This window comes from Salvelinus sp. IW2-2015, linkage group LG1 (genome assembly GCF_002910315.2).
Source record: "Salvelinus sp. IW2-2015 linkage group LG1, ASM291031v2, whole genome shotgun sequence".
NCBI classification, from domain to species: domain Eukaryota; kingdom Metazoa; phylum Chordata; class Actinopteri; order Salmoniformes; family Salmonidae; genus Salvelinus; species Salvelinus sp. IW2-2015.
The window spans coordinates 16,925,358-17,069,536 of NC_036838.1; the positions used below are offsets into that span (position 1 = coordinate 16,925,358).

At 41.8% G+C, this 144,179-nt stretch overlaps 3 protein-coding genes and 1 long non-coding RNA gene across 10 annotated transcripts; 2 read left to right on the forward strand and 2 right to left on the reverse strand.

Moving 5' to 3' along the window:
- Positions 1 to 7,091: 7,091 nt before the first annotated feature.
- On the reverse strand, positions 7,092 to 23,533 carry LOC111961781 (transcription factor AP-2 gamma-like). 5 transcript variants are annotated; one of them, XM_023984324.2, is made up of 8 exons: positions 23,465 to 23,533; positions 19,120 to 19,569; positions 18,866 to 18,917; positions 17,076 to 17,159; positions 15,858 to 16,080; positions 11,829 to 11,947; positions 10,230 to 10,371; positions 7,092 to 9,257 (listed from the first exon to the last, which is right to left on the reverse strand). In XM_023984324.2, exons 1-8 carry the CDS (start codon positions 23,492 to 23,494, stop codon positions 8,963 to 8,965), a joined length of 1,395 nt encoding a protein of 464 aa, XP_023840092.1. In that variant the 5' UTR covers positions 23,495 to 23,533; the 3' UTR covers positions 7,092 to 8,962. The 5 variants fall into 5 exon arrangements, with proteins under 5 accessions (XP_023840092.1, XP_023840082.1, XP_023840079.1 ...); XM_023984314.2 differs by lacking the exon at positions 23,465 to 23,533 and adding an exon at positions 20,747 to 21,151 and having other exon boundaries at positions 17,088 to 17,159; XM_023984311.2 differs by lacking the exon at positions 23,465 to 23,533 and adding an exon at positions 20,747 to 21,151.
- A 1,586-nt stretch (positions 23,534 to 25,119) lies between these two features.
- On the reverse strand, positions 25,120 to 60,909 carry rtf2 (replication termination factor 2). Of its 2 annotated transcripts, none has more exons than XM_023984386.2 (9): positions 60,745 to 60,909; positions 59,244 to 59,338; positions 58,858 to 58,951; positions 58,632 to 58,771; positions 56,537 to 56,615; positions 35,498 to 35,611; positions 34,405 to 34,459; positions 26,602 to 26,679; positions 25,120 to 26,081 (listed from the first exon to the last, which is right to left on the reverse strand). In XM_023984386.2, the coding sequence occupies exons 1-9, from the start codon at positions 60,811 to 60,813 to the stop codon at positions 25,891 to 25,893; spliced, it is 915 nt and encodes a 304-aa protein (XP_023840154.1). In that variant the 5' UTR covers positions 60,814 to 60,909; the 3' UTR covers positions 25,120 to 25,890. The 2 variants fall into 2 exon arrangements, with proteins under 2 accessions (XP_023840154.1, XP_023840144.1); XM_023984376.2 differs by having other exon boundaries at positions 25,120 to 26,084.
- Positions 43,756 to 69,655, forward strand: LOC111961812 (beta-1,3-galactosyl-O-glycosyl-glycoprotein beta-1,6-N-acetylglucosaminyltransferase 7-like). 2 transcript variants are annotated; one of them, XM_070439578.1, is made up of 5 exons: positions 43,756 to 44,486; positions 45,862 to 46,892; positions 48,337 to 48,432; positions 68,607 to 68,678; positions 68,859 to 69,655. In XM_070439578.1, the coding sequence occupies exons 2-5, from the start codon at positions 45,926 to 45,928 to the stop codon at positions 68,867 to 68,869; spliced, it is 1,146 nt and encodes a 381-aa protein (XP_070295679.1). In that variant the 5' UTR covers positions 43,756 to 44,486; positions 45,862 to 45,925; the 3' UTR covers positions 68,870 to 69,655. The 2 variants fall into 2 exon arrangements, with proteins under 2 accessions (XP_070295679.1, XP_023840132.1); XM_023984364.2 differs by lacking the exons at positions 68,607 to 68,678; positions 68,859 to 69,655 and adding an exon at positions 51,914 to 53,730 and having other exon boundaries at positions 43,760 to 44,486.
- LOC111961836 (uncharacterized) lies at positions 60,942 to 63,868 on the forward strand. The gene is made up of 3 exons (XR_002877044.2): positions 60,942 to 61,006; positions 62,031 to 62,079; positions 62,248 to 63,868. It is a non-coding gene; the product is annotated as an uncharacterized lncRNA (long non-coding RNA).
- Positions 69,656 to 144,179: the final 74,524 nt, after the last annotated feature.

Below are 144,179 nucleotides of genomic sequence, written 5' to 3' on the forward strand. Positions count from 1 at the left end.
GCCGGTCTAAATTGGGGGTTATGAGCAGAATAACCCTAATTTGTTTTATAATGGTGGCCTCAAGGGGAAAAAATGGGCCAGTGTAGGAGCCCCAAATGGGCCAGTATGTGTTCGAAATGCCTGGGCCATTTTCTGGTCCCATTCTGTCCCTGAAGATTTCTCATCTCATGTGTTCACTCYTATAGTCACAAACATTACCATACTTTGAAACGAAGTAGGGAGGTTCACTGTCTCGCTGTTCATTTGAAGGCATGATTGATGGTAAACAGTTGTTCATTTGAAGGCTGTATGTACTTTGTTTCATTGGTCATTTGTTTTCTGCTACAACATTTGCTTCAACACAACGTGCTCTTGGTGATCTTTAAACTTTTTATTGCATTGGAAATATCTATACTATAACTGAACAATTAATGTATGCTTTATGTGCTGTGTGTGTCAGTAGGCCATTACAAAGATCAGATTTAGTCCACATCCCTCTCTCACCTGCTTACTGTGTTTCAGTAGTTATTACTACCTAGGGTAGTTTTCCATAATTTATCTGTATTTTCCACTTTTGCAATAACAGTATCTACAATAACATTTCATAACGTGCTTCGTTTTGGCTATTTTTGAGTTGTAGGCCTATTCCTTAACGATGCAATCCACAGTAAGGGAAACAGCACTACTGTCTGCCCCACAGCCACAGTTATTTGTTTTTGTTTTGTTGGCAAAGTGGAGGTGAGGAGCGTTGCCCAACGTGGTAAAAAAAAAAGATTCTGCGCTTCTATCACACATGCAATGATGTCTAAGGGGGAAATGATGTTTGCTGTTTGCAGTAACTTCTTTGATGTTGTAATATCGCAAACGGACGTGGCAGTTTCACCATTAAGGATTCTAGCTTTAAAATCCTTGCTTTTCGAAAATGGTTGCAATTCTATTGGCCAGAATTCTTAAGTTTACCAAAGCGGCCTTTCTACTGACTCTGAAAAATACCAAAAGAAAGATGCCCAGGGTCCCTGCTCATCTGCGTGAATGTGCCTTAGGCATGCWGCAAGGAGGCATGAGGACTGCAGATGTGGCCAGGGAAATAAATTGCAATGTCCGTCCTGTGAGACGCCCAAGACATCTCCCGGGTGGCGCAGTGGTCTAGGGCACTGCATCGCAGTGCTAGCTGCGCCACCAGAGTCTCTGGGTTCGCGCCCAGGCTGGGCTGGGTTCGTGCCCAGGCTCTGTCGCAGCCGGCCGCAACCGGGAGATCCGTGGGGCGACGCACAATTGGCATAGCGTCGTCCGGGTTAGGGAGGGTTTGGCCGGTAGGGAGGGTTTGGCCGGTAGGGATATCCTTGTCTCAGTATGTAAAAAAAAAAAAAAAAAATTCTGGATAAGAGCGTCTGCTAAATGACTAAAATGTAAATGTAAAATGTGAGTGTCATGCACTGATTAGCAGTTGGCATCACCAAGCCTTCCCATGATGCACTGGGCAGGGCTGGGCTGGCTAACAGGTGGCTCGTGGGTGACTCCGATCCCTCTCCCCTACAGAGTCCTCCCACCCAATGCTAATTGCTAACACATTGCAATAGCATTAGGAGTCCGCTAACAATCATTAGCACAATAGGCTTGGGAATCAGCCATGTGATCGATAATGAGAAAGAGACAGATAGAGAGAGAGATAGAGCTAGGGGAGAGAAGTGGAAGGGAGAAATCAATAATACCTTCATAATCCATAAGGGCTATAATCCATTGAAAATGAGGACAATACTGGAAAAATGTCAAAGTCCAATACTAATAGGATTAGACGTTTCAACTCCATTGCTGTAAAGGCTGTGTTCGTTCAGCCATTTGGGCCGCACAGTATCAAGTCTGTACATGTAGGCCTGTTTGTTGACTAAACAGCTTGTTCCAATTACTGTTGTTGCTCGGTGCTAGATAGGTGGACAAGGTATGTTTGTTAGGGAGACGACAGATGCTTTTCATTTGGCTAGAGATTTGGTGTCGGCCATCTTGTAATTGATCTGTTTTTCTGTTGTGCTAAATAGARAGACGGAGGAAGTGGAGGCCATAGCAAAGTGGGGGAAATCTTATCCTTGAWAAAAGTGACCTCTATCATAAGAACCGGAGTCCTAGTTCCTAGTTCCAGTTAGTTGGCAGTTCAGAGAAGAGGAAAGAATCCTTATTGTGGTTCTTAGCGGAGGTAGCTAGCAGAGCTAGTTCCCTGAGAAACCTAAACATCTGTTGTCTGTGAGGGGAGGCGAGGGATAGAGGGGTGGCTGTGGACCCGGCGACACTGCAGCCTGCACTGCAGTCTAATTGGTAGGATGTGTGAGGAGGAGAAGGAGGGGTGTTTGGGTGGGCGGCCGAGGAGGAAGAGGGACAGGCCACCACATTCCCACAGAATGAGTCCAAAATAAAAGAACAAAAAGCAGAGAAGAGGAGTGATTTATGCAGTGAGTGCACCCTCCTCCCTGCCCCTTCCCCACTTCCCTGGGTCTATACACCCCCCCCCCCCCYCCCCCTAGCTAAACCTATCTTCATCTGTAATTTAGATKAATTTCTTCCATATTTTCTCCCCCGGATTAGTTGTTTACCATTCCCCGTTGTTGTTTRATGTTCTCGTTATTTAATTCACCTCCCCCTCCTCTAAAATCAAGTTCCAGGTTAGACCCTTTTTTCGTGTCCCCCTGATCTGTATTGATTTTTTGTCTTGTACCCATTTTCAAGGTACAATGAGTGATATTCTAAATGAGGAAATAAGGAACGGCTGTAGTTGATAGGGATGTGACATGGCACGTTTTCAACCTTGCACTATTAAGTGGTTTCAGTGGCCAGGAGTTTCAGTACCGATTAGAGCAACTGCAAATTACTCTTAATGAGGAGCAGATTTGAATGGTGGTTATGTTGTGTCTGTTAGGAAAGGGCAAGAAGGAAGTAGATAAAAGAAGTGATGAGCTGCTGTGGAACTGATTCATTGACATTTTGTTATGGAGTCAAGCATACATGAACACATTCCCACTGAGGTGCTGGTAACTGAACCCATTTCTTTYAATCAAGACAGGATAATATGCCAAAAGAATGACTCACACAACTTGGGTAACAATTTAGGATTCTTGTCTTCTTTGAAGCCAGTGAGTGTCTCACGATCTGTCCTCCTCCATTTTGAACCACAATGTCATTCTTCTTCAGCTGTGTTTTAGGGAGGACTACACCTGAAACGATGTATTGCCACCCACTACTGGATGCGTGAAATAAAAAAAGGGGGAAAGTCTAAATGGAAAAGGGAAATAAACTCACGTTTAATCCACTCAAACATCTGAAAACAAAATACAAAACTAAAAACAACGACCCTTAGTCCTTCAGAATACACTCAGAGCCCTACTCAGATCTGGTGACCTAAGAGGACAGAGCTGCTGCTCTGGTCAGTAGACCATGCAGCTCCTCACCGGTTACATCCTTCATTCCCAAGAAAYGTTCAGCTGCAGATGCGATGACATCAATCTTTCTGTAGTTCTTATTTGATTCAGTGCAGTTTATCACCATAGCAATAAATGCCCAAAAATGTATTTTCTTCACGAGAAGGGTATCTGGATCCTGCACTGGAGTGCGGTGTATCCACGGCAACAGAACCACTAGAACATCCTTTAACTTTACTCGCTGTCTCTGCATAGGAGACGCGCTGGAGCTCTTATCCTAGCCATCTCTGCCTCCTTCACCCTTACAGGACATTCAGGGAGCTCATGTACATGATTCCCACCACAATTGCAACATTCCACATCATCATCTTCTGCAGCAAAATAATTACTCAAGTCACACTCTTTGCAAACACTTGACACATGTCAAAATTATTTGCAGTTGAAACACTGCAGTAACCTGGGGACAAATGCCCTCTCAGGGTAACCCACATATCCCATCTTGACAAATGTAGGGAGCGATATCAAAAAACACTAACGCAGACGTACTCTCTATCTTCTTTCCATTGAACATACGCATCAATCGTCGACCCCCAACTACCCCAGGAATTTTCATCTTAATCTTCAGCCCCAACTTCCACAGACACTCCAGAAATCACGCCCTGGATTGGTGCACTGCTCCGAAAATCGAAAGCAGTCTCCTCTTTCTCCTTGATTCTGGTGAGGCGCAACACACACTCCTTTTGTTCTGCCGACACACAAAAAATAAACAAAATTCCACTTCTGGTCACCCTCACTGGTCACCCTCACAGATTGGCAGCATCAAACGGATCTCCCAGGTACTGTACATCTTCTTATCCTGAAACTGCACTCCTACTAAAACTGCACTTCCTGACGGGCCATCCTCAGGTGGCAAGAGTAGGCAACAACACGTCTGCCACGCTGATCCTTAACACTGGCGCCCCTCAGGGGTGTGTACTTAGTCCCTMCTGTATTCTCTGTTCACCCACGACTGCGTGGCCAAACACGACTCCAACACCATCGTTAAGGTTGCTGACGACACAGATCACCGAAAAGGATGAGACAGCCTATAGGTAGGAGGTCAGAGAACTGGCAGTGTGGTGCCAGGACAACAACCTCTCCCTCAATGTGAGCAAGACAAAGGAGCTGATCGTGGACTACAGGAAAAGGAGGGCCGAACAGGCCCCCATTAACATCGACAGGGCTGTAGTGGAGCGGGTCGAGAGCTTCAAGTTCCTTGGTGTCCACATCACCAACAAACTATCATGGTCCAAACATACCAAGACAGTCGTGAAGAGGGCACGACAAAACCTTTTCCCCCTCAGGAGACTAAATAGATTTGGCATGGGTCCTCAGATCCTCAAAARGTTTTACAGCTGGACCATCGAGAGCATCCTGACTGGTTGCATCACCGCCTGGTATGGCAACTGCTTGGCATCTGACCGTAATGCGCTACAGAGGGTAGTGCGAACAGCCCAGAACATCACTGGGGCCAAGCTTCCTACCATCCAGGACCTATATAATAGGCGGTGTCAGAGGAAAGCCCATAAAATTGTCAGAGACTCCAGTCACCCAAGTTATAGACTGTTTCCTCTGCTACCGCACGGCAAGCAGTACCGGAGCACCAAGTCTAGGACCAAAAGGCTCCTCAACAGCTTCTACCCCCAAGCCATAGGGCTGCTGAACAATTTATAATATCGCCATCGGACCATTTACATTGACCCCCCCTTCTTTTTTACACTGCTGCTACTCGCTGTTGTTTGTTACCTATGCATAGTCACTTCGCCCCCACCTACATGTACAGATTACCTCAACTAGCCTGTACGCCCGCATACTGACTCGGTACCGGTGCCCCCTGTATATAGCCTTGTTATTGTTATTCATATGGTGTTACTTTTTATTATTACTTTTTATTTTAGTCCACTTGGTAAATATTTTCTTCTTCTTGAACTGCACTGTTGGTTAAGGGCTTGTAAGTAAGCATTTAACAGTAAAGTCTGCAATTGTTGTCTTCGGCGCAAGTGACAAATAAAGTTTGATTTGATTTGATTTACTACAAAACTGTGAAGAAGTTGTGCCATGAGCAGTAGGCATACTAGACAGCCTTTTAACTGCGATTTTAGCTCTCTTAATCCGTCATTTAGCGACTGTAGTCTATCMAGTATTCTCATCAGCTTCATTCTCACTCATCTTTGCCAACACCATCAGTTTCAAACTCGGTATCGGCTTCCGCCATTTTCTGAAAATTCAACCACCCACACCGCTATCCGGGATCCTTGGAACATCCAAATATTGCATAGCTGGCCACCACCGTGTCATGTGACTTCTCGCGACCTATATAGAAAGGTCATCGAGTCACAGCCTACATAAAATATGATTATGGCTCGATGATTTGAACATTTACAACTGGCTTTGGGAGAAGACGCATATTAGATTCAGGTACAGGTACGTGTAACAGGTCCAAACCTGCTTCACATATAAACCATCCTATGTTGATTTGAAAATGAGTGAGTGGGTGCGTCACTTTAACCATAGAGGGATAAAATATGGCCAATGCAAATGAATATCTAGTTGTGATGAATGGGGGCAAATGACAGGGGGGAAAAAACKTACAAATGTTCCATGAGAGAAAAAAAACTCTTTGGACTGTTCATCAGCAGTCGCAAATACAGGATCATTCAGCTTTCATTGAATAGTGTACATGTCGTAAAGGAGTGAAACCTGTCATTAAAAACCTGGAAGGCAAAGAATGTTCATGGTAATTCAGAACCCACAGCCATCTCAAACATCATAACATTCTGAGCATGTGACCCACGAAACTCCAACATCCACTGAGGGCGGCATTCAAAAGAGCAAACAGTTACCTACTGCAGCTAATAACTAGCTTGCGGCTAAAGCGTACAACAAAAAGCAACGCCTGGCAGTAGACAAACAGTAACACTAGTTTGAGAGAGGAAAGAAAAGAAAGAACCTCTGATCAATGCCACTGAGGCAAGGAAATGTTGCCGCAATCGTGCTAGCTTGGTCATCAAAGACAATTGAAGCTGTTTCCCCTGTCTCAGCTTTCAACCCCTCTGGAGAAGAACATGTATAAATGTAACTGAAGGCGGTTACAGACAACTGCTAGAGAGTGCTAAGCCATAGCGAGACTGACAGGTCAAACAGGTTCTAAGGGAGAGGCCGCTACTTGTTGGGCTGCTAGGCATGACATGAGTCACACAGCTTCTATTTATCCAACTGGGCACTTTGTTACACTCCAAACAACACTGTAAGACACAGGGTAGTAAAATAGGTCTGCTAAAAGTATATCAGTGGTAACACATTTCAATGAGGCATGGGATAGCCTAGATAGGAGGTATGTTGTATGCTTCCTACATGTGTGTCACTTAAGTAAGACATACTCTGAAATCCCCTTGTAGTCTGAGTCAAGTGTCTAAGATGCATAATGGTAGGACACATTTTGTTTAAAATGGGGGCAGGGATTTGTGTTGTGAGAGTTTCTGTGATCCATGTCAACAAAGACTTGCCATATGATTCAGTGGGGATGGGTAAGTGATGATTAAGCGGCCTTTGCTCAAGAGTCAACACATTGAGCACCATAGCCCTGTAGTTTTTTCTCGCCGATCAAAATCGTCTCCTACTGTGAAACGTCCAACATACTCGTACATTTGTCAGTGTGTTATATGCTAAAGTAGAGATCAGCTTTAATTGGGCAACACACAAAAACACCTGTTCCCAAGATGGGCATATAAATTTAAAAAGGAGAACAAAAAAATACAAATACAAAAARAATCTTTAGGGAGACAAACAAGTATGTGTGTTGTGCACCAAATGGTTAACTGAGTGAAAACATAAACTAGAAATGTTTTGCTCTCACATGATGCCTTTTTGTACCATCCTCATGCACCAAGCAACATTGCTTATTTGTGTAGCTAAGTTACTACACATAATGATGCCCATTGTTCCCATTTTCTTAAACCATTTATTAATAGGAAAATCTTCACGCAAATGACTTGCCCATAATTTATGAAACACACAACTGAAACTGTTTTGCCTGTTGTACATTGCTGCTTTGTGTACATGCGTGAGTGCATTCGTGCGCGTGTGTGCGTGTGTGTGTGTGCGTGTGTTTGGATTGCAAGAGAGGGAAAGAGAGGGAGAGAACCCACTGCCTCAGATCTCATCAAATGTCTATGCAAGGCAAAACTCTTGCCCAAATGGGAGAATATCAACACAGTTGTTACACACAGGGTTGACTTTTTATATTCTTTCCTATAGCTTTAAAACAGCTTTACACATATTCAAAAAGCATGTCATACCAACTGCCTAACCTCTACTCTATAAAAACCCATTTATACAACTTTAACGCATTATAAAAAGTTAAGCCACACACACCACAATGATACCATTATTTACATATCCCATTTAAATTACAACATAAATTAGAAAATATTTACATTCAAGGTAAAGATAACAGGGGAAATCCTCTGTTTGCGGTTCATTGTCTAATTAAAAACACTATTTTTCAAAAGAAATATATACATTTGGCATACACAGACACACACTCGCACAACATAACACATACACTCTTGCTGGTGTTCTGGTTAAAAGAGATACAATTTAGATGAAAATGGCAGATTATGATTGGATACAGTTAACATCAACATGGAATAGTTTGTACTGAAGGTGAGGGATATCTAATCTGGTCGGGGACTGATTCCTTTTACATTTGCAAACTGTAAAAATACTAAAGTAACCAATGGGCAATATAAGTACTTAAAGACAGGATTAAAAGTAACAAAGACCCCATTGCTGTGGCTTTTGTCACAACCCACAAGTAACCATCCGTCATCGAACAATGAATGTCTGCCATTGCAAATCATCTTTAAGGTTTCTGGGGAATGTAGACAAACAAAGAAACAGGCTCCTTTTTTTTTTTTACCAGACCTACCAAAGAAACTCCCATGAACAAAGCACAATAACACCGTACCCATTGAAGTCGTTATGAAAATTTAAGCATCAAAGAAAACAAGAATGAAGTGGATTTTCTTATCTCCTATTAAAAAAAATGGCCTTTGGTAAGTCCAATGGGAACTGGGCACCGTGGAAGAGACAGAGGAAATCAGAGGATTTGTCTCCAGACAGAAGAGGAGGGAAAATAGCTGAAAATAATTTACAACCACAGTTACCCATCTTGAAAATATGTCCTATAGGCAAACAAAGTCTGTTTTCTGTTCCTTTCCCCATGTCAACAGCGTCTAGGCCCTTTGGCTGGAAGCAGCTTATGCACCTACTATTACAGTAGGCACCAAGGTAGGTTGATCTCGCATTGAAACCAGCCAATGGTAGTAACAACGCAAAAGCAGTGACAAGTCTTTTGAAAAACTCTACTCGTAAAAGAGCACAGGCCATAAGCACAGGAAATTGTCAATTCAACTGTGTAAAAACACAAATGATCTAGAATCGGAATCATATCGGCAATTTCACTACTAAATAGGACGTCAAAGTAGTCCAAAGGGGAAAGGGGGGGCTATACAGTCCAATGTGGGAGCATTTCCTCATTTCCTGTGCTTTTCCATTTTGTCGGAGGCTTTGCTACCGTTGTCGGAGGAACCCTGCGTTTCGCTGCCAGAGCTCAGGTACATTTTGTCCACCTGTTTGAGGGCCTCGTTTAGGTAGTTCTGGAGGGAGGTCATGGCGGCGCAGATGGCGGGCGAGCCGAATCCGTGGGTGATGAGGCTGAAGTGGGTCAGGCAGCTCTGGATTCCCTGATCGAGGATGGGTGCCGGCCGCGAGTTTCCCAGTGGCGAGCGATCCTGAGTCAGCAGGTCGGTGAACTCCTTACAGATTTGCCTTTTAAAAAGAAAACGATTACAGAAATTAGATAAAGGTAAAGAAATGTACATGACCCAGACATAGACTATTGGATTTATGTAGGTATAAGGTGAGGAACTTGTGTGTCGGCTCTGCTTTAAAGACCAAAATTGAATAAAGAAAATTGTGATAAATAAAAAAGTATACCAGTTTAATTTAAGGACCAAAAAATGTACAGCTGCACCATACAGTTTGCAAAATAGTTGGGAGATTTTCCATGGCACATGGTCTATGAACTGATACACAAAAGGACATTGAATCCAAAAACGACGTTGGAATCAAAACTTTGTTTTCAAATTAAATTATTATACAAAATTCTTGCAACCAATAGACTGCAGATTTTGCTGCAAAGAGACAGAATCATTAGATCACTTTTTTCGGTACTGCCCATGTGTAGCTATTTTTTGGTCACAGGTTCAGGAATGGCTGAAAAATGTACTTGGAGCTAACTCTGCAAATAGAACTGCTGGGTGATTTGAAAAGTCATAGTCAATCAATAATATAATAATAGTCTTAGCAAAGGTGTTTATCTTTCATTTACAATCCTGTAGAAACGATGAGAATCGAAAGGTTCAGAATTTTTGTGAAACATCACAGCACAGTGGAAAAATATGGCCCACACACACACACAAAAAAAAAATGAAAAAAAGATGACAGAAATTAGATAAAGGAAACGGAATGTACATGACCCAGACATGGACTATTGGATTTATGTCTGGGTGACAATTATCCACTTATATGTGTATACTGTTTCATGTACACACTACGAAATTGGGAGGTCTTAAAAGTAGTGAAGACATCAAGATGTTTTATAAATCAAGAGCAGCTTGAAAACTATTTGAAAAAGATTTTAACCGAGTCCAAAACGTCACATATGTTCAAAACTCGCAGTGTACATCCCTTAATTTGGAGGAGAGAGAGAGAGAGAGAGAGAGAGAGAGAGAGACTCACTTGGCAGCAAGGAGCATGTTCTTGCGGGAGTTGACCTCATTGCGTTCCACATGTGGTCGACCCAGGTAATCAGCGATGGCCTTTGCCGGAAACTCTGCCTCACATACGTAGCCAAAATCCCTTGCCAAGTGAAGGGCTTCACCTATAAAGACAAAACACACAAGTGTTGCACACGCATAAAACACACAAACAAACACACACACAAAATACAAAAAACGTATCTAAGAGACAAGTGTGAATGTGGTCTTGCTGACATCCCACATCCCACAGGGGCACTATTATGTAGAAAGGGGAACATTGAAGTGGTGCAACGTAAATAATCAGTTGCGCTCAGTCTCTTGGCTCGGGGGAAGCTGTGCCAATGAGATGAATATATCCCATCTTCAGGGGTGACTTCCTGCATGGTCTTTAATGGGCTTATGTGGCTAACTGCACCCGGGCGGCCTGTAGCACCAAACAGAGGCACTTAATTGATAGACACACAGATCACTTGGGGAATGTAGCTATTCAGAAACATTAGGCTTTAAGGTCAGTTAACCCCCCTGGCAAGTCAAACACGTTATAACAAGCCTTAATTCAGACTTTGAAGGTCTCTAAATAACACTGGCCCCGAGTCATTCTCCTGCACCGAACTGTCACTCCATTTATAGTGAGTAGAGTTTATATGGGGGGGAAAAATGAAATTACACGTGGCTTCGGGCGGCTAGGCGCACAGCTATGCGTCATTGCTTAGACATTGTCTAGCCGAGGTATGACTGACGAAAGCGTCAAAGACGGGATTTAATGAAAAAGTAGACCGAGGTGACTATCCTGCCTAAAAACAATGATCTAAAACAAGAAAAAGCTTCATGAAATACTTCGCCCTGAAAATGATTTGAGGAGATGGGTATTTTACATCTTTCAAGAGTTTGTGTGATTTGAAAGACAGGAAGGTTACAAGCTACATGTTTCTTTGTCCTTTGGTCGCATGTGCTGTATTAGATAATGCCACAGCCGTAATAGACAGGGTTGGACTCCGTGAAGTTGTGTTTCGGGGCTATTCTCTTACTCTACTGGTCTTGGCCAGCTGCTTGGTAACCTCAAAATGTCACCAAGGCAGTCAGGGTGGATAATGTCAAAGTTTCCTTGATTTTCAAAGGCAGTTAAATGTAGTGAAAGACAAAATCAAACATCCGCTAGGTCACTGCCATTTTGACCAAAAATGAGGAAATGACAAGACAAAGACCAGCCACAGCTACTATTGAAGCCAAGTTCCAGTAAGTTTTATACAGCCAATATTATAATAATACAGGTAATCATGTCACAGTAACGGAATCGCAGAGTTTAGGTTCACCATATAAATATAATGAATAGATGGTACAACACCAGTGGATGTGGTAAAAACAAAATGACCATCTCTGATGGGATGACTACAAAGACATGTTGTTTATCACATCTCTGTATATGTGCAACAATTAATTCAATTGGCTCTCCATTTTGGACGAGCCAACTTGTTCAAGGAGTAAAGATGGAGACGAATTCTATGCATTGTATTTCTATGATGTCATATATGTTTTTGGCTCATTCACCACAGTTTTAAAAACGAAGAGGGCAGCATACCTTCTACCAGTGCAGTTAGCAGGGTGACATTAGCAGCCTTCCTCCTTCCAGCGGGCAGGTTGAGCCCAATCTTGTCCAACTTCTCTCTCAATGACCGGCCACCATTTTTAGACTTGGCTCTGTTGGAAAAATAAGGACAAATACAGTTAGTGTCATCATCGTTACTTGACAAATGTCTGCTTTCATATGAACAGGGCCACATTGGGGTCATATAAAGTGAAGAAATGTCTGAATTCATAACGGTCATACAGTCCCTCTAACTAAAGAATATAGCATATTCCATTCCATAGGCTATTTGTCATTAAATGTTTTTCCTACGAATCGAAAAGTAAGCATCAATAAGTGATGTTGTAAGGGCTGTCACCCAAACTTCAGACTTCCTACCACTTTGAGAAAACCTAGCAGCAAAAGTCTCCCCCATCCCCGAAGGAGACCTCATCATTCACTTTTGAAAAATAAATCAAATGAAAAAGAGCCTCCGATACACATCCTAACCTAAAACAAAAATGCACTATGACACAAATAAAATTTTATTGGTCACATACACATGGTTAGCAGATGTTCTTGCGAGTGTAGCAAAATGCTTGTGCTTCTAGTTCCGACAGTGCAGCAATATCTAACAACTTCCCAACAACTACCTAATACACACAAATCTAAGTAAAGGAATGGATTAAGAATATATACATATAAATACATGGATGAGCAATGACAGAGTGGCATAGGCAAGATGCAATATATGGTATAAAATACAGTATATACATATGAGATGAGTGATGCAAGATATKTAAACATTATTAAAGTGGCATTATTAAAGTGACTAGTGATCCATTTATTAAAAGTGGCCAAAGATTTCAAGTCTGTATGTAGGCAGTGTGTTAGTGATGGCTGTTTAACAGTCTGATGGCCTTGAGATAGAAGCTGTTTTTCAGTCTCTCGGTCCCAGCTTTGATGCACCTGTACTAACCTCGCCTTCTGGATGGTAGCGGGGTGAACAGGCAGTTGCTCGGGTGGTTGCTGTCCTTGACAGGTGGTTGCCATACCAGGCAGTGATACAGCCTGACAGGATGCTCTCAATAGTGCATCTGTAAAAGTTTGTGAGGGTTTTAGGTGACAAGCCAAATTTCTTCAGCCTCCTGAGGCGTTGCTCCACCTTCTTCACCACACTGTCTGTGTGGATGGACAATTTAAGTTTGTCCGTGATGTGTACGCCGAGGAACTTAAAACTTTCCACCTTCTCCACTGCTGTCCCGTCAATATGGATAGGGGGTTGCTCCCTCTGCTGTTTCCTGAAGTCCACGATCATCTCCTTTGTTTTGTTGACGTTGAGTGAGAGGTTGTTTTTCTGACACCACACTCCGAGTGCCCTCACCTCCTCCCTGTAGGCTGTCTCATCGTTGTTGGTAATCAAGCCTACTACTGTTGTGTTGTCTGCAAACTTGAGGATTGAGTTGGAGGCGTGCATGGCCACGCAGTCATGAGTGAACAGGGAGTACAGGAGGGGGCTAAACACGCGCCCTTGTGGGGCCCCAATGTTGAGGATCAGCGAAGTGGAGATGTTGTTTCCTACCTTCACCACCTGGGGGAGGCCCGTCAGGAAGTCCAGGACCCAATTGCACAGGGTGGGGTTGAGACCCAGGGCCTCAAGCTTAATGATGAGCTTGGAGGGTACTATGGTGTTGAATGCTGAGCTGTAGTCAATGAACAGCATTCTTACATAGGTATTCTTCTTGTCCAGATGGGACAGGGTTGTGTGCAGTGTGATGGCAATTGCATTGTCTGTGGATCTATTGGAACGGTAAGCAAATTGAAGTGGGTCTGATGTCCTTGACTAGTCTCTCAAAGCACTTCATGACGACAGAAGTGAGTTCTAAGGGGCGATAGTTATTTAGTTACCTTTGCCTTCTTTGGTACAGGAACAATGGTGGCCATCTTGAAGCATGTGGGGACAGCAGACTGGGATAGGGAGACATTGTATATGTCCGTAAACACACCAGCCAGCTGGTCTGCGCATGCTCTGAGGATGTGGCTAGGGATGCCGTCTAGGCCGGCAGCCTTGCGAGGGTAAACACGTTTAAATGTCTCACTCACGTCGGCCACAGAGAAGGATAGCCCACAGTCCATGGTAGCGGGCCGGAACGGTGGCACTGTATTATCCTCAAAGCGGGTAAAGAAGGTGTTTAGTTTGTCTGGAAGCAAGATGTCGGTGTCCGTGACGTGGCTGGTTTTCCTTTTGTAGTCCGTGATTGGTCTGTAGACCCTGCCACATACGTTTAGTGTCTGAGCCATTGAATTGTGACTCCACTTTGTCCCTATACAGACATTTTGCTTGTTTGATTGCCTTGCGGAGGGAATAACTACACTGTTGGATTCGGAAATATTCCAGTCAAATTATGCTTCTCCCGCCCTAAGAACATAGAAGGGAAATCACACACACTCACACACACACTAAAATTCCCCACTCGCTGTAGCCAATTCAGTTTTCCACATGACTGAGTGGCAGGCTTCGCTCCGTCCGTGGCGGGTGAGAGAGACAGTGTCTTTGGGGAGGCGTGTGTGTGACTGCCCCGCTCCCTCCACACCGTCGCCTATCGCTTCATGACCTAGTTAACAGTGCCTCAGATTTTGTGGTGTGTGTGGTGTGTGTGTGTGTGTGTGTGTGTGTGTGTGTGTGTGTGTGTGTGTGGGTGTGTGTGTGTGTGTGTGTGTGTGGTGTGTTGTGTGTGTGTGTGTGTGTGTGTGTGTGTGTGTGTGTGTGTGGCTTTAATGCGTGTGGCACTGGCGGGTCACATGGAAGTAAAAAAACTTCCATTCCCAGCAAAGATAGGCAGGAGCGAACCCCTAGTCCCTCAACAGACTGCCTGCTGATATATGGGGCACAAGGTCAACTGCTCAGCAGCAATTAAAACAGCCCTATAGCCCCCCCACATAGACACACACCCACACACAAAAATACTCTATCTATCATACTGGTGCTAACTACTCTGATGTAACATATCCCCAAAGCGAAGTATCCGGAATTGCAGAGCACGTACAAAGGTAGTCACGGTGCTTCCACACAAGCAATGAAGAGGAACAGCAACACATCTGCTTTCAGAGAACCACTAAACTTTCCTAAATTAGTGTCTGACAGGTATGAACTTTTCACAGTATAGACCTACACTCTTTTATAAAAAGGTTCCAAAAGGGTTCTTCGGCTGTCCCCATTGGCGGACCCTTTTTGGTTCTAGGTAAAACCGTTTTAGGTTCCAGGTAGAACCAAAACAGTTCTACTTGGAACCAAAAGGGTTCTACCTGGAACCCACAAGGGTTCTTCAAAGGCTTCTCCAATGGGGGCAGCCGAAGAACCCTTTTAGGTTCTAGATAGCAACTTTTTTGCTAAGAGTGTACAACTGAATATAGACCGACAATCTTTCACTCGTTTAGTATCCAGCAACCGGAAGTAGCTCACTAACAATAGCTGTAAAACAGGAGCAACATCAGAGTAAACTGAGAAATGTATTGTATGCACATCTCGCTGTGATCTCCTAACTACATCACATCAGCTGTATCACAATCACTGATCCGTTGAGCTGCTGTGAACCATATTTTAACGGACTAGATGTTGGCCATTGTTCACAATTACACCCGCTGGGGGCGGCAGCGTAGCCTAGTGGTTAGAGCGTTGGACTAGTAACCGAAAGGTTGCAAGATCGAATCCCCGAGCTGACAAGGTACAAAATCTGTCGTTCTGCCCCTGAACAAGGCAGTGAACCCACTGTTCCCCGGTAGGCCGTCATTGTAAATAAGAATTTGTTCTTAACTGACTTGCTTAGTTAAATAAAGGAGAAAAAAAAACGTCAACACCTGCCGGCATTATGATGCAGTTATAATGCATTTGTTTATTTAAACCTTCAGGCTAAAACTAAAAACTTAAAGCCGACAGGTATAGCTTATTATGATGATGTTATAATGCTTTGCGATACATGTTTAACGCCCCTTATAATGTCTTAGAACCATCTCACAATGGATTGACATTGTGCGAATACTGACCTGCGTAGGACTCCCCCCAGCAAGGAGGCGTTGAGGCATTCGGGAGGGGACAGACGCCGCTGCACCTCAGCCACAGTCACCTTGTACTTGGAGGTGGAGCTGAGAAGCGAGAGGCGTCCGGGCACTGAGCAGAACACCTCGGTGGGGTTGGACACCATGCCTAGCAGGGACTCCTTCTGGAAGGGCAGGCCCAGTGAGTTGCTCTTGGGGAGAGACATGGGGCCTGGGGAAGGGGTGTGGAGAGAGAGGAGTGGTTAGTATGAGTGTAGGTTAATATAGATGTGAAGAGAAATGATAATGAGAGTAGGATTAGTAAAAGTAAGCGTAAAAGTCAAGGTAAATGTATCTGTATTGTCCCATTGGGAATTTTGGTTGGCAGCGAGGACAGACGGACATTAGACAACATTATTGGACTTTCTGGAGGTTGTGCTACATTGTAAAAAATTTCTTGGAGAAGAGACTGTTTCTTTGAGAAATTCAGGTTGAGCCTGTCTGAAAGTTGTAAATCTTATCCACACTGTTTGTAACCTCCAAACACTGCAGCTTGGATTCTAACTTTAACATGCTTTTCCTTATAATAAACTATGAAATTTAACACCATCATAATGATTTGTAAAAAAAAATCAGGGTGACTGACCTGTTACACGTAAACAACAAACATGTTTACTTTGTGGAAGCCAAAATGTAGACCATAAGTAGCCATTAACTAGATAACGATAATTCCTGCGGTGTCACAGCTAAAAGTCCCCTCATTCCTACCACCCACTGACATGACATCCACACACATACACAACTGCTCCATACTTCTTCACAGAGGGAAGATTGCAATTGCATACTCCTCACCTCCTCTCTCCTTCTCAAAACCCATTGGATGAGAAAGCCAGAGTATCCTCCCCTCTGACCTTCTCCTCCAATGCGTTTTGAGAAGGAGACAAGGAGAGAGAAGGTGAGGAGTATGCAATTGAAAACTTCCCAATGAATCCCTTCTCCCTGCCTTGCCTATCTGAAGAATTATATACAGAAACAGGGCCTATATTGGACGGCCATTTTGGATTAAACGTTCAAGGGTCTGTAGCTACTTCTAATTGAGTGACTAAAAATAACCTCATCTAAAGACTTGTCCAACTGGCAAACTAGGTGGCCATTTTGGGTCAAAGGTTCAAGGGTCAAACTAAACAAGTCACACCCAGACAAACATACAAAGTACACTACATATACCTTCGTCCTCACCAGCAAGAATCCCCCCCTCATAATAAGTCCTCTGTAAGCGATCAAAGTTCCTGCCCCCTCGTAGTCCTAGTACTGAGAGAAGAATCACAAAAGGGGGGAAAAATTATGATTTAGAGCTCATCTATTGGACAAACAGCTAAGAGGGAAGTTTTGCTTTCACCGTTTACAATCATGTACAGTAGGCTGTAGGCTGTAGGCTGTAGGCTAACCACAGTCTGCCCTTGAGTGTAAGACCAATAAATTGAGCCATTGCACAACAACTATTTTTTTATCGTACAACTTGTTACCTCCTTAATACTGTATGTTTGATCAGATTATCGTATTGATTCAAATCTGAAAATCAACAATGTCCACCAATGTAATGTGTGTCTCAAATCAAAAATGCCTGCAATTGAGAAAAATATATATGGTATGCAAAACGAGGCATTAGGAGCATTTAGGTAGCTTTAACACAAATGGTTATAGCTGGATTAAATAAAATATTCAAGCTTTCTACTGCCTAGATGGCCATCAAAATCTTTTGTCTAAAAACATAAATAAGTACTTGAGCATGCACATTAGGCTATTCTATATCATGTTAACTATACATTTGTTCACATGCTTCCTCCTGTGGAGCAAGCAGTTTAGCATTATACATGTAGGCTTTACTACAGAGAAGACAGCGTCAACTACTCTTTACCATTCTTGCCAATGTCATTCACACTACTAACTGTAGTCACCCACCATACCACAACAATGTTATCTATCATTACAGTTCTTGAACCTACATGTCTACAGTGATGTTGTTTTAACAAACCATACATCTAGAATACATTTACTACTAATATGATCAATCCAATATCTACATAAATCTATAAATTCATTGAGTTACAAAGGTGGTGCAGAATTTCAAATCAATGCACAACATGACCTTCTTCTGAGTCAAAGACTGTTGAAGGAAGGCGTAATAGATAACACTCTGAATCCTCCTCATTCAAAACATTTCATGCCCCAACAAATGACTGATTTGCAAGTAGGACACCACACCCCAGCTAAAGCTGGTTTTGCAGAACGTCAGCCAGCGAGTCTTGAGAAGAGCAATCCATTGGACTGCTTTTAACTGGAATTCAAAAGGAGTCGAATGCACCAGCTTAGACCTCTAAAGACCCCTCCCTCCCTCCCTCTCTTTCTCTCTCCCTCTCTCTCCCCAGTCAATGCAGGATTTCAAGGATTGCACAATGTCCTCACAGTTACATCTTGTCAGCTAGAGCCTGCTATTTTGAAAAGGTTCTTTTTCTGGTGCTCTATTCAAACGACCTCAGCACGAGAACACACAGAGGATCAAACTGGGCTTAGTTAAGTGCACCTCATGACTACGGGGATTATCAATGTATGTACGAACAAGTACAACGAAAAGCCTTTCCCATTCCGATTTTTTATAATCAAATGCGAAGACATCACTGTACAAATAATTGCAAAATATTTGTTGAAGAAGATTTTTCCAGGTATGTACTTAGTAACAAGCAATCTCAGGGATGGAGTTAATGGAAATAGCACTCAATGTTTCTCTATTGCATCCGTGTTACCTGTTGCACACGCAGTGCAGTGCCTTATACACCAAGCATGTCTATCTCACAAACCAGTAAGTGTATTGTCTTGAAGTGGTAAAAGCATTTTTACCATTTCATCAATTAGTTTGATGAAGTGGTAAAAGCATTTTTACCATTTCATCAATTAGTTTGATCAATTAGTTAATATACAGTAGGAAAGTGGCTATGTGGAAAGTAAAATAAACTCACCTTTTTTGATGACCGTCTGATCTGCCATTATAATACTGTGATCATCTACATGCTGAAAAAAAACAAGTTTCATGTAAGTGATGTTATAGTCATTCTTACAAGGGAGTTCATTATGAAATATGCCATTTCCATTCCGTCCATTACATGAAACCATAATAAAACCATGCCTTTGTTGCATGCCTATATATTTTTGTTTTCGATGTCATGCTTCTTTCAATTTAAGTCAGCAACAAAATCACAATGAAATCACTCACTTGAACATCATCCAGGCCATGGCCCATTTCGTGCAGTCCTATATTATCACCAATGACGGATGACTCAATGCTATGAGCGTGAGGCGGTAGCAGTTCCGGCCGTCGGAAACCTTCTCTCCTCAAGGCGGACGAGCCGCCTTCCAGGCCCAGAATCTGACTAGCGAGTCCGCTTCGCGAATGAGGTCCTTCTTGACCCTGTCTCCCCGGCCATGATTGTTGCTGGTTCGACGACTGGTGTATGGAGTTGATGTTGAAAGGGTCGCCGAGGTGCGAGTAGGGGTCACTGGACTGGGGGTATGATATAGGCTGGTAGGGAGGTGGAAAATATGGGGGTTGGAAGTCTGAGTTGGCCGAGTGGGAGAGAGACGGCGACGGGCTGTAAAGGTGCTGGCTCACTGCGGGGAGGTGAGGTAACCGGGGGTTCCCATTGCTACTCCCGTCGTGCCTTTCCTGGGGACAGAGAGACTTACGTTAAGGTTGACAATGATATTAAGATAAATTATAAAATGTTGTGCCCCTTGTCAATCAACCAAATTCATAGTGAATCAACAATCGTCGACAAAATTAGAAATAACAACTGTGTTGACAGCTAGGCCTGACATCGAGATGTATTTTTCACCATCGTTTAGGAAGGCATGGTCTGTATAGTGAAATGTTTTACACATTCATGCCTAGGCTCACATTTAGTGGGCGAAATAAGGCCATTTTTTTTATTTTATTGCAGTACTCAATTTCTGGAGGTCAGACTATTTTTCAGGAAAAAAATAGGCAATACATGGTTTTAGTATTCAAAGTAGCCTAATAATGCATATTTTGTTAAACTGAAAAACTTTCTGATAGTTTATGCAATCTGTGGACTATTGAGGTAATGTTGTCACCATGGTCAGCTTTCATTAGACAGACAGGAGGGAACTATTTTACTACCCACGTAGGCCTATAATAATAATAATAACAATAATAATTTTGTCATTTTAATTATTTACAATAACCTGATTTAGGCTTAGCTCAGAGAAATAAGCCTAAATAAATCAAAAAGCTTTCCACTTTCATTAAAATCCCACTCATGTAACAATTTTTCTTTACTATACAATCCATATAGACTAATCTAAAAGTTATTTACTGAAATCAAAACTACATGGCGTCAGTCGCCAATGCATTAGTGGAGGAGATTCTGCGGATAGAGTCAAAGCCCATCGAGATTAGCCTATAGACATCTAATAATGTTGCATATTTAGAAACATATTGACAATGCAAAGAAACCAGAAAACCAAACATGGATGCCCTAATGCACTTGAAATTGCATTTAAGATGAATTCCATAAAAGCAAATAGTGACAACGAAAATAGCCTATACCGACCACTGATCTGTCTTATTCTAAATGCTGTATCATTTAAAAATGTTCCATCAAAATCATTTTCATTCTGTAAAACTTTTATCGAGTCTGCCTAAAAGCTATTGTCGCGCAAAAAATATCCATAAAATTGGCTACCAATTTTAGATGCGATGGTGTGATGGAGCGCATGAGGGCCACAACCTTTTCATAAAATGTTTTTTTCATAAATCCTAGCCTTGTTGAAACGCAGGCCTAATGCCGTGCGGTTTGTCTATGTGTATAGCTAGAATTTACCTCGCAGTCGTCCTCGTACTTCACGTTATCTGCTAGTTTCCACAGCATAGTTTCTGACAGGCAAAATGTTACACCAAGAAGGTTGACCAGGTAAATTGGTGGTTTTCTACGAGTTAATCCAGGTAGGAAATGAAGTAATACTGTACTTCCTAGAAATCATGAATCAACTTCTTCAACTCGAGAGGAGGGCGGCGGTTCCTTGAAGCGCACTGACGTTTGAGCGTGATTCGGGCGGCTATCAACGTAGGTCTCAACAGCAACTGAGTGAAAACGGTTGTCAAGCAAGATCCCTTTCCATCCCAACGACTCAGTAAGCAGTTCTTCAGTGAATATGGGAAGACGCGCTGAATAAGAAACTTGACTCCCTCTGACGGACAAAGTGATGATGTTCAAACCTTTTCTCCTTACTGAACCCGCTTGGAAGCATGTGTACTAAATTTGCATAGGTTAGATATTTTTAGGGGGCGTGCCTTTGTCATGATGTCATCTTGAATATGGCAAAATAAAAGTTTGCTGATTGGTTGTTATCTGTTATTATTGGAGCCAATCATATTGCTGTCCGTCTGCAGTTGCTCGCATGACACAAATATTATAGGATTAGGCCTATACTTCCGATAACCTTACTATAGCTTAATTAATTAAATAATAATAATAATAACTGGCTTACTTTATTATTATTCTCTTATTATTGGTAATTGTGGCTGAATAACTAAATGTATTAATATTATAGTTGGAAAACTTGCTTTAAAAAATGATAACAATTATAGCCTATGAATGTAATCGAGAAAATCTATATATTTGTTTGCCATGTTAAGCAATACGATAATCAATGCAATGAGCACATTTGCAAAACAATAGCCTATACGAAAGTCAATGTAAAACATTATGCGCGTATCCTTCAATGCGATCCACGCCAATAACATTGCAGAGCTGTCAAAATGTTGTTACTTTTCTCACTTTTTATTGACCATAAAATCATTCGATTAGACCAGGCGTTGGGTTCACTGGCAAAGCGCACCACCCATTCCTTGCCAACAGTCTGAAAAACGAATTAGCATATTTCGCTTCAAGGCGCTCATATCAAATATTGCGATTTCCATGCCAAACTTAATTGTTTAAATAATTTATGCATAGTTACATTACGGAGCTTCACGTTATAGTTTGGTGCCTTCACAAACCTCAAAGACCCAAGGCTTAAAAACATCTTTCTTCTCGAAACCACTAAGCACCAGGGATCTCAAACGAAAAAGTTTAATTAACATTTATGGTGGAGCACTGCAATATCCAAAATAAAGGTTCCCTTTGATGTGTTGATATGCATTACTTCAAGCAAAAGGAAGTGTTTTGAAGACAATAGGCCTAAACTTATGCGTGAGCTTTTCTTTTAATTGTTAAGTTTCCAATATTATTGTGAAATATAATGAGTCCTAGAGACAGGCTACAGCAGTAACTTAATGGTGTGAATAATTTTCTGTCTGATAATCATTTATATGCATGGGAGAACAATACAGGTGTCTACATTTATCATCAAAGTTTTTGGGAATGCGATTCTATGCCTGTTGCGCGCATGTGGTCATCGTCTCTGGGAAACAATTAAAATTGGGTAACGAAGATCAACTCATCCATGAACGATGCGGTGGCTGTAAGCTGCGTGTGGTTTTTCTGTGCGAGATGTGATATAAACCAGAAATTAATGCTCACTAATTAATTAAGGCGTCTTTACATCGCCGTTGTACAGAGTAAAAGAGGTTAGACACGCAAGAGGAACCTTGCCGTTGCGTTGTGAACAGTAAAAAACAAATAAATAAATAAACATTTCAATGACTATCATGTCAAGGCCAATTCGTTTAAACAAGGAGTATTGACAGAATAGACACTTGTAAAGTAAATCGTTATCCATTAAAGCAATTAGCAACACGTTAGGCGTCACATGGGCCAAGTGRTTTAACGTGAAGAAGAAATGCGCTTTCGAAAAAGAAAAATAAAGAATTGAATTATGCTAATATTATCTGTCACACTGAAGAAGCTAGCTCGTGTAGGTTTTTATAGCCTATGTGCAACTAAGACATTCAGAGACAAATGATCAATTTTGAAGCACATGCGCAATCTCAAAGTAGCCTAACTGAAATTAGTTTTATAGTATTTTATTATTGAACCATTTATCTAGTGTAGTCTATAATAGTATATGTTATTATATGGAGCAGATTTGGTCTACTGAGTATTGTGAAAACCAGGATACATAATGTTCTTGAAATGAATAGCACAGGCCAAGTTATCAGAAAACCAGTTGCCAATATGAACTATGAATCTTAGTCGCCGTTGGTCACGTATTTTTGTATGGTGACCAGGTGTATGGCAATTCAGGCCTATACTATTTATCTTCTGCAGGATTTCAAATTCCTAAATTTTGAGCACTCGAGCACCACCTTATTTCAATGGATCGACGTTATATGGTCTATTTTCACGTTGTGACATCGGCTGATGTAAAAGGGGCTTTATAAATACATTTGATTGATATTATCACAACTATTGTCTTTAATAATGAATTCAAATAGCATATTTAGCAGCCACTATCAAATACCGCGGAGTAGCCTATTCCAAAGGTCCTAAAAAACTATAACCTACAATTAATGTGCTGACTTAGGTCGAAAGATAGACAATGAATAACCCTTTAATGTTTTCAAATAACACAATAAAGCAAAACATGCATTCGCTTACCCGCCAGTCTAGCCTCTCCAGTAAAGACATCTGCAAGGAACGCAGTATAATTCCAGTGATGTGGCTACGAATGAGTGAATTCGCAAGTGGTCTGTATTGTTGATTTCACCTGGTTTTCTTGGAATGCGCATGCGCCCTGCAWGGTAATACACCTGAGCGAGGGCCTATGCAAATTCCAGTTGTAARCTACTCTGATGCTGTTAGACTTTTCTACGTCTCTCTGAAATTGTATTGCTGTTGAATCTACACATTGCAGAGTAAAATCTTACTTATGAAAGTGTATCTTCATCGAATAAATAATTTTGTAAACCATGTGAGGAGCTGTCAAAATAGGCTTAGGCCTATTCATTTTCGTTTCTTTCCTTTTCGATCAACTACAGCTCAATTTTCTTATACAATTTATTGTGGGGATTCTTTGAGCCTATACCACTGGACTAATCTAATCCCGTCCCATATACACATCACATTTATTGTTTAGACTATCGTAAACGTGTGTAGGGTTGATAGATTCATATATATATCCTGAAATTGTCGCAATTTGAAAGCCAAATGCCAGAGGATAAGAATAGCCTATAGCGAAATACCTGTCAACTAAACTACTTACTTAGGCCTACTACAACACATTATTGACGCATTCCAATTTTTGTTCAATGAACAGTTGAAGGCTAACAAAAATGCATGGCCTGGTTTTCCTTTAAAGTTTCATTAAAATTGATGGTGAATCACAATACAATTTTTCATACAACGACTAATCATATGCCTATATTGTTTGTATTTATTTTTGCACAATTGCGTTGAAAGAAAATATTTTTCTCTTGACTGTCAATGTATAAGCTATGTACTGTGAAAATGTTATGTGAATGAAATCATGAGAATAAATGCATGGTCACCCTATTTGATTCAGTTTAATCCATCTTTGAGGACTACATGAAGAAGATGGTTATATGTAAAATGCCTAATAATTAAGAAGAAAATACAAGATTCCTTTTTTTCTTCTTTTTTTTTACAAGGGCATGGGATTTTGTAAGAATGAGAATTGAAGCTCAGAGTATGTAGACAGGCCTATAGGGAATAGGCTACATCAAATTGAAACGTTGAGGGGGTTTCCTCATAGTCTTTCATCGAAAGAGTAGGCCTACACACATACTGTATTTCATTAATTTACTTGCATGAGAAACAGAATTCCCCAATGCGACTTTTCCAGTGGTCATATCATAAATTAGTATAATCTAGTTATCCGCAGAGTAGAGTTCCACTACTCTAAGTAGAATCTAAGGCAAAGTTACAACTCTGCTGCCATCTTGTGACAGGAATTATTAAAGCCTTKACACCTTCGTGTGACTTAAATTACACATTTGCTCTTTTGGGTTCATTTACACTTTCATGGTCGTGTACTAAAAGTAGGCTACTATAATTGAAACCCAAATATACCTTAAATCCTATAAACCCACCCTTAAACCTGAAAAACACCTGCAGTGTCATGAAAAGGTGAGGTATAGTAGTTACAATAAATACAGTAAAAAAAGCAGTAGTTTGGCGATACACCGAAAATAAAAATTGAAAGGGACAACAAAAAAATCCCGTATTGAGTCGACCTAATGCACATTCACTTGTACACACTACTATAATATGTTGTTCAATATAAAAATAATGCATTTTTTAAGTAAAAGGACTTCTTTATTTTGACATTGTTTGGGTTTAACAAACATAAGCGGGAAARAAATACATCAAAGGTAACTATTTAAATAAAAATGAAATATGCACATGTGAATAAAACAATCTTTTTTTCCCTCCCATCTATATTTTGACAGGTGGTGGGTGACAAGCTATTTGGAGGAAACATTAAAATTGAGTATAGACATAAGTAATGAGCTTATGGAAAGCATGTTTTGAATGAACACTACAAAAACTCACTATTCCACATCCTATACAAAAAAAGATAAACTAGGCCCTTGTGATATAATTTCAAAACATGCATGTCATATTGCATAGCAAACCATAATGACTTGCCAAATCTACATCATCCATAGATATAATACAGCCATTCCTAGAAAAAGGAGCATTAATAGTGCATACTATAGGCTATTGATTCATTAGCCTGAGCCAAGAATAGCTATAAGAAAAATGTCAAATTCCTTAAGACTTTACTTGAAGGATACTGACATAGGCTTCATAACCCACATATTACACATTCATAAGCAGTAGCAAGTTGATATTGCCTTTGTCACAGAAATTTGAACTTTCAACTTGCGGTTGTTGACATAAGCAGTTATGAAATGCTCACGTGCTTCTTATGAATGTATTAAGTATGGGTTATGAATGTGTTATGAATAACCTTTTATAGATACCCTTCAAATACACAACCTGGTTGTGTGTTGCCTCCCATGACCACTTGGTGGTGATGGTAATTTGGGAGGTGAAGTCATTTAGAAATGGTAGGGGGTATGGGTGACCCAGTTGGACATCTGGTCTTTGGTGCGTTTGGCTGAACTGTGGCTGGTGAAGAGAGATTTGTAGGTCTCCGACTTCTCTTCCATGGTCTGGATGGACCTCTTGCTTCCGGTTGCCGCTGAGGGTGTAACCACCTTGGTGCTGGAAGAAGCAGGGGGTTCAGGGACTGCTAGCGGGAGAAGACAAAATTACCATTAATTGTGTAGGATAAAATAAAATATCATTTTTTGGTGCCAAATGGAAATTGGTCATGTGCCAATTTCTCAATCATCTCAACCCCCCCAAATACACACACACACTTTAAGGGTTTAGTGCCTTCCTCAATATTACAATGACAGTTATAACATTAGAAACATCATGCTGCTGAGTTATGAACTGTAAGGAGAGGTTATAGTGTCTGAAAGGCAATACCTAGCGTTAGTGCAATTGCTAACTAGAATTAGCGCAATGACTGGCAGTCTATAGTAACTGGTAGCATGCTAGTACATACCATAGACTTCCAGTCATTGAGTTAATGCTAGTTAGCATTGGCTGGTGAAACTACCTCTAAGTTCCTTCCTGCAGAGACATATAAATGGTATCCATGAGCTCATCTGACTCTGGGGAAGTAGATAAAGGGCCTCAAAATCCTCAAGTATCTCTTTAATGTGTTTGTATCCCTCCCTAGTAAAATAAACCACAAATACCTGGCTGGCTGTTGTCTCCACCATTTTGTGTTGAAGTTTGGCCCTCTGAAGAAACAGTTTCAGTGGACTCTGGATTTTCTATATAGGAACAAAAGAGATGAATGGTAACAAGAAATACATAGAACGTTTCAACAAACATCTATAACACACTGGCATTTTGGGGAGAAAAACAGAATGTTTCCGAAACATTTCATGAAGCTCCTGTCTGTGTCTGAAAAGAGAGGTACAATCTTTGACAATAGTGTGAATATGATGAATACATTGAACATTATGTATGTTCCAAAAGCTAATCAAAGTAGGCTGGAGTGGGTGTTTAACCATTACAAAAAAAAAATTGACCTGACGAACATCTATCTACCTCAGATCAAGACATTTTCTCATTGAAGCTATAGGTTAGCTTGAGAGCAAAATTTAAGTGACAATGCCCGATAAGCCGGTGTTTGGAGGGTGGTAACTTGTGGAACGGACATTGGCTGGAATGCGGTTTTAACCAATAACCGGTTTTAACCGGTTTTAACCAATAAGTAGTCAGGATTATTCCCATCCATTGCATAAAGGCTTACATGGACCTTCTGTTTCTAACCACTATGTGCCAACACTATGTGCTCAAAGCGCATTCCAGCTGATGTCTATTCCACAAGTTACCATGCCCATTTACACTGTTCCAGCCATGCAATTTATAAACTTGATGTCCACTATAAAAATAATCTAGACATTATCTTATTTCTTTTAGACTAACATTTCGTTGTCAACAGCAGAGATTTGCATAAACCTTGCTGTCTGTCTCTCCGAACATTTGCAACATTGTTTCAATATTAAAATTAGAACGCCAGCTGTCCCATAGTAATGAGTCGGGATAAGACAGACAGGCAGCTTTTCTCAGCCAGTTGAAATCATGAATCAGTATCATTTTTATGGATATATACAAAGACATTTTAATTGAAAACAGGTCACACAAAACGAAGTGCAGCTAGTTTGCGGTCTTTCCAGCTCCAGTTTGAAATTGTGTTAGCTGTGTTGTTGGCTAGCTTCTCTGAACAACAGTGTCCTTAAGAAAGAGCATATTTTGTGCGCAGGGGGGAAAATCGCACATCGTTAGCTCATTGTTATGGATGTACAGCGCAGTCGGAAAGTATTCAGACCCCTTGACTGTTTCCACATTTTGTTTGATTAAATAATTGTTTTTCCTCATCAATCTACACTTAATACCCCATAATGACAAAGCCAAAACCGGTTTAGAAATTATAGCACATTTCTTAAAAAACAAAAATACCTTATTTACATAAGTATTCAGACCCTTTGCTATAAGACTCGAATTGAGCTCAGGTGCATCCTGTTTCCAATGATCATCTTTGATGTTTCTACAACTTCATTGGAGTCCACCTGTGGTAAATTCAATTGATTGGGCATGATTTTGAAAAGGCACACACCTGTCTATATAAGGTCCCACAGTTGAAAGTGCATGTCAGCACAAAAACCAAGCCATGAGGTTGAAGGAATTGTCCGTAGAGCTCCGAGACAGGATTGTGTCGAAGCACAGATCTGGGGAAGGGTACCAACACATTTCTGCAGCATTGAATGTCCCCAAGAACACAATGGCCTCCATCATTCTTAAACGGAACAGGTTTGGAACCACCAAGGTTTGGAACCACCACCAATCCTTGATGAAAACCTGCTCCAGAGCGCTCAGAACCCCAGACTGGAGCGAAGGTTCACCTYCCAACAGGACAACAACCCTTAGCACACAGCCAAGACAGCGCAGGAGTTATTTTTTTATTTATTTAACCAGGTAGGCTAGTTGAGAACAAGTTCTCATTTGCAACTGCGACCTGGCCAAGATAAAGCAAAGCAGTTCGACACATACAACAGAGTTACACATGGAATAAACAAACATACAATCAATAATACAGTAGAAAAGTCTATATACAGCATGTGCAAATGAGGTAGGATAAGGGAGGTAAAGGCAATAAATAGGCCACGGTGGCGAAGTAATTACAATTAAACACTGGAATGGTAGAATGTGCAGAAGATGAATGTGCAAGTAGAGATACTGGGGTGCAAAGGAGCAAAATAAATAAATACAGTATGGGTATGAGGTAGATTGGATGGGCTATTTACAGATTGGCTATGTACAGGTGCAGTGATCTGTGAGCTGCTCTGACAGCTGGTGTTTAAAGCTAGTGAGGGAGGTGAGAGTCTCCAGCTTCAGTGATTTTTGCAGTTCGTTCCAGTCATTGGCCACAGAGAACTGGAAGGAGAGGCGGACAAAGGAAGAATTGGCTTTGGGGGGGGGGGACCAGTGAGATATACCTGTTGGAGCGCATGCTACGGGTGGGTGCTGCTATGGTGACCAGTGAGCTGAGGTAAGGCGGCGCTTTACCTAGCAGAGACTTGTAGATGACCTGGAGCCAGTGGGTTTGGCGACGAGTATGAAGCGAGGGCCAGCCAACGAGAGCGTACAGGTCGCAGTGGTGGGTAGTATATGGGGCTTTGGTGACAAATCGGATGGCACTGTGATAGACTGCATCCAATTTGTTGAGTAGAATGTTGGAGGCTATTTTGTAAATGACATTGCCGAAGTCGAGGATCGGTAGGATGGTCAGTTTTACGAGGGTATGTTTGGCAGCATGAGTGAAGGATGCTTTGTTGCGAAATAGGAAGCCGATTCTAGATTAAATTTTAGTTTGGAGATGTTTTATATGAGTCTGGAAGGAGAGTTTACAGTCTAACCAGACACCTAGGTATTTGTAGTTGTCCACACATTCTAAGTCTGAACCGTCCAGAGTAGTGATGCTGGACGGGCGGGCAGGTGCGGGCAGCGATCGGTTGAAGAGCATGCATTTAGTTTTACTTGCATTTAAGAGCAGTTGGAGGCCACGGAAGGAGTGTTGTATGGCATTGAAGCTTGTCAAGAGGTTAGTTAACCCAGTGTCCAAAGGGCCAGAGATAAACAGAATGGTGTCGTCTGCGTAGAGGTGGATCAAAGAATCACCAGCAGCAAGAGCGACATCATTGATATATACAGAGAAAAGAGTCGGCCCGAGAATTGAACCCTGTGGCACCCCCATAGAGACTGCCAATGGTCCGTACAACAGGCCCTCCGATTTGACACACAGAACTATCTGAGAAGTAGTTGGTGGATCAGGCGAGGCAATCATTTGAGAAACCAAGGCTGTTGATTCTGCCAAAAAGAATGTTGTGATTGACAGAGTCGAAAGCCTTAGCCAGGTCGATGAATACGGCTGCACAGTAATGTCTCTTATCGATGGCGGTTATGATATCGTTTAGGACCTTGAGCGTGGCTGAGGTGCACCCATGACCAGCTCTGAAACCAGATTGCATAGCGGAGAAGGTACGGTGGGATTCGAAATGGTTGGGAATCTGTTTGTTAACTTGGCTTTCGAAGACCTTAGTAAGGCAGGGTAGAATACGGGTCTAGAGTGTCTCCCCCTTTGAAGAGGGGGATGACCGCCACAGCTATCCAATCTATGGGAATCTCAGACGATACGAACAATTGCCAGATATTTTTAGAAAGAGAGGGCCCAGATTGTCTAGCCCGGCTGATTTGTAGGGGACCAGATTTTGCAGCTCTTTCAGAACATTTGGGTTTGGGTGAAGGAGAAGTGGGGGTGGCTTGGGCGAATTTCTGTGGGGGGGTGGAGGGCTGTTGATTGGGGTAGGGGTAGCCAGGTGGAAAGCATGGCCAGCCGTAGAAAAATGCTTATTGAAATTCTCAATTATAGTGGATTTATCGGTGGTGACAGTGTTTCCTAGCCTCACTGCAGTGGGCAGCTGGGAGGTGGTGCTCTTATTCTCCATGGACTTTACAGTGTCCCAGAACTTATTTGAGTTTGTGCTACAGGACGCACATTTCTGGTTGAAAAAGCTAGCCTTAGCTTTCCTAACTGCCTGTGTATATTTGTTCCTAACTTCCCTGAAAAGTTGCATATCACGGGGGCTGTTCGATGCTAAATGCAGACGCCACAGGAGGTTTTGTGCTGGTCAGGGCAGTCAGGTCTGAGAGAACCAAGGGCTATATCTGTTCCTGGTTCTACATTTTTTGAACGAGGCATGCTATTTAAGATGGTGAGGAAGACACTTAAAGAATAAACAGGCATCCTCTACTGACAGGATGGGTCAATATCCTTCAGGATACCCGGCCAGGTCGATTAGAAAGGCCTGCTCGCTGAAGTGTTTAGTGAGCGTTTGACAGTGATGAGGGGTGGTCGTTGACCGTAGACCCATTACGGATGCAGCAATGAGGCAGCGATGGTTGAGATCTTGGTTAGGTGATATCTATGAGGGTGCCCGTGTTTACGGATTTGGGGTTGTACATGGTGGTTCATTGATCATTTGTGTGAGATATAGAGCATCAGCTTAGATTGAATGGCCGGGGTGTTAAGCATGTCACAGTTTAGGTCACCTAGCAGCACGAGCTCTGAAGATAGATGGGGGCAATCAATTCACATATGGTGTCCAGAGCACAGTGGGGCAGAGGGTGGTCTATAGCAAGCGGCAATGGTGAGAGACTTGTTTCTGGAAAGGTGGATTGTTAAAAGTAGAAGCCGAACTGCAGGCTCTCTCTGCAGTAGATTAAACACCTGCCCCCTTTGGCAGTTCTATCTTGTCGGAAAATGTTATAGTTAGGGATGGAAATTTCAGGTTTTTGGTGGTCTTCCTAAGCCAGGATTCAGGAACGGCATAGACATCCGGGTTGGCAGAGTGTGCTAAAGCAGTGAATAAAACAAACTTAGAGAGGAGGCTTCTAATGTTAACATGCATGACACCAAGGCTTTTACGTTTACAGAAGTAAACAAATGAGAGCACCTGGGGAGTAGGAGTGGAGCTAGGCACTGCAGGCCCTGGATTAACCTCCATCACCAGAGGAACAGAGGAGGAGTAGGATAAGGGTATGGCTAAAGGCTAATCAGGACTGGTCATCTAGTGCGTTCAGAGCAGAGTAAAAGGAACAGGTTTCTGGGCACGATAGAATAGATTCAAGGCATAATGTACAGACAGAGGTATGTGATTACATTGGAGGTAAAACTAAGCATTAAGTAATGATGAGAGAGATATTGTCTCTAGCGACGTTTAAACCAGGTGATGTCACCGCATATGTGGGAGGTGGAACTAAATGGTAGGTTAAGGCATAATGAGCAGGGCTAGAGGCTCTACAGTGAAATAAGACAATAATCACTAACCAGGACAGTAATGGACAAGGCATATTGATATTAAGGAGAGGCATGCGTAGCCGAGTGATCATAGGGGTCCAGTGAGTGGTTGGGCTGGCTGGAGACACGGCGATTCAGACAGCTAGCAGGCCATGGCTAGCAAGCTAGCAGAAGGGCCTTAGAGGGATGTCACGACGGAGGAAAGTCTGTTTTAGCCTCCGCGTGCGGTGACGTTGATAGACCAGTCGTGATGGATTAGTAGGGTTCCGAGTAGCAGTGGGTCCATGTCCAAATTGGCAAAATAGGTATAGTGGCCTGAGAAATTGGCCAATGGATCTATACAGCTAACAGTCCAATATGCTCTAGACAGCTAGTGGATGGGCAATCAGGGGACGTCGCTATGTAGAGGCCAGTTGAGTACCCCCTCGAGCAGATTGCGTCGTAGTCCAGTCGCGAAGGATCGGCGGGGTTCCGTGCCCCGTACCGGCAGTAGAAGGGGTCCGGGTATTGTAGCCCAGGAGTGGCTGATGGGCCTCTTTAGCTAGCCGGGAGAAAGGGCCTAGCATGGGCTAGCTACAGGCTAATTGGTGCTTGCTCCATGACCGACGTTAGCCAGCAGTCACTCGGATAGCAGCTGGCTAGCTGCGATGATCCAGATGAAAATATCCAGAGCTTGCGGTAGAAAATAGGTCCGGTATGCTCTGGTTTGAGTCGCGTTGTACAAACTGGCGAGAGCTTTCCGAGCTAATGGTTAGCTGATGACCGCTAGCAGTGATTAGCTGACTACTAGCTAGTAGCTAGTGAGCTGGCTAGCTTCTGTTGGGGGATTCCAGATTCGAGGTGAATAAAAATACGTTAGAGAAAAAAAAAGATCCTCACCACATTGGGTGAGGCGGGTTGCAGGAGAGTGTTTTGAAGTTGAGTTTTAGAAGAAAAAAAAAGATATGCGAAGAAAAATATATAAAAAAGGTATATACACACGGGACACGACGTCTGACTGCTACGCCATCTTGGATTTAAACAAGTGTGTGGCTTCGGGCCAAGTGTCTGAATGTCCTTGAGTGGCCCAGCCAGAAACCGGGCTTGAACATCTCTGTAGAGGCCTGAAAATAGCTGTGCAACGACCCTCCCCATCCAACCTGACAGAGCTTGAGCGGCTCTGCAGAGAAGACTGTAGGGAAACTCCCCAAATACAGGTGTGCAGCTTGTAGCGTCATACCCAAGAAGACTCGAGGCTGTAATCGCTGCCAAAGGTGCTTCAACAAAGTACTGAGTAAAGGGTCTGAATACTTATGTAAATGTTATTCCAGTTTGCAAATATTTCTAAATGCTTTGTCATTATGGGGGTATTGTGTATAGATTGATGAGGGGGAAAAAACAATTTAATCCATTTTAGAATAAGGCTGTAAGGTAACAAAATGTAGGAAAAGTCAAGGTGTCGAAGAACTTTCCGAATACACTGTATTTAAATAGATATCACTTCAAAACAGCTTAAACAAACGCAAATGCAGCTACTTTGCTGTTATTCTGGCTGCAATGTTTGACATTACTTTAAGTTAGCTGTAGTTGGCTAGCTAGCAAGCATGGGATAAGAATGTTGCCAGCCAGTATGGCATTGGAACATTTAGAACGAACAACTTGGTTGCGTCCATAGATGCAGAACAAAAAGACAATGACTGGGTTGCGTCTCTGGAACTCGAACCGATAGAACGAACGTCCAGCCGGTTTGGGTAGCAACCCTAGATTTGTGTCGGGACTATGTATTGTGGAAGGATTAAATAGTATGAAAAAAAAATCATCAAAATAACATTTATGAAAATATGTAAATCATTATTTGAATATGTTGGTAACCCGGTGTATGAAAGCGATAATGCCCTCGAAGCAGGTGTTTGGAGGATATATTGTCCTGTTTTGCCAGCACTCTACAATATATCCTCCAAACACCAGCTTCTCGGGCATTATCAAATAAATAACTAACCAATAAGGAACAAACCTATACACATACATACAGACTAAGCAATACAGAACGGCACCCTATTGCCTATATTGTGCTCTAATTTTGACCAGAGCTGTATGGGCCCTGGTCAAAATAAGTGCAATACATAGGCAATAGGGTGCCATTTGTAACATAACCCAAGTCAACATAATACAATGTAATGTGTTCTATCACACAACCAAAAGCAGCCAAAACAAATAAGAGCAATTGGTGTTTGAGCAACTAATAAGGTCAAGCTTTGCATGGTTACTTTGCTAGCTCATGTCATTGGCCGTTGTGGACAATATTTTCCATCACTATGTAGATCTCTGTCAGACATAACCTTAGATGACTGAAGATTGATGTGATTGGCATGTTATGCTTTTTTAAATGGTATTTACACCTGTGTTTCCCATAGATTTCAATTGAAATTGAGAAAACAATGTCAGGAGCGCTACACGGGTATCCCAAAAATGTTAATCAATTCCATTGAAAGTCCAAATTATTTTAAGTGGGTGGCAACTGAGCTAGGCGGGGGGCAATATCAATATAGAAAAGCAAAACGAATTAATTCTGCAAACTGGTTGCACCAATTTCTGCCTGTGTGTATATAAAACCAAAATATGATATTTGTCAAGAATCATTGTCACTTCCTACCTTTTGAATCAGATGGCTTGGCAACAGTCTCAGCAACTTTGTTCTTCTTTGATTTCTACAAAAAAAAAGATAAAAAAAGATAAATAGCTCGGTTTCCATCCAATCTGCATCAAACAATATGGACATTTTCCCACCAGAGACTTGTTTCCATCAAACTGACCTTTTGCGGATAAAAGGCTCTGCATGATGACAAAGTGCACATAAAAATAACTTTTGTTGCTAAATTCCCATGCACCGAATGAAAAATACAAGTTAAATGGGTTTCCATCGCATTTTCAACTCTACTGATGGTTTAGTCACAAAAACATGTTTAGAGAATGTGCCCACTCTGGTCTTGGCATATGCGCTCTAGCCAACAGCTCGCAGATACAGTGCTGGTAGGCTACCTACATTATGAGATTATTATGGATAAGAGTGATATTATTTGTATTTGTCAAACGGCAGTCAAGCATGGATCATAATGTCACCAGAATAAGACCCTGGATATTTATTATGGATAAGAGCGATATTATTTGTATTTGTCAAACTGCAGCCAAGCATGGATCATGTCACCAGAATAAGACCCTGGATATTTATTGGAAAGGAGCATCAAGCGCATCACCTTGCACATTCACCACCATGTGAAGTTAATGATAAAAATGTAAAAAAGTTATCTGTAGCCTAATAAACTGCACGCTTTCCCAAACCGTAGTGGGAGGACCACACAACATATCGCCACGTGACTCCAAGTTCACATTAATATGATTGKTATATCAATATTTGCGAATAAAGTCGTTTCCACCGCCATTTCTCGCACAATTCATTTTTACCGACACAAAAAGATTCCACCGTGTCGAACGAACGAATTGTCTGTTGGCATTTATACAATTGTACCGGCATTTCATGTTTCCATCAGCCCATTACTTTTTTTATGCATCATGTAATTAATCCGCATGAAATGGTTGGATGGAAACGTGGTTAATGTTACAGTAAATTCCAGGTAACTGACATTCAGGTAAGGGGAGAACCTTTACTTCCACTTACAGTAAGTACAATTTTCATTGACATCAATGCAGGTCTACATTTTTTATTAGAAAACTCTACGAATGTGTACCTTTGTTGCCTTGGCCTTGGCCCTCTTCTCCTCCATTTTCTCCCTCAGTTTATCCACCTCTTCCTTGGTCCCGTTGAGGACGACAAGGCTTTCGTCTTTGAACGGGTCGCCACACTGCAACCAAGAGAAGGTTTAGTTAAGCCCCAACATTCTTATACATTATTTTCATGACATATGTTATGCTTTTGAGTATCTTATTTGAATCCATTAGTTTAACATTACGGGGATGGTTTATGAAAGGAAAACACATGTAGGGATTCTAAACTCCCATACGGGTATGCCGTCTTGTATTTTATTCGCAATGTTCAATGCAAATATAGAACATATAAACATGTATTTTGTGTACTTTAGAGCCACAACAACAAGGACATGAAGCAAGAAGGTGATGGGGGGGAATAGTTACATATCGGGATATTATTTTTGACAATATACCGTATAGTATTATTTTGACAATATCGCAATATTATTTTTGCGCTAGTTGTCTGTACCTGCACCAAAACTTCTGTATTTTTCCTTCATAGCTTGTTCTCCATCTACTTTTTAAATAGGGAGCTTTTATTTCCATGACTGATCAAAACTAATTTTCTCATGGCTCTCTCTTGTCCCTCTGCAGCAGACATATAGTGAGCATTATATTTGGACCATGGAATCTCAAAATCACAGCACTGAATCGCAATACAAATAGCATTCTGAAAATCGCAATACATAATCGTATCGGCACCTAAATATCATGATAATATTGTATCGTGAGGTGACTGGCAATTCCCAGCCCTAGTAAATAATACTTTCCAAATCTCAATGGAACATAGTTACTTACAAATCACAAAACAATAAATAACCTAAGCCTAGTACTAAGATAGTGGTGGCCAAATATATTGGCACCCCTGTACCTTTCTTAAATAATTCCCCATTTCAGAACCATTTTTTAAATACAATGTTTGCCTAATTAAGCTAACTAAAACAAAATGGCACCCAGGAACTAATACATGAGAAGGAAACAAAAAAAAGTGCCTTTCTTGTACCCATTAAAGAGCTTCTTCTTTGGCCCACTCGAGTGGTGCCTTCCACTAACTGCTGTTTTCACATCTCGCCATAGGTTTGATGGAATTCAGATTTGGAGTCGTCGCTGGACACTCCAGAACAGTTCAGTGTTTACTCTTGAACTGTTCCTGGGTGCTTTTTGATGTGTGTTTGGGTTGTTGTCCTGCTGGAACACCCACAACCGTCAACATAGACCCATTTTTGGTTCTGCAATGTTGACAATCCAATAACGTGTGGAGACTAGGGCTGTGGTTTTCACAAAATTAGTTAATTAACATAATTAACATACATATTTAGCATCTCCTGGCTTCCACACCTCCTAAATCCATTATTTATTTTAGACAAGTCTAAAGAAGCATGAAGAAAATGTCATCTATTTCAGAAGAAAATAATAGCATACTTATGTAGCATGTCCTTATGTTAGGTCCTGATTTGGATATGCCAAATGGCTATGGGCTGCACTAGTTAATTTAGCAGACAAGATTTACTTATTATTCCGTGTGATTTTTTTATAGTATGAAGAATACAATTGAACAAAGCTGAATAAAATTTGTGCCTCGACACAATCCTGTCTCGGAGCGCTAAGGACAATTCCTTCGTCCTCATGGCTTGGTTTTTGCTCCGACATGCACTGTCAGCTGTGGGACCTTATATAGACAGGTGTGTGCCTTTCCAAATCATGTCCAATCAATTGCATTTGCAACAGGTGGAATCCAATCAAGTTTTAGAAACATCTCAAGGATGATCAATGGAAACAGGATGCAGCTAAACTCAATYTTGAGTAACATAGCAAAGGGTCTGAATATTTTGTAAATAAGGTATTCCTGTTTTTAATTTAACACATTCACAAACATGTCTAAGAACCTGTTTTTGCTTTGTCATTATGGGGTATACTTTCCAAATGCACTGTATGCGGTTTCACGCAGTGTGCACGCAAATAGTTGTAGAAAATAAATATGCAGTATGACTATCACACATTCGGTACTTGGTATTTTATTAGGATCCCCATTAGCTGTTGCAAAGGCAGCAGCTACTCTTCCTGGGGTCCACACAAAACATGAAACATAATACAGAACATCAAAAGACAAGCACAGCTCAAGGACAGAACTACATCGATGTATTTTAAAAAGGCACACCTAGCCTACATATCAATGCACACACACAAACTCACAAATCTAGGTCAAATAGGGGAGAGTCGTTGTGCCGCGAGGTGTTTATCTGTGTTTTGAAACCAGGTTTGCTGTTTATTTGAGCAATATGAGATGGAAGGAAGTTCCATGCAATAAGGACTATGTAATACGTACGGTTTCTTGAATTTGTTCTGGATTTGGGGACTGTGAAAAGACCCCTGGTGGTATGTCTGGTGGGATAAGTGTGTGTGTCAGAGCTGTGTGTAAGTTAACTATGCAAACAATTTGGGATTTTCAACACATTGATTCTTATATAAATAAGTGATGCAGTCAGTCTCTCCTCAACTCTAAGCCAAGAGAGACTGGCATGCATAGTATTTACATCAGCCCTCTGATTACAATTAAGAGCAAAACGTGCTGCTCTGTTCGGGGCAGCTGCAGCTTAACGAGGTCTTTCCTTGCAATAATCAAGATTAGACAAAATAATCAAGATTAGACAAAACTAGAGCCTACAGAATTTGCTTTTTGGAGGGTTATGTCAAAAAAGCAGAGCATCTCTTTATTACGCCTAGACCTCTCCCCATCTTCACAACCATTGAATCTATACGTTTTGACCATGACAGTTTACAATCTAAGGTAACTCCATGTAATCTAGTCTCCTCAACTTGTTCAACAGCCACACCATCCATTACCAGACCAGCTGAGGTTTAGCACTTAAGGAATGATTTGTACCAAATACAATGCTCTTAGTTTTAGAGATGTTCAGGACCAGTTATTACTGGCCACCCATTCCAAAACAGACTGCAACTCTTTGTTAACTTATTTGGGACTGGGGGCAGTATTGAGTAGCTTGGATGAATAAGGTGCCCAACTCATCGCCTATCGATTATACAGTGAGATATTGGTCAAATTGCACTTCCTAGGGCTTCCACTAGATGTCAACAGTCTTTAGAACCTTGTTTCAGGCTTCTACTGTGAAGGGGGAGAGAGAATGAGAGCCGTTTCAAACAGAGGTCTGGCAGAGTGCAATAAGCTCAGTCTCGCGCACACACGTGAGAGTTAGCTGCATTCCATTGCATTTCTAAAGACAAAGGAATTCTCCGGTTGAACATTATTGAAGATATGTTAAAAACATCCTAAAAATTGATTCTAACATCGTTTGACATGTTTCTACGAACTGTAAGGAACTTTTTGACTTTTCGTTTGGACCTAGTGCTCGTGCCACATGAATTTGGATTTCTGAACTAAACGCGCAAACAAAAGGAGGTATTTGGACATAAATTATGGACTTTATCGAACAAAACAAACATTTATTGTGGAACTGGGATACCTGGGAGTGCATTCTGATGCAGATCATCAAAGGTAAGTGAATATTTATATGCTATTTCTGACTTCTGTTGACTCCACAACATGGCGGGTACCTGTATGGCTTGTCTTTGTCTGCGCGCCGTACTCAGATTATTGCATGCTGCACTTTCACTGGCTGTTGTCATATCGATCCCGTTAGCATGATTTCAGCCATAAGAAGTTAAGGGTTTCAGTGACTTCATTAGCTGTGGTTGCTGATGCGTATATGGTTGAATCATCAGCAAACATGGACACATATGCTTTGTTAAATGCCAGTGGCAGGTCATTGGTAAAAATAGAAAAGAGTAGAGGGCCTAGAGAGCTGCCTGTGGTACACCACACTTTACATGTTTGACATTAGAGAAGCTTCCATTAAAGAAAACCCTTTGAGTTCTATTAGATAGATAGCTCTGAATCCACGACATGGCAGAAGTTGAAAAGCCATAGCACATACTTTTTTTCAACAACAGGTTATGGTCAATAATATCAAAGGCCACACTGAAATCTATCAGTACAGCTCCCACAATCTTCTTATTATCAATTTCTTTCAACCAATCAGTAATTTGTTGAGTGCCCTTCTCTATAAGCATGCTGAAGGTTTGTTGTTAATTTGTTTACAGTGAAATAGCATTGTATTTGGTCAAACAATTTTTTCCAACAGTTTGCTAAGAAATGGCAGCAAGCTTATAGGTCTGCTGTTAGAACTAGTAAAAGCCGCTTTACCACTCTTGGGTAGTAGAATTACTTTGGCTTCCCTCCAGGCCCGAGGACAAAGACTTTCCTCTAGGCTCAGATTAAAAATATGACAGATAGGAGTGGCTATCGAGTCAGCTACCATCCTCAGTAGCTTTCCATCTAAGTTGTCAATGCCAGGAGGTTTGTCATTATCGATCCAAAAAAAATCCACCTCTCCCACACTAACTTTACAAAATTCACACTTGTACTGCTTTTCTTTCACTATTTGTTTTTTTATGCATTAATACAATTGCTCACTGTTTGTTGTGGGGGATTTCCTGCCTAAGTTTGCCAATGAAATAATCATTAAAATAATTGGCATCTTCAAATGGTTTTGTGATGAATAAGCCATCTGACTCGATGAAAGATGGGAGTTGAATTTGTCTTTGTCCATAATTTAATTTAAAAGTACTCCAAAGTTATTTTCCATCATTCTTTATATCATTGATTTTGGATTCATAATAAAGTTTATTTACCTTTTTGTTGAGATTAGTCACATAATTTCTCAATTTGCAGAAAGTAAACCAGTCAGATGTGCAGCCAGACTTATTAGCCACTCCTTTTGCCCCATCTCTTTCAAACATAGTTTTTCAATTCCTCATCAATCCATGGAGCCAACTTCTTATGGCTGCATCCCGCTACCGGGATCGATATGACAGCAGCCAGATAAAGTGCAGGGCGCCAAATTCAAAAAACAGAAATCTCATAATTAGAATTCCTCAAAACATACATGTGTCTTATATCATTTTACAGGTATTCTTGTTGTTAATCCCACCAAAGTGTCCGATTTCAAATATGCTTTTCAGCGAAAGCACTACAAACGATTATGTTAGGTCACCATCAAACCACAAGAAGCACAGCCATTTTTCCAGCGAAAGATAGCAGTCAGAAAAAGCGATAAAATGAATCACTAACCTTTGATTATCTTCCTCAGATGACACTCATAGGACTTCATGTTACACAATACATGCATGTTTTGTTTGATAAAGTTGATATTTATATTGTGGACCTGGGATTCCTAGGACTGCATTCTGATGAAGTTCATCAAAGCTAAGGAAACATTTATCATGTATTTTTTGGTTTCTGTTGAGTCCAACATGGCGGCTAATTTGGCTATTGTTCTGAGCTCCGTCTCAGAATAATAGCCGTAATTTTTCTGTAATTTCTTTTTGAAATCTGACACAGCGGTTGCATTAAGGAGAGGTATATCTATAATTCCATGTGTATAACTTGTATTATCATCTACATTTATGATGAGTATTTCTGTTGAAACGATGTGGCTATACACTATCACTGGATATTTTTGGAACTAGTGAATGTAACGCGCCAATGTAAACTCAGATTTTTTTATATAAATATTAACTTTTTCAAACAAAACATGCATGTATTGTGTAACATGAAGTCCTATGAGTGTCATCTGATGAAGATCAAAGGTTAGTGATTAATTTTAGCTATATTTCTGCTTTTTGTGAAAGCTATCTTTCGCTGGAAAAATGGCTGTGCTTATTGTGGTTTGGTGTGACCTAACATAATAATTTGTAGTGCTTTCGCTGAAAAGCATATTTGAAATCGGACACTTTGGTGKGATTAACAACAAGAATACCTTTAAAATGATATAAGACACATGTATGTTTGAGGAATGTTAATTATGAGATTTCTGCTTTTTAAATTTGCGCTCTGTACTTTCACTGGCTGTTGTCATATCGATCCCGTTAGCAGGATTGCAGCCATATGAAGTTAAGAACAAAGTGTGATCGATACATGTGGACGATCTTGTTCCTGTATTGTTTGTAAACACCCTGGTAGGTTGAATAATAACCTGAACCAGATTACAGGCACAAGTTACAGTAAGAAGCTTCCTCTTGAGGGGACAGCTTGATGGAAACCAGTCAATATTCAGGTCCCCAAGAAAGTAGACCTCTGTTTATGTCACATACACTATCAAGCATTTCACACATTATTTAGATACTGACTGTTAGCACTTGGTGGCCTATAGTAATACACCAAAAGAAAAGGCTTTAGATGTGCCAAGTGAACCTGCAACCACAACACTTCAATAACACTTGACATAAGATCTTCTTTAAGCATTACAGGGATATGGCTCTGAATATATACAGCATCACCTCCCCCATAAGCATTTCTGTCTCTTCTATACTTATTGCTACTGATGTATCATCAAATGAATATTCGAAGTAAGTCTCAGAATTTCCTAATATATGAATGTCATGATGTTAGCAAGTTATTGATTTCATTAACCTTATTTCTAAAGGCAACATATATTAATATGGGCTATTTTCAGCTCTTTCCTGGGTAGCTTATCAGAGATAGACATAATACTGAAAAGAGCAGACAAAGCAAGAGAAAAAAATACATTCAGCAGTCCATTAATCAATTGGTGTGTGTGTGTGTGTGTCTGTGTGCTGCGGAGTTGAGGCTACAAACCATATGATTAGCTCTCTCATCCATTCCACGCTTCTGGGAGGGAGGGTGGACAATGAGCCTGTCATAGCGGATGTACGMAATGTCCCCGCGCATTGTCAGTCATGTGGGCACGCTCTACCTCAATCTTCCTGTGGTCCATCTTCAATTTCTCAGAGATCATTTCCCTCACTTAATCCTCAGACTCTGTCCAGGTCTCATGTGGAGATTCTGCAATTCCGTCCACAACTATGTCGTTCCGCTTTGATTGTCCCTCGAGATAGTCTGATTTATCTGTCATTGTTATCATGAATGAAACTCCCTCACGACGCCAGGTCAGCGGAGTCAATCACCACCTTCCGAAGACACCTGAAACGCCACCTCTTTAAGGAATACCTAGGATAGGATAAAGTAATCCTTCTAACCCCCCCCCCTTAAAAGAGTTAGATGCACTATTGTAAAGTGGTTGTTCCACTGGATATCATAAGGTGAATGCACCAATTTGTAAGTCGCTCTGGATAAGAGCGTCTGCTAAATGACTTAAATGTAAATGTAAATGTAATGAATTCACACACAGAACTGATGTCCTCTCTCAATGACTTACAGATTGCTGTCATCTTGCCATTCTCTTGTTTCAACTCATCGAGCTGAACCTGGGAGAAATGCAAACTGTTCTTCAGGTCCTGGAAATCTCTGGTCAGGTAGTCTATTCTTTTATTGGTAAAATCCACGAGAATTTGTACAAAACACTTGAAGTCATTTTCTTGTTGTTGTAACAACTGCTTGTAGGTCTCTTTTTGTTGTTTAAAAGATCCTTCATGTGTGATAGAGACACCACTGTCCTCAACGGTACTCCCGCCGGCTTTGGTCTTTGTCATGATAGCTAGCAACGTATGTTACGCTGTTACTCCTCGCAGTTCCAGACAGGCAGGTCACAGGGAAGATTGAAAACAACAGCAGGGATCTAGACAGCCACAAACCCGGAACAATCCACGGTCCCAGCCACAATGGCTAAGCTCGTCGCGGGCTGCGTTCAAGAAAACCTCGCTAGCTTGATATGCAGCTAGCTAGCAGCTAGGCTAGCTGCAACGCCAAATAGCTCCTCAGACCCATCCTTGGTCAGCAGGATCACTGGGAAGAGATAAGCAGTCCCAGAAACTGATGCCAACTGCTACAAACTTTCCAAACAAAAACCGAGCTCTTCCTCATTACGCATTCAACCGAAGTGGGGAGGCCATTAAATTGTGGAATAATGGAAGAAAAAATTACTATTCTACTCAAATCAACAGCTTCTGTTGTGTTCTTTCCCTCTTTCATAAAAACAAAAAAAGAGACCTGTGCATTACTACTGAATGTTTATTTTCATTAATGAGTGACAAATGCTCACGTGCACACTCATGTACACACTGATAACATCACACTCGGCCACACAAAGACAAAAGCCCACCAGCAGGGGGGACCTATTGTGTTCTGGTGTCAGCTCAATGTGACCTCTGGCCATGTGGCCAACAATAACTAATCTCAGTCGCTGACCAGGCAGCAAACAAAACACTGGCTGAGGCTGTCGCAGCCTCTGGCGGCACTCTACTCTGCACAGCACTAAACCAGCCACAGCAGCAGAACCATCTGAGAACTCTCCCAGGAGAGAGGGAGCAAGAGAGGCAGAGAGAGATGAGTCGAGGATAAGATCCATAATCCATGCTGCGACTGCTGCAAATCTGACATTGGAAGGAAGATTGGGGTTGCTTAGCTTTTTTTGTGTTAAATCTAAAATTGGGAAAGAAGAGAGAGAGAGCAATAGCGATATGGTGTGAGAGATGAAGAGAGAAAAGAAGAAAAGAAAAGAAATTAAGCGAGGTAGTTGAAGATCATTTTAAAGGTGGTAGGAGACTGTCGGGAAAGGTTGCCAGTGCTTCTATATGGGTGTGTGTGTGCGCCAAATGAGAGAGAATCCGCCCGTTACCAGGCAGGGCCGGCCCTCATCTCAGGTGGGATGCAGTGGGAGCGCCTCAGCCACAGACGTGAGGGTAAGAAATGACACACATGCAGGCACACACACACGCTCAAAACAGAGACGGATGCGGAGTACAATGACTTGCGAGCCACCCACCGACCTGAGACAACCACAACAAAAGCAACGCACAGCAAACTGCAGCAGCAACAGCTCCACCAGCCCATCCCTTGACAACCCATGGCTCCAGCTCCCTGCGTGCGCCAGGCTTGACTCCCTGTTGGTTCCGGCTCGCCATTTTTTGGCCAGGCGCTTAATATTTAACCTATTCTTCAGCGAAAGGACCCCGGGCTCAACTGCAATTAAGGTAACTGGATAGCCTTATCCTCTTTGCTCTGAATCAAAATGTTGCTGAGGGTAGTATGCTATGATGCGTGTGGTATTAAACATTCCCACAATGAGCTTTCAATTACAAATGCCTAAGAGTGATGGAATATCTGGTTAATTACTCAATCCATTAACAGGTGATAAAATAAAAGCATGGCTCCATGAGAACTAGCAGTGTTTAATCCAACTAATAATGGCAACAGGTGGTTCACATTTAATTTTTAAAATCTTGCACACTGGATGATACACTGCTATGCACACGTAGTTTGCTTAGTTTCTAAATAAACAACGCCAGTTGACGGTTTCATTTCTTGTGAAAAAGTCTCCCATTAACAATAAATCAAAGGCAGTTTGTCATAAGCAAACAAGACAGCTCACTCAGAATCAGTAAGCCAAGAATGAGATAAAGTTGAATAGAACCCCCAGGGATTTATCTGTCTGTTGACATAATTACTGCAGAGACCAATCTTGTTTGTTTTTTCCTTGATGTCACAATGGCCTGTGAAGTTGATGTGAGAGACCCTTGGGATTTCATTACATATTTGCATAACAAGCCCAATGTCCAAATCTCTTCAACGGGCTGCCACTGATTATCGGGTTCTAGCAAGTCTCTGGTGAATACGTCTCTCTAGTGTGCTATCAGGCAACTGCAGAGGGTGTTATAAGAGCAAAAGTTATCCCGTTTCTACTGAATTCTTATTGATTCTCCACCAGTGGTAGTGCAGTGAATGAGCGAAGCAGTGTAGCTCACTTCTTACAAAATATAATCAATCGGTTAGCAGGAACAACAGGTAGACCTACTTCGATTTACAAGTGATTAAGAAAATGTATGACGGTAATTATGGCTATGTGATCCTATTTAGATCCAGGGTATTGTGTATCTAGGAGCTAGAGCATTTCCATATTTCGAAACCTGTATACTGCAAAAATACAAACCTTGTTTGCATGGCTAGGTTCAACATTCAAATGTGCATATCTATTCTGATGTCTATGAGTCTGTCTCTTGCATTGCTTAATGATTCACTTCTTAAACTTCCTGAGCCAGCTTCCTCAGTCCATCTAGCAGCATTATCTATGCATTTCCTCTCTACTCACTTGTATCATGTGTCATCTGTTGTGATCGGATTAATAAGCACTCCATAAAAGGCTACTCATCTTTGCTGTGTGCTGGGTCGTTAAACACCTCTAGAAAGAATCCCTGTATGAATTGCAATGAKGAAACAGATTCGTCTTTGACTGTAAAACATTGCAAATAATTGTGGTTATTTTTCAATAATCTTCCATAAAAAGTATGGAAGGGTATGAGTCTTTAAAATACTTTTAAATGTCTCAAGTCTGGCTTTGTCATTTTACAGTACAGCCTAACCCTGGTCCTTTGCTGCCGGTGGTTGCGTGGTGTCCGTCCAGTGCTGGACTATTATGCTCCAGCTGGAAGGCGCAAAGTGCAGTTTCCTGTTCTGCCTGGGAATATGCATGCTCATCTGCTCGGTCATCTACCTAAGGGTCATGGCTGGCACAGATCCCCAGGGTCAGAGTGGGCCCCAGGGCTGCAGGCCATTCTCTAAGTACTGCCAAGCTTTCATCCCCAGCACCAAGGGCTCACCAGCATGGCAACGCCGTGACTGCCAGGTGGAGAGCTATCTTCTGGGTATGGGAAGTCGGGGTGGGGACCAGGACTGCTCCCGCCTGGTGAGGGAGCTTCACTTCATCACCCGCCCGCTGAGCCGGGAGGAGGAAGACTACCCTCTGGCCTTCATCCTCACTGTCCACAAGGAGCTGGAGCTGTTGGTGCGCCTGCTGCGGGCCATCTACACGCCGCAGAATGTCTACTGTGTCCACGTGGATGCCAAGGCTCCGCGGGAGTACAGGGAAGCCGTGGAAAGCCTTGTGGGCTGCTTCCCCAATGTGTTCCTGGCCAGCCACAGCGAGATGGTGACCTACGCCGGCTTCTCACGGCTGCAGGCCGACATCAACTGCATGAGGGACCTGGCGGCATCACCTGTGCCCTGGAGGAAGGTGCTCAACCTGTGCGGCCAGGACTTCCCCGTAAAGAGCAACCTGGAGCTGGTGCGCTACATGCAGAGCAAGGAGTGGAGGGACAGGAACATGACCCCGGGCATCAAGCAGCCTGCGGCTATGAGGCACCGGACTCAGCTGCAGTACAGGGAGGTCAGGGGCTCCCACGTGGCCCCCAAGCGCGGAGGCCCAAAGAAAGGTGCTCCGCCCCACAGGCTTCAGATTTACTTTGGTACAGCCTACTACGCACTAACCAGGACCTTTGTGGAGTTTGTACTGAGGAGTCACGTGTCCAGAGACCTGCTAGAGTGGTCCAAAGACGCATTCAGCCCAGATGAGCACTACTGGGTGACGCTCAATCACATTAAAGGTAAAGTACAAGTTTACAAACAGCACATAAAAAGCAACTTGTAATCTCTGTAACACAATTGGTTCTGAGCTTATATCAATGCATAGGGACATTTCTAACTGTTAAATCCATGAGGAAAACAGATAAGACATCTACAATCTTTCCATGAGTGCATAGCTATGCCACGCACAACCTTTCCAATTTGAAATGTATCCAAAAGCAAAAACCTAGGAGACGAAATAGCTATGCTTAGTCGATAAATCCTGGTGGCCTAGGAACTGAGTTTATGAAAGGCTGACTTACAGTACATTTATTTGGGGTGTTCAAAGATTACTTCTAGCCTTGAAACTTAAAAGGAATGGGTTCAACATGCCCACTCGGTTTGAAGTAAAGTAAACCAGCGTAGCTCAATGACATGTATTTTATGAAACCCTTTTTACATCAGCAGTTGTCAAAGTGCTTCACAGATAACCAGCCTAAAACCCCAAAAGAGAAAGAAATGCAGAAGCACAGTGGCTAGGAAAAATAAGTCAATAAATATTCCACCCCTTTGTTATGGCAAGCCTAAATACATTCAGGAGTACAAGTTTGCTTATCAACACAATACATTGCATGGACTTACTCTGTTTGCAATAATAGTATATAATAGGACTTTTGAATGACTACCTCGTCTCTGTACCCCACACATACAATTATCTGTAAGGTCCCACAGTCGAGCAATTCATTTCAAAACACAGATTCAACAACCCTCCGCTTGTAATCGTTAAGGATTATTGGTTTTCATGATAAAAAAAAACAAGAATGGAGCTAAGTACAGGCAAAATCCTACAGGAAAACCTGGTTCAGTCTGCATTCCACCAGACACTAGGAGATGAATTCACCTTTCATCAGGACAAGAACCTAACACACAAGGCCAAATCTACACTGGCGTTGCYTACCAGAGTGTTCTTACCAGAGTGGCCGAGTAACATTTTTTGACTTAAACCCACTTGAGAATCTATGTCTAGACCTGAAAATGGCTTCGCAATGATCAACAACCAATTTGATAAGCTTGAATTTTGAAAATAATAAATGGGCAGTCCAGTTGTAGTCCAGGTGTGGAAAGCTCTTAGAGACTTACAGCTGTAAACGCTGCCAAAGGTGCTTCTACAAAGTATTGACTTACGTAAATGAGATATTTCTGTATTTCAAAAAAATTCAAAATACATGTTTTCACTTTGTCATTCTGGGATATTGTGTGTAGTGTGTCATTCTGGGATATAGATGATATTGTGTGTAGTGTAGATTGTGTGAAGATGGGTGAGAGGAAAAAAATGTAATCTATTTTGAATTCAGGGTGTAACAACGGAATGTGGAATAAGTCAAGGGATATGACTATTTTGAAGGCTCTGCAAGTGACACGTGAGAGGCTATAATGGAACGTGAGAATGAGATTATCTGTTTTGGATCGATTATCTGCTCCTAGAAGCGCCAGGGAGTCATGTAGGAGGCGGCTGGGGTGGCGAGATCCGGACAATCAAATGGAGGGACCAAGAGGGGACTGTACACAATGGATGCAAAGGTACAACAACTCCCTTTCCCAGTCAAAGTCAGTTTCTACTCTCGATCTCACTTGTCTAGGGCAAGTTTTGCGCCTTGATTCCAGATTAGTCTTCTGATTAGGAAGCAAACTGTTTACACAAATCAAAATTGTATGTCACATGCGCCGAATACAACAGGTACTTACTGAAAAGCCCTTAACCAACAATGGTTAAGAAAATATTAACCAAATAAACAAAAGTTTAAAAAAAGCAACAACAAAAAATAACAGAGGCTATATACAGGGGGTACCGGTACCGAGTCAAGGTGCAGGGGTACAGGTTAGTCGAGGTAACTGAGGTAATATGTACACTAGAAGACAAGTACATTAGAGTGTTTAGTTTGAGAAACAGAAACTTCAAGTCCTCAACTGGCAGCTTCATTAAAAAGTACCCGCAAAACACCAGTCTCAACGTCAACAGTGAAGAGTCGACTCCGCGATGCTGGCCTTCTAGGCAGAGTTGCAAAGAAAAAGCCATATCTCAGACTATCCAATAAAAAGAAAAGATGGGCAAAAGAACAGACACTGGACAGAGGAACTCTAACACTCTAATGTACTTGTCCTCTTGCTCAGTTGTGCACCAGGGCATCCCACTCTTTCAATTCTGGTTATAGCCAGTCTGCGCTGTTCTGTGAAGGGAGTAGTACACCGCTTTGTACGAGATCTTCAGTTTCTTGGCAATTTCTCGCATGGAATAGCCTTCATTTCTCAGAACAAGAATAGACTGACGAGTTTCAGAAGAAAGGTCTTTGTTTCTGGCCATTTTGAGCCTGTAATCGAACCCACAAATGCTGATGCTCCAGATACTCAACTAGTCTAAAGAATTAGGCTAATTGACATCATTTGAGTCAAATGGAGGTGTACCTGTAGATGTATTTCAAGGCCTACCTTCAAACTCAGTGCCTCTTTGCTTGACATCATGGGAAAATCAAAAAAAGTCACCCGTTCACCTACTCTGCGTCTCAAAGATATGATATGGCGGTTGGAACCAAAAGACAGATTTCCACCTGTTTAATGTCCATTGCTCATGTTTGTTGGCTCAAGCAAGTCACTTCTTCTTGGTGTCCTTTAGTAGTGGTTTCTTTGCAGGAATTCAACCATAAAGGCCTGATTCACGCAGTCCTCTCTGAACGGTTGATGTTCAGATGTGTCTGTTACTTGAACTCTGTGAAGCATTTATTTGGGCTGCAATCTGAGGTGCAGTTAATTGCAGATTTGAGGCTGGTAACTCTAATGAACTTATCCTCTGCAGTAGAGGTAACTCTGGGACTTCCTTTCCTGTGGTAGTCCTCATGAGAGCCAGTTTCATCAAAGCGCTTGATGGGTTTTGCAACTGAACCTGAAGAAACTTTCATAGTTCTTCATTTTCCGGATTGCTTGACCTTCATGACTTAAAGTCATGACGGACTGTGGTTTCTCTTTGCTTATTTGAGCTGTTCTTGCCATAATATGGACTTGGTCTTTTACCAAATAGGCCGATCTTCTGTATACCACCCCTACCTTGTCCCAACCTAACTGATTGGCTCAAATGCATTAAGAAGGAAAGAAATTCCACAAATTAACAAGGCACACCGGTTAATTGAAATGCATTCCAGGTGACTACCTCATGAAGCTGGTTGAGAGAATGCCAAGAGTGTGCGAAGCTGTCATCAAGGCAAAGGGTGGCTACTTTGAAGAACCTCAAATATATTTTGATTTGATTAACACTTCTTTGGTTACTACATGATTCCAAGTGTGTTATTYCATAGTTGATGTCTTCACTATTATTCAACAATGTAGAAAACAGTAAAAATAAAGAAAAACCCTGGAATTAGTTGGTGTTCAAACTGTTGACTGGTACTGTTCATAAGTTATTTTCCAAGAGATGGCTAACAAAAGCAAGCGCTCTGCAAAAAATAAAAACAGTTCCACTCACCAGATGATCATTTGAAACGTAACTTCTTGTTGAAAGTTATTCATGAAAAGGGAGACGCTAACAAATTAGCAACAACATCCTCTTTGATAAGACCTGCTGCAGCCACTGCAAACTAGCCGACAACAAAAGCTAGCTAGACAGTGGGGAAACTACTGCTTGCTATTGTGCACTGACCTGTTGGCCTTCGAGAAGGCAGAAGTTTCCATACGTTTTTGTAAAAATGGTCCCACCCATTAAGTCAAAATGTTATTGGTCGATTCCACTCAAATGTTACCCTTATACAGTTGAATGGCAAATGCCTTTATCTAGCTTCTGCTGGCCTAGCCAATGGCTGACTTACTTAGATTTATCTCCCCAGAGACCAGCAAAGAAAAATCCTGGTTGGATATTTTTTTATTTTCAGTGTTAACCCTTTCCAACAAAAACAGAAGAGATTAAAATCAGAACATAGTTGAAAATATAATTATAATAATTATTTTATAAATCCTTAGCCCTTCTCTGAAGGTGTAAAGGCCAATTGTTCCCCACTGTGTTCGGATTAGTAATAATTTGTAGAGTGGCTCTATTTTCCCTCAGCGTGCATTTTTTCACTATTCTGAATGTCTAAAGAATCCATATGTTGTTCTGAAATATGAACACAGAAATACTGGACATTTTGAACTCTTATTATGGTGGTGATTTGACAAAATTACAATCATGGTCTTGAATTGGACTCACATTGTTCTGTCCTCGGTTTTGATTCAGTCTCAGACCTTGTCCCCCTCCCGGTCACGGTCTTGACTCGATTTTCTCCGGTCTTGGTCTTGAATTGGTCTCGCTGTAGTTGGTGTGGTCTACAGCTTATCATGAGGTACTCTACCTCAGGCGAGCAAAACCTTGAGACTTCCTTAATACAAAAAATGTCGCACCAGCTGTTATTGACAAATAAACAGACCACCACTCATCTTACCGGAGGTAGCTGTTTTGTCTTGTCGATGCACGGAAAACCCAGCCAACTGTATATTATCCATGTTGTCGTTCAGCCACGACTCGGTGAAACAATATATTACAGTTTAATGTCCCTTTAGTACGATAGTCTCAAATGGAGCTCATCCAGTTTATTCCCAGTGACTGCACGTTGGCCAATAGGACAAATGGTTGAGGCGGGTTACCCAGTCGCTGACTAATTCTCACAAGGCACCCGGATCTGCGGCCTATGTATCTCCATCTCCTCTTCATGCGAATGACGGTGATTTGGACCTGGTCCGGGAGCAGCAGCAAATCCTTTGCGTCAGACGGATTCCAGAAAAAAAGTATTTGTCCAGTTCGGGATGAGTAATCACTGTTCTGATATCCAGAATCTCTTTTCAGTCATAAGAGACGGTAGCAGATACATTATGTACCAAAAAAGTTACAATGCGGAAAAAATTTAATTGCGCAATTGGTTAGGAGCCCGTAAAACGGCAGCCATCCCCTCCGGCGCCATCGTTTGAGCAACAGCAGTTGATAGAATTTGATACTGAGCTGAATCTCATTTTTATGTCCCTTCTGCTGCACGTCTTTCCGCAGGCCGCTATGTTAGGGACATCTGCATCTATGGTCTGGAGGATTTGCAGTGGATCATCGACAGAAACAGCATGTTTGCCAACAAGTTCGAGAGCAAGGCCTTCCCAGAAGCTTTGGACTGCCTGGAGCAGTGGCACAGAGACAAGGTCCTGCAGCAAGCCATGGTTCCCATCCAGTCATGGTGGCAACTTGCCACGCAAGGCAATGCCACCTCTCTTTTCAATGCCACGGTAGGACTTTGACGAGGCTGTGAGGTTCTTCCTGACCAAAATGGATGTAGTTCTCCAATACTTGTTGGTTATTGTATCACTTCAGAGGGCTGTACTAAAGTGTGCTGCAAGTGCCTTGATGCATTTCTGTTGGTGCGTTTAGTTCAAATCTCAAGAAAGTCACTGCATGGACACGCAATCAAAAGCTAAATGACAATTATCTAACATTCTTCTCCATTCGTAGGAAACTGTTTGCGAGGTGAGCAGGGAAGACTTGTTATTGACATATCTCAGTTGTCCTGAAATGCTTTGTGGTAAATTTAGGCTCTGTGTATCATTAAGAGGCACAGTGGCTGAGAGGATGACGCAACCATAATCACTAAGGAATTCACAAGTCTCCCCCCACGTCAAACAAGGACCTTTACTGACCTGTGGTGCACTTTGACAACAGAACCGCATAGGCCACTGTACCAAAGACATTTGTCAACCTTTACAGGCAGAAACAGACAGCTCTGTAGACATTGTTGCTTAGATGTGTTGTAACAACTGGCCACTGTACCTAAGGAATTCGGCAAACCTTTACAAGGGAGAGCAACACACAGCTCTCTGGACATGGCTGCTTAGATGTGTGGTAACTTGAATATTGCCATTTCAAATTATTTTTACACTCAATTACATGTTAAGAATAATCCATTTAAAAGTAAACTATTAATACTGTGCGATTGCCTATTGCAAATAAAGTAGCACTCATTTTATGACAGCTTTACATATGTTTGTCTGTGATTGTTATGTTGTAAATGTGAACATTTTAAGGTAACTTCAGATAACTGACGTTTTTCTTGTACTGTACCCAATGATTTATGAAAACTTGCTTGACGGGTCAATGTCCTCATTGTGGTTTCACAGTCTTGTTTAATATATTATGTACACACTTAATTAGAATACTTATGAAATACAAATTGTTATATTTGGTAACATATGCTTGTTTTCCCTTATACTCCAATCCCATTCGAAGAGGGTGAAAATTAAAAACACTGACAAAAGCTCTGACGAAGGCCTTGAGGCTGATACGTAAAGCTTAATAAAAAGCAGTAAAAAGGTGTGATTGTTAAAAGGTAAAAATGTTGCGTGTGCTAATCTTGACCAGTTAACATTGTTTCCTATTTGTTTTGCAAATAATACAAAAATAGGTTACTCATTATTTAAAGTTACATAAAATGTCCCACTGTTCTTTGATAATTTCAACTACTGCTAAACGATACCCTCTGAGCTTAGTACTGGCAAAGTACAACCGTATAATAGGGCAAATAGGCCTAAACATTTGCACTGACATTAAATATTGTTACATTGTGTATGTTGTCAATTTAAGAGAACAGGGTCCAATAAATGTGAATTAGGGCAGGCAGTTAAGGTGTTCAACTGCCACTTTGACATCAAACCATATTTCAATTGACTTCAAAAAATGTAACATTAAGGGCTTGAAAGTGGAAATCGTACAGCATGCACATTTTTCCCAAAACATATTTGTTGTTTGTTCACTGTAAAGGAAGTTTAGCTATTCACTGAAATTCCCAAATGCTTTGAATATATTAAACATTTGTTATAAATTCACTTGGTCTTAACTTAGCTTGATCTTTGCAAAAGGGTTGTTGATACAAATTGCACAATCACATGCAGTGCAAATGGACAAGGCACTTTGATCTGTTCCCCTTTGAGAGTTAGCAAGGAAAATTCCCACAAGTGGACAACCACAACAATGCTGCTCTCACGCTCTGATGGAGTCGGAAAGGTGACCTGCTGTGCTGCTCGCTCTCCCGATTCCACAGTAGTCCTGAAAACTCTACGTTAGCCAACAGTGACTAGGGTCTGGTTTCAATAAATKGACTCTTTTGGCATAGAGGAACTACACCACTGCCTACGTCACTACTTTATCCGCTCGAATAAAATACAAAATAGTAGCTAGCAAGATGGAGATCAGAGGCAGTGATGTAGCTCCTCTCTGCCCCACAAAAATAAAAGAGTCCATCATTGAAATCAGACCCTAGTCAATGTGTGGCCTAGGGTCAGGTTTTTGCAACTACCACAGCACCACATGGTTTCCAATCATCTGGCAGCTTCCTCATTTAGCCTGGCTCAGGTTCCGGTCAGCTGGCTGATGGAATTGGGAATAACGACAGGCACAGGGCTGGGGGGGTTATCTGGTTTCCATGACACCGAGGAGAGCTTTTACTGTCATAAAGTTACAGCACATCGATTTATCGGAGGCGATCTGCTGTTTCTCAATAGGATTTCCTGTGTATTGTGTGTCCTACTTTACCTATCACATTCTTACCTTAAATAGAGCATGTAATCAATACAAATGTGAGAACACAGTGCGGCAGGCATGGTGAATGGGGCACCATGGTACTTTTCTATGTGCAAGATGGCAAACAGATACAGTAGCTCCAACATTTTATTTGCTTTCCTTTGCTAAACCACACATACTGTATAGTTTCGTAATTTCAAAACAAGGAAATTTGAATCTCCATATCAAGGCAAATCATTGATGCAATAAGAACAGAAATGGACCTGTGGCCAACTCCAAGGAACTCAAAGTAACCAAACATGTCAAAAACAGCAGACCGGAGGGTTAATCATTCACATGTGAGCACAAACAGCTAACTGGTTCACAGTTAGCACCACCTCTATGTACCTGTCTGACAACTGTGCAGGGACACGCCGTCCTAAAGGTTGATTAATCTACAGTAGAAGACACAAACAGCACCACCCTCCATTTGAAAACTCTCCCTACTGTCAAAATACAGATGACTGACTATAACAGCAGGTTTTGTGTAASAAAGAAAAATGTGTGGACAGTGTAGTAACTGATTGAATAAGAGGGTAGGTTTGCATACAGAACATTCCAATATCTTATTTTAGTACACACTGAAACACCTGTGAAAAAGCTTTTTCACCTGCTGCTAGTAGGGGGAAAAAAAGATATTGGAGTCTATCTACTTTGTGAGAGCCTACCCTCTTATTGGTTTTACGCACCAACCAAAAAGAGTTAACCATGTAGATGTAGAGCACAGCTTGTTGAATAGATGTGRTGAATGTTTTACAGTGCATTCGGAAAGTATTCAGGCCTCTTCCCCTTTTGTTACATTACAGCCTAATTCTAAAATGGACTAAATACATTTTTTCTCTCAATCTACACACAATACCCCACAATGACAAAGCAAAAAAAAAATCTAGACATTTTTGCTAATATATATAAGAAAAAACGTATTTACAAAAGTATTCAGATCCTTTGCTATGAGACTCGAAATTGAGCTCAGGTGATTCCTGTTTCCATTGATCATCCTTGAGATGTTTCTACAAYTTGATTGGAGTCCACCTGTGATATTCAATTGATTGGACATGATTTGGAAAAGGAACACACCTGTCAATATAAGGTCCCACAGTTGACAGTGTATGTCAAGAGCAAAAACCAACCCAATAGGTCGTAGGAATTGTCTGTAGAGTGCCCGGCCAAACTGAGCAATCGGGGGAGAAGGGCCTTGGTCAAGGAGGTGACCAAGAACTGGGAACGTTCCAGAAGGACAACCATCTCTGCAGCACTCCACTAATCAGGCCTTTATGATAAAGTGGCCAGATGCAAGCCACTCCTCAGTAAAAGGCACATGACAACCTGCTTGAAGTTTGCCAAAAGGCACCTAAAGGACTCTCAGATCATGAGAAACAAGATTCTCTGGTCTGACAAAACCAAGATTGAACTCTTTGGCCTGAATGCCAAGAGTCACTTCTGGAGGAAACCTAGCATCATCCCTACGGAGAAGCATGGTGGTGGCAGCATCATGCTGTGGGAATGTTCTTCAGAGGCAGGGGCTGGGAGACTAGTCATGATCGAGGGAAAGATGAACGGAGCAAAGTACAGAGAGATCCTTGATGAAAACCTGCTGCAGAGTGCTCAGCCAACACAGGAGAGGCTTCGGGACAAGTCTCAATGTCATTGAGTGGCCCAGCCAGAGCCCAGACTTGAACCTGATCAAACATCTCTGGAGAGACCTGGAAATAACTGTGCAGTGACACTCCCCATTAAACCTGACAGAGCTTGAGAGGATCTGCCAAGAAGAATGGGAGAAACTCCCCAAATATAGGTGTGCCAAGCTTGTAGCATCATACCCAAGAAGACGAGGCTGTAATTGCTGGCAAAGGTACTTCAACAAAGTACTGAGTAAAGGGTCTGAATACTTATGTAAATGTGATAGTTTTTTWAAATTTAAAAACCTGGTTTTGCTTTGTCATTATGGTGTAAATTGATAAAGGGAAAAAACTGTTGAATCAATTTTAGAATAAGGCTGTAACGTAACAAAATGTGGGAAAAGTCAAAGAGTCTGAATACTTTCCGAACGCACTGTTCTACCTTGTGTCCTACCTTGTGGCAGATCTCAGTCTTGACTTCTTTCAGGGCCCGGTCTGAAAACACACAGCCACAGGTCTGCAGGAAACAGAACCTGAGAGAAACAAGATGACATAAGTTTTAGGGTTAAGGTTGTGATGCAACACGTCTATTGTAAGGGAAAATATAGTGCTACCATCAGTACATGAAAAAAACCCTGCCATAGGAATTACCACCCTCTTTTATCACAACCTTTGTATTTTGCAATGGTGATATTTTAGCAAATTGGGATTGGACAGGGGATCATTATCAAGCCAAGCTGCCACTGTGGTTCATAGGCTGCGTTAACACAGGCAGCCCAATTCTAATATTATGCCCAATTTTTGGCAAAAGAGCTGATCTGATTGGTCAAAAGACCAATTAGTGAAAAAAAGATCAGAATTGCCTGTGTAAATGCAGCCATAGTGATATTGTAGTCAAATGGGATCTGGTGACAGAAAAACCCCACCCCTTCAAATTAGTGGATTTGGCCATTTCATCCACACCCGTTGCTGACAGCTGTATAAAACTGAGCACACAGCCATGCAATCTCCATAGAGAAACATTGGCAGTAGAAGCCTAAGCTCACTAGGCGCAATGCCAAGCTTCGGCTAGAGTGGTGTAAAGCTTGCCACCATTGGACTCTGCAGCGGTGGAAATGCGTTCTCTGGAGTGATGAATCACGCTTCACCATCTGGCAGTCCGACCAACTAATCTGGGTTTGGTGGATGCCAGGAGAACGCTACCTGCCCCAATGCATAGTGCCAACTGTAAAGTTTGGTGGAAGAGGAATAATGGTCTGGGGCTGTTTTTCATGGTTTGGGTTAGGCCCCTTAGTTCCAGTGAAGGGAAATCTTAACGCTTCAGCATACAATGACATTCTCAACGATTCTGTGCTTCCTACTTTGTGGCAACAGTTTGGGGGAGGCCTTTTCCTGTTTCAACATGACAATGTCCCTGGGCACATAGAGAGGTCCATACAGAAATGTTTTTTCAAGATTGGTGTGGAAAAACTTGACCGGCCTGCACAGAGCCCTGACCTCCACCCCATCGAACACCTTTGGGATGAATTGGGACGCCGACTGCGAGCCAGGCCTAATCGCCCAACATCAGTGTCTGACCTCACTAATGGTCTTGTGGCTGAATGAAAGTAAGTCCCCACAGCAATTCTCAGAAGAGTGGAGGCTGTTATAGCAGCAAAGGCGGGACTAACTCCATTTTAATGCCCATGATTAAAAAATGTAATGTTCGACAAGCAGGTGTCCACATGCATTACATGACATAAAATGTAACTACCCCTACTACTCCAGTATCCCTGCACTCTGTAAATATGGTATTGGCACTGACCCTGTATATAGCTTACTTACTCATTCGTGTTTTTGTTCTACTTTACTTTATAGTATTACGGATATTGATTACTGCATTGTTGGAAAAGAGCTTGCAAGAAATGCATTTCACTGTACTTGTGCACAATACTTGAAACTAGTTAACAGACCAATAAGAGAGTTCCAAACCTCTCTGCCAATAAGAACTTGTTTTCATTTCGCCCCTCCTAGACCACTCTGACAGCCCTAGTCAAATTATTGCTTGAGAAATTGCTATTTTCTAAGAAGCTTTTTGTTTATTTTTGACAATTTTAATTGAAAACAATTACAGTAAGGTTCTTAAATTATTGCCCAAAAATGATTTAAATAGATACATTGAAGAAAAAAAGGCTGCATTGGACATAAAAATATTTTAAAAAATGGGGCAATGCACAAATAGTGTAGTGGCTCACATCATCACTCAGAATCTCATCTCTATAGTTTAGCACTGAGGCCTACTGCACATACCCTGGTCCCAGATCGGTTTGTGACGGAGTTAAAAAAGTATAGCACAGACAGGCTGGCACTCAGGCTGTAGGTTAATGCACATGATTCAGTGCCAGAACTCAGCAAAATGCAGACATTGTGAGATGACACTTCCGGGTCAAAATGCCCCACTCTACGCTTGTCATTGAAAGACATTGATAAGATGTCGAGACATTGACGAGATGCTTGTATATAGTCATATTCATTAGTGCACACCATAGCAACACACACACACACCGTACCTATGTTTGCCATTCATCTCCAGGCCCACCACAGGACAGATGAACATGGCACAGTGCATGTCCTCATAGCGGTCCCCTTTGATGTTCCTCCTCTCGCCCTCCCAGGCTGGGTTGTCAGTCAGGTTTAGCTCCTTTATATCCTGTGGAATGACACACACACCTTTGATTCACTTTAGATAATGCAATGATATGTGGCCTCAGCTGAAATCATGGAAAATTACCATACCTTAATGCCACGAAGGTGTGATACAACCTCGCTGTTGGGTCTATCTGCAGATTTATCCAGAAGGTACTCAATCACAGCATCTTTGTTATAGAGTCTGTAAGCAAAAATAGCATTTTGATTATGAAATCCATGTGTGATAGAAGTATCTAAAAACAGCCTATACCTAAGCTACTAATATTCAGCTCCATTTAATTCTTAACTGCACCCAATCAGCACTTACTTCCTGATTTTCATATTATTAAAATGCAGATTATATCCAATTATCTAATAGGGACACCTAGGAGACTGATAATGCCAACACTAAATATTGTAGATTGCTAGATACAAAATGGTGKCATACTATATGACTAGTTCACAACAACAAACTGATTTTAAAATGTCCTCACCTTCCCAGATCACAAGCAACAATAGGGCGCCGGAGTTTCTCTGTACTGAGAGCACAGTACTTCCACCGGGCAGCAAGCTCTGCATTTTTGTCAACCTGTAGTGCAGAAAGATTTACACGTTCAATTTAGCTCCTGCCCACTGCACTGTTCGGTTGCATTTGGTTATATCTGAAATACTTTGCTTGCAAGAATAGTGATAGAGATGGAACAGCCATGGTGCAACTCGGTTATTGACTACCACCTGTGCTCTGTGATTGACTACCACGTTAACTACCACCTGTGCCATAAAGCTCCTTGTTAGCTAGCCCAATAATGGACTAAAGGAATCTATTGTTATAGTCCAAGAACCTTACATGTTCAGTTTATGGTTCTAGAAACATAAATCACGTGTCTAACACACATCACACTAGCAAAGACATACAGGAAGGCATACACCATAATACGTTTCTGATTGACAGGGTGAGAGCTTTGGCATTTTTKKKGGRMYKRAAAAAAAWWSCYYMAAWKKWAAAAMMAAAAAATATATTAACCGGTCCCCATGGGTAGGTATAATTTGTGGAACGTTCCAACAGGAATCTGTTCCAAAAACGTCGTAAACAAAGAAGCCAACAAACAACGCATACAAAGTAGCATGATCAATTCACCTAGCTGACTAGCTGCCGAACAGGCATCAACTCACCACGTAGCTTATTCTTAATGTTTGTCCATTGGCTAACCAGAGTGAGGACAGACATTTTTCGGAATAAACGTGGTGAGTGAAACTCAACAAAATTGCCCACTCCCTCTCTACCTGGTATCTTATTCTGCCGCTATACAACTTGTATGCGTTGTTTGTTGGCAACCTTGTTAGTTACGAAGTTTTTGGAACAGATTCATGTTGGAACGTAACAAATTATATCCACCCCTCCCCATGCTTTTAAGATGCTAATTAACACAGGCAGCTAGCTAGTCCACGCCGTGTGTTGCGTAAAAAAGCGCTGAAATATGGCCGTGTGGGAACCCTAACCCTATATAAAAGGTGTGTGGTAATTTAACATTTAGTTTTTTTGAAAACTATTTCTCTGATATGAAAGGTAGCTACGTTGCTTATGTTTCCAAAAACGTACCACAAGTGATGTGTGTTCACGTTTAGAGCAAGCGTCGGTCTTCTTACAAAACATATTCGGTCAGACTATACCATCGTCAATAGGCGCAAAAGCAGTTAGAACTAACGTTAGATGAGTGTGAACATGGCGTTTTAACAAGCTAACGTTACCTAAATGTATACATTTCATTTATCTAACATTAGTTCAGTTTGGGCGGACATCTTCCCTGATTAAAAAAAAAAAAAAAAAAACGGTCGCTAGCGAAGCCAGTTAGTTAGCTAAACATGTAAACACCCGTTAGCAAATAAAAAAATTAAGACGTGTTTGAAAGAAGGTTAGCTAAAGTGCAGGCTAACTCGTTTATTTTACGCCTGCTACGTTAGGTTAAAGCTAGTTAACGTTATACCACTACATACCTTCTCAACTTTCTTTGGACCTTTTACCAACTCATGCCTTTTAGGAATAGTTCCACCATCACATCCCATTTTGACAAATAGCACAAAAGTAATTTCTTGGACTGGTCTGAAGGAGAAAAACCGAATAGGCTGGTTGTAAACAAACGTGTAATATATTCTTCTTCGTTTGTATTTCCGGCAGACTAGACGCTGTGTTGCATATTGCTGCCTTTCGCAGGTCGGAGTGCGAATTGCACACTTTGGTCACAAGGAAAATGGGAAGGTACATCTTTTTTTTTTTTTTTTTACATTGCACAACCATCTAAACCCACCACCCCATCCCACTATTTTGGCCCTAAATGATCCAACACCAGGCCATCGGCATGGGAGGATGGAACCCAATCTCTCAAAACTTCCTGTATACCTTCTGCACTAAAATCTCTCACACCCAAATATTTATTTCTACTGCTGCAACTGCCACACCTATTTTCTGTGATTTCCAGTGCAGTTGATCACCATGACTTTAAACTGGTGAAGGCTCCTCAGAGGAGGAAGGGGAGGACCATCCTCAGTGAATTTCAAAAATAAAAAGTCAAACATTTAAAAGTGATCCTTTTTTGAAAAAACTGAACTAAATATAATCACGTCACCAAATAATTGATTAAAACACACTATTTTGCAAAGAAGGTCTACAGTAGCCTCAACAGCACTCTGTAGGGTAGCACCATGGTGTAGCCGGAGGACAGCTAGCTTCCGTCCTCTTCTAGGTACATTGACTAGAAATACAAAACCTAGGAGGCTCATGGTTCTCACACCCTTCCAAATACAGTGGCTTTAAGTCATAGCACAGATTCTCAATTGGATTGAGGTCTGGGCTTTGACTAGGTCATTCCAAGACATTTAAATGTTTCCCCTTAAACCTCTCAAGTGTTGCTTTAGCAGTATGCTTAGGGTCATTRTCCTGCTGGAAGGTGAACCTCCGTCCCAGTCTCAAATCTCTTGAAGACCGAAACAGGTTTCCCTCAAGAATTTCCCTATATTTAGCCCCATCCATCATTCCTTCAATTCTGACCAGTTTCCCAGTCCCTGCCGATAAAAAACATCCCCACAGCAGGATGCTGCCACCACCATGCAGGTGTTCTCGGGGTGAKGAGAGGTGTTGGGTTTGCGCCAGACATAGCATTTTCCTTGATGGCCAAAAAGCAACATTTTAGTCTCATCTGACCAGAGTACCTTCTCCCATATGTTTGGGGAGTCTCCCACATGCCTGTTGACAAACACCAAACGCGTTTGCTTATTTTTTTCAGGAATCTTATAGCTTGGATGGAAGGCTGGAGGAGGGAACAAAGGGAAGGGGTACAGAAGTTATATAGCCTGCTGACTAAAACATTTAAATAGACAGCAAAACAGAGGCTCTCTCTCAGATTGCTGAGGGGCAACATAGTCAATGTACTTGGTAGGCTAAGTCTTATTTAGTGAAGACCTTAGGTAAGGGTTAATCATGATTCATCTCTGTCTTTACAGTTCCTGAAACATCAATGACCTGATGCATGGCCTTTACAGCAGTGCTTGGCCACCCACTCAGTTACCAGTGACATTCTGCCACATTCCAGGAAAAGGAGACAGCAGAACCACCCTCCTTAAATCCATAGTCATTAACCACATTTCCATCCACAGTTTTTAAGCAAGTCATACTTTATTAAAAAGAGTGAAGACGCCGCCTTTATGTGCAAATATTGATATAATAACCATCATATCGAAGTCACGCAATGATATGGTGGGTGGTCCTCCCACTACGACTAGGGAAAGCATGCAGTTTATTAGGCTATTGATTAAATAAAATATGATGAACTTCACAGGGTGGTGAAAGAGCTAGATGCTCCTTTCCAAAAAATATTGAGTGTCTTATTCTGGTGACATGATGATTGACAATTGAATGCTGTTTGACAAATACAAATACTCTCACTCTTATCCATAATAATCTCATCATGTAGACCAGTGGTCACCAACCTATCTATCTTCTGGTCGATCTCCAATCCATTCCTAGTCGATCGCCAAACATTTCTGTAAAAAACCCAACGATAAAGCCTTGCATTCCTATTTTTTTGTTCGGTTCACGCCATTGACGGTAGCTGTACTTGATTCAGCAGCCCTAGGGCCGGGAAGGCAAAGTGTTTCCAATTTAAACCATTTCATGTCTGAACTTCAGGTAGAACTTCGTCTACCCCGCAGGCCCAGAGAGCAAATCAAGTGCACCGAAAGGTCTACCGCTGGCCAATCAGATAGCTCAGATCACCGTGTCTGCAGTTTCCTCGCGGCATAGACAGTAAAAAAAGAAGCCTCGAATGCACACAAGTTGATAATGTGAGATTTCAAAACTTTTAAAACCATAACTAGAGAGACTAAACCAATACAGCAAAGAGCTATTGTTTTTATGAGTATGTTAATGTAAGTTGTTATTCAGCACTGTTAGAACTTTGTTCCACAGATTTATAAGCCATAAAATGCGAGTTTCGACAAGCTTGCGTTGTTATTACTTGCAGCTTGTGTCTTTTTAATATCGAGGAATATTTCACTTTCTCTGGCCCCATGTTCACTAGCACGCGGTGCCGCATGGTGAAACACCGCTTCCCATTCATTTTCAATGGAAGGAAAGAGGTGAGAAGCATGTCACTTAGGCCGCCCATTGTGACTCGCTTGTGGGCGTGCTGGCAGCATATAGCAGCACGTTCGATTGTGAATCAAGAAATCAGCATAGCAAGTTTGTATTTTTATTTTATCTTTATTTAACTAGGCAAGTCAGTTAAGAACAAATTCTTATTTACAATGACGGCCTACCAAAAGGCTGTTTGGTAGGCAAAATGGACGAGCGCGCGAAGACGCAGCAGGAGGGAAACTGCTACAGATGTGGTGGACGCAACTACTGAGCAAATGAGTGCAGGTTCACAGGAGAAAAGTGTCACAACTGTAGTAAAATGGGGCACATAAGAGGGCCTGCAGAATTACAGTCGCAGACAAAACGAGCACGCAGGCTCCTTAAACTACTCAAGAGAGACATTCAAAAAGGATGAATGAGGATGTGTTTACTATTCACAATATGGACACTACCATTACTAAGGTACCTCCGCTTAGACAGTATTTAACTGTACATGGCTGTGAAGTGAAATATGAGATAGATACTGGCTGTAGTGTAACAATAATGTTACAGTTCGAGTATGCTAGGCTAGGAAAGAAAGCAAAGGTTTCAGAGCTAGGTACATGTTTTATCAGTCTGAAAACATATACAGGACAGAAAGTGGACATTGTAGAATCAGCTAATGTGAAAGTTGAATACAAAGGAATAGTCAAAGAGCTACCAGTTGTAGTTGTAGCTGGGTCAGGACCAAAMCTGCTGGGGCGAGGGTGGATCACCATGTTGGATGTGGACTGGCATATCATGAACAAGATGCATGACAGCAAAGATGCTCTACAGGAAGTGTTAAAGAAACATGAGGAAGTGTTCAAGGATGAGTTGGGTACATTGAAAGGATTCACAGCAAAGATACATGAATCAAGTGATGCCACACCTCGTTTCTTCAAACCAAGGACAAAACCGTTTGCAATGAAAACTAAGAGGCTGGGTTAGATCATTGCCAGGACAACAAAATCATGGAACCAGTGAAGTTCTCAGACTGGGCAGCACCGTTAGTCCCAGTGTTAAAACCAGACGRTACAGTGAGATTGTGTGGTGACTATAAAGTAACGGTAAACAGATTGTCATCAATAGAATAATACCCCATTCTTAAAATGGAGGACATGTTCATGTCCTTAGCTGGAGGAGAAAAATTCAGCAAACTAGACATGAGTCATGCTTACCAGCAGATTGTGCTAGATGAAGATTCAAAGAAATATGTCACAGTGAATACACACAAGGGACTATTCACCTAGGCCAGATTACCTTTTGGCGTCAGCTCCAGTCCCGCTATCTTCCAGCGCACTACGGAGGAGATTCTACAGGGGATTACCCAGTGTGCAGTGTGTCTCAATGATATTCTCCTGATAGGAAGAAATAATCAGGACCACCTCCGAACACTGGACAGAGTGTTACAGCGACTGGAGGAGGCTGGGCTACGTTTGAAATGGAGTAAGTGCAGCTTCATGGAGAAGGAAGTGACATTCCTAGGAAACAGGGTGGACGCTACTGGACGGCATCCAGTGCCAGAGAAAGTCAAGGCGGTGCAGGATGCACCAATGCCTACCACAGTCACAGAACTGAAATCGTATCTGGGCCTATTAAACTACTATAATAGTTTCCTACCGAATCTGTTGACACTATTGGCTCCTATGCACAAGCTGCTGAGGAAGGACGAGCCATGGTGTTGGGGATCAGAACAACAAAAGGCCTTCAAAATGTCAAAAGAACTGTTGCAGTCGAGCAGAGTGTTAGTGCATTATGATGAAGGAAAATAACTGATACTTTCCTGTGATGCCTCGCCCTACGGGGTAGGGGCGGTAGAGTCTCATCGCATGCCAGATGGGGGGGAGAAGCCAATAGGGTTTGTATCATGCACTGTCTCACCTGCAGAGAAGAACTATTCACAACTTGATAAGGAGGGGTTAGCTATCATATTCAGGGTGCAGAAGTTTCATAAGTATCTATATGGGAGAAAGTTTGAAATCTGTACAGACTATAAGCCTCTTATCAGTCTGTTGAATGAAATAAAAGCAGTGCCACAGATGGCGTCTCCTAGAGTAATGAGATGGGCAGTAACACTACGAGCATATGAGAACGTTACTACTTCCAGAGCAGGCAAGGACAATGGTAATGCAGATTGCCCTCAGCCGCCTCCCTCTCCCAGAGTGTCCAAGCAGTCCGCCTCCAGAGGAACGAGTGCGGATGTTGGACCAGGAGAACAGCCTACTGTTGACCTCCCAGCAAATACAGAGCTGGACAGCGAAAGATCCAGTCCTGTCGAGGGTCCGTGAGTACACACTGAGGAGGTGGCCAGATCATAATGTGGGACCCGAGTTTGCTCCATACAAATAGAGACAGCACGACCTCAGTGTCCAGGACGGCTGTGTGCTGTGGGGAGCCCGTGTCATCATTCCAGAGAGAGGACACACACCGATGATGGAGCAGCTACATCAGAGTCATCCCGGCATGACCCGAATGAAAGGCTTGGCCAGGAGCTACATGTGGTGGCTTAATATGGACTGACATTGAAGGAAGGTAAAGTCATGCACCACATCTCAAGAGCAAAGGAAAGCACTTGCTAGCGTACCACTCCATCCATGGGAGTGGCCCAGTAAGCCTTGGAGAAGGCTACACATAGACTATGCAGGCCCTTTCATAGGGAAGATGTTTTTGGTGATTGTAGACGCTCACTCAAAATGGCTGGATGTATATCCAGTGAGCTCAGCTACATTTGCTGCTACCGTGGAGTGCCTCAGGAACAGTTTCAGTATTCATGGCATTCCAGAGATGATTGTTTCAGACAAAACTCAGTGATTTGTGTGTGAGAACAGTAAAGAGTTCATGACAAAGAATGGAATCACACACGTCACTTCGGCACCACACCATCCTGCGCCGAATGGCTTGGCAGAGAGAGCTGTTCAGACGTTCAAAGAGCTAATGAAAAAGAGTGCAGGCGACTCGTTGGAGACAAAACTGAGTAGAGYGTTGTTTAGCTATCGTGTCACGCCACAGTCAACCACCGGACGTTCACTGGTTGAGATGATGATGGGGATGAAGTTGAGGTGTAGACTCTGTGTACTGTATACCAAGAACTTTGGGTATGGACCTAAATGGATACCTGGCCTGGTTCAAGAAATCACATGACAAGTGTCGTAAACTGTGCTAGTGATGGATGGTAGAGGAGTACGTAGGCATGTTGATCAGCTGTTCAGCAGACAGGAAACAGATTATGCAGAGCCAGTGACAGACAACAGAGACGAGGACAGCAGACAGGAACAGGACTATGCAGAGCCAATGACATGCAACAGAGCTCAGTCCAGCAGGCGAGGAGTTACCACAGGACACAGGTATTCCACGGCCACCAACGGACAATGCACTTATTAAGGAAACCAACAAAGGTTCACCTAGAGGGGAATTGCGACGCTCACAAAGAGTTAGGAAAGTAAAGGAGATATTTGTTTCTCATGGGCTAGAATGCGCCCTTATCTCCTTTAGGAAGTAAGGTAGTCTACCCTTGCTTCCAATAAACAAAAGTGAAAAGACAATGCAAACATTGAATCAGTTGTTCAGTTGATATAAGAAACACACTGTAAGGTTATGTTATTGATGCTAAGTGAAGAGATTACTTACCAGTTACAATGATAATGGTAACTATTATTGTTGTTGGAATACTCCTACAGTAGGTGTTAAATCTGAAAATGTTAAACTAACCAAGAGTTAGTTCAGATTTATGGGGGGAGGAGTGTTATAGAGTGATACATTATGCTGGCTCATCTAACCAATAGGCGGCGCTATCACTGGTCCTAGATTGGTAACTGTTCTGTGAGCAATAGAGATAGTTGAGTATTGGTCTCCATGATAGATAGTGATGTAAATCAGTTCCTAATAAAGGACAAGTAAAGATTACATCCTGTGTCCTCCAATGATATGTTGGTCTATTCAGRATACTACAATAATAGTAACATAATATTCAGTGCAGTGTAATTTGAGTGTAATGAAGTCTCTTTCTTGTGAGGTTTTCTGTCCTCATATAAAGAGAGCTTTGAAATCCTGTCTACAGATGAAGAGGTCCCAATTAAGAGCAGTGGTTCTCAGTCCTGGTCCTGGGGACTCAAAGAGGTGCACATTTTGTTTTTGCCTTAGCACTGCACAGCTGATTCAAATGATCAACTCATCATCAAGCTTCAAGTGGTACTTATGTATTCATTTGTGATGCTATCCTTGATATGATCCTGTTATTGTCACATGCTACCTGGTGATGTAAAAGTCTAATAATGACATTATCTTCCATATTCCTATAGATACCTTGTAACTGGAGATTCTTTCAAAACGATTACACACAGTTACCGTGTAGGACAATGCAAGGTTGGGTGACCAGGGCCATCTGGGACTGCCTCCTGGAGGAATTCAGGCGTGTGAAGGCTACCTATGTCCTGCATAACTTCATGAGGATGGACACGAGGACCAGGAGGGGATCTGCAGYTCGCCACCGTGTGCTAGAGGAGAAGTCTGCTGCTCTGCAGGATGTTTTAAAGATGGGGTCCAACAACGCAGCAAGAGAGGCAATCCGTGTGTGGGAGATCTTCATCTCCTACTGTTCGAAGAGGGTGCTGTTCCCTGGCAACACCATAGACTATACAGTACTATGCACAACCAAAGGCTATTTTAAGAGCCATCCAATTTGCAATAAGAGTATTCTTCCATTTACTTAGCTGTCAACTGCAGATATTCAATTCCCAGTTTCCCTTCCTTTGATTTCTACTTCTCAGGTGAGGGTGCTGTTTAGGTAAGGGTGTGATGTCTGTACAAAAACAAAACAGGCTATTTTAAATCACCCATATTGAACAATATTTTTACAATTAGACACCCTATAACCCACACCTACACACTCATGTATCAATCTGATTGTGTTGTGCAGTAAGCAGGCTCAGGTGAATAACTGTGGCTCCTTCCACCTTCAAAGAATAGGCAAGAGGGCCAGCCAGACACTTAATTATTTCTATAACTATGCCATATTGTTTGTCCTTGTGTGTCTGTGCATGTTTTTCAATATAAAGTACTCTGCAGCCACTTAGTGTGGACGCCAGGTGAGGCCACACACACAGATTCCTGTTGAAGACTCTCTCTTTATTTTCTGTCTACCTTATTTTCTCAATAACAGTCTCTCTCCTTCACTTCATCCCTCTCCCCTTTTTCCTAAATCCTCTAGGTTATATCAGCTGTGTCGGTGAACCCCTCCCGCATCTGAACTGGCTACATAGAGGGCACAGAATGATCAGAGGTGAGAGGTGACTTGGCTGGGTCAACAGGAAGTATTATTAAAGAGATGCTTTACATTGAAATACAGATAGATGTAGTTGTCCCAGAGTTAATGATCCAAGGTCAGTTTTGCATTTCAACTCCTGATGATTATGATGACTGASAGTGTTAGAATAAAACACCATCTGTCTCTTGTCTGCAGATATGTTTTGATGTGAGAGAGGATGCCAACCCCCAGTCCCATCATCGCCACCTCACTCTCGACTGGGAGCCCAAGTCGGCCCAACATGAAATGAGTATGAAAATGTAATTCTGGTTGTTTAATGTTTTAGGGACTCCTAAAATAACCAGCAAACAAGGCTGTCGCCCTTTGAAACAGTGGATGTAAAGAATCTAGCGAGCAAAACCATTTACTACAAATTGAATGTAATTTACAATTTTGTAAGCTTGCCTTGATGATATTTGCCATGCAATGCAGATGAAGTAACGTAGATTGCTAACTATTTTATTGCTTATTGTGCGCAGTGGAGGATAAAAATACCTGTATGCCTATGGATGTGTAGCTAGCTATGTCGCCGATCTGTGTATGGACCATAACACGTTTGGTGTACACATCAGTTCAGAACCTAGCTATGAACCTCAGCTATCATRGCCAGTTGTATCAACTTCAAACAGTCTGAATGACATTAATGAAGCCTATGGATTGAGTGGAATAAAATATAACTGTGTGCCAAGGATTCAAGTCATATACACATGTAGTTATTACCATGCATGAGATCCCCACATTGTAGCCTGTACATGTAATATATTCACTGATTATGTACTCTACCTTGGCAAATAAAGGTGCAGTTCAGGTATGAATGTCTTTGAGCTCATTTTTCAGTCATATCCAATACCAGGAGTATCAAATTCCAGTCTTTGAATGATGCAGTGTCTGCATGTACAGTATGTATTACAAATATACACTTCAACAGAGTTTACCAATCTTGGTCCTGGGACATCAATGGCTACACATTGTAACTATGCAATAGACTAGAAACATGATTTAACTAGTTAAAAGCTGATTTGTAACTCATATATACAGAAATATATWTTTTTTTGAAATAGCACACTACACATCTGATGCATCATGTAAATATTGTAAAACCGGTTCATCTCAATATCTAATTTCCTTCATCTGTGCAGTGCTAAGATAACAAGAAAAATGGCATTCCTTTGAGTCCCCAGGACCAGGACTGAGAACCAGTGCTCTTCATTGGGACCTCTTCATATGTAGACAGGCTTTCATAGCTCTCTTTATCTGAGGACAGAAAACCTCACAAGAAACAGACGTCATTATACTCAAATTACACCACACTGAATATTATGTTACTATTATCTTCATACTCACTTCTAGGGATTGGAACTACACAAGTACCTGCCCTATCCAGAATAGCCTACTCTCTCACTTTGACAGTTGGGGCTGCTATCCTTTCACCCTCCTCCATGGTTGTTAGCTAGCTACCTACAAATGCATTTGGAGTTTGTTTTTTTACATTGACGAATACATCAAGATAGCTAGCTAATATGAAGTTAGGTAGCTGGTGATATTTCATTCACTTAGCTAGCTATCTCTACAGTATGTAGGGTTGGCTAGATATAATTTAGCAGCTCATTTGAGTTAGCCTGCACTGTAGCTTGTTAGCTAATAATACAGCCCACATGCTGACCACATCGCAAAATTAATTTACACAAACAATCATTGCACCCACACCGCTCGCGAGCGTCTGCATGGCCAGGCGCTAAAATATAACCTGGTTCTATTTGTGACCCTCAACGTGCTGCAAGACCTGCCTCTCCCATCTCCTCATTGTTTTTTGGAGCATATACCCACGTGCCATTTCCTTATTTGTTTTTAGGAGCATATACCCACGTGGGTGATTGAAAGATGATCTGAGGTACACACTCAGTTCATCTTTGTGATAATGCACTGTAAAGTTGGTTGCCAACCGCCGTATAAAGTGCAAAGAAGAAAAAGAAGCCTGAAGGAAGGAGGAGAGATAACGAGAAATTAATTTGGTTTACCATGGATTAATTGTTGGAGTAGAGGACCTTGTTGAGACTCGGTCTCAACCTTTAAGTCTTTACTTAAGACTCATCTCTTCAGTAGGTCATATGATTGAGTGTAGTCTGGCCCAGGAGTGTGAAGGTGAACGGAAAGGCTCTGGAGCAACGAACCGCCCTTGCTGTCTCTGCCTGGCCGGTTCCCCTCTCTCCACTGGGATTCTCTGCCTCTAACCCTATTACAGGGGCTGAGTCACTGGCTTACTGGTGCTCTTCCATGCCGTCCCTAGGAGGGGTGCGTCACTTGAGTGGGTTGAGTTGCTGACGTGGTCTTCCTGTCTGGGTTGGCGCCCCCCCTTGGGTTGTGCCGTGGCGGAGATCTTTGTGGGCTATACTCGGCCTTGTCTCAGGATGGTAAGTTGGTGGTTGAAGATATCCCTCTAGTGGTGTGGGGGCTGTGCTTTTGCAAAGTTCGTGGGGTTATATCCTGCCTGTTTGGCCCTGTCCGGGGGTATCATCCAGTGTCTCCTGACCCCTCCTGTCTCAGCCTTCAGTATTGATGCTGCATTAGTTTATGTGTCGGGGGGCTAGGGTCAGTCTGTTATATCTGGACTATTTCTCCTGTCTTATCCGGTGTCCTGTGTGAACTTAAGTATGCTCTCTCTAATTCTCTCTTTCTCTCTCTCGGAGGACCTGAGCCCTAGGACCATGCCTCAGGACTACCTGGCATGATCACTCCTTGCTGTCCCCAGTCCACCTGGCCGTGCTGCTGCTACAGTTTCAACTGTTCTGCCTGCGGCTATGGAACCCTGACCTGTTCACCGGACGTGCTACCTGTCCCAGACCTGCTGTTTTCAACTCTCTAGAGACAGCAGGAGCGGTAGAGATACTCTCAATGATCGGCTATGAAAAGCCAACTGACATTTACTCCTGAGGTGCTGACTTGTTGCACCCTCGACAACTACTGTGATTATTATTATTTGACCATGCTGGTCATTTATGAACATCTTGGCCATGTTCTGTTATAATCTCCACCCGGCACATCCAGAAGAGGACTGGCCACCACTCATAGCCTGGTTCCTCTCTAGGTTTCTTCCTAGGTTTTGTTTTTTCTTATTTTAGCGCCCAAAAACGTAATACTTCCAAGGCAACTGTAATATGAATGCCATTGTAAAGCACAACTTCTTCCCTTTCCAACGAAATCAATGACGAGCCCTTCATGCTGCCCATCTCTGCATGTTTGAAGAAGGCAATGAGCTCCGTTGTGTCTTTTAAAAAATGGCAGGTGGGGAGGCGAATCCTACTGCGTGATAGGGAAAGGGGGAGATATGTCACGTGGGGAAACAACTTTTTCCACCTGATCTGTCCAACTTATCTCTAAAATGAAAATAAAACACTATAAAGAGTTTATATAATGTATCATTACAAACCTATTTGAAGGTTAGTGTCRAATTTGAATCAGGTTTTTAGAGCGGCGCTAAATTTATCTCCAGAAGTAAACAGTGGCTGTCGCGGCTTTTGAGAGTCATGATGGCTTGCAATGATGATGCAAAAAATGAATGCATTCAGTTGTACAATGACTAGGTATCCCCCCTCACCCTGTCCCTTTCTTGTTTTTAATCTGTGAGAGAAGCGCTACACCTGGTGGAGAGAGACTGTACGACACTGTGCTGTACGGTACTGTACGGTACGTCATGACACGTCACAATTTAACGTACAGCGTCAGAGGGGTCAGTTTTTTCAACTTTTCGCCAATACTATCGGGCCATTACCATGTCAATCAAYGCTTGGATAGAAACGTAGTTCACACCCCAGATTGATGCCAACACAGTCGCTACAGTCCCATTAGTTTTCATTGCAGCTTCATTGCAGCTTCGTTGCACAAATTTGTAGGGAATTGGGTTAGTCAACAGTAGCTAAATTGCCATAAATGTTTATGCTTTTTGACCTGTCCCCAAATTATTATAATTGGTTCAGAGTTTGTTTTGATACAAAAAGCTCATTATTATGCTCACTCAGCTGTGCCTCATAAGTAATACAACAAATTATCTATACCAGTATGATTATATACCTACAATTTTGAAATATAATTTCAAAATGTTCTGAGAAGAAAAACATTAGCAGGGCAATTCAAGCGTAGCCAATATGCACTTATAATGTATTGGGCCTATATCCTACTGCATAAACATCATTGCTACAGAACTGTTTTTAATTGGTTAATGTTGCATAGGCTTGTTTTTTAAGTCGTTTAAAACAAAATCTGAGTGTTACATCTCGATGTGCATTTTGACTCTGAAAGTGATCTTGACTCAGAAAATGTTGGTGACCACTGATGTAGTCTGCGAACATGCCAAGAACACATTAGGCACAGTTGCTATTTAATGCAAGTTGGAAATGAGATGGAAGCATATTGAACTTTACATTTTTATAAATGAACATTTCAGGGATTAAGTGCATTTTGTATGCACTATGTCATCACGCACTGATTTATATCCGCAAAAAGTCAATTTGGTGGAAACACCACTGGTGGGAAAATGTGCATATTTTCTTTATGCGGCTTCAACAGTATTTGCATGAAAATCTGTCACCAATTGTTTGAAAACCTAGCTATAGACAATAGGTTATGGATGCAAAATGTGATACTCTGATCTTAAGATTCCAACTAAGCAGTTTTGTAAGAGCTAGCTTTGTACTAGCTATGCTGAAGATCATTAACGTTTTTTCCCTGCATCAGGTCTCACTGACACTGAATTCCCTAAGAATTCCCTATTTAGCTGCCCATGATTGCCTGATGTTACACTAGGGATCGTGTTGATGCAGAATTCTGTGTTTTGTAAATGAAGATCTAAAATTCTATTTATTTCTAATTTCTGCTGTGCATCAGACTAAGTTTGTGCTTCAGTTGCACCTCCACTCAGATGAGAATTCACTAACGGGCATTCTATTTCTCCGGTACTTTTCATGGTGTAGCCTTCTTTTCTCTGGTAAAATGCAAGATTTAACGCCAAGCAAAACCTGAGGAAATGTAGCTGGATACAATCTTTCAATGACAAACATTAGACATGTGATGGCCATACATACAGTGGCTTGCGAAAGTGTTCACCCCCTTGGCATTTTTCCTATTTTGTTACCTTACAACCTGGAATTAAAATAGATTTTTGGGGGGTTTGATTTACACAACATGCCTACCACTTTGAAGATACAAAATATGTTTTATTTTGAAACAAAAAATAAGAAAACTTGAGTGCATAACTATTCAACCCCCCAAAGTCAAATACTTTGTAGAGTCACCTTTTGCAGCAATTACAGCTGCAAGTCTCTTGAAGTATGTCTCTATAAGTTTAGCACATCTAGCCACTGGGATTTTTTCCCATTCTTCAAGAAAAACTGCTCCAGCTCCTTCAAGTTGGATGGGTTCCGCTGGTGTACAGCAATCTTCAAGTCATACCACAGATTCTCAATTGGATTGAGGTCTGGGCTTTGACTAGGCCATTCCAAGACATTTAAATGTTTCCCCTTAAACCACTCAAGTGTTTCATTAGCAGTATGCTCAGGGTCATTGTCCTGCTGGAAGGTGAACCTCCGTCCCAGTCTCAAATCTCTGGAAGACTGAAACAGGTTTCCCTCAAGAATTTCCCTGTATTTAGCGCCATCCATCATTCCTTCAATTCTGACCAGATTCCCAGTCCCTGCCGATGAAAAACATCGAGAACATGGTGTTCTCGGGGTGATGAAAGGTGTTGGGTTTGCACCAGACATAGTGTTTTCCTTGATGGCCAAAAAGCTACATTTTAGTCTCATCTGACCAGAGTACCACCTTTCATATGTTTTGGGAGTCTCCCACATGCCTTTTGGCAAACACCAAACATGTTTCCTTATATTTTTCTTAAGCAATGGCTTTTTTGTTCGCCACTCTTCCATAAAACYCAGCTCTGTGGAGTGTACGGCTTAAAGTGGTCCTATGGACAGATACTCCAATCTCCGCTGTAGAGCTTTGCAGCTCCTTCAGGGTTATCGTTGGTCTCTTTGTTGCCTCTGATTAATGCCCTCCTTGCCTGGTCTGTGAGTTTTGGTGGGCGGCCCTCTCTTGGCAGGTTTATTGTGGTGCCACATTCTTTCCATTTTTTTAATAATGGATTTAATGGTGCTCCGTGGGATGTTCAAAGTTTGGATATTTTTTTATAACCCAACCCTGATCTGTACTTCTCCACGACTTTGTTCCTGACCTGTTTGGAGAGCTCCTTAGTCTTCATAGTGCTGCTTACTTGGTGGTGCCCCTTGCTTAGTGGTGTTGCAGACTCTGGGGCCTTTCAGAACAGGTGTATATATACTAAGATCATGTGACAGATCATGTGACACTTAGATTGTACACAGGTGGACTGTATTTAACTAATTATGTGGCTTTTGAATGTAATTGGATGCATCAGACCTTATTTAGGGGCTTCATAGCAAAGGGGGTGAATACATATGCACGCACCACTTTTCCGTTTTACAGTTTTGGAAACAAGTAATGTTTTTCATTTCACTTAACCAATTTGGACTATTYTGTGTATGTCCATTACATGAAATCCAAATAAAATACATTTTAAATAACAGGTTGTAATGCAACAAAATAGGAAAAACGCCAAGGGGGATGAATACTTTTGCAAGACACTGTAACTTTTGAAAATATAATATTTTGTCTCTGTATTGCCTCTTTACACACACTCTAAAAATAAAAAGTTCCTTGAGCATCCTTCAGCATAATATCAGGTAAAAAAATCTATACTCTGCCATCAGTTCGTTTTTGAACCTTTGTAGACTTAAGTAGTGCTTTGAAGAACCATTTTCAAAAGAGGGTTTGTTTTTCAACCAGCGGTGTGCTCATGAGTAAAGGGTGCTCGTGCGTATAATTCAAATCGAGAATGTTGGTCAAAAGACAACTGGAAGCGCATGGATGGTAACTTGTAATGGATCGACGTGAAAGGTGAGTGAACTTTATTCGCTAGCTAAGATAATTAATCAAACTACTATCAAAAAACTAAGAAACAATATATAAATGTAATATTATTTTTTTTGTACTCTTGTACTCTTCATTTTTCATCAGCTAGCCAAGCTGCATAGCCTGTAATGCTAGCTGGCAATTGTTGTATAAGTGTTGGTACGTTTAACTAACGTTAGCAGGCTAGCTAGTTAAAGTTACTGTAACCTTAGTTAACTTTAGCTAGCTAGATTCAATATTGAGACATTGTTGTCCTCATGTGCGCTCGAGGGGGCCAGACGGCCCTTCATTACGCACACACGTCACCATCATTATGCACAGCTGCGCAATATTGGACTCACCTGGACTCCATTACTTTGTTGATTACCCCCTCTATATCTGTCTGCTCCYCAGTTTATTCCCTGTGTCAGCATTGATGTCGTTATTTTTCCCCTGTCCAGACGCTGTTCCTGTTCTGTTTCATGTCTGGTGTTTATTAAATGTTCTCCCTGTACCTGCTTCTCGTCTCCAGCGTCGATGCTCACACAATGGATTGCTATAAGGCCTGGTGAGGAGATCGATTCCCATGGGTTAGATGCAATACAGGGACCCAGAGGGAAGAGTGTCCATTCCACTCCGCCACTGGATTGCAGTTAGTGAAAATGGATTGATTTATTAACTTATTAAGACAACACACTTTTGTTTTCACATTTTCATATGTGTTTCTTATTCTGATATGCACTGACCAGAACACTGACACTATATTTTTCCCCACAGAACACCAAATTGATTGAGAGACATTGATGTCATTGGACCCAAGAATGGAGGAGAAACTCGTTCCAATAATCAAAGTTCGAATCAAATTCACAGAATTAATGGCTGTAAATAGGTAAGTCAATGCATGATGTGTTCTCCATTGCCCTACTGTGCGCTCGAAGTGGAGATTGTGCAGTCGACTTCATGTGTACCTACGCTTGGTGAGTATAGTTATGTAGTATACTGATCTTAGCTCAATCTTAATGATGTAAATTCTTCAATTATGAATCATAATGTGTGTGTTTGYGTGCATCACTCTAGCCCTTCTCCCTTCTGTCCTCCATACTCTCCTCTATAATGTTGTCATAATCACTGCAGCTGATAGCAGAGCACATACTAAACTTTTACATTATGATAATCAACGCCATCAATCAATGTCATTTCTATTACAAACAGAATTATTAGTCTAAATGTAACCTTGTATGTTTCTTGTTTGCTTTAGGTACCCCACTACYCGGCAATACATGGATGTGTGAACAGCCCTCATTGAGAGATCAGACAGGGAAGGGATATGTAAAAATTCTTCAGTTTTCCTACTCACATTAATTCACACTAAAACTTTTTACACCATTGTGCCTACCCAGACCATCCATCATGTGCTGGCTTGGATATGTTCTTCTCACATTGTTACACATTTCCAGCCACATAACAAGACCATCTCTAGTCTGCTCCTCTGACCTCAGTCCCAATAATCCGTCATGACATTTCTCCTCTCCACATTWGATTTTTTATGGAGTGATAAATAATCAATACAAAACATGGCAGCCGCATGCTCACGTTGCACATGTACAAGAACTGCAGAAGAAGTTTAACTGCATACAAATAAAGGCCCATGTTCAGTGTCAAAGTCGAAACGCTGATTGCCGGATCAGTTTGTMAGATCAGAAATAAGATTGTATGGACAAGTGGGGACATGATCCTAGATCAGCACTCTGAGGTGCTTTGTGAATACGGGACATTTTGCCTTTTTTTATAGACTTTGATCGTGTTTGATGCTGTATTTATTGAGACTGGTGAGGATTCCTTCAGTCAGGAGTTACATGTTGAAACGATACAGGTGGAGTTCGCAAAAAAAAGAGACCGAACATAAGTTCCTTACAAGACAAAATGAAAAGGACTGAAAAAGACAGATCTTTTTCAAAAACAAAGCACATCTTAAGAGAGATGGTCGCCTCGCTTCAGGTCCTTAGAAAACTATGCAGTTATTTGTTTTTTATGTATTATTTCCTACATTGTTAGCCCAGAAAATCTCAAATGTTATTACATACAGCCGGGAAGACCTATTGGATATAAAAGCGATGTCAACTTACCAACATTACGACCAGGAATACGTCTTTCCCGAAGCGGATCCTTTGTTCGGACCTCCACCCTGGACATGGGATCTTATCCCAGAGGCCGACCCAAAACAACGTGGTCGCCGCAGGAGAGGCAGACGGAGTGCCCTACTGGTCAGACTCAGAAGGCGAGCACACCATCCACCGCTTCCAAGTATATTACTCACCAATCTCCAATCTCTAGATAACAAGGTGGACGAAATTAGGGCACGAGTTGCCTTCCAGAGAGTCAGAGATTGTAACATTCTCTGTTTCACGGAAACATGGCTCACTCGGGATATGTTGTCAGAGTCGGTACAGCCACCCGGTTTCTTCATGCACCGCGCCGACAGAAACAAACATCTCTCTGGTAAGAAGAAGGGCGGGGGTGTATGCCTCATGATTAATGACTCATGGTGTAATCACAAAAACATACAGGAACTCAAGTCCTTTTGTTCACCTGACCTAGATATCCTGAAAATCAAATGCAGACCACATTATCTTCCAAGAGGATTCTCTTCGACTATAGTCACAGCCGTGTATATCCTCCCCAAGCAGATACCTCGTCGGCCTTGAAAGAACGGCACTGGACTCTATGTAAACTGGAAACCATACATCCTGAGGTTGCATTTATTGTAGCTGGGGATTTTAACAAAGCTAACCTGAGAACAAGGCTTCTTAAATTCTATCAGCATATCGAATGCGCGACACGAGCTGGTAGCATTCTGGATCATTGCGACTCTAACTTCCGCGATGCATACAAAGCGCTCCCCCGCTCTGCCTTCGGCAAATCTGACCACGACTCTTTTGTTGCTCCCAGCCTATAGACAGAAACTAAAACAGAAACGCCCGTGCTCAGGTCTATACAATGCTGGTTTGACCAATCGGATTCAACGCTTCAAGATTGCTTCGATCACGTGGACTGGGATATGTTCCGGATAGGCTCAGAAAATAACATTGATGTATACGCTGACTCGATGAGCGAGTGCAATCGCCTCTAACCCTAGCAATCTGCCTCTAACCCTAGGAAGCTCTTTGCCACCTTCTCCTCCCTCCTGAATCCTCTACCCCTCCTCCTCTCTGCGGATGACTTCGTCAACCATTTTGAAAAGAAGGTCGACGACATCCGATCCTCGTTTGCTAAGTCAAACGACACCGCTGGTTTGCTCACATGCCCTACCCTGTGCTCTGACCTCTTTCTCCCTCTCTCTCCAGATGAAATCTCGCGTCTTGTGACGGCCGGCCGCCCAACAACCTGCCCGCTTGACCCTATCCTCCTCTCTTCTCCAGACCATTTCCGGAGACCTTCTCCTTACCTCACCTCGCTCATCAACTCATCCTTGACCGCTGGCTACGTCCTTCCGTCTTCAAGAGAGCGAGAGTTGCACCCCTTCTGAAAAACCTACACTCGATCTCCGATGTCAAACTACAGACCAGTATCCCTTCTTTCTTTTCTCTCCAAAACTTGAACGTGCCGTCCTTGGCCAGCTCTCCTGCTATCTCTCTCAGAATGACCTTCTTGATCAAATCAGTCAGGTTTCAAGACTAGTCATTCAACTGAGACTGCTCTTCTCTGTGTCACGGAGGCGCTCCGCATGCTAAGCTAACTCTCTCTCCTCTGCTCTCATACTTCTAGACCTATCGGCTGCCTTTGATACTGTGAACATCAGATCTCCTCTCCACCCTCTCCGAGCTGGGATCTCCGCGGCCGGCCACGCTGGATTGCGTCCTACCTGACAGGTCGCTCCTACCAGGTGCGTGGCGAGAATCTGGCCTCTCCTATTCTCGCTATACCCAAGTCACTTGGCTCTGTCATATCCTCACATGGTCTCTCTTCATTGCTATGCAGACGACACACAATTAATCTTCTCCTTTCCCCTCTGATAACCAGGTGGCGAATCGCATCTCTGCATGTCTGGCAGACATATCAGTGTGGATGACGGATCACCACCTCAAGCTGAACCTCGGCAAGACGGAGCTGCTCCTCTCCCGGGGAAGGACTGCCGTTCCATGATCTGCCATCACGGTTGACAACTCATTGTGTCCTCCTCCCAGAGTGCTAAGAACCTTGGCGTGATCCTGGACAACACCCTGTCGTTCTCAACTCACATCAAGGCGGTGACCGTTCCTGTAGGTTCATGCTCTACAACATTCGAGAGTACGACCCTGCTCACACAGGAAGCGGCGCAGGTCCTAATCCAGGCACTTGTCATCTCCCGTCTGGATTACTGCAACTCGCTGTTGCTGGGCTCCCTGCCTGTGCTATTCAACCCCTACAACTCATCCAGAACGCCGCAGCCCGTCTGGTGTTCAACCTTCCCAAGTTCTCTCACGTCACCCGCTCCTCCGCTCTCTCACTGGCTTCCAGTTGAAGCTCGCATCCGCTACAAGACCATGGTGCTTGCCTACGGAGCTGTGAGGGGAACGGCACTCCGTACTTCAGGCTCTGATCAGGCCCTACACCCAAACAAGGGCACTGCGTTCATCCACCTCTGGCCTGCTCGCCTCCCTACCTCTGAGGAAGTACAGTTCCCGCTCAGCCCAGTCAAAACTGTTCGCTGCTCTGGCACCCATGGTGGAACAAACTCCCTCACGACGCCAGGTCAGCGGAGTCAATCACCACCTTCCGGAGACACCTGAAACCCCACCTCTTTAAGGAATACTAGGATAGGATAAAGTAATCCTTCTAACCCCCCCCCCTTAAGAGTTAGATGCACTATTGTAAAGTGGTTGTTCCACTGGATATCATAAGGTGAATGCACCAATTTGTAGCTCGCTTGGATAAGAGCGTCTGCTAAATTACTTAAATGTAAATGTAATCGCCATCACAATGCACACTGCCCTATCCCATCTGGACAAGAGGAATACCTATGTAAGAATGTTGTTCATTGACTACAGCTCAGCATTTAACACCATAGTACCCTCCAAACTCGTCATTAAGCTCGAGACCCTAGGTCTCGACCCCGCCCTGTGCAACTGGGTTCTGGACTTTGACGGGCCACCCCCAGGGAGTGAAGGTAGGGAACAGCACCCCGCTGATCCTCAACACTTGGGCTCCACGAGGGTGCGTTCTCTGCCCTCTCCTCTACTCCCTGTTCACCCATGACTGCGTGGCCATGCACGCTTCCAACTCAATCATCAAGTTTGCAGACGACACTACAGTGGTAGGCCTGATTACCAACAACGATGAGACGGCCTACAGGGAGGAGGTGAGGGCCCTCGGAGTGTGGTGTCAGGAAAATAACCTCTCACTCAACGTCAACAAAACAAAGGAGATGACCGTGGAATTCAGGAAACAGCAGAGGGAGCACCCCCGCATCCACATCGACGGGACAGTAGTGGAGAAGATGGAAAGTTAAGTTCCTCTGCGTACACATCACGGACAAACTGAAATGGTCCACCCACACAGACAGCGTGGTGAAGAAGTCGCAACAGCGCCTCTTCAACCTCAGGAGGCTGAAGAAATCTGGCTTGTCACCTAAAACACTCACAAACTTTTACAGATGCACAATCATCAGGCTGTATCACCGCCTGGTACGGCAACTGCACGGCCCTYAACCGCAAGACTCTCCAGAGGGTGGTGCGGTCTGCACAACACATCACCGGGGGCAAACTACCTGCCCTCCAGGACACCTACAACACCCGATGTAACAGGAAGGCCAAAAAGATCATCAAGGACAACAACCACCCGAGCAATTGCCTGTTCACACCGCGATCATCCAGAAGGCGAGGTCAGTACAGGTGCATCAAAGCTGGGATCGAGAGACTGAAAAACAGCTTCTATCTCAAGGCCATCAGACTGTTAAACTGCCATCACTAACATAGAGGCTGCTGCCAACATACAGACTCAAATCTCTGGCCACTTAAATAAATGGACTTAATAAMGGTATCACTAGTCACTTTAAATAATGCCACTTTAATAATGTTTACATATCCTACATTACTCATCTCATATGTATATACTGTATTCTATACATCTACTGCATCTTGCCTATGCCGCATGGCCATCGCTCATCCATATATTTATATGTACATATTATTATTCATCCCTTTACATTTGTGTGTATAAGGTAGATGTTGTGAATTTGTTAGATTACTTGTTAGATATTACTGCATTGTCAGAACTAGAAGTACAAGCATTTCGCTACACTCGCATTAACATCTGCTAACCATGTGTATRTAACCAATAACATTTGATTTGATTTGATTCGAAGTGGACAAAAGGTCTGATAGAAAGAAATGGTAAAAACACAACTAATGTAACATAGTCAAGTACTGTCATCTGAATTGAAGATATGTTGATGATGCATTATAAAGAAATTGACTTTCAGAATTTCTCCGAGGTGAGAAGCAAATTCGGTATGGATGTGGACAGAAACGTTCTGTCCGAATTTGGCACAGTTGCCAACACAATCATTGCAGAAACGGAGAGGAAGGGTATGGCTGTGGAGTTGCTGAATCTCTACAAGACTGCACTTCTTTCACACACGGAGGAGGCTCAAAGGATATTTTTTTAATCAATGTTACTGCATGGAAATGTACCCTTAACAGAATGGAGCTGTTCTGATTCTATTGATTCTAATCCAGCCTTTTTATTACACACCCTCCAATTTAAGGTCTGAAGATCACTGCAGCCATTTTACTCTTCCCTTACCCCTTCAAAGAATATCCAAGTGGGCTGTACATCACAGACAGGGTATGTATTTCCCAGCAGACAAATAAATAAATGCAAAGTTAGTAGTACTGTGTAAGGTGTACTGTGCTCAGTTGTTACTTTACTGTTTGAAATATGACTTAAGTATTTTTGTTATTTTTGTTATTTTTTTTACATCTTACAGTGTGTAAAGTTCCCATCACCTACCATAAGAATAGGGGGGAATCCTTTTGCGGATGAGAGCCACATCCAACTCTTCCTGGATGTAGAGGTACATCTCCATGGGATTGGGAGTGGCAATGGGGGTCCATTTCCTTTTTAATATTGAGTATGCAGCATCAGTGAAAAGCACTATGCTGTTAATTCTGAAATGTGTTCTGGGAATTGATGGAGGTAAATTCCCAACAAATTATGTACGAATGGCAAACGTTTTGCTGTAGAGAGGGATAAGGGAGACCAGAGATTTCTGTAATATCTGCAAGTGAGATTTGTGACTTTCAAAGTCAATAAAATGAATTTGTGACTTTACAAGTTTGCCACTCAATGTTATTTGTATTATTGTTCATATTATTATTATTAATAATAGAATACTGTAGTAACTTGACAAGGAATGCCCATACGCAATTCAATATTACTTTCCTTTACTTTAAACCTAATAAATAAAAGATGTACAGCCATGTACAAACGGTACAAGCTATACAGCCCACAAATCCTGTGGTAGAGTTGCATTGAACAGGCACAACTCTGGGTGATGACATCATCAAAGCGGAAAAGTCACGGTCAAGACCAATGCCAAAAATAACCATAAACACATGAATAGTAATCATACTATACTGCAGGTAAGTACAATAACATATTCAATGTAATTATTTGTGTCCACACTATAACAAATATAAGACTATAACAAATACATTGGACATAAAAGGTTCCTACAGGAACCTTAACACCCTAAAATGTTATTTGTGGAACCTTTTTAAAAAGGTTCCTGGAAGCACCTGTAGGGGTTCTGCAGATGTTGCAATCTGAGGAACCCCTAAATGTGCCTCCAGGAACCTTTTCTTTTTACATACTTACATACTACATACTTTTTTGCATTTACCTTTCTTTTTTTAAAGACTGTCAAGCTGTCCTCAATTGGGGAACCTCTATCCGGGACAATGGCCTCAGGATTATGGAGCAGTGTGTTTTATAAATGGTTGTTTTGAATATTACAGCATTTATTAGGATTTAGCAAAACTTCACCATTTAAAGATAAGTAAAAAATTGTCATTAAAAAGCTACTGTGTAATTTTGATATCTTCTTTCTTAAAATGTTACAGATTGATGACCAATAAATGTATGTCCCACTTAAATATTACGGAACAGAGGAGCAAATATACCTTTTGTACCACTCGTTTGTGCTCCATTGAATTATGATACAATTACTGTATGCAGATTTAAAATGTAATTGGTAACTATGGAAACAAATAGAAGTGTAATTAACAATGTTTTCAATATCCAACTTTATCCTCTGAAATACAGTAGGTAATAAGCTGTAGTCAGGTTACCAGGTTATGATGAGGTCTTAACTATTACCAGTATATAATATAGCACATATGAGGTCACAATTATGACCAACCTTTCAAATGGTGGTCAGAAAGATATGTAATATTCTGGTCAGTAATACCCTGACTACACCGCTCGCATCACGTGCGCGTTGCAAAATAAATTTTGAAGTTATTTAATTATTGTACTCAAACTGCTCGCGCGCCAACGAGTGTCTGCGTTGCCAAGGGCTAAAATAGAAGTCAGCTCTATTTGACGCAGATCGCACTGCAAGTCCTGCCTCTCCCATCTCCTCATTGGTTTATAGAAGCAGATACCCACGTGCCATCTCCTCATTGGTTATGCCCACGTGGGTGATTGAAAGAAAAACTGAGCTGTCGGTCATCGTGGTAATACTATGAAAGTTTAGATGCCAATCGCCATATAAGTTCAAAGAAGAAAAAGCCTGGAAGGAGGAGAGATGACTAGAAACAATTCGGTTGACCGTTTTATGTGTGGATTAATTGTTGGAGTAGAGGACTTTGTGCATTTCAGGTAAAATAACAACTCAATGTTTATATCCCAGAACAAATTAGCTAGCAACAGCAAGCTAGCTAAATAGGACAAATTAGCTAGCAAGTGCAAGCCTGCTCACTAAATTGCAATAAATGTTTAACTTCTTATGGCTGGGGGGCAGTATTGAGTAGCTTGGATGAATAAGGTGCCCAGAGTAAACGGCCTGCTACTCAGGCCCAGTTGCTAATATATGCATATTATTAGTAGATTTAGATAGAAAACACTCGTAAGTTTCTAAAACTGTTTGAATGATGTCTGTGAGTATAACAGAACTCATATGGCAGGCAAAAACCTGAGAAAAAAATCCAACCAGGAAGTGGGAAATCTGAGGTTTGTAGGTTTTCAAGTCTTTGCCTATCCAATATACAGTGTAAAATTTRGTCCGATTGCACTTCCTAAGGCTTCCACTAGATGTTAACAGTCTATAGAACCTCGTTTCAGGCTTCTACTGTGAAGGGGGAGAGAATAAGAGCTGATTGAGTCAGGTGTCTGGCAGAATGCCATGAGCTCAGTCAGGCGTGCGCCTGTGAGAGTTAGCTGCGTTCCTTTTCCTTTCTAAAGACAAAGGAATTGTCCGGTTGGAATATTATTGAAGATTTATGATAAAAACAGGATCGATTAATCGGCCAATTTTTTATTTTTATTTGTAATAATGACAATTACAACAATACTGAATGAACACTTATTTTAACTTAATATAATACATCAATAAAATCAATTTAGCCTCATAAATAATGAAACATGTTCAATTTTGTTTAAATAATGCAAAAACAAAATAAGTAAAAGTGCAATATGTGCCATGTAAGAAAGCTAACGTTTAAGTTCCTTGCTCAGAACATGAGAACATATGAAAGCTGGTGGTTCCTTTAAACATGAGTCTTCAATATTCCCATGTAAGAAGTTTTAGGTTGTAGTTATTATAGGAATTATAGGATTATTTCTCTCTATACGATTTGTATTTCATATACCTTTGACTATTGGATGTTCTTAAAGGTGCACTTTAGTATTGCCAGTGTAACAGTATAGCTTCCGTTCCTCTCCTCGCTCCTACCTGGGCTCGAACCAGGAACACATAGACAACACCCACCCTCGAAGCAGCGTTACCCATGCAGAGCAAGGGGAACAACTACTCCAAGTCTCAGAGCGAGTGACGTTTGAAACGCTATTAGCGCGCACCCCGCTAACTAGCTAGCCGTTTCACATTGGTTACACCAGCCTAATCTCGGGAGTTGATAGGCTTGAAGTCATAAACAGCGCAATGCTTGAAGCACAGCGACGAGCTGCTGGCAAAACGCACTAAAGTGCTGTTTGAATGAATGCTTACGAGCCTGCTGGTGCCTACGATCGCTCAGTCAGACTGCTCTATCAAATCATAGACTTGATTATAACATAATAACACACAGAAATACGAGCCTTAGGTCATTAAATCATCCCGTTTGGTGAAGTTGGCTGTCTTTGTTAGGAAGAAATAGTCTTCACACAGTTCGCAACAAGCCAGGCGGCCCAAACTGCTGCATATACCCTGACTCGGTTGCAAGAGAAGTGACACCATTTTTCCTAGTTAAAAGAAATTCATTTTAGCAGGCAAAATTAACTAAATATGCAGGTTTAAAAATATATACTTTTGTATTGATTTTAAGAAAGGCATTGAGGTTTATGGTTAGGTAGACGTTGGAGCAACGACAGTCCTTTTTCACGATTGCCACCGCATCGATTATATGCAACGCAGGACACGCTAGATAAACTAGTAATATCATCAACCATGTGTAGTTAACTAGTGATTATGATTGACTGATTGTTTTTTATAAGATAAGTTTAATGCTAGCTAGCAACTTACCTTGGCTTCTTACTGCATTCGCGTAACAAGCAGGCTCCTCGTGGAGTGCAATGTAATCAGGTGGTTAGAGGGTTGGACTAGATAACCGTAAGGTTGCAAGATTGAATCCCCGAGCTGACATGGTAAAAATCTGTCGTTCTGCCCCTGAACAAGGTCGTTCCTAGGCCGTCATTGAAAATAAGAATGTGTTCTTAACTGACTTGCCTAGTTAAATAAAGGTGTATTAAAAAAAATGGCCAAACCGGTGTCCAAAAATACCGATTTCCGATTGTTATGAAAACTTGAAATCGGCCCTAATTAAATCAGCAATTCCGATTAATCGGTCGACCTCTAATTTGGACATAAATGATGGACTTTATCGAACAAAACAAACATTTGTGGAACTGGGATTCCTGGGAGTGCATTCTGATGAAGATCAAAGGTAAGTGAATATTTATAATGCTATTTCTGACTTCTGTTGACTCCACAACATGGCGGGTATCTGTATGGCTTGTTTTGGTCTCTTAGCGCTGTACTCAGATTATTGCATGGTGTGCTTTTTCGAAATCTGACACAGCGGTTGCATTAAGGAGAAGTTTATCTATAATTCCATGCATAACACTTGTATCTTTTATCAAGGTTTATTATGAGTATTTCTGTAATTTGATGTGGCTCTTTGCAAAATCACCGGATGTTTTGGAAGCAAAACATTACTGAACATAATGCGCCAATGTAATCTGAGATTTTTGGATATAAATATGAACTTTATCGAACAAAACATAMATGTATTGTGTAACATGAAGTCCTATGAGTGTCATCTGATAAAGATCATCAAAGGTTAGTGATTCATTTTATCTATATTTCTGCTTTTTGTGACTCCTCTCTTTGGCTGGAAAAATGGCTGTGTTTTTCTGTGACTAGGTGCTGACCTAACATAATTGCATGGTATGCTTTCATCGTAAACCCTTTTTGAAATCGGACACTGTGGTGGGATTAACAACAAGTTTATTTTTAAAATGGTGTATAATACTTGTATGTTTGAGGAATTTTAATTATGAGATTTCTGTTGTTTGAATTTGGCGCCCTGCACTTTCACTGGCTGTTGTCATATCGATCCCGTTAGCGGGATTTCAGCCGTAAGAAGTTAACTTAACATTGCAGCTCTTTGTCACATACTCTTACAAAAATGACAGAAGTGACCGTGTTAAAAGAGGTGCTGAACTTTGACAACATAACCATCAGCCACTTAAACTGGTACAATATTTCCACTGATTGTTGGCACAAATGCACAAAATGCAGTAATTTGTTGTTGTTTACCATACTTTCACTGCAATGTAAAATTACAGATACTTTTTTAACAATGTAGTAGCATTTCATGGCATAAAGGACAACATGGTGGAGAGCTAAAGGACAGGATGGTTCTTCACAACCATCACACCAGTAAAGAGCTCTTCCTGATATGCAAAGAACCATTTGGTGAAAATGGTTACACAGGGCTGTTACTTGGACAGTATTACCGCCACACCGGCAGTCACAAGTCATGGCCGCAGTCAAATTCCATGTGACCGTTTAGTCACGTACTCAGCMCTCTATTGTCCCTCTAATCACTCTGACATCAACGCAAAGGTAATTGAAAATCTAATCAAACACTTCTTGAGAGCCTGGAATATTTCTATAGGCTATGCAATTATGTGAGGATAAAGAGTTTTGATGGACTCTATTAAAAATAGGCAGGTCCCATCAGCTTTCTATAGGCTATGCCTACTTCGTTTATTCCTCAACTTTCCTAATATTAAGCACATTGCTTCTTTTTACAACAGGAGTATATGAAAATGAACCATCGGAAAAGCATCCTCCATACGCTATTTAAGTGAATTGATGACATGTATTTTTTCCCCCTGCCCCTGTTTCGAGACAGGTGCATGAGAATGGTCCATTATACATAAATCAAAACAAATTTCAAACATATATTATTTAGTATATGTAAAGACAAGATTAAATCAAGAATAGTCTGATGGGTGACAATATTAGCCTATCACTTGTGAATGATATGTTATCACTTGTGAATGATGCCCAGCATGTGTGCAGCGAGGCAAGAAACATGACTTTTGCGACTTTATCAAATCACAGTTGCACACCTCATGTAGCTTAGCCCATATGCCTATATGTTTTTATAAGGTTTGTATCACAACTAAAGTGTCTAAATAACTTAATAAAAATTAAGCACATTAATCTGCTTTACAACCGGTGTAAAGCCTAACTGGCATACATAGGCAGCGTGTTTCAAGTTTGGTGAAGATCATTTTCACCATAGAAATGCACCTTTATATTAAAGAATCACATGCATAATCATAAAAAGTGGTCACTTTTAGAACAGTGTTTTCCCGCTAATTGATTGCATTTTGGAACATTAGCGCTTAGAGCCAACTGCCGTGTGTGCATTGCTGCGCATATAATGTGAAGAAATAGCCTAATAGATTATCGACATTTTAAGCTAAACGTTCTGATCTGTTGCATCAGCCTCATTGCTTTTAAAAGTTTTTGTTGATGCTAGTAGTTGTATTAATTTGGGATCTATTCCATCCCACAACTGTCCCATAATATGTTTGGAATATTTATTTCTCACACAGAAGGACAAGTTGCACAATATAATAGGTCAAGTTTTGTACTATGGGGGATAGTAGATTGACATAGGCTAGTGCTTTTGCTGTTCATTAGTCCTACTCATCTTGATGGCTGACAAAAAGGAAATGTGGACAGTTCTTCCAACATCTTCAATATGTGTCTCGCAATTTGATAAGGACTTGCGGAGTTGTGTCTGTCTTCACTTGTAGCCTGTGAGAAGGACTAATATTGGCTAATAAGAATTGAGATATCTGAGAGAGCCATGTGAGTGAGAGGTCCTTTTTCTCATTTGTAGTCCTGACAGTCTACAGTCAAAGGTAGGGAACACTTGGCCAGGTAGGTGACGAATCCGACGAAGCACTACACTGCCTTCACGTCAGATGGGGGGGGTCATTTCCAAGACAGCCTTCACTTTTTCAGGATCCGCCTTCAATGCAGGGGAGGACAAGATTTGCCCATGAAAGCAGACCTCTGGCACTTTAAACTGAAGCTTTTTTATGCTTAGCCTTAGCTTGACCTGTCTGCATCTGACCATCAGGGCCAGCAGCTTGGTGTCATGGTCACATTCTGCCTCCTCATCACTGTCCCCACAGCCCACTAAAGGATGTCATCTGCTATGGGTTCCACGCCACTGAGTCCCATCAACAACTTGTGCCGTTTCCGCTGATACACCTCTGGAGCCACCAAACGGGAGCTTCAACCACCTCTTCCTGACCCAGGGTGTCCAGAAGGTGGTCATGTAGCTGCTGGGCTCGTTGAGCTTGCACCGCAGGAAGGCATCTCTGGCATCCACGAGCGTGAAGATTCTGGCCTTCGGGAGCTTGTAAAGAACATCCTCCAACGTGGGCATAATGTAATGTGAACGTCGCAGAGCCCGGTTGAGGTGTTTAGATCAATGCATATCCATAGCTTGTCTGGTTTCTTGACGATAACCATATTACTTATCCAGTCTGTAGGCTCGGTGACAGATATGATATGGCCATCTGCTTCATATTTGTCAAGCTGAGCCTTCATAGCTGCTTTCATGGCCACTGGTACATTGTGGGGTGCACACTGGACAGGCTGGATTGCTGCGTCCAACTCAAAGTGGACTTCGCCAGGAACTGACTCGACTGGTGTGTTGAAGACATCAATGGTACTTGCTTAGGAGTGTCTCCCTGCTCAGGGGCCCAGCCTGGACTTTGTCTATAATGTTAAGATCAGCTGGGATGGTGAAGTTAATAAGCCCAAGGCGCTCGCATTTAGAACCTGACAGTACTGGCTGTTGACTACCCTCAACTATTTCAAACTCAAGGGTGTGTTTCTGGCCACGTAAAACACACTGTCACAAACAGGCCAAAAGAGGTCATGAACTGGCCTGAATACAGTTTCAGCTTGGTGCTACTCTTGTGTGAGTTTGTCTCTGGGCGTGAGCCTCCTTTTGTCTTTAAGGCTCATAACGTTACATGTGGCCCTTGAATCTAGCTGGCATTGCTGTGGTTTATTATTAAGTAGCAGAGTGACAAACCACTTTTTTCCTTTTGCACTCGCTAGCATACACATCATCTGTGCTGTTGTTCCCTTCATCTGTGTTTGTTTCAATGGAGTGCACTTTACCCTCCTTTCTCTTGCTTTTCATGCAGACCCTTGCGAAGTGATTAGCTGTACCACAGGATTTGCATATTTTTCAATAGGCTGGGCAGTGTTCTTTTCCCCATCCATGAGAAATGCCACAATATCGGCAYGTATTGGGGTTGTCTACTGCAGAGTTGGCTATAGTATTAGTATTAACTCTGGCAAAAAAAGTAATTTCTTTACTGGTTGCCTGAATGTAGCAATGACATTGTCCATATGTTTGTTGCCTTTCTAGCTCCATGGACCTTATCCGTATATCAGTAGACTCTACTGCACGGCATGTCTCCACTGCCAAGACCAGCGTCAGGTCACGTTCTCTCAGCAAACGTCTGCGCGTGCCCTCATCAGTTATGCCAAGCACTATCTTATCTCTGATCAGTTCATCTCTTAAAGCACCATAGTCACCACATGTAGTTGCCTTTTCCCTTAGCCTAGTGACAAAGCTGTCAATTGACTCCCCGTCCTCCTGTTTGCAACAACCGAAAACATAAGGCTCGTAGATAACGTTCTTTGCTGGCTTAAAGTAATGTTCAAGAGCATCAATAATAGCTGTTGCGTTACCTTGCTGAGCTGCTGTTAGGTTCAGGTTGTGTTTGTATACGTGTTGGCATTCAGTTCCCATTATAGTCCTCAAAGTGGCAGCCACTACCTCATCGTCATTTTCCAGAAGTCCCGTGGCTAGTGCATAGTCCTCCCATTCACCTCTAAACGTATCCCAGTTCGTACTCCAATCTCCGCTGAGCTTCATAACGGCGGGAGGGGGAATGTTCGCTGCCATGTCTAACCGGTGCTAACAACACTGAAGCTAGCTAGCAAACTCACTCTAGCTAAGGTCAGTTCCGGCAACATTTTACTCATATAAGCATTTTTTTGGGAAAACCAGAACAGGTGACTCTAATTTGCGGAAAGCATGGTTAGTTATCCGACTCTGACACCATGTTTGAATGTTAAATGACGAGACAGAGGCATTGATGCGAGTAACCAGTCTTGTTCAGTAGATTGGAAAACATCCGGGTATCTCAAGCACACCGGTAAAAACACTGGAGTTGCAGTAATTAACATTTACCAACAGATGGCATCACTGTGCCATCTTACAGCCATAACATTATTCCTGTTCTGATTTCAGATTTGAATAGCAGAGAAGTAGACTAAGATTTCATACTCTCTAATTTGTGTCTAAATTATTGAGAAGGTGGTGAAAATAGCTGATGTGTCAAAAGTTACATTGTTTACTAATTGTCTCGTTCTTAGAATGTGCTCCCTCAGTAGCCTCCATACCAGTCTTTTTAGCTAAAATTCCACTCCTTGCCACTCCTGTAATTTGCCCGAAAAGACTGGCCTTTTTTCAACCTTCCAATACGAACATTCTATCATTAATGAGCTCCAGGAGATCATGGGATTTGATCCTGATTCGATAACCCTCATAGCTATCCTCCAGTCACAAAGGTTATGCAAATTTGGGAACTTTTTTTCGTTAACAGATCTCGTTGGTTCGGTTGTTATGAACCGTTTTTTGTTGTTCAGACAATAACCAGTCTGTCAAAAGTTGCTAGCTCATGTCTAAATTCTTAAACTAAATACATACTGCAATTCCAATCACAAAAARTCKTAGCTTTGATTTTAAGCCTCAAAATACAACAACTTGCCTAGCTAACAGCTAAATGTTTGTTTTTGACTTTGTTATAATTCTAATTCTATTATCGAGGCTCAACATGTTGTCATGGGGAAAAAAAAKATTATTTACAACAACCAATGAGCAACTCCACTGAAAATCAAGCTACATATGGAACATATGAGATTGCCAAAAGACGAGTGAGTCTCTTTGGCAAATGACAGGACTGGAATGTTAGCTAAAAAGACTGGTACCCGTACTACTCCCCCAGTGCTATAATTATTAAGTTCTGAGTGAGTTAATTTAAACAGTGGTAAGTTATCTTAGTAGAATACATTTCTGTTCTGATTTCAGATTTGAATATCAGAGAAATAGACTAAGATTCCATACCATCTCAGTGTTTGTCTAACTTGTTGGGACAGTGCTCAAAGTAGCTCATTTGTGTCAAAAAGTTTTGAATAATTAATAGAATGTTGGAAGTCTGGGAGTTTTTAATAATGGGACTTTAATAATGGGACCTCAGAATGTTGAAGAAATCCCATGAAAGCGGATGATGTTTTTTAAGGTCATCACGAAGTTTAAAAAGTATAAATGTTATCAAAAAGTTGCATAATAGCAAGTTAATCCAGATCAGTCTCCACGTTGTAAAGTTTGAATGGCGTTTCTAGCTTAAACATTGTAAGAGAAATAGGGTGCTAAATAATAATAGGTCATTATTACAATATTTAAAGTGGGACTTTTGCTTTCAAAGTCCCATTAATTAGAATTCCATGTCTATGCAATAATGCAGGCTCACAATACCAACGCATCATCATCCTTCTCAGGTATTCACAGAATTCTCAAAATACGATTTGCTCAGCAATATTAATACTTATAATATATACTTATAATATCAATCTTCTTAAAAAATGCTAAAATTGAGAATTATTTGATATCAGGTGAGAGGAATTCAATAATTTTACAACATTCAACATTATAAAGGCGGAAATGTATTGATAAACTATTTTGACTCTTCTTTAGAGTTGGCCACCCGGCCAAACTGAGCAATTGGGGGAGAATGGCCTTGGTCAGGGAGGTGACCAAGAACCCGATGGTCACTCTGACAGAGCTCTAGAGTTCCTTTGTGGAGATGGGAGAACCTTTCAGAAGGACAACTATCTCAACAGCACTCAACAAATTAGGCCGTTATGGGAGAGTGGCCAGACGGATGCCACACCTCAGTAAAAGGCACATGACAGCCAGCTTGGAGTTTGCCAAAAGGCACCGAAAGACTCAGACCATGAGAAACAAGATTCTCTGGTCTGATGAAAACAAAATTAAACTCTTTGGCCTGAATGCCAAGCGTCACGTCTGGAGGAAACCTGGCACCATCCCTATGGTGAAGCATGGTGGTGGCAGCATCATGCTGTGGGGATGTTTTTCAGCAGCAGGGACTGGGAGACTAGTTAGATGAACAGAGCAAAGTACAGAGAGATCATTGATGAAAACCTGCTACAAGGCGCTCAGGACCTCAGACTGGGGCGACGGTTCACCTACCAACATGACAACGAACCAAGCACACAGCAAAGACATCTCAGGAGTAGCTTCGGGGCAAGTCTCTGAATATGCTTGTGGCCCAGCCAGAGCCCGAACTTGAACCCGATCGAACATCTCTGGAGAGACCTGAAAATAGCTGTGCAGCAACGCTCCCCATCCAACCTGACAGAGCTTGAGAGGATTTGGAGAGAAAAATGGGAGAAACTCCCCAAATACAGGTGTGCCAAGCTTGTAGCGTCATACCCAAGAAAACTTGAGGTTGTCATTGCTGCAAGAGGTGCTTCAACAAAGTACTGAGTAAAGGGTCTGAATACTTATGGAAATGTCATATTTCATTATTTTTTTWAAATATAAATCAGCAACAAAAATCTAAAAGCCTATTTTTGCTTTGTCATTATGGGGTGTAGATTGATGAGGGGAAAAAACAATTTAATAAATGTTAGTATAAGGCTGTAACCTAACAACGTGGAAAAAGTCAAGGGGTCGGAATACTTTCTGAAGGCACCGTATGTACACTCAGCGGCCAGTTAATTAGGTACACCACCCCGTTCACAAAAATGGTTTGTTCCTACAGACAGTGAGTCATGTGGCCGTGGCTTGCTATATAAACAACTACCTCTTTCCCAACTGTATTTATTTATTTATTTATTTTGCTCCTTTGCACCCCAYTATTTCTATCTCTACTTTGCACATTCTTCCACTGCAAATCAACCATTCCAGTGTTTTACTTGGTATATTGTATTTACTTCGCCACCATGGCCTTTTTTTGCCTTCACCTCCCTTATCTCACCTCACTTGCTCACATTGTATATAGACTTATTTTTCTACTGTATTATTGACTGTATGTTTGTTTTATTCCATGTGTAACTCTGTGTTGTTGTATGTGTCGAACTGCTTTGCTTTATYTTGGCCAGGTCGCAATTGTAAATGAGAACTTGTTCTCAACTTGCCTACCTGGTTAAATAAAGGTGAAATAAATAAATAAAAATGAAATAAAGCAGRCCGACATCCATCAAGGCATTCAGTTACTGTTCGATTGGGCAAAACGAGTGACCTAAGCGACGTTGAGCGTGGTACGATCATCGTTGCCAGGTCCACCAGTTCCAGTATCTCAGAAACTGCCGTCCTCCTGTGCTTTTCACACACGACATTGTCTAGGGTTTGCCGAAAATGGTGCGACAAACAAAAACCATCCAGTCTGCGGCAGTCCTGTGTGCGAGAACAGCTTGTTAATGAGAGAGGTGGAAGGAGAATGGCAAAAATTGTGCAAGCTAACAGGAGGGCCACAAATAGCACAATTCCACCAGAGAAACCAAACCGTGCCAGGCCGTGCCGGAACGAGCACGAACTAGCCTTTTTGGTTCGACAGCGACATTGTTGTGATCCTCGGTGACTGGTATTTTTTGGAAGGAGGAGGGAGACGCACTGGAGGAGTTAACCAGGAGTTTTGTGCCATCCTTTTCATTTTTGTTTGTGGGCAGCAATGGAGACTGAACAAGAGGAGACAGCTGAAAAGAGACAGAGAATTACACAACATACTGTAAGTTATCATGCAAGGAGAGGATCGCTACAGCCGGTTGAAAGAACAGCTTACGCATCKAAAGAAACATTGTTGTCTATCAGTCTTTGTGAATTGTTCAAAACTTATTTGGAATGAGGACAGCTATTACAGTTGCTTACAATAAGGTGCAGTCCTGCAATACGGTATTACTCTTGCAGTATGCTGTGTGTGATAGGCCCCTAGGATGTATGTACAATGCATCWATTTWGCTAGCTAGCTACATAATGTGTATCTGTCTTTGTGATAGATATACATTGTACATACCTAGGCCTACATCATACACACAGCATATTGCAAGCGTTATAGCTAACTGTCCTCATTCAATACTGCAAGAGTCATTTAGCAGCACATTCTTATGAGAAACCCTTCCTGACCTAATCAGATGAAAAGTAAACAACTATATGATCTCCACCTATGCTATGGTAAGTTGATATGTGTCCCATTGACAAATGAACACAATGTTTAATCAAATATTTTCTCTATTTTCTTTCTTTGTGATTTTCTCCCTCCTGTTACAGACACCCAACTCCACCGTCACCATTTGGACAACAAAGTGCCTGCACCAAAAACAGAACTTCTAGCATGACAGACCAAGCCTGGTCCATTAGGTCATTGGTTCTCTCCCTTTTTTGGTTACTAAAACACCTCACACAATTTTACCCTTGGGGATTATTAAAGTACCAAATATATTTTCATTTTACCATTAGACATACATTATGTCCTTATACACTTTATCCCCTGTGAATACCCTACTACGCAATTCTATGTTCGACGAATGTATCCCTAATCGTTATTTCCTACATTTAAAACCAACACAAGGAAGCATGTTTAAGACGTTTATTGCTCCAAAATCTGAAAAATTTACATTATTGTCATTGTTTAACAGTAAGCGATATTCAATTAACAGTAATTGAAAACCAGCTACACAATACTTTTGTTGTAGTACAAATTTAAGTGAACCAAAAAAAGTATTTTACATAAGAACTTGGTTTAGTGACATGTCTGCTGCTGGTGTCTGACGTCCTTTTATGGCTTGGCAAACTGTCCAAAAGCTATGAAGCGGTTGTTAAACGAGGCGGTCTGGGCCATTTCAACCACCCTGGCTGTCCTGTCTGCTACACTGGCTGCTGCCTCATTTTCAAGCATCTGATTGAAGTGCTGATCCTGCTGCTGACACTGGGCCTCAAGTGTTTCCATGAATGAGGCCTCGGCCTCCCTCCTGAAATTCAGATATTCGCTGGTTGTGCTCACAGTGTGTTTTCTCTTCCCTGTCAAAATATATAAGCAGAAGTAATGACATGTACAGTACATGAATGATAAGATACAGATGCCAAAGCATATCTGAGGGCAGCCAGTGTGAGTTAGGGTTGAATGGCGGGAACCAGGTTACCGAGATTTACCGCCCAAAACCACTCCCTTTTCCCGGTATAAATAACTGCGAGAAACCGGTAAATTATAATCAATTATTTATATGAACAGCATGGCATGAAATGGAACTGTTAAATGATATACAATGTCTAAATCTGGTTTCTCTACGGCCTCTGCATGATGAATCAACGCTCAGGATGGGGACTTACAGCTCATCTCAGTATGGAGTGTAGTTCACAATGCATAAGGACCTACAGTGTCATCTCATCATGGTAACTTTTTTTCTTGTGACAGGTAGGCCTACATTTTCTGCAGCATTTCCTATGCTACAGTAATATAAAGACCAAATGCTCTCTAATTTACCAATCTCCACCTTGTTTTGTAATTGTAAAGATTTTAATTTGTTTTAGTTGCAGCTGCATAGTTTTATAAACAGCCTAACACTCGAAAAGCATTGCTTTAAATCAGTGCACGCACAATCACTCTCTCGTAGTCTTTCTCTCTCTCCATCACTCCATTCACATCGCATCCAAAATAGAGAATCCTGTTCTAGATTGATATATAGCCCTATATAGTGCATTTGGAAAGTATTCAGACCCCTTGACTTTTTCCACATTTTGTTACATTACAGCCTTATTCTAAAATTGATTAAATTGTTTTTTTCCCTCATCAATCTACACGCAATACCAAATAATGACAAATGTATTAAAAAATTGAACACTGAAATATCACACAATATCACATAACTACTCAGACCCTTTACTTTGTTGTAGCACCTTTGGAAACAGCCTTGAATCTTCTTGGGTATGACGCTACAAGCTTGGCATACCTTTATTTGTGKAGTTACTCCCATTCTTCTCTGCAGATTCTCTCAAGCTCAGGTTGGATGGGGAGCGTCGCTGCACAGCTATTTTCAGGTCTCTCCAAAGATGTTTGATCACGATCAAGTCCGGGCTCTGGCTTGGCTACTCAAGGACATTCAGACTTGTCTTGAAGCCACTCCTGCGTTGTCTTGGCTGTGTGCTTAGGGTTGTTGTCCTGTTGGAAGGTGAACCTTCACCCCAGTCTGGTTCCTCTCTAGGTTTCTTCCTAGGTTCCTGCCTTTCTAGAGAGTTTTTCCTAGCCACCGTGCTTCTACATCTGCATTGCTTGCTGTTTGGGGTTTTAGGCTGGGTTTCTGTATAGCACTTTGTGACATCGGCTGATGTAAAAAGGGCTTTATAAATACATGATTGATTGAGATACTGAGTACTCTGGAGCAGGTTTTCATCAAGGATCTCTCTGTACTTTGCTCCGTTCATATTTGCCTTGATCCTGATTACTCTCCCAGTCCCTGCTGCTGAAAAACATCTCCACAGCATGATGCTGCCACAACCATGCTTCACCGTAGGGATGGTATTGGCCAAGTAATTAGTAGTGCCTGGTTTCCTCCAGACGTGACACTTGGCATTCAGGCCGAAGAGTTCAAACTTGGTTTCATCAGATCAGAGAATCTTGTTTCTCATGGTCTGAGAGTCCTTTAGGTGCCTTTTGGCAAACTCCAAGCTGGCTGTCATGTGCCTTTTACTGACGAGTGGATTCCGTCTGGCCATTCTACCATAAAGGCCTGATTGGTGGAGTGCTGCAGAGATGGATGTCCTTCTGTAAGGTTCTCCCATCTCCACAAAGGAACTCTGGAGCTCTGTCAAAGTGACCATCAGGTTCTTGGTCACCTCCCTGACCAATGCCCTTCTACCCCGATTGCTCAGTTTGGCCGGGCGGCCAGCTCCAGGAAAGGTCTTGGTGGTTCCAAACTTCTTCCATTTAAGAATGATAGAGGCCACTGTGTTCTTGGGGACCTTCAGTTCAGCAGAAATGTTTCGGTACCCTTCCCCAGATCTGTGCCTCGACACAATCCTGTCTCAGAGCTCTAAAGACAATTCCTTTGACCGCATGGCTTGATTTTTGCTCTGACGTGCACTGTCAACTTATATTGACAGGTGTGTACCTTTCCAAATCATGTCCAATCAATTAAATTTACCACAGGTAGACTCCAATCAAGTTGTAGAAACATCTTAAGGATGATCAATGGAAACAGGATGCACCTGAGCTCAATTTCGAGTCTCATAGCAAAGGGTACTTATGTAAATAAAGTATTACAGTAAAAAAAAATCTAAAAACCTGTTGTCGCTTCGTCATTTTGGGGTATTGTGTGTAAATTGATGAGAAAGAAAATAATTGAATCCATTTTTGAATAAGGCTGTAACGTAACAAAATGTGGAGTAAGTGTATGTTGTTTATATAAAAATATTAGGAATCTAATATTTTCATAAATAAGCAAAAGACTGTAAATGTTACTTTTTGCCCCGGTCACCCCTACAGTAGGCCTTCACACAGAAGTGGTGAGTCACATCAGACTTGCTCTTAGGCTTTTTGTCAGGCCGGTTCCAAGAAGAAAGTTTCCTTGGAAGATAGCTCATTGAGTGCTAATAAGATTGGTTTCCTGTGCCTTCCAGGGTTCAGATTAGTTTACCATCGACRTGCTTGTTTGAGAGTGACCATTAGTTAGTGGAGTGGTAACATTGTGTAGACATCTGTGGCCTAATGATTGATTAGCTGTTTGAAAATCAGGCCAGAAAAAAAACAGATTTGAACGTAATTTGGGGCAAGAAATAGATTTCCGGAGATTTRGTCGTGCAGTCATATTTCGATATGCAAAAATACTAAATAAACGAATAGACAAACAAAGACAAATGCTTCTCCATTATGTCGGCTGGTTCGATTAGGCCTTCCTGTAATTCAGATGTTTTATTACATTTCTTGTCTCACACACACAGCTAAATGTTTTGAGGTATGGATTATCATGATTATCATTATCATCATCCGTTGGGCAACGGATTGCTCTCACTGTTAGTAAACTCTCTTTGAAATACTTAAACTCCCTAATCTGATGCAAACCAAGACTCCAAGCCTGACACTGGCGTTCTATCACTGTGGCAAAGTCAAAGTCATCCAGTTTTGGTTGATATTTTATTGTTGTTAACAAACTTGAATTCAACTTGAAATAAACCAAACGTTGAGACTTGGGCATTTGTGGTTGAAATCTGGGTTAAAATTGGCCGAAAAATTGTTGGTTTAAAACTATGCAGGTTGATGACTTTTTGAAAATTCAACCAATCATGTAACAGGGGTATGAAGATATGTAGATAGTAGTAGTACTGTACGTTTAAATAACAATTAAACTATGTTTACTCAACCAATTTTTGCCCAGAGGTAAGCCGCAATGTGACAGGGATGGACCAAACACGGATGGAAACAGAATGTATCATATTTAGCGTACAGTAGCCTTATGTGCATAACTATGAGTAGAAGTCATTCACCTGAAAAATCAAGTGACATTTTCAAGCTGTTGTCACAGTTTATCCCCCGTGTAATGATACAGTTATCAATGTTCCTATAGTCCATCCACTCTGGCAATATAATATCATCATCAATGCCSTGCAGTACTTCCCCTCACATTTTAAATTCAACCCTTGATGGCTACAAGTATTATTGCTACCAAAGTTACACACCACCGGCTGAACCATTGAGAACCACAGCCACTGAATGTCCATGTCAGCTCTGTTTAAAGGCCTACAATCATCTCTGCACAATCACACCACCACTTGCTTTGAACTGTAACTGTATCCATTTGAACCAGACAGTGGAGACAAGGGCAACATTAATTATACGTATCAGACTGGGCATGGCACTGAGTCAAATGCATTTAGCGTTTCTAATTGGTAAAGAATTGCTCTGTTTGAATTGGCCAGGGCTACCAGAACTAGATCCCCTTCCAGACACACACATGAACACGCACACACACATGCATGCACATACACACACACGTTCGCGCACAGACACACACGGGTAGAAACCTGAGGCTGTACTTCATCTGGCCTTTCAAACTTCACTTGGAGAGCAGACAAGGAAATTATGGTGGACAGAGTGATACTTCAGCCAGTTCAGGGATAAAAAAAAGTTTGGTTATTTTGAAAAGCCTTTTCATGATTCTATATGGGTACAAAGGATGGGCCATGAAATGACACCATGCTGTGTGCAGACATGCTCAAGAATATGAGCTATTGTAAATTTCTGTTTAACRGTTTTGCCCTGCTATAACTGTACAATTTATTGATGTGCTTACATTTAATAAGTGGAATATTTTAAATCGAATACTTATGTGGATGATTCAGATTCTGTCAATTCTGTACATTAAGAGGTTGTGTTCAGTTTGAGGACGTATTTTTTTCTCCCTGCTCCTTCTTCAGCCGACAGTTGCCTTCCCAACTGATAATGAGCCATAGAAACTACACCTAAACTATATTGAAACTAATTAAACACATGTAATAGATATAGGCAAAATACAAAATTAAATWGACAAGTCTGATGKGTGACAATATTATCAATTATCAAATTGTGAATGAAGAGACTGCGTTTATACAGGCAGCCCAATTCTGATCATTTTTCCACTAATTCGTCTTTTGACCAATCACATCAGATCTTTTCACATTAGATCTTTTTCAGTGCTGATCTGATTAGTCWAAATAAATATCAGAATTAGGCTGCCTGTGTAAACACAAATCCTCCTACAGAGTGGCATACAGCCCAAACTTTTTGCTTCCTATATACCACCAGAAAGAGCAAAATCTAAGGTTTCTAACACACCTGCATTTGTCAAATGAACCTTAAAAAAWTTGCGGATAGGCTCTGTTTCAGAATATCGCCTTTTTGTAGAATAATACGGTTCCATGTGTGAGCACTGGCCACACTCAGCAATAGTTTGTTTGGGAAAATATCCTTTGTATTTTATTCTGTTAAAGACATGCTCCGGTACTTTGGCGACTCTGAAAGTATTCTTTAAACCTCCCGCTTTGGGCTGGATGTACCAATGTGTAGTTCATACATGCATAATCTATGAGCAGAATTACTGTTTTACCTCAGCCATGAAATCCCTCGTTTTAAAGCGACTGTTTTCCTGAAGCTGTGCCGTGCCATTTTCCCTACACCCCCCCCCCTCCCCCCCCCCCCCCCCCCCCCCCCCCCCCCCCATCTGAGCCAGCCCCCTAGCAATTTGAGTTCTAGCCAATGAGCTTCAGCTACCAAGAGGCCTGTCCAGCGTAGACCAATGAAGTTTTAGGGCCCAACGGTTCAGTGGACACAGCAGAGAGAGAGAAAAATAGCAAAGATGTGGTGCACATATTTGCACATACAGTATGTGACGTAGTACGCAAGTTTCGACAACCATTTGTGAGTTCTACTTTCAGAACTACTGGCTAAAAAGTATACAAAAGTACCAGAAAATCTTTTAAAATTCTTAATAGGGTGTTGACTGTGATAAAGGCAAGGGGACATAAGCCTGTCTTGTCTCCTAAATGAACTAGTTGATTTACAATTTTGCTTCTTCAGTAGGGTGCTCAGCATGGTCCCATGTATACGTTGGGTCTCTTTAATGTCTTTGGCGTGGGGCATAGCCACATACTGTATACACATTGATTCTTGAGGAATATAACTTATAAAAGCYTCATGAGCTTAGTTCATCTGTCATACCCCATCAGAACCCCAAATATAAGCTTGTTTTAATAAAACAATGCAATTGTAAACAAACACTGTGTTGTTACAAATGGTCTGGTGGCATTGCACTGCTGGAAAAGCAGTTGTACAGTATCATATAACAAATGCAGCCTTGGCCGTACAAAATCCTACATCTTGACCACAAGTAGAGCTGTGGCGATCCTGAAATTTTGTCAGACAGTTATTGTCATGCAAAAGACGGCCAAAAGACTGCCAGTCTCGTGGTAATTGACCGTTAATTAACATAAACACCTTTAGCTTCTCCAGGCCTCCACACATACAAGCTGCATACAAGCCGCTGATGCGCACCTTTGGGACGTCTACATTTTWAAAAGTCTAATAAATCAATTTAATATACACCATCACAATAAATCCATTATTTATTTTAGTCAGGTCTAAAGAAACATGATAAGAAGAAAATCTATTTGAAAAGAACAGAATATGAGTTGGCCTATTGTATGTCATCTGGCTATAATCCATGCCATAGGCTGTAGGCTTCTTCATTTAGCTGACAARATATGCTTATAAGTCCCGTGCCATTATTTTTTATTATATGATTTTATAGTAAGAAGAATATAATTGAATTCAGCTTAATTAAAAAGAAAGGATCATTTTCCCATTCCGGAGCGAGTGCAAATATGAAGTGGCTATGTTGAGCGTAAAAGTGATMATTTGAAACAGGTCCTATATGCTAGATTTCGAGTTATTTGGCAGCTCTAGTTGTTACTAATATGTACAAGTTGTTTCGATTTAGAATGGCMCATTATCAAATGGGAAGGAACAGGGGCAGGGGGGGGRAAAGACGTMATCTATATGAACTCGAATAGCAAATGGAGGCTGCAATAGCGGAGCATGTGCTTAATATGAGCAGCTGAGAAATACATTTAAGTATGCTTATTTCACTCCACACATCAACCACTGTTTGAGGAGCATGCAGGTGATATTCCGCCCAAATTCTGTATTCCATGAGCTCTCCAGCCCTGTTCCTGCAGCTACCCAGTGCTTAATTTTGGAAACCGAGTGAAATCCGTTCGGGGACATCGATATTAACACGTTTTCACAAAAAAAACATACTTCACTAAACCAGTGGTTCCCAAACTGTTTATAGTCCCGTACACCTTCAAACATCCGACCTCCAGTTGCGTACCCCCTTAGCACCAGGGTCAGCGCACTCTCAAATGTTRTTTTTTGTCATCATTGTAAGCCTGCCACACACACACTATACGATACATTTATAAAACATAAGAATGAGTGTGAGTTTTTGTCACAACCCGGCTCGTGGGAAGTGACAAAGAGCTCATATAGGACCAGACCACAAATAATAATATAATAATAATCAAAAATGTTGCTCTTTATTTAACCATCTTACATATAAAACCTTATTTGTTAATCGACAATAGTGAATAACTCACCACAGGTTAATGAGAAGGGTGTGCTTGAAAGGATGCACATATTACTCTGCAGTGTTGGGTTGTATTGGAGAGAGTCTCAGTATTAAATCATTTTCCACACACAGTTTGCGCCTTTATTTAGTTTTCATGGTAGCCAGGGCCGAGAAACCACTCTCACATTTGGTACATGGTTGCAAAGAGCATCAGTGTCTTAACACCGCGATTTGCCAAGGCAGGATACTCTGAGTGCAGCCCAATCCAGAAATCTAGCATTGGCTTCTGATTAAATTCAATTTTCACAGAACCGCTTGTTGCAATTTCGATGAGGCTCTCTTGTTCAGATATCAGTAAGTGGACTGGAGGCAGGGCATGAAAGGTATAATGAATACAGTTGTTTGTGTCATCAATACAGATACCAACATGAGCAGCAGCTATGTTTGGCTACATACAGACCGTTAGTGGAATTCCCGCGAGAGAGTAACAGTTAGAGAGAGTAATGGTTAATGTGATTGGATGTTCATTATTTGACGAGGCTACCTGTATTTGACATTGTGTTGTTATTTCGCTGAACACTAGATGGTTTCATTTTATTTTTGGCAGTGAAACGAGGCTACTTAGGTAAGAAAAAACCTCACCCAAATGTATAGCCCCGCTGGAAAATATAAATGGACTGTTTGAAAATGTGAATTAAAAAAAAATGTAAATAAATTGCATGTGTGCGAATCATTATTTTATTTGGTGTACCCCCTACGGCACTACGCGTACCCCAGTTTGGGAATACCTGCACTAAACTATTGACAGCCCCTCTGCGAGCTCAAATAAGGAATTAAGGAGAGAGAGGAGGAGATGGAAACGCATTGTGGTCAGATTTTCTGTATAGTTAAAGCTAATGTGTCACCCTAATTAATTATGAAAATATATTTTTTTAAATCCCTATTAGGCCTACTAAGCTAGTCAAAATCAAATACAAATTCAATATAATTGTAAGCTAACTGTAAGCCGCCCTGTGAAATCAATGAACCAACAGTCGCCTAGGGCTATACGTTCTCTCCCAGACTCTTGAAAAGACATTATGGAGCGTAGCATAAGGTAACCAGTCCATCCAGTATGCAAAATTATATAGTCCATAGTCAATGAGGATTACTCAAATTTGTATAGGCTAGACCAATTAAGTACCAAAGACATCTAAAAATCTGTTTTGTTTTATGTTTTTCTGCCATACATAATATGCTGTAGGCAATGTATTCTATAACGGCACAATCATACTTTTAATTCAGGTTTTAATTAAGCCTATGTATGCTAAGCTCTAATATGCATATGGTTGTTTTGAATTAATCATCACCTTAGAAAGAACTGTCCGTTTCCTTGTGTTAGGCTTTGAAACAACATCCACAATGACCATGTTTTACTCTCAGTTTCAACCTGCTGTTGAACATCTTTTTTTTCTCAAATGGATCATCACAGTGAGGTGAGTTTTAAAAGCACAATACTGTTTTGATGATGTGGGTTTGATGTGATTTTCAATTGCATTTCCATTGATGTCAGAGTGGTTAGAGGAACAATTATAGAGCCCTGAGTACCAGGCCATTGCGACCTGATGGTCGTTAGAATTAGCAAGTTGGGTACTACCAACGCGTGTCCAGAGTGCATAAGAGGAAAATACCATGACTCAAATGTCACGTGGAATTTTACTGCAGTCATGACTCATGACTGCCAGTTTGGTGGTAAGACAGTCACCGCAACAGCCCTAACCACGAGTCACTCTGAATAGCTGTTAGCTGTCACGTGGTTCCATTTTATGGAAGTGCCGTTACATTAGCATTTGTGGCTAATGTTAGCTAGCAGGTTAGATTAGCTAGCAGGTTAGTTTTATATACATAGTAGGTTAGGTTAGTTAGCATGCAGGTTAGGCTAGTTAGCTAGCAGGTTGACTAGCAGGTTAGCTAGTTAACTAACCTAACCTGCTAACCTAAAGCTACGATAATGCCAATTGTGACTTTACATATAGTGGGAACCTGGCTACCTTGATTATTTATCGTAGCCTGTGCAATAAAACATGGCAGTACAAGTACTAGCAGATGGCAAAGGTAGGCTAGACAAGCATTGGAAAGTCCAGATAAGTCGAACAAATTTGCAAACTGGAATTTGAGGTACTCCTGTCCATTGTAATTTCATCTCAAAAAGGTAATACAAAGTTGCTAATAATGTAATTGCATGTTGAATATTTATTGTTAGTGTTTGTAGTGATTGTATTTTCTAGTACAAAAAAATAGAATGGTCTTACAAGGTCTGACTTGGTGGTTTATTCTGCTTGTTCTCCTCTGTGCACTTTTTCATCAAGAGTTTCAAAATGTCTGCCATGCAAGCTTGCACTAAATTTCAACAGTCACACAACTTTAGCAGTGTTTAATCAGCTGGTTAACAGCTAAATAATAGGGGGTCGGGGAGGGGGGGTTTTGCTGCCAGGTGCACTGATTTGTCGATAGAAACCTCCTGGTGACGTGATTTCCAATGATCATCTTACCTTAACTTGTTGCTCTGACGACATCTGAAGCAAGCTTGCTTGGCTAGCTACGGGCATTCGCTGGTAGTCTACCAAAGAAGGATCACTAACGTGAGCTAGCTACCAAACAACGTGACTGATCTATAGTATGCACCAATTTATGATGGTGGTTTACTTTACTTCTGAGGGAGACAATAGCAAGTCATTTTTCTTAGTGACCCTGCTTGTCTCACGTCTCTTTCTCAGTGTCAACTTAGATTTCTCTAAGAGTGAGTAAGCCTGTTTCCGTAGGTCTAGGGTTGTCTTGTATTGCGGTTGGCATTGCCATTGCATCCCTAGCCTTTTCAACCATGAAAAACACTTTAAAATGAAAAATAGTTACACATCATACATGCGTCTCAGGTACAATAAATGAGAATGACCTCAAACCATTTCTCTCTCTCCATCCCTATTTTCATGCAGGTCCTCTGTCACTAATATGTGGTGGTGATGTTATTCTTTGCTCAGCTGACAGAGACAGGAGATACAGGAGTCCATTCTGTTCCAAGTAAGTTACCTTGGCTCTCCTCTATGCACCAGTCACCTCTGTAACATAATCATTAGTGGTACTGAGAGTTCCTCTAATTTCTTTGACGCTGTATGGAGGCATTGTGCATAGAATAGAATAAAGGACATTGATACATTCAATCATGACTGACCGCTGCCCCTACTGCACTGTTCGATAAATAGATAAGTGCATATACCGATACAATTTACATTGCATTTGGAAGTCCAACAGCACAAGGAACAAATTCATGTTTGAACACGTTCTTCTTGGCCATGGGTATTCTGAAGGACATTTGTCATGTAGAGAGAATGATGGCCAGCTGTTGTGTATTGGTTAGGAAGATGGTTCTATACAAAAGATGGTCCTATACTGAAAAATATATATAAACGCAACATGTAAATTGTTGGTCCTATGTTTCATTAGCTGAAATAAGATATCCCAGAAATGTTCCATATGCACAAAAAGCTTACATTTTGTGCACAAATTTGTTTACATACCTATTAGTGAGCATTTCTCCTTTGCCAAGATAATCCACCCACCTGACAGGTGTGTCATATCAAGATTCAAGAAGCTGATTAAACGACATGATCATTACACAGGTGCACTCTAAAATGTGCAGTTTTATCACACAACACAATACCACAGATGTCTCAAGTTTTGATGGAGCGTGCAATTGGCATGCTGACTGCAGGAATGTCCACCAGAGCTGTTGCCAGAGAATTGAATGTTAATCTCTCTACCATAAGCCACCTCCAATGTCGTTTTAGAGAATTTGGCTGTACGTCCAACCGGCCTCACAACCGTAGACCACGTGTAACCACGCCAGCCCAGGACCTCCACATCTGGCTTCTTCACCTGCGGGATTGTTTGATACCAGCCATCCGAGCAGCAAATGAAAATGAGGAGTATTTCTGTCTGTAATAAAGCCCTTTTGTGGGGAAAAACTCATTCTTATTGGCTGGGCCTGGCTCCCCAGTGGGTGGAAACCCAGACGTAGATCCTAAAACCCAGACGTAGATCCACCTGATGTCCTCCATTACAACCACCCTCCAACTTTTGATTACATCATCTACAGCTACTGTTATGTTGTCATTATCTACTAAGAAAGTTTTCTTGGACCTCTCGAGTGATGCATGGTAGGAGAAAGAGACGTAAACAAATAAACACAGGTTACAATTCAATGTGAGAACATTTGATAGATTAGTGCAGTGTTATAAATGGGAGATATGTACATTCAACAGTTTTTGAAGGTATAGCCTACCTCAAGCTGGGCCCCTCCGACTCAGAGCACAGAGAATCAGACTGATCCGAAGTCACTGGCTCTGGTGGATGGGATACCTCCTGGGTGGCTTGGACAGGTGATGGTCCTAACGTCATTTGGAGAGGTAAATTAAGGTACATTTTCATAAACTCAGCATAACTACCATTTCTTGCTTTCTCAAATGTTAACCAAAGCTTAACATACTTTGTCTATTGGGCTTCACCGAAGTGTAGGGTGTCAGGGCTTTCAATAGTTGACCGTCCAACTGCTCCAACTGGAGGAGATTGTTGGCTTCCACCGAGGTAACCCTAGGAAGACAAAGAGTAAAATATCGGTGTTAGGGAAACTAAAACTAGCTTCAGGTTATTTTATGTGCTAATGCAAGTAGTTATCTGAGATTTTTATATTCACCTTAACTGACCCCAGCTAGGAGTGAAAGAGAAGCAGGGCTTTCCAGGTCTCACCTTCATTTCGTTCTTCTTGCAAACCAAGTCGTTCGCCCAGATGTCAAAGCACGTGGTCCCCTTCTTGATTCTCCTCTGGTGGCTCTACTTCTGTTTCTCCTACACCTTGTCGATGTTCAGTCTCACCTTGATTGATAACAGAAATAAATGCAATTATATTTAATATTATTAAAACCACCACATCCTTCTCAGCCCGTGCCTGAAGGTGGTCCTTGAAGACGTTCTGATCTTCTACCACATCAGGTGGGGTTTCAGTGATCTGAAAGTACGTTATCCTAAAATAGCAAACATGCTGTCCAAACTGCACGCGCGCGGTTGATTTTGTATCCCCACACCAGACACGATCAGGACACACATGTTGAAATATCAAAACAAACTCTGAACCAATTATATTAATTTGGGGACAGGTCGAAAAGCATTAAACAATGTATGGCAATTTAGCTTGCTAGATTGAGATATAAACATTGGGTTGTTATTTGACCTAAAATGCACAAGGTCCTCTACTCCGACAATTAATCCACAGATAAAACGGGAATCCTAATTTGTTTCTCGTCATCTTTCCTCCTTCTTTCAGGCTTCTTTTTCTTCTTTGGACTTCATATGGTGGTTGGCAACTTTTTGCATTCCTACAACCGACTGGAGTGTGGACGTCACTTCATCTTTCAATCACCCACGTGGGTATATGCTCCTAAAAWCCAATGAGGAGATTTGAGAGGCAGGACTTGTAGCGTGTTGAGCATCAAAAATAGAACCAAGTTCTTTTTTAGAGCCCGGCCACGCAGACACTTGCGAGTAGTGTGGGTGCAATGATTGAATAACATGTATGTGTACATTTATTTTGCACCGCACACGACACGAGTGGTGTGGTCAGCATGTAAGTCAATCACACATTTTAAAGACTACAGAAAATGCAATAATTGTATTTAAAATTGCATTGTTTACCTCAGTCAACAGCTGTGGCTCCCGTCCGTACAGCAGGCAATAAGGTGAGTAGTTGTTGGAGCCCTGGACGCTGCTGTTGTGTGCAAAGAAAATTACTTCAGGTTGTCCTCGCACCGTTCCTGGTACCCGTCAAGGAACTTTCACATGGCAGTCTTGAGGGTCTGRATGGTCCGTTCATCCAAACCTGGAGGAGGAGGTAAGAAAGGGATATCTATTGACAATGTAAGATATTGAAATATAATATACAGTGCATTCGGAAAGTATTCAGACCCCTTGACTTTTTCCACATTTTGTTACGTTATAGTCTTATTCTAAAATGGATTAAATCGTTTTTTCCCCCCTCATCAATCTACACACAATACCCCATAATGACAAATCAAATTTACAAAAATAAAAAAACACATTTACATAAGTATTCATAACCTTGACTCAGTGCTTTGTTGAATCACCTTTGGCAGTGATTTCAGCCTTGATTCTTATTGGGTATGASGCTACAAGCTTGGCACACCTGTATTTGGGGAGTTTCTCCCATTCTTCTCTGCAGATCTTCTCAAGCTCTGTCAGGTTGAATGGGGAGCGTCGCTGCACAGCTATTTTCAAGTCTATCCAGAAATGTTTGATTGGGTTCAAGTTCGGGCTCTGGCTCTGGCTGGGTCACTCAAGGACATTCAGAGACTTGTCCCGGAGCCACTCCTGCGTTGTCTTGGCTTTGTGCTTAGGGTTGTTGTACTGTTGAAAGGTGAACCTTCGCCCCAGTCTGCGGMATTGAGTGTTCTGGAGCAGATTTTCATCAAGGATCTCTCTGTAATTTTCTCTGTTCATCTTTCACTCGATCCTGACTAGTCTCCCAGTCCCCACAGCATGATGCTGYCACCCTCGTGCTTCACCGTAGGGATGGTGCCAGGTTTCCTCCAGACGTGAAGCTTGGCATTCAGGCCAAAGAGTTCAATATTGGTTTCAACAGACCAGAGAATCTTGTTTCTCATGGTCTGAGTCCTTTAGGTGCCTTTTGGCAAAGTCCAAGCGAGCTGTCATGTGCCTTTTACTGAAGTGCTGCAGAGATGGTAGTTCTTCTGGAAGGTTCTCCCATCTCCACAGATAAACTCTGGAGCTCTGTCARAGTGACAATCGGGTTCTTGATCACCTCCCTGACCAAGGCCTTTCTTCCACGATTACTCAGTTTGGCCGGTCGGCCAGCACTAGGATGTGTCTTGGTGGTTCCAAACTTCTTCCATTTAAGAATGATGGAGGGCACTGTGTTCTTGGGGACCTTCAATGCTGCAGAAATGTTTTGGTRCCCTTCCCCAGATCTGTGCCTCAACACAATCCTGTCTCGGAGCTCTACGGACAATTCCTTCGACCTGGCTTGGTTTTTGCTCTAAAATGCACTGTCAACTGTGGGAAATTATATACARGTGTGTGCCTTTCCAAATCATGTCCAATCAATTGAATTTACCACAGGTGGACTCCAATCAAGTTGTAGAAACATCTCAAGGATGATCAATGGCAACAGCATGCATCTGAGCTCAATTTTGAGTCTCATAGCAAAGGGTCTGAATACTTTTGTAAATAAGGTATTACAGTATTTTATTTTCAATACATTTGCTAATAAAAGTTTCAAATCATTATGGGCTATTATGTGTAGATTGATGAGGAAATAAGGCTGTAACGTAACAAAATGTGGAGAAAGGGTCGGAATACTTTCTGAATGCACTGTATATACAAAAGTATGTGGACACCCCTTCAAATTAGTAGATTCAGCTATTTCAGACACACCCATTGCTGACAGTTGTATAAAATTGAGCTCACAGCCATGCAATCTCCGTTGACAAAAATTGCCAGTAGAATGGCCTTACTGAAGAGCTCAGTGACTTTCAACGTTGCACCATCATAGGATGTCACCTTTCAAACACRTCAGTTCGTCAMATTTCTGCCCTGCTAGAGCTGCMCCGGTCAACTGTAAGTGCTGTTATTGTGAAGTGGAAACGTCTAGGAGCAACAACGGCTCAGCCGCGAAGTGSTAAGCTACACAAGCTCACAGAACGGGACTGCCGAGTGCTGAAGCCCTTAAAAATKGTCTGTCCTCGGTTGCAACAGTCACTACCGAGTTCCAAACTGCCTGTGGAAGCAACATCAGCACAATAACTGTTTGTCGGGAGCTTCATAAAATGGGTTTCCATGGCCGAGCAGCCGCACACAAGCCTAAGATCACCATGCGCAAGCCAAGCATTGCCTGGAGGGGTGTAAAGCTCTCTGCCATTGGAGCACTGGAAACGCGTTCTCTGGAGTGATGAATCACAATTCACCATCTGGCAGTCCGACAGACGAATCTGGGTTTGGCGGATGCCAGGAGAACGCTACCTGCCCGAAWGCATAGTGCCAACTGTAAAGTTTGGTGGAGGAGGAATGATCTGGGGCTGTTTTTAATGGTTCGGGCTAGGCCCCTTAGTTCCAGTGAAGGGAAATCTTAACGCTACAGCATACAATGACATTATAGACGATTCTGTGCTTCCAACTTTGTGGCAACAGTTTGGGGAAGGCCCTTTCCTGTTTCAGCATGACAGTGCCCTCGTGCACAAAGCGAGATCCATACCCCATTGAACACCTTTGGGATGAATTGGAACGCATCTAGTGGAAAGCCAACTCCATATTAATGCCCATGATTATGGAATGAGATGTTCAACAAGGTGGTCATGTAGTGTATTTCTTATGTACAATGGAAAAACAAAGACAAATTGTAAAAAATAAACAAAACAAACCATTGGTGACAGAATATAACCTAGAACATTCGTACCTTGTTCCAGAGTTCACAACCTTGGTCWCTCAAGATGACCTCGGGAGAACCGTGGGTGTTGAAGATGTCCATCATCGCCTTGGAGGTGGCCTCGCCAGTCTCRTCCTTGATGGGTATCATACAAAACGGAAATCTATTTTTGGTTCCAAGCACCCTTTTTAATGGGTTACAGAAGGGGATTTAGAGTTAAGCACATTCTCTTCCTTTACTGACCCTAATGGGTAAGGCCTACATCCACTTGGTAAAGTGATCGGTTGCCGTCAGACACCAGCTGTTRCCATTCCTGGATTTCATGAAGGGTCCGATGAGGTCCATCCCTAACATTTTAAGTTTTAGAGAGAAGATTACTTCCTTCTTATCCGTATCKGTGTCATACAGTATGCAGATGTTCATCTTTRTAAGGATACTGACTCACATTCTATAATATTGAACGCTGTTGTGGTCAAATAAAGCAGCCATTACAAAACAACTTWTCAGGGAAAAATGTTAATTGTGCCACTTACCGATCATGTGCCATGGTGAAACAACTGATGGGCTTCAACTCCGGCGCCACAGTCTTCACCCTCTCAAACTTCTGGCAGGCTAGACAGGTACTGACCTTTAAGCACAAAGTGACAAATTGTGCTCTGTGATATGACATTCATTGAAATCATAATAATTTCAGATATAATAGAATTGATAAACAAAAGGTAATTTCACTTGCTCAGCTGTCCACATCCTTCACAATCCCACGCCAGAAGAAGCGTAAGTTGATTTTGGCAATAATGTGCTTCACTCCAAAATGGCCAGCATGCATCTCGGTCAGCACCTTCTCCTTCTCCTCATTGAAAATCACCCTCCTGTGTGGCTGGCCATCCTTCCCCTGTAGGTACTTGTGATTTCCCAACAAGTTGGAAGAGAAGAGTTGTTGAAATACTGAAGTCTAAGTAAATTTGCACTGCTGTCTTTCTCTCTCTCCATCTATCTCTCTGTCTTCTTCTCGCTGTCTAGCGAAGACACCTAGTTAAGGGCAGTTGGAATTACCATAATTGCTTACAGCTATCCATTTGATTGATCAAGTTGAACTTATAGCTAGATACCTCAATATGACATGACAGACATATAAATACACTGAAAAAAAATATTTAAAAAAATATATATAGAAAATATAATAAAAAAATATAAACGCAACAAAGTGTTGGTCCCATGTTTCATGAGCTGAAATAAAAGGTCCCAGACATTTTCCATATGCTTATTTCTCTAAAATGTTGTGCACAAWTKTTTTACATCCCTAGAGGTGAGCATTTTTTCTTTGCCAAGACAATCCATCGACCTGACAAGTGTGGCTTATCAAGAAGCTGATTAAACAGCATGATCATTACACAGGTGCACCTTGTGCTGGGGATAATAAAAGGCCAATCTAAAATGTTCAGTTTTGTCACATAACACAATGCCACATGTCTCAAGTTGAGGGAGCGTGCAATTGGCATGCTGACTGTACGAATGTCCGCCATAACAGTTTCCAGAGAATTTCATGTTAATTTCTCTACCATAAGCCACTTCCAATGTCATTTTAGATAATTTGGTACGTCCAACTAGCCTCACAACCGCAGACCACGTCTGTGGGTGAGAAGTTTGCTGATGTCAACGTTATGAACAGAATGCCCCATGGTGGCGGTGGGGTTATGGTATGGGTAGGCATAAGCTACGGACAATGAACACAATTGTATTTTTATTGATGGCAGTTTGAATGCACAGATACTGTGACGAGATCCTGAGACCCTCATCCATAAATTAGGGTCTAATGAATGTATTTTAATTGATTGATTTACTTATATGAACTGTAAAATCTTTTAAATTGTTGCATGTTGCATTTATATTTTTGTTCAGTATACATGTATAGCTAGCAACATGTAGATGACCAACTAGCTAGATGGAAAATGCTTGTTGAAAAAGGGTTGTAMATAGCTAAATCCTTCCAGTTATCTAATAGAAGTTAACTGCTTAAATGTTATCCGGAATTGTGAATTTCTCTGCTGCTTACGAATGTTGTTGAGATCAGTGGTAAAATCTCCTCGAGGGATGCCATTGAAGTGCAAGCTACAGACAAACAGAAAGCTACAATAACAGTTAGCTAGCTAACGTTAGCTAAATAAAACTGTCTGGTTAGCTATCTGGCTGACAAGGCATGCTGCGGTAAATAAATAAAGTAACTAGCAACGTCAATSTAGAAACAGCTTAAATTATTTCTTCCTATTTAACAATATTTTCTTATATAAAGACAAATACATGGTAAAGAAAGTGTTACAGTCTTGTCGTTCCTCTGAAGCAGTAGGCAGTCAGCAGGTAGTAGCCGTCAAAAACACCATCCTTGGAGAGCGATTCTGAGGTAATAATTTTGCGCGGACTGAGCGAGCGTTTATGAGGTGAAATAGAACTAGAACTGCCCGCGTCCTCTGTGAACGCAAGCAACCAGCATAGCAAAGGAAGCTAGAACTCATCGAATCCTATTGTGACGCAGTGGCGGGACCCTTTTTGTCAGAGGGATGCTATTTGGTATGACAGGCCCCCAGAACCAGTGTGCTCCCAGAGCCCGTAGGCCCTCACACCTTGCAGTGGCTGCGGGTGTGTGTGGTACGCCAATGGCCGGTAAGCCTTTCACAACTGCAAACACAAGTTACAAATATCCATTGAATAAAGAACTTGAATCCATGGATTATGTGAGCAGCGCTACACCACACGGGTAAGTATAACAAACATGTAATCTGATGTGTGCCGACACGATGTTACTGAGATATACATTCATGAAATGACTCAGGTTTGTCTGTATAGGTGCTTCAATACTATTAATCTACAGGACACGGTTTAGCCCCATGATAATATTCCTTGACATTTTTATAATGTGGTTTACTCTGTTGATTTGCTCTGGTCACCTCTCATTTGCGATTAATGAGTTGCAAAGTATGATGTAGAAATACACAGGATCTGTGGTTTCTCTCCCTTATGTGACGTATCACTCTTCCTTAGGGGATTAAGAGACATAAATTTATGTTGACTGATTCTTATGGTAGGCAATGCTTAACAGCAATACTCCTACATGTATTCAAAATGACACCATATTCCCTATATGCCCTATTGACCCAGGTCAAATGTCAGATGCACCCCTATAGTAACAGTCTCGGCTCAACTCATTTCATTTCAGCTTATTTCTTTCATTCACCAAGTCATTTGCGATAAACCACTTCAGAAAGGCCTCAGATCCTTCCAAGGCGAGGCTATGGTGCCAGACAGTGGCCCAGGGAACCACTTTTACTGCACCTGCCCACACTTATTATGCAAAGTCACAATTTTACATGATCTTTTCCACAGTCACATATCAAAACTCTACCACTCAGCCCAGCCAGTCAGTTTACTCTGAAACCGAAAGGGGAAAATCTCCATATATCAGTCTAATTGTGTGTGTGTGTGTGTCCGTGGTTGGTTGTGTGTTGTGTGTGGTGTGTGTGTGTGTGTGTGTGTGTGGTGTGTGTGTGGTGTGTTTGTGTGTGTGTGGTGTGTGTGAACACATTATAATGGAACATCCCCCAAGTCGCTGGCTGCTCAGCTCTGGTCAAATCTCGTTAGCATGCGGAGAGAGCTTTAGAGGTTTGACAGCTGGTTGGCCGGCCAAGGGTTGCCGACGGGACATACCTGTGGCCGTCCCTGTGTACTCTGTGGGCACGTGGCAGAAATCACACACAGAGGTTGGTGGCCATTCTGGAGCCGACAATGTCCAGTTCCCAACCGCCGCCTCACCATACACCTTGGTAATAGCACACTGCTACATGCTGGGGGAATGCAAATTAGCCACACTTTCCATTTTTTAGCTTAGCCTCAGACACACATGAGAGAAATGGCAAAATGGTGATTCCACAGACTGCTACGGATGATGAGCTCAGTGCTAATTTGAATCAGATGCAAAAACCAAATATACATGTACGTCGACATTGTGATTATTCGGTGAGTTTCAATGTACACACTGGGAGCCTGGCGACCAGGTCTTCCGAGTCACATCCACTTGGCCTTGTTTATTTCTTTACGTGCACCACAGCCAGATGAAACCCACCACCGCTTTTTCCTTTCTGATGTTCTTACCAGTTCCACACAGCTCTCCACACAGCTCTCCAATGAACTGCTGCAAGCCCCCTTTGAGTAGTAGAAGTCTCCGCTGGGACCTTTGGGTATGGGGCTGTGGAGGAACACGTGTTTTTTATAAGGGTCTGCGCGTCTGGCCTTGCATAAATTTTTGCTATACCAAGGAGCCTAATCAGCTGTAATTCTGTTTTAAAAAGGAAAGGGGAGGCAGGGAAGAGTTAATCTCCCACCTGACCTGCATAGCCCGTTGGTTGCACAATAACTCTCACGAAGGGAAGACAAAAGAAAAGAGAGAAGAAATCTTGGGGCTTTGACAAATGATCTAATAAACCGGGAAGGAGATTACAGCCTTGGTGCCTGTGGGGAGAGGAAGTGGAGCAGTAAAATGTTTAAAGGCTGTCAATAAATTTGCAGTGTTGAGTTGAGAGGGGAGTCCAGGGGCTGCAGCCCCACTCAGCTCCAGCCCTAGTCCAGCTCAGTGGCAGACTCCTTTACACTGGCTAGAGAGACTTGTACAGTACCATACCCATGACGCACTGTTCTCACTCACACGTGATGTAGTGACTGATGCTGTGTGTATAGAGTAGGAGCAGCCAAAGGGATGCCTACTATTGCAGTTACATTAAGGCTAGTGAAGAGTGACGAGGACTGTGTTTTGCTTACAGCTTATGTAAAGTGAAGGGAATGTTGGGCATATGCACGTATCATATATGGTAAAGAGACTGGTATCTGGTGGGAACAAAGTAGGGATACCCACTAGTATTGTRCACAGGATAGACACGGTAGCAATAAAATGGAGTGTCTCCTACTGCACATGTCTTGCAGCAGGTAAATGTTTGAAATGTTAATAATGTCGCTGAAATTATTATTAATAGTTTCATATTTTGATTAGTTGAATGTTCATTGAATATGGCTTCTATAGAGTTCTGCCCATCAAACCTTGTTTCTACATAATATTCATTACGGAGGATCATTTACGATATTTCCCTCTGCATCGAGGCTGGCACAGAGTCATTTATACCACAAAAAGACAACCCGGGCTAACTTTCCCACACCTTTCACACAGGCTTGTGAGTCACCTGTATGTCTATTAGCAAACACGCCCTGGGGGCGATGCTTTCCTCTTGGTGACCCAGGAGAAATGATTGATAGGATGATGAGATAATGACAGACAGCCATAGGACCCACCTGCGGGTTCTTGTTCTGACACCCAGAGAGTGATTGTCTAATTACCGAGATAAGGGAAAGTGTAATGAAAAAACGTCACGCAGGAAGTAGTCTGACTACACAGAAATACTATTTTATACTTTGCCCCTAAGGACTACCATACTTTTATGAGTAGTATCAGCAAGGAAGAGGCAAAGTGAGTGGTTTTACTTTTGCCCAAATCTTTCCAAAATAAGCCTAATACGTTTCTATGGACTTATTTTGGACCTCAGCTTGTCGCCTGCCTTCCTGCCTTAGGGACAACCACTACCATTGTTAGGGCAGAAACATGAGCATCTCGTCATTATATACAGATCTCTGGTAGTATGGTCGTTTAAGCTCAGGTTGCACCCAAACGTATTATTTTTTCCTGTTGACATTTWTTTACATCAACATTCATTTTCATGCTGATACAGTCATCTCTTTAGCTATCACAAAACCCTATTTCTGTTTCAAAGAGGTTGTGATGGTGTTTTTGCCTTGCTTGATGGTGATATACAGTACATCACTTAAGTTTTTACTTTGACAAGCCTATCATACTCTGTCAGCAAGTCATGTTGTAGTGGATGTAATGCTGCACATCTGGGTGGGAAGCAAAACCGAATTACTGCACAGGATATTAACTCAATTGCATTGTGCTTGCTGATATAAGAAATCAGGTAAATTGGATTTCCAGGACCTCCCACTTCTCTGGCTACAACATGAGGATATAAGTGAGTTAATGCTCTGCTACTCCCACTCCCACTAGGGCACATTCACAGTGCATTAGATCTGTACAGATCTAGCATGCATCACAAATGGCACCCTATTCCCTATATAGTACACTAAAGTAATGCACTATAACAGGAATAGGGTGCGATTTGGGACAAACACCCTAATCTGGAAAATAAAAGTGTTTGTCAGATGATTGGTTAAAGCAATGGCATGTGTAGTCTTAACATTCTGTACACTCCCCTTGTTCTAAAGGGTCAAAAATGGCCCGCCTTCACTAAACCCCTAAAATAAAGCAGCTTAATTGAATTTTAAACCCCAAGTCTATTTTGCATGAAGAAACAACCTGTCATTCATCACAAACGTTGTGAATATCTGGGTTTTCCCTCTTCACAATGCAGAAAGACTGCATTTAATCAGTGGACACCACTCGTTTTTATTACAACACACCTGTCATAATTGTTTTCTTTACTAAAGGTTTATTATTATTATTATTATTATTATTGCTAAAGGTACTGCATAGGTGTAAACATATTTTTTTGCAAGAGATAACACTTGTATAGCCTAAGAAATTAGCAGAAATTGTCACGACTTCCGCCGAAGTTGGTCCCTCTCCTTGTTCGGGCGGTGTTCGGCGGTCGAAGTCAACGACCTTCTAGCCATCGCTGATCCACTTTTCATTTTCCATTGGTTTTGTCTTCTCTAACATCACACCTGGTTCCAATTCCATCAATTACATGTTGTGTATTAACCCTCTGTTCCCCCTCATGTCCTTGTCGGTAATTGTTTCTTGTAGTGGTTATGCATGGTATGCTGGTATTTACCGGGTTTTGTTTGACCCATTTATTGTATTGTTCTGTATTGTTCTTGTTCTGACGGTGGTTTATGGACATTAAACGACACCATTGTAAATCAGTTTTCGCTATCCTGAGCCTGACATCTCTGCCGCCAGTACGCATTGCACTACAGAAATGTGCAGAAAATAGTTTGGAATGCATTTTATTGAAGGGAAACAATCACAGTCTTGAACATTTTGGCAACATAGTGATATATTCTTATATACTGTACAATGAGGAATTGAACAAAAAAATACTAGTCTTCTCCCATTTTTTTAACCATTGCCCCCACCCACAAGCTATATAAACAACAACAATAAATAAGAATAAAATAAAATAATAGATACTAAACAAAAATGTGAAGAACATAAATCTATCAACTCTAATAAGCACATGTAGGACAGTATGCAAGTGTGTGCATGAACATTGCAGATGTATTTCTCACATGTGCAGCACATAGTATTTGTTTTACAGTCTTTCTTTGGTATCTCCTCCTCTTGCCTGCCCTAGCTGCAGCCTCAGGTGGATTAGGATGAGATTCCACCCCCTGAACAGCTTTCACAAGCGCTGCAGAGGCTGCTGTGCAGGCGAGGCGCGGGGAGGCGACTCCGGGATGCTGGCCTTCTAGGCAGAGTACGCAAAGAAAAAGCACTATCTCAGACTGGCCAATAAAAAGAAAAGATTAAGATGGGCAAAAGAACACAGACACTAGACAGAGGAACTCTGCCTAGAAGGCCAGCATCCCGGAGTCACCTCTTCACTGTTAACGTTGAGACTGGTGTTTTGCAGGTACAATTTAATGAAGCTGCCAGTTTAGAACTTGTGAGGCATCTGTTTCTCAAACTAGACACTCTAATGTACTTGTCTTCGTGCTCAGTTGTGCACCGGGGCCTCCCACTCCTCTTTCTATTCTGGTTAGAGCCAGTTTGCGCTGTTCTGTGAAGGGAGTAGTACACAGCGTTGTATGAGATCTTCAGTTTCTTGGCAATTTCTCACTTGGAATAGACTTAATTTCTCAGAACAAGAATAGACCGACAAGTTTCAGAAGAATGTTATTTGTTTTGAACATTTTGAGCCTGTAATCAAACCCACAAATGCTATTGCTTCTTTAATCAGAACAAAAGTTTCAGCTGTGCTAATATAATTGCAAAAGGTTTTTCTAATGATCAGTTAGCCTTTTAAAATGGTAGACTTAGATTAGCTAACACAACGTGCCATTGGAACACAGGAGTGATGGTTGCTGATAATTGGCCTCTGTACGCCTATGTAGATATTCCATTAAAAAATCAGCCGTTTCCAGCTACAATAGTCATTTACAACATTAACAATGTCTACACCGTATTTCTGATCAATTTGATGTTATTTTAATGGACAAAAATGTTTGCTTTTCTTTCAAAAACAAGGACATTTCTAAGTGACCCCAAACTTTTGAACGGTAGTGTATGTCGAGTGCTTTCGGAAAGTATTCAGACCCCTTTACTTTTTCCACATTTTTACGTTACAGCATTATTCCCCCATTTTTTTTTTTTAAATCCTCATCAATCTACACACAATACCCCATAATGACAAAGCGAAAACAGGTTGCTAGACATAGTTGCAAATGAAAAAAATTGTAATTAAACCAAATCCCTTATTTACATAAGAATTCAGAACTTTTGCTATGGAACTGGAAGTTGACCTCAGCTGCATCCCTTTTCACTGATCATCCTTGAGATGTTTCTACAACTTGATTGGAGTCCACCTGTGGTAAATTCAAGATTGTACATGATTTGGAAAGGCACACACCTGTCTATATAAGTTCCCACAGTTGACAGTGCATGTCAGAGCAAAAACCAAGCCATGAGGTCGAAGGTAGTGTCCGTAGAGCACCGAGACAGGATTGTGTTGAGGCACAGATCTGGGAAAGGGTAACAACAAATTTCTGCAGCATTGAAGGTCCTCAAGAACACAGTGGCCTCCATCATTCTTAAATGGAATATGTTTTGAACCACCATGACTCCTCCTAGAGCTGGCCACCCGGCCAAACTGAGTAATCAGGAGAGAAGGGACTTGATCAAGACCAAGAACCTGATGGTCACTCAGACAGAGCTCCAGAGTTCCTCTGTGAAGATGGGAGAACATTCCAGAAGGACAACCATCTCTGCAGCACTCCACCAATCAGGCCTTTATGGTAGAGTGGCCAGACGAAGCCACGCCTCAGTAAAAGGCACATGACAAGCCTGCTTGGAGTTTGCCAAAAGGCACCTAAAGACTCCAGACCATGAGAAACAGGATTCTCTGGTATGATGAAACCAAGATTGAACTCTTTGGCCTGAATGCCAAGTGTCACGCCTGGAGAAACCTGGCACTTTGCTACGGTAAGCATGGTGGTGGCAGTATCATGTTTTGGGGATGTTTCTCAGTGGCAGGGACTGGCATACTTGTCAGGGTTGAGGGAAATAGGAATGGAGCAAAGTACATAGAGATCCTTGATGAAAACCTGCTCCAGAGTGCTCAGGACCTCAGATGGGGGGCGAAGGTTCACCTTCCAACCCGACAACGACCCTAAGCACACAGCCAAGACAACGCAGGAGTGGCTTCGGGACAAGTCTCTGAATGTCCTTGAGTGGCCCAGCCAGAGCCCGGACTTGAACCCGATCAAAAATCTCTGGAGAGACCTGAAAAATAGGTGCGCAAGCGACGCTCCCCATCCAACCTGACAGAGTTTGAGAGGATCTGCAGAAAATAATGCGAGAAACTTTCCAAATACAGCTTGAAGCATCCTACCCAGAAGACTCAAGGCTTAATTGCTGCCAAAGGTGCTTCAACAAAGTATTAGTAAAGAGTCAGAATACTTATGTAAATGTGATATTTCAGTTTTTTACTGTTAATACATTTGCAAAAAATTCTAAACTGTTTTTGCTTTGTCATTATAGGGTATTGTGTGTAGATTGATGAAGGGGGGAAAACATATTTAATCAATTTTAGAATAAGGCTGTAAGGTCACAAAATGTGGAAAAGGAGTACTTCCTGAATTTTAATTAATTAATTAATTTCACCTTTATTTAACCAGGTAGGCAAGTTGAGAACAAGTTCTCATTTACAATTGCGACCTGGCCAAGATAAAGCAAAGCAGTTCGACACATACAACAACACAGAATTACACATGGAGTAAAACAAACATACAGTCAAATAATACAGTAGAAAAATAAGTCTATATACAATGTGAGCAAATTAGGTGAGATAAGGGAGGTAAAGGCAAAAAAGCCATGGTTGCGAAGTAAATACAATATAGCAAGTAAAACACTGGAATGGTAGATTTGCAGTGGAAGAATGTGCAAAGTAGAGAAATATAAATAATGGGGTGCAAAGAGCAAATAAATAAATAAATAAATACAGTAGGGGAGGTGGTAGTTGTTTGGGCTAAATTATAGATGGGCTATGTACAGGTGCAGTAATCTGTGAGATGCTCGGTGCTTAAAGCTAGTGAGGGAGATAAGTGTTTCCAGTTTCAGAGATTTTTGTAGTTTGTTCCAGTCATTGCAGCAGAAAACTGGAAGGAGAGGCGGCCAAAGGAAGAATTGGCTTTGGGGGTGACCAGTGAGATGGAGCGTGTGCTACAGGTTGGTGCTGCTATGGTGACCAGCGAGCTGAGATAAGGGGGGCTTTACCTAGCAGGGTCTTGTAGATGACCTGGAGCCAGTGGGTTTGGCGACAAGTATGAAGCGAGGGCCAGTTAACGAGAGCATACAGGTCGCAGTGGTGGGTAGTATTGGGGCTTTGGTGACAAACGGATGGCACTGTGATAAGACTGCATCCAATTTATTGAGTAGGGTATTGGAGGCTAATTGTTAAACGACATCGCCGAAGTCGAGATCGGTAGGATGGTCATTTTACGAGGGTATGTTTGGCAGCATGAGTGAAGGATGCTTTGTTGCGAAATAGGAAGCCAATTCTAGATTAACTTTGGATGGAGATGTTTGATGTGAGTCTGGAAGGAGATTTACAGTCTAACCAGACACCTAGGTATTTGTAGTTGTCCACATATTTTTAAGTCAGAACCGTCCAGAGTAGTGATGCTGGACGGGCGGGCAGGTGCAGGCAGCGATCAGTTGAAGAGCATGCATTTAGTTTTACTTGCATTTAAGAAGCAGTTGGAGGCCACGGAAGGAGAGTTGTATGGCATTGAAGCTCGTCTGGAGGGTTGTTAACACAGTGTCCAAAGAAGGGCCAGAAGTATACAGAATGGTGTCGTCTGTGTAGAGGTGGATCAGAGACTCACCAGCAGCAAGAGCGACATCATTGATGTATACAGAGAAGAGAGTAGGCACTATATAAGACCCATCAAAGTTGCCCATTCCTGACCTAGGTGATCTACATTGAAGTCAAAAGTTTACATACACCTTAGCCAAATACATTTAAACTCAGTTGTTCACAATTCCTGACATGTAATCCTAGTAAAAACTCCCTGTCTTAGGTCAGTTAGGATCTCCCACTTTATTTTAAGAATGTGAAATGTCAGAATAATAGTAGAAGAGAATTATTTATTTCAGCTTTTATTTCTTTTCATCAAATTCCCAGTGGGTCAGAAGTTTACATACACCCAATTAGTATTTGGTAGCATTGCTAAAATTGTTTAACTTGGGTCAAACTTTTTGGGTAGACTCCTACAAGCTTTCCACATTTTGGCCCATTCCTCCTGACAGAGCTGCGGTAACTGAGTCAGGTTTGTAGGTCTCCTTGCTCGCACACACTTTTGCAGTTCTGCCCACAAATTTTCTATGGAGTGAGGTCAGGGCTTTGTGATGGCCACTCCAATACCTTGACTTTGTTGTCCTTAAGCCATTTTGCTACAACTTTGGAAGTATGCTTGGGGTCATTGTCCATTTGGAAGACCCATTTGCGACCAAGCTTCAACTTCCTGACTGATGTTTTGAGATGTTGCTTCAATATATCCACATCATTTTCCTACATTATGATGCCATCTATTTGTGAATGTGCACCAGTCCCTCCTGCACAAAGCAACCCACAAGATGATGCTGCCACCCCCGTGCTGCACAGTTGGGATGGTGTTTTCGGCTTGCAAGCTCCCCCCTTTTCCTCCAAACATAACGATGGTCATTATGGTCAAACAGTTCTATTTTTGTTTCATCAGACCAGAGGACATTTCTCCAAAAAGTACGATCTTTGTCCCTATATGCAGTTGCAAACTGTAGTCTGGCTTTTTTTTTTATGGCGCGTTTTGTAGCAGTGGCTTCTTCCTTGCTGAGCTGCCTTTCAGGTTGTTTCAATATAGGACTCGTTTTACGTGGATATAGATACTTTTGTACCTGTTTCCTCCAGCATCTTCACAAGGTCCTTTGCTGTTGTTCTGGGATTGATTTGCACTTTCGCACCAAGTACATTAATCTCTCTAGGAACAGAACGCGTCTCCTTCCTGAGCGGTATGACGGTTGCGTGGTCCCATGGTGTTTATACTTGCGTACCATTGTTTGTACAGATGAACGTGGTACCTTCAGGCGTTTGGAAATTGCTCCCAAGGATGAACCAGTTGTGGAGTCAATTTTTTGGGGGGGTGGTTCTTGGCTGATTTCTTTTGATTTTCCCATGATGTCAAGCAAAGAGGCACTGAGTTTGAAGGTAGGCCTTGAAATACATCCACTGGTACACCTCCAATTGACTCAAACGAGAAGCTTCTAAAGCCATGACATAATTTTCTGGAATTTTCCAAGCTGTTTTTTAAACTTCTGACCCACTGGAATTGTGATACAGTGAATTATAAGTGAAATAATCTGTCTGTAAATAACTGTTGGAAAAATGACTTGTGTCATGCACAAAGTAGATGTCCTAACCGACTTGCCAAAACTATAGTTCGTTAACAAGAAATTTGTGGAGTGGTTGAAAAATGAGTTTTAATGACTCCAACCTAAGTGTATGAAAACTTCCAACTTCATCTGTATGTACATATAACTAGGTATAAAGTGACAGATAGTAAATAAGTAACAACATCATGTGTTAAAATTTGACCAAAAGGGGTCAATGCAGCTATTTCGTTAGTCTTATGGCATGAGGGTAGAAGCTGTTCAGGATCCTTTGGTACCACAGCATTCTGCAGCGATACGCCATCCCATCTGGTATGGGGTTAGTGGGACTATCATTTGTTTTTCAACAGGACAATGACCCAACACACCTCATGGCTGTGTAAGGGCTATTTGACCAAGAAGTAGGTTGATAGAGTGCTGCATCAGATGGGACCTCTTCTCCACAATCCCTCGACCTCAACCAAACTGAGATGGTTTGGGATGAGTTGGACCGCAGAGTGAAGGAAAAGCGGCCAACAAGTGCTCAGAAAATGTGGGAACTCCTTCAAGACTGTTGGAAAAGCATTCCAGGTGAAGCTGGTTGAGAGAATGACAGCAAAGCTGTCATCAAGGCAATGGGTGGCTATTTGAAGAATCTCAAATRTATAATATATTTTGATTTGTTTAACACTTTTTTGGTTACTACATGATTCCATATGTGTTATTTCATAGTTTGATGTCTTCACTATTATTCTACAATGTAGAAAATAGTTCAAAATAAAAAAAATAAAAAAACATTGAATGAGTATGGGTTCTAAAACTTTTTCTTTTATTTTTTACCACTAACCCTTCCACCCCTCCCCTAATTGGAGTAAACTAATGAACCACAACACTTACGCTTCTACTTCCAACTTATACATACTATATACATTTTACGGACACAATCTATTTTACAATAGTTATCTTTTGTTGGTTTTTACTCTCCAATCCTTCCGCTACCCTCAACCCCTCCCATCTATTTTTGAAGACCATCCAGTTTGACATCTATTTGCCATATATTTTTAACTGTACTGTTCCACAAARGTTCTGAACCTACAGTATGTGCATTTAATGGACACAGTATATTTTACATTAGTTATCTTGTTGTTATTAGTCCCACCCTTCAGCCCCACTCAACCTCTTCCATCTATCTCTTAACACCTTAACACCATCCATATTGGATTTCTATTTGCCATATATTTTTCAACTGTGCTGTAATGTTTCACATAAGTTCTGAACCTTCTATTCTCATAGTTTCTACAGATTGTAAATTTAAGATACATTTTTTTGCTAAAAGTATTATTATATTATTGATCGATTGACTATGACTTTTCAAATCACCCAGTAGTGCTATCTTCAGAGTTAGCTCCAGGTAAATCTTGCAATTATTCAGCCATTCCTGGACTTGCAACCAAAAACAAGCTACATATGGATGATACCAAAACAAATTAACTAATGATTCTGTCTCTTCGCAGCAAAATCTGCAGAGCTAGGATGGTTGTATCCCCCAAATATATAACAWTCTATTGGTTGCAAGAATTTGTATAATAATTTCAATTGAAAAAGTCTATGTTTTGAATCCAGTATCTTTTTGCGTTTCGGTTCTTTAACCATGTGCCATGGAATCGGTACATCGAAAATCTCTCCCCGACTATTTTGCAATATATATGGCATAGCTGTACATTTTTTGGTCCTTAAATGAAATTGGTATACTTTTGTATTTTTCACAATTTTCTTTAACCAATTTTGCTCAAGGTTTTTGAGCAAGTAAAAATGATTGTCCGCTTTTAATAAATTTTCTGGCCCTCCAAGAGATATGTAAGAGATGTATTTGTAATAATATGAAATATAATTGCATTTATTTCTGTTATCAATCAAGGTGAGACTGAACATCGACAAGGTGCAGGAGAAACAGGGGAGCTACCGGATAAGAATCAAGAAGAGGACCAAGTGCTTCGACATCTGGGTGAATGACTTGGTTTGGAAGAAGGACGAAAGGAAGGCGAGACCTGGCCCAGGGGTTTGTCCAGATAGTATATCTAAAGGCTAACCTCTGGGTCATGATAAGTAACCTCCGCTGACAGGTAGGTACTGTTAAGCTGTATGACTCCAGTGAAAATAATTGACTGACACACCTGAACCAAAACAAAATCAAAGTTTATATATTTAAATCTTAAATATTGCCAGGTTGGTTTTCACAGCTGTTTCACATGGTGTTCATTGTTCTAAATTGTAAGGTGTCCCTTGTTAATTCAACATTATTCATTGTTGTTTCCTAGGACCTACAATAGTTACATATATATTCAATAACAAAGCTATGACAGATTGAAAAAAAATGAATCATAATATCAAATCAAATTTTATTGGTTAGTTATTGGTTATTGGTTTATTGGTTTATATGGTTAGCAGATGTTAATGCGAGTGTAGTGAAATGCTTGTGCTTCTAGTTCCGACAGTGCAGTAATATCTAACAAGTAATCTAACAAATTCACAATGACTACCTTATACACACAAGTGTCCTCCCACCGTTCCTGGTACCCGTCAAGGGACTTGCCCATGGCAGCCTTGAGGGTCTGGTTAGTCCGTCCATCCAAACCTGGAGGAAGGGATAGGAAGGTTATATCTATTTACAATGTAAGATATAGAAATATGTCTGATTATGAACCATGGGGAAAAAAAMMAAAAAAACAAAAAAACATTGGTGACAGAATATAACCTAGAACATCCRTACCTTRWTCCAGAGTTCACAACCTCTGTCACTCAAGATGACCTCAAGRGAACCGTGAGTGTTGAAGATGTCCATCATCGCCTTGGAGGTGGCCTCGCCAGTCTCGTCCTTGATGGGTATCATACAAAACAAAAATACATTTTTGGTTCCAAGCATCCTTTTTAATGGGTTATAAAAATGGAATCAGAGTTAAGCATGTACTGGTATTGCCCCCACCCACTTGGGTAAAGTAATTGGTCACTGTCAGACACCAGCTGTTGCCAATCCTGGATTTCGTGAAGGGTCCGATGAGGTCCACTCATAACATTTAAAGTGGTAGAGAGAAGATTACTCAATTCTTACCCGTATCTATTATACAGAATGCAGATTTTCATATTTGTAAGGATACTGACACACATACACACATTGTATAATATTGAACTCTGCTCTGGTCAAATAAAGCAATCAATACAAAACAACTTATCAGGGGATTTTTTTTTATTGTGCCACTTACTGACCATGTGCGATGGTGAAACARCTGATGGGCTTCAACTCTGGCGCCACGGTCTTCACCCTCTCAATCTTCTGGCAGGCTAGACAGGTACTGACCTTTAAGCACAAAGTAACAAATTTGAAACATTGTGTGCTCTCTGAAATGACATTCATTGAAATCATAATAATTTCAGATATAATAGAATTGACAAACAAAAAGTAATTTCACTCGCCYGGCTGTCCACATCCTTGACAATCCCACACCATAAGAAGCATAAGTTGATTTTGGCAATCATGCTTCACTCCGAAATGGCCATCATGCATCTTGGTCACCACGGCCTCCTTCTCCTCAGTGAAAATCACCCTCCTGTGCGGCTGGCCATCCTTTCCCCGTAGATACATGTGATTCCCTAACAAGTTGAAAAACAAGAGTTGTTGAAATACTCAAGTCTAAGTCAATTTGCACTGCTGTYTTTCTCTCTGCTTCTCTCTCTGTCTTTCACTCTCTTCCCACATCTCTCTCTCCCTCTGTCACTTTCATCCTTTCTCACTCCCCCCTCCTCTCTGTCTTCTTCTCTCTGTCTAGCAAAGACAACTAGTTAAGGGCAGTTGGAATTACCATAACTGCTTACGCAACTAGATAAGGGCAATTGGAATTACCTTAATTGCTTACGCCAGGAAATTCGGCACTCGTTCATCCCGCTATGATTGTGTTTTTCGGTAGTTTGTGGGTGCATTATATGCGCTACAGTCAATTAGGATTGCATGTCTACTTATTAACTATATAATTATKAATATATACCTACTGTATGATAGCTAGCAAATTAGCTAACTAACATTAGCCTGTCTAGCTGGAACTTCTGAAGAAGGAAACATTTTTATTTCTACAATTTCCAAAAGCTAACCAAACAAAAACATCATTACTTTTATGAGACGTGTTTGTGCTTTAGAAGCACAATTTCTAACTTATTTAAATTTGTTTTTACTTACACTTGTATGTTGACTCCATATTGACGATGAGGTTTTAAGTTTTGGCGGACTTTTCTTAGCGGATGTACAATCATTGCGAATTGAATTATGGGGCGTTTAAGGCCCCGAAGTGAACATAATTGTACACTCACAAACTCCAGGGGGGGTTACGCTGAGGGGCTTACGTTGCAAACTTCCCTTGCTTGGCTAATCATTCGGACGGACAACAAATATGGCTGCGGGGATTCCCCCAAGGGCATAAGGCGAGGGTAAGTGGACGAGGGTGTGTCTTTTATGAGTTTGAAACACAGCCAGAGATTCATTGACCCCCTGGTGGTAACTGCGGTTTAAGATGCGGTGCCTGGCCAGAATGTTGGGTCTTACAGAATGAAAGAAAACAGGATAACAAGCTCAACTCTATTAGGAGCACTTATATTTTATTTTACAACCTATTTCAGCAGATATGTACCCAGTGTTTTACAGAGAAATTATACGGTAACTAACAACATTTTCTTATTATTGAAAAGGATTTAAGATGATTGGTAACTACCTGGTACTTGTCCTGGAATGGTGCTTGTTTGAATGACTGAAAGATTTTACAATTTCATTATTAAATATGCACTATGGAGAAATCACACCGCCATTTCCTGATTGCTAAAATTCTAATATTTCGCCTAATTTCAGTTTATGTGACAAAACAAGCAATTACAGTGAAGAGAGTCATTGTATCAAAATCAAATCAAATTGTATTAGTCACATGCACCGAATACAACAGGTATTCACCTTACAGTGAAATGCTTACTTACAAGCCCATAACCAACAATGCAGAAATAAAATGAACAAGTAATTAAAGAGCAGCAGTAAAATAATAATAGCGAGACTATATACAGGGTACCATCTAAACCGCAGTGAAATATATATTTCAGCTGTTTGACGCTGGCGTACAAAACCAAAAGTTAAATACGCAAAAATAAAACTTAAGAGGGGGGGGAAGTATAGAAACAGTGCAAATAAAACATATCTACTGCTTCTTAGACTTCCTTCCAATGACAATGACAGATATATAACACACATGTATATGTGAATTTGGTCGCGTCGCCCAAAAAGTTACATATTGCAGCTTTAAATCAATATTCTGGAATGATCATTTTACAACGTAATATCTCTATACAGGCAAGAAGTTAGTTGACTGTTAAATAAAGCATACCCAAGTTATGCAAGCTCTAGACGTTCACCTTTGTACCAATTTCCCAATGGGCACAGACTTCAATTCAATGTTTATTCCACGTTGGTTCAATGTAATGTCATTGAAATTATTTGGACACAACGTTGATTCAACCAGTGTGTGCCCAGTGGTTTGTGCGTATCTGGAAAGGTATGGACTGACAAAAATTACAGTGAAAATGATGACGAAGATGATCGAAGATGATCATCATGATACCGTTGATGATGATGATGATGATGATGATGATGATGATGATGATGATGAGGAAGATGATTATGATAATACCGCTGCTTTCAATAATGGCAATGATGATGATGCTAGTCGCTATCATCATAGTGCAATATTCACCTCCTCACCCAATCCCAATGCATTCAATTCAGCTACCATACTCTCTTGGGGCCCAGACTCCTGTTGGAGCTGCTGCTACCAAATACACATCACTACTAATTATCATCAGAGCCTCTGAGCGCTGAGAGAGAAGCCCTGCTCTAAATCTAGAGTTTCAGCTCCGCAGCCACGCTTCCCAAAAGTCCAGCAGCTTTCCCTCCAAACTCCCCCTCTCTCATCTCCTGGAACCTCCTGGAATGTTTGCCATTTCCCTCTAACGAGATGGAAATTGTGAGAAAATTGGAAAACATATGAAAAACATGGCAGGATAATAAAAAGGAGGTGCGTGCATGATTTGCAAACTTTTTTGATGGCCTATTTACTCTGGTGGGCTGTTGGGGGTTTGCCAACGAGGGGTAGGCCTCAAGTAGGCCTCAAGCTCTATTCTCTGCTATGAATTGTACTGTGCTGAGATTTGCTTGGCAACTCCTGACGCTGATGGTTTGTAAATGTGACCGACCRCCTTGATTCGGTCTTATGTAGCAAATTTGAAATTGTGTTTTTTACGTTGGATAAAAGCAGAGACACAGAGCTACAAAATGGTATATCATACACTGCATTATTTGTGTTWATTTTTTACCACTTTTTCTCCACAATTTCATGGAATCCAATTGGTAGTTACAGTCTTGTCTCATCGCTGCAACTCCCGTACGGACTTGGGAGAGGCAAAGGTCGAGAGCAGTGCGTCCTCCGAAACACAACCCAACCAAGCCGCACTGCTTCTTGACAGAACTTAACCCGGAAGCCAGCCGCACCAATGTGTCAGAGGAAACAACGTGACCTGGCGACCGTGTCAGCGTGCACTGCGCCCGGCCCGCCACAGGAGTCGCTAGTGCGCGATGGGACARGRACATCCCTGCCGGCCAAACCCTCCCCTAACCCTGATGATGYTSGGCCAATTGTGCGCCGCCCCATGGGTCTCCCGGTCGCGGCCGGCTGCGACAGAGCMTGGACTCTCACCCAGAATCTCTAGTGGCACAGCTAGCACTGCGATGCAGTGCAGTGCCTTAGACCATTGCGCCACTCGGGAGATCATACACTGCATTTGAGGAGCAATGGCTAAGTAATTCTGYTTTGAAAGTTGATAAACTTGTAACCTCACTTTTGAGATAATGGCTGTTWAATTTTTTGGTACCTACTGGAGAGCTCTTCTTTGTCTACACCCATTCAGCATCRTTCACACCCTCTTAAGCATTAGCTCCACCAATCTCTWTAAGGGTTAATCCAAGCGTTATGTCCTAACAACAGCAGTCAAGCACCCAAGCTAWCTGGCTAAMAGTTGTCACAGTGACATTCTATTAAAATGGACACTTGCATAGTCTTTTGTTAAGACATGTAGCTAGCTAGCCAGCTAAGYAATGAACAATAATCCCAACTCATGACATTACTACCCTGCATGAATCTGCAGGTAGCTAACCAACCAGGTTCAATGTTAGCTAGCTAACACTAGGCTATAACTAGCCAAGCAAATGGCTCTGAGATACAAATAATAAGATCATATGTAGCTAGCGTGCCAGCCAGCTAACGTTAGCTAGCTACACTTTAACTGGAAATGAAACCACTTTCTGTCAAAATTTGAAATGTGTAATATCTGAAATGTAGCTAGCTAGACTATCTTACCCATATACATYATGGATGGACGCGTCTCTTGTCGGATGCAATGGTTGCCCTTAGTTTGAAGATGTAATCCAGAGACAGGTGTTTTCTCCATCTCCTTAGCTATCATACTCGAATTCCACTGATTTCAAAACTCGGTCCTCCAGAAAGTGGAGAGCAACACTTACCAGTTCTACTAAGCAATAAAAACAATGTAAAAGCCACCTTGGACAGGATTACCTACACATACTAACCAGCTCAAATAGACAGAAGTSTGCTATATGGCAGACCAATCCGAACTCATCTCTCGGCATGTCCAGCCCACTCATTATCTCAGCCAATCATGACTAGCAGGAAGGTTGCTTACTTTTTCTGTGGCTAAACCAACTAGGTTCGTAATTTAACAATTTTATTCATATTTACAGATGGCATACAAGTTTGTTCTTAAGGCACATTAAAGTTCACATGTTCCAGAAGGCATTTCTGACAACAACAAAAAAACGCATTTTGATAAAATAAAAAGATTACATTAAAATGGCTCTCGTGCGAAGTAGTGACCCACGAGATACGCCTAGTTTCCTGAAAAGGGTCACAAATGGGGCTGTTCTGTTGTGACATGAACACCATGCAAAATGGCTGAAGAGAGTCACTTCTCATTCAGCACTGTACCTCAATGTCTCATATGTTTGTTCCATTCCTATTTTTTTGTTTTTTAGTTTCAGAGAGAAGAAGAGACTGGGTACCAAAACGTTGGTTTACCAATAAGTAACTGGGAAGATTATAGAATGTGCAAAAGTTTAGTCTGCATCTTGTCAACTTTTCAGGAAGATCATTATAAATKTGTACAGCTATAGCACAGCTTCAAATGCTCTCGTCTAATCAGATYGCATGGCCGGAACTATCCTTTTTATATAATTGCTTATTTGATGTTTGGATCAGAACTGGGTCACAAACCGGCAKACAACTGATAAACTGTCGCTCACCTTTAATGAGCTTGCAGCCCCAGACCAAACGTAAACAGGTTGGATTCTGAAAGGAGAAATTACCATTTGCATGTATTGTTTCCTCTGCCCTCTCCCCCCTGACCCTTGAACCCTGTGTCTCCTATACTCATTGTGTATGCGCCCCGTGTTCATCAATTAACAACCCACTTGCTATTCAAAAACAAACAACGGCAACTTCCCCAGGAATCCCAGTCAAAACAAGCACAACCTAGCGTGTCCACAGCACCCCTCCAAATCAAATCCAGATGTCCTCCTCTTAACCATTTAACCTCTCTTTCCTAAACCACTCCCCTTTTCCATTCCTCCTCTCTTTTTCCCCCCTTTTTCCTGTCTGAGATTCCACATGTCAAGTGGACTGGACTGGTCCTCGGCGGTCGTGATTTGGCCGCCCGCGCTCTCTCTCTCTCGCCGAGAATTGGCTTCCTGTCGAGGAAGCACGAACCTCCGACCGACCTCCCTGAACAGTCACAATCATTCGGGGTAAAAAATTAGGCCTACATGGGCGAGTCACTCAAGAAAAACAGAAATACAACGTTTGACTAAATAAGCACCTCCAAATGTGATAGTCCTCTTTGAGTTTGTGCCACGGACCATCCGTCTTGGTGTGGACTGAGTTGTGTTTCTATGTTCACCATAGCCCCATCTAAGACCAGTGCAACTCTGTGGCTGTCAGACCATTCAATTTGTTGCCAGAGCCAGGGGGAAAACTAATTTACTTTTCCACCTCAGTGCTGAGAAAAAAACACCGGGCCTAGAGTAACTAAACAATGTGGGCATACCTTGTGCGCTAACGATTCTATAGGGAGAGCAGGTCCTCACCTAGCTATCTAGGAAGGGGTCTTTAATCTCAAGGCAAATAGCTCCCAGTGTTGTCTTAAGAGCTCAGGCACAACTCAGGCTTGCCGAATGGGTCCTGTGAGAGTAGCAACAAAAAAGCATGAGTCAGTGCATTTGAAGTCTAGCTCTTGATGGGCAGTCATTTACGGCTTCTTTCCCCATTTTTCCTCATTCAACCATAATTGAGTCTGTCTCTGCGTTGCCAACTAGAATGGTACAGCCAGAATGTCTCTTTCTTTTTCAACTGTTGACGGAAATTCAACGGTTGAGTTGAACTCTGAAGCGTTTTACTGTCCTAAGCACGGAACCGATAAAGTGTTGTAGAGAACAGCCACCTTTCATTTCATTCCATCTTTCTCTCTCTCTTTCTCCCTCTCTGTCTTTGATACATGTGTGAACTACCTGTCTATCTATATCTCTAACTATGTATCTAACTTTAGAAATGTGTGAAAGGTATTTCACAAAGTTCACTTTCCAGACTCGTTGGTGTATTCACTGTAACACTTCTCCATGATGTCAATATGATGTCTATCATTCTGTTCACCAACCAGCACTCCCAACCTACCCACTCCCAACCCATTGCACCCCCATGCACCCTCAGTGGGGCTCAACAGCCCACCACTGAGGCAAAGGACTGAAGGTTGTGGTGATGGTGGTGGTAGTGGTAGCGGTGGTGGCGGGGGGAGACTTGAAGGGGACACTTGTGGGAAGGAAAATATATCATTGCGAGAGATCAGCTTGTGTAAACATTCAGGTTAATGAAGCTCAGTGCGCCTAATCCTCCCCTCGTCCTCCATAATCCCCCCGGAGGACCCAGCCCTGCCAATCAGACTGCCTCATGGGGAAGGCCCGGTGGACGGGAGTGGGGGGTATGGGGGTTGGGAGATTTGAAGGGGGAGATGGTTGGGATCAAGGGAGATTTTCAGCATGGTGGTGGAAGCCCTTGGTCTGGAGTCTCAGGACAGACTTGGAGGTAATGAACAACACATGATTGTGAGGACGTTTTGGGTTTTCTGGGCGAAAGCTCAGTAAACACTGCCATCACAAAGGTGGAAGTGATGTTGAATAGGGGCAGGAGGCCTGTTACACTAAATGACAGACATAGCAACAACAACGTTAAATATTATATTAGTGCAGTAAATATAACTTAAGTTAAGTATTATCTGGTCTTAGGTTTTACCTTTGTATTTATTTTCACGAAACTAATATCACCTAAATTCATCACCTGCTCCTGCGAGTTGTCAATACRAAATGTTTTCACACTATAAATAGTTTTACTCTTTTCAACAGCTTGAATTTAGCTGTTCTATATGATAGAGAAAAAGTAAGCTAGACAGATTTGAATATATTACAGTAAGTGCCCCATCAACTTTAAAATACAGCAGTATAGGTTGTGCAGTATTTCCTAGTGCACAAATGACCACCGCCCTTGCCAGTTACCCTGCAGATGAACAGGAGTATGCCTCCTCTTCCCCCTGAAGTGTTTACAAATCAGTCATCGACTTAAACTTTAAAGGATCCTTGAGAGTATACTGTAGCTCAGCTATGGGCTAAATGTAAACCCAGTGAGATTGTAACATTTACTTCCTCCTCAACCGACTCCTTTCGCAACGACAACAACAGTCCCCTTCAGGGCAACCTGAGGTGACCATTCTCGAATGTTGCCATATCAATTCCGTCTCAATGGCGGAGTGGTCTTTCTTTGCAGCGGCTCACAGAACATAGACAGTACTCCCTTGCCATTATGTTATACCCAGGAAATGCATGGCTACTACAGTAAACCATTTTATAGCTTTGTAACCTTTGTAAGTTATTCACACAACTAGAAATGAGGGTTAAGGTTGTAGTTCAACAAAGAGAACAGGTAAGTGTAGGTACACACAGTTCTACCAGACTATGCCATCATTTGAAGCTGGGGAAATAAGGGCCATTTTCTAGGCCATCGAAGGCATGACTAATTCTACCGGGGTTCAGTTTACTGGACATATCTGTCCTCTTCTCTGTTCTCACACTTCTCCCTTTTCTGTCGACTTCACGGTTTTCCCCCTTTCTCCTCTCTCTCCCTCACTTCTTTGCGCATGAAAGGTTGAGCTGGTGTTTTATTATAGCGTCGTTATTGTGATGATGGTGATTTATGTTCTAAAAGTCTCCCCTCTGTTTTTTTATTCCTGTTCCCTGGGATAYTATAAATCACAGGGAAATAGTGAGCTTGGCTTCATGCCACTCATGCCACAGACATACCTCGGGGGAATTACAGAGGCCAAAAGCACAAGGTATACGGGTGAATTGAAAAATACCTTACTATTTATATCAGTGTCTATTCACGACCATGTTGATAGACTTTGTGACAATGGCCGATGGGCTGATGTTACTTGTTCTTTTTCCTTTCCCTATGATCATGTACTTTTTCTCTACAAATTATGAAATCTTCAACTATTTATTGCCTCCTTATTTCTTGGCAGAGAGATATTGGCCCTAGTGATTCAGTGTTGAGATTTTGGGGGTAATAAAATAAGCCCTCTTAACACCACAGAGACCCATATGACTGGGGTTGTCTGAGCGCTTCTGTCAGATGTCTGTTTACTGGAGCCAGATGGCAGAGAGAGCGAGAGAGAGAGAGAGAGAGAGGTGCATCTTAGTGTGTGCTAGAGGGAGGGAGGGAGAGAGCGAGGGTTATCCCTGGCATCCTGGATGTCTTGACACCAGGGTTAAGGAACCCCTCCTTTTTCTCCACACACACGTGTACAGATGCTGAAGCATTCAGGATCGTTCTGGGCTCGGCGGCTGCTGCTGCTGACGCCATGCCAATGTCAACATGGCAGAGCCTACCTCCACGTGTGGCACCATAGAGGGACGAGGCGGTGAGGGTACGATATCCCAAGCTCCCCCYCTGTGGTGGACGCTGTGGAGAGGGGTGCAGCAGTGACAGGGGAGTCTGGGATGCTGGAGGCCCTTCACTCACTGAATTATCTCACCAGGGGCCTTTTATTATGAGCTCTGCCAGTTATTATTTTTTATTAAAGGCATGTATTTTCATCCCAAATGCCAACGTTCATTGCACACAGCTGTTTCTCCTCAGACCCAATGTTTTCTTAACTTAAGAGGTGCTTTGCAAAATGCCGTTCTGATATTTTTCTTTGGCATCTCCCCTCCTCGCTGTCTATCTTCACTTTCTTTTGTTTGATTCTTTTTCTTCTTGCGATTACGCCAAGTCTAACAATCATGTCTCACTGCTGGAGAGACTGGGGAGTACTAGTTCTTAATACAAAAGCAAGATAATCATTACATTCATATCAAAGAGCCAACATCTAGTCTCAGTCCAAAGTTATGGAGATAAGTGAAGTGAGTATATATATACAGTACCAGTCGAAAGTTTGGACACACCTACTCATTCAAGGGTTTTTCTTTATTTTTGCTATTTTCTACATTGTAGAATTATAGTGAAGACATTAAAACTATGAAATTACACATATGGAATCATGTAGCGACCAAAAAAGTGTTAAMCAAATCAAAATATATTTTAGATTTTTCAAACTAGCCACCCAGCTTTGCAAACTCTTGGCATTCTCTCAAACAGCTTCACCTGGAATGCTTTTCCAACAGTCTTGAAGGAGTTCCCACATATGCTCAGCACTTGTTGGCTGCTTTTCCTTCACTCCGCGGTCCAACTCTGGTGATTGTGGAGGCCAGGTCATCTGATACAGCACTCCATTTTTCCTTCTTGGTCAAATAGCCCTTACACAGCCTGGAGGTGTGTTGGGTCATTGTCCTGTTGAAAAACAAATGATAGTCCCTCTAAGCGAAAACCAGATGGGATGGCGTATCGCTGCAAAATGTTGTGGTAGCCAAGCTGGTTAAGTGTGCCTTGAATTCTAAATAAATCACAGACAGTGCCACCAGCAAAGCACACCCACACCATCAAACCTCCTCCCCCATGCTTCACGGTGGGAACCACACATGTGGAGATCATCCGTTCACCTACTCCACGTCTCACAAAGACACGGGGTTTGGAACCAAAAATCTCCCATTTGGACTCATCAGACCAAAGGACAGATTTCCACCGGTCTAATCTCCATTGCTGGTGTTTCTTGGCCCAAGCAAGTCTCTTCTTCTTCTTCTTCTTTGCAGCAACTCAACAATGAAGGTCTGATTCACACAGTCTCCTCTGAACAGTTGATGTTGAGATGTGTCTCTTACTTGAACATTGTGAAGCATTTATTTGGGCTGCAATTTCTCAGGCTGGTAACTCTAATGAACTTATCCTCAGCAGCAGAGGTAAATCTGGGTCTTCCTTTCCTGTGGCGGTCCTCATGAGAGATGGTTTTGCGACTGCACTTAAAGAAACTTTCAAAAACKTTCTTGAAATGTTCCGTATTGGCTGACCTTCGTGTCTTAAAGTAATGATGGACTGTCATTTCTCTTTGCTTATTTGAGCTGTTCTTGCCATAATATGGACTTGGTCTTTTACCAAATAGGGCTATATTCTGTATGACACCCCTACCTTGTCACAACACAACTTATTGTCTCAAACGCATTAAGAAGGAAAGAAATTCCACAAATTAACTTTTAACAAGGCACACCTGTTAATTGAAATTCATTCCAGGTTACTATGAGGTTATCATGACTACCTCATGAAGCTGGTTGAGAGAATGCCAAGAGTGTGCAAAGCTGTCATCAAGGCAAAGGGTGGCTACTTTGAAGAATCTCAAATATAAAATATATTTTGATTTGTTTAACACTTTTTTGGTTACTACATTATTCTACAATGTAGAAAATAGTCAAAATAAAGAAAAACCTGGAATGAGTAGGTGTGTCCAAACTTTTGACTGGTACTGTATATATATTAATCTTCTTTCTGCTTATTTTATCAAAGATCAGTCTGGCAGGAATATTTTGTAAACAAGTAAACATTAAGTTAAACAAAAAACTGTCCATGCAGAAAGTCAGAGACTTAAAGCAAGTGGTCAAGTGGTGATTCAATAAGTACATTTAGAGAAAATCTATGTTTTCTCAGAGGGCACACATTGTCTCCTCTCTCTCTCCTCTCCTCTCGAAGGTAAAGTCAGTCTCTCCTTTCAACATTGTCTAGTATCCACCACCAGCTCTCTTAGGCAGGACACCAAGTGTAGAATGGAGCTAATGACCCTAGGTCCAATCAATAAGGCTGCTCAGGTTTCCCAGCCTCAGATGGGGACCAGAGCAGCAGCCTGTGTTTAAGGAGACTTGAGGTGAGTGCTGTGATCTGGGTCGAAGGAAGTNGGAGGGCCCCTCTGGATTCACTTCAAATGGAACGCTCTGGGGGGGAAAACTCTGACATCGATATGTGAACTCTTCTCCAAATTCGAAACCATAGCCTCCGCTGGTAGCTCAATCTTCGGGGCTAGGAGGAATCGAAAACATGATTCACACATTGAGACATTCAAAACTCTCTGACATTATCTCAATAACACAGCAAGTACAGGCGCAACATTATGTTGCTATTATTCTGATTCATATGAGAACCATATAGACTACATTCATATCTCAAAGTTTGGTGCAAGAAGGAGTCGAAAACATGATTCACACATTGAGACATTCAGACACCAACATTATGTTGCTATTATTCTGATTCAAATGAGAACCATATAGACTACATTCATATCTCAAAGTTTGGTGCAAGAAGGAGTCGAAAACATGATTCACACATTGAGACATTCAGACACCATTCAGACTGCAGTCGGCAAGGCTTTATGACTCCCTGAAGTCCCATTAGCACAATCCGGGAGTCTGAATAGTCTTTAGACTCTCTCTGTCTGCTTTGTCATCGAAGCCCAGCCGCGTAATATCTACGCTAGTATTCCTCGAGCTCCAAATGTTCCAATATGTCAAATTCACTTTGTGGTTATATACATGGAAGAGATTCCACACAGGCAGCGCTTGGAATTGAATAGAGTATTCATTGTGTGGTGACGGCTGGGATTGGAAGAGGGCGAGAGGAGGAATAACAGCATGGATCAGAGAGATGAAAAGGAAAGATAAGCATGAGAGAAATGAGGACAATGCAACTCAATGGCAGTTCAAGCTAATGACCCTCTATTGGGAACTTACATTAGAAACTACAACAACAACAAAAATATGACCAATATTTTTACAATCCACATAATGTGATGCAGCTGTGTGAAACTAACACAGCTAAATCGGCTAGCTAGTTCATCAAGGAGAGCAATGACAGATTGAACCATTTAAGGCAGATATGTCATGCTGTGTAGCTACCAATCAAAGCCACCTTGAAGACAACATGGGATGTGTCTCAAATGGCACCCTAGTAGGCCTATGAGCCCTGGTCAAAAGTAACGCAATATACAGGGAATTGGGTGCCATTTGGGACACAGCCATGATAAGACTAGAAAGGGAGTGGGAGGGTCGTAATGGACACTGTTCGCTATGTAATTCTTTTTTTTAAATCACTCAGTGTCCGTCAATGAATCCCGGCCCCTGGCGATTAGCCTAGCATCGATAGGCCTACAGTAACCATCCCCTATGGTTCATCAATAAAGAGATTAGCCTAATAGAAAGGCATGGCCCTTAAAACCCTTTTTACTTGTCAGATAATTGAATTAGCCAATAGAGGAATCTGTTACTGATCGGAGCTGAATTATTGATAGGCTACTGGAACCCATGGGGGCTTTGGGGGTCTTCAATAATGGATAGAGTCCATCTGCGGGAGGAGGATCCACCATACTGTAGGTTCAAACGCCATCGACTCGTATTCTCAAATAGTGGGGTATCCGACCGTCCGTTCACCCACCCATCCATCCATATCCATCCATCCATCCTTCCATCATCCATATCCATGCATCCATACATCCATCCATGAACTCATCCATCCATGAACTCATCCATCCATCCATCCCATCCATCCATCCATCCATCCATCCATCCATCCATCCATCCATCCACCATCCATCCATCCATCCATCCATCCATCCATCCATCCATCCATCCATCCATCCATGACACCATCCATCCATCCATCTCCATCCATCCATCCATCCATCCATCCATCCATCCATCCATCCATCCATCCATCCATCCATCCATCCATCTCCATCCACATCCATCCACCATCCATCCATCCATCCATCCATCCATCCATCCATCCATCCATCCATCCATCCATCCATCCATCCATCCATCCATCCATCCATCCATACATCCATGAACTCATCCATCCATCCAGTTAGCTACATCTACCTCAACAAGGTGAGCATATCAGAAATAGCTTAATTAGAAGTTAAGTCACACTGGGTTGTACTGTATTCTCAGTAAAGTGACTTTTCCAGAACTAGGTCTAGTCTACAGCAAAAGTAATCACTGGTAATGCAGTAAGTCCCACAATCTTGTTTTAATTAGGTGTGGTTTTGGAGTGTTCCAGCGTCTGCTGGTCGCTCACAGACATGGTCGTAAACATGTTCACCGTGTAACAGCCCACAAGACAGGGATGGAACCAATAAGGCCTGCGACTGCTGTGAGGCTCTGGCATGGGCACCAAAAAACACAAAAGAAGGTCAGTAAAAAACAAATGAGTGAGAGAGACGATACAGAGGGTGCTGGATGGAGACTTGGRTTTTCATGAAAGGGAGTCAGAGGAAAACGTTGACCATGGTGGGAACACTTTMGTTGAACCCTCTGTAGTATATTGGGCTGTTATAAATATGACAATGAAGTTGCTATAGACATTTTGGTTGCGTTTGTGGCAATGGAGCGACAGTGAGACTTTCATGTGGGCTCTAGCCTGACAACATGATAAACCTATCCTAAACCAAAGYATGAGTTATGACCATTCAAGACCATTTGTCAGAAATTACAGTAATATACAATAATGACTGCCTACGACATCCATCATGTCACGCCTGTGTCAGAGCACAGACAGCTACGTGATGCGTTATGTAAGGTCTGCACTCCTTGACTAGTGAGAGAAAACACTTTCAGTAGAGTCACTTGAATGTTTGAAATGGTAAACATTTTCCTAATGGTTCAAAGTCTACTAAGTCCTCTGTYCTTCTATACCAGGGATATTGAATTCTTATCCTACGAGGTCTGGAGCCTGCTGGTTTTACGTTCTACCTGATACTAAATTGCACCCGCCTGGTGTCCCAGATCTAAATCAGTCTGTGATTACAGGGGAACAATGAAAAAAAAGCAGTGGAACCAGTCCAGAGTTTAGTTTGAGGGTTTTATACGTTACTTGACTCGTCCTGAAAAAGGAAGGAGATTTCTCAGAGTTCAGAGTGACAAGACAATGAGGAACAAGATGAGGCAGTGAAAATGTAGAGCCTGGAGCCACTTGGCAAACAGGAGAGGAGGAAATGAACATATCGCAAAAAAAAATGTTTTCTCACCTTTGACGCTCTCTAAACTCTCCAGCCACCTCGGGCATAGAAGAGCTAATACAAAGGTCACCTGGAGACTCCCTCTGTGACCCCGCCCATCCCTTACTCTTCTAAGACAAAAACAGAAGAAGAAAACAACCTGCTGGGGTTCCGCTCCAGATTAACCCAGTGGCATGGAACTCTGAGAAGTCAAACAGGTGTCTTTCTTTTTGTTACCTGGCTCTTTTTTTTTTTATCTTCACCTAACTTCCACGTTCAATTGGCTCCTTTACTCTTGGACTCAGGCTCTCTCTCTCTCTCTCTCTCCCCAACTCCTACTGTTACCCCTCCAACTCCCTCTGTCTCTCTCGCTCTTCCTCCGTCCCTCTTTCTCTCTCTCTCTCTCTCTTTATCTCTCCCTCTCTCATTGATTTGCAATGAACCATCTTAACTTGTGAGCATCAGGGGTGGTAGGGGGGTAAAAGTCATAGGGGTAGGCCTCCCTCCCCCGATTTTGTTCAAAAACGATCAATGGCACTGCAGTCAAAGCAGATTGGTAAACCCGATGACACCAAAATGTCCTCCCCACCTCTGTCCGATATCCAATCCATAAAAACATATGTACTTCATGCTGCGTATTGACCAAAAATCACTTAAGCATTTTCCCATCATCTCCAATAACTTCTCAATAGCAATAACACATTAACAACTGCAACTCGTCAAAGGAGGTATCATATTGCCAAATACATTTCTTTAACCTTCAAAGACATATTTATGGGACATTCACGTCTGTTAATGTTACAGCTCATCTTTTGTTTTGAAACATTTAGCTCTAATGTTAATGTTTTTTATATATAAATAGAATACTTATTTTGATATTGTGAAAACAAAAGGTACGGTATATTTTTACTCGACTAATGAAATTGATCGAATGAGACCCTGCCATTTGACTACACTGGCCCAAATGTGTTGTCCCGAAGAAGTAATAGGGTCAGCCGATCAACGTGTTTGAGGGGATCAGATTGAGCAAGGCGAGGCGAGGCGAATAAGCTCTACTCTTGATCACATAATGAGTAGTGATTCAGGACCCAGGGTGATTTATATATCAGTGATTCTGTGCAGTCCGACTGCAGTCGGTCAGTCAATCAGTCAGTCTCATTAAGAATGACCTCATTCAGGGTTTGCCCTTCATCTGGCCTTACATTAAAAGGGTTGTTTAATGTCCTCAATGAAATAAAGTATATTTTAATGTTTGAAGTCAGACATAACAATACAATTCAACATTACAGTTTGTCCCCAATTAAGTGTAGCCTTAAAATACGTTTTTAATTGTATGTTTCAAATATGAATGTGGATGCAGAGGAACGACCTCAAAGCCACAAGCAATTTTAAGAGAGCCCTCAAATGTTATCCATTGTGTGTTTTTGGAGCATTGTTGGATACTAAGAGGAAAAAAATATTGTTTCCATCATACACCAAACGTTGGGCGGCAAACACAGCCACATATAGCACCCGAGCCAAGACAGTCAGGAAACATGTCAACATTTCAGCACAGCATTATTAAAAAAAGGTGCATTTTGGTGTCCCTCAAGGTTGCATACCTTTGTACAGTATGACCTGCTGGAACAGCAAAGGGAGGTTCTGAGTGACTGATCCATGGCCTCTCCTTCGCGCTCTCTCTGTCTGCGATGCAAATCTGTTTCAGATTGTGAGTCTGCGGGGCTTCTGAAACTCAGGAAGCCGAGCAGAAGTACCCAA

What these genes read in the sequence shown, in the direction of transcription:
- rtf2 (XM_023984376.2), bottom strand. Translation starts at nt 60,813, where the DNA reads ATGGGATGTGATGGTGGAACTATTCCTAAAAGGCATGAGTTGGTAAAA. An exon ending in GTTGCTTGTGATCTGGGAAG is followed by an intron (nt 58,952 to 59,243) that starts GTGAGGACATTT and finishes TTTTGCTTACAG; the next exon opens with ACTCTATAACAAAGATGCTG. An exon ending in CAAGCCATCTGATTCAAAAG is followed by an intron (nt 26,680 to 34,404) that starts GTAGGAAGTGAC and finishes GTTCCTATATAG; the next exon opens with AAAATCCAGAGTCCACTGAA.
- LOC111961812 (XM_023984364.2), top strand. Translation starts at nt 45,926, where the DNA reads ATGCTCCAGCTGGAAGGCGCAAAGTGCAGTTTCCTGTTCTGCCTGGGA. An exon ending in GACGCTCAATCACATTAAAG is followed by an intron (nt 46,893 to 48,336) that starts GTAAAGTACAAG and finishes ATCTGCTCCTAG; the next exon opens with AAGCGCCAGGGAGTCATGTA. An exon ending in TGTACACAATGGATGCAAAG is followed by an intron (nt 48,433 to 51,913) that starts GTACAACAACTC and finishes GTCTTTCCGCAG; the next exon opens with GCCGCTATGTTAGGGACATC.
- LOC111961781 (XM_023984311.2), bottom strand. Translation starts at nt 20,794, where the DNA reads ATGCTGTGGAAACTAGCAGATAACGTGAAGTACGAGGACGACTGCGAG. An exon ending in AGTACGAGGACGACTGCGAG is followed by an intron (nt 19,570 to 20,746) that starts GTAAATTCTAGC and finishes CTCTGTCCCCAG; the next exon opens with GAAAGGCACGACGGGAGTAG. An exon ending in GCTAACTGCACTGGTAGAAG is followed by an intron (nt 10,372 to 11,828) that starts GTATGCTGCCCT and finishes TTGTCTTTATAG; the next exon opens with GTGAAGCCCTTCACTTGGCA.